Raw genomic sequence first — 106,858 nt, 5'->3', positions numbered from 1 at the left:
GTGCTGTGAATGCAGCATTGCATGAACTAAGCAAAGGTGCATATTCCCATGAAGCTTATGTTCTAGCAGTCTCTTTGAAGACTGACAACAGACAAGAAAATGCAGATAGTAATACATTCTACAATGAAAATTTAGTAGGTCGGTGTGCTATAAGGGATTAGAGGCTACTTAAATATGGAGTAATGAAGGAGAAAGGTCTTCTGAGAAGCTAACATTTAAACTGAGACCTGGCTGGCTAGGCTCCTGCCAGGTAAGGATTTGGGGTGCACTGTGTTAGGCTAGGCTGAGGGAACAAAGAGGCCAAAAATTTCAATAATTTATTACAGAGTTTTTATCTTGCCTATGCTATATAGTCCAAGACAGGTGTTCCACTGGCTTAACAGTCCAGCCTGAAAGTGCATCACTTTATGTCTGTTCACATGCCATTGGCGAGAACGTGATAAGGTAGCCAGGCCTGCTGCAAAGAAGGCTGGGAAATACAGTCTAGCACTGCCTGGCTACAGTGCTGTCACTGTGGAGCGAGCAGATTTTGGTGAACGGCTAGAGGCTTCTGCCGCCCTGGGGAAGAGCTTTCCCAGCAGAGGCCCTCAGATGTGAACACACAAGCTTGTTTAAGAAACAGAAGGTTGGTGGGAGCTGGCACACGCCAGCGGACAGATTAGGAGATGAGTCAGGCAGAGAGGCTGAACCAGATCAGCTCTGGCCTCGGAGGCCAGAGAAGAGCTTGAATGTCATTCCAAATGCTCTGACAGGAAGCTGTTGGAACCTTTGAAGCAGGGAGGTTGAATGATATCCCAATTTTCACCAACCCATCTTGCTGGCTGGACAATAAGGAGGAAGGAACTGGATGTTCAACATTTTTTTTTTTTTTTTGGCCGTGCCTCATGTCTTGAGGGATCTTTGTTCCCCGACCAGGGATAAAAGCCAGGCCCATGGCAGTGAAAGCACTGAGTCCTAACCACTGGCCCACCAGGGAGTTCCCAGATGTTCAACATTTTAAAATAAAATCCCCTAGATTAAAGCTGCCTTGTTTGGGTTTCCACAGTCCTGGAGTTACAGATTGTAGGCACTTGCAGGTGCCGGAGTTAAGGTGTGGGAACCCGGACCATTGCTGTTTTGTACAGTCAGCCCCTCCTCCCTCCCCTTCTCAGATGGAGAGCAGCTTCACAAGGCTGACGGCCAAGGAAATATTTACTCCCTCCTCTGGAACTATAAATATATTTGCCTTGAGTTGGGGAGAGGGGAGGAATTAGTCTCTTAAACCATCCTCCACTTCCAATTATCTTTTTCTTTTTTTTTTTTTTTGGCTGCGTTGGGTCTTTGTTGCTGCGCGTGGGCTTTTTCTAGTTGTGGCTAGTGGGGGCTAGTCTTCATTGCGGTGCACGGGCTTCTCATTGTGGTGGCTTGTCTGTTGCAGAGCACGGGCTCTAGGCACGTGGGCTTCAGTAGTGGCAGCACTAGGGTTCAGTAGTTGTGGCTCGCGGGCTCTAGAGCACAAGCTCAGTACTTAGGGTGCACGGCCTTAGTTGCTCCGTGGCATGTGGGATCTTCCCGGACCACGGATCGAACCTGTGTCCCCTGCATTGGCAGGTGGATTCTTAACCACCGCGCCACCAGGGATGTCCTCCAGTTATCTTTTAAGAGGAAGTTGCCGGAATTTGTTCTTATTTTTTTCCTCTCTGTGGCAGTACACACCTTTGGAAAGAAGAGTAGAGGCGACCTGGTGGGCCAGGTCTGTGGTAGTTTTACGACCTCACCTGCCTTCACTACTTCTTCCTTCATCTGACGGTGTTCAGCCGTAGGAGACTTAGGTGTGGACAATATTTTTTTAAAAAAAGAAAGATCATTTTTCCTGTGTCACTGGTTTGGAAACTAAGACAGATTTGTCCGAGGCCCTAGAGTGACTCAGTCCAGGCTCTTGATGCCTCAGAGTCTCATGCACTTTCCACATGATCAGCAAAGTCTTGTGCAATAAATGAATAGGTTTCAATTTTGAACTTAATGACTCGCAATACCCAGACTGATGGGCACTCTGTTTTTTTCTCTTTCTTTTTCTTGTTTATTTATTTATTTATTTAATTTTTGTCTGTGTTGGTTCTTTGGTGCTGCACGCAGGCTTTCTCTAGTTGCGGTGAGTGGGGGCTACTCTTCGTTGCGGTGCTCGGGCTTCTCACTGCGGTGGCTTCTCTTGTTTCAGAGCACAGGCTCACGCAGGCTCAGTAGTTGTGGCTCGCGGGCTCTAGAGTGCAGGCTCAGTAGTTGCGGCGCACGGGCTCTAGAGTGCAGGCTCAGTAGTTGTGGCTCGCGGGCTCTAGAGTGCAGGCTCAGTAGTTGCGGCGCACGGGCTTCATTGCTCCACGGCATGTGAGATCTTCCCGGACCAGGGCTCGAACCCGTGTCCCCTGCATTGGCAGGCGGATTCTTAACCACTGCACCACCAGGGAAGTCCCGTCCTTTTCTTATTTTTGATAGGCGGGGATGGATTCCATATTTGAGCTCTGGGCCTGGGGCAATTATCTGCACATGAAAACACACACTGGGCCCCCTCCCCTTCCCTGCAAGAAGTCTTGTGAGACTAAAATATACCTCACTTCTCCCACCCACTCACATACCTATGCAAACCTTAGGAATTTGCTAGGTAGTGAGACCATAAGTTCCTCCTGAATGTTGTAAAAAGTTGAATCTGACCATCCCCCAATGCGTGAAGATAGAAACAACATGGCAGAAATGCCACCATCTTGCATCACACCTGTTAATCACAAGTGATAATAACACCTGTTGAAGCTGTCTTGTGCGCAAGCCATTTATAGGAAGGTGGTGACCAGCAGAAGATGCTGCCCAGAAGATGGCTTGCTATTAACAGCAGGGAGGAACCGCGAAGCTAGTTTGTTCCACTTTGGGTTGAATGGATTCTCAGAAGCTGGAGTTGCATCAGATAAGTTGGGGCCTGTAGGCACCCTGTCTGGGTGGAGTGGGAAGGGAGTGCATCAAAGCTGTTAGACCAACCGGTCATTCAAGCTGGCTTTCCTCCTGCTTGCCACAAACACCTTTGGACACCAGGCTATTTCTTTCCGAATTCAAAGTAACGTGTCCTTTGCCTTCAGCCTTTTCTCTACCTGTCCAGTGACTGCAGCCTCAATCCCCACCTGTCCTTCTGCCCTCTGCCTGGCTCCACAGAGGCTGTTATCTCCTATTTTCCTGAACTCAGTAATATTATTATTTTTTTAATTATTTATTTTGGCTGCGCCGGGTCTTATTTGTGGCATATGGGCTTCTTAGTCGTGGCATGCAGGCTTCTTAGTCGCAGCATGCGGACTCTTAGTTGCGGCATGTGGACTCTTAGTTGTGGCATGCGTGTGGGATCTAGTTCCCTGACCAGGGATTGAACCCAGGCCCCCTGCATTGGGAGCATGGAGTCTTACCCACTGGACCACTAGGGAAGTCCCCCTGAACTCAGTATTATTAAGAAAATACCCTGGGGACCTCCCTGGTGGCAAAGTGAATAAGACTCTGCACTCCCAGTGCAGGGGGCCCAGGTTCAATCCCTCGTTAGGGAACTAGATCCCACATGCATTCCGCAACAAAGGAGCCCGCCTGCCACAACTAAGACCTGATGCAACCAAATAAATAATTAATTAATTGATTTAAAAAAAAAAAAAAGAAAATACCCTGGGTTTAGGGATTTTACTTCTTTCCCTAAAGAGTTAGACCAAGTCCCTGTAGGGCTACCTCTTAGAATAGTACGAAGAAATGTAAAGGGATCCTTGGCTCAGAAAAGGGTACAAATTGTTTCTGGGCTCCACAATTTGCTGTATGATTTTAGGCAAATTACCCTCACCCCTCAGTTTATCCATGGGTACAAGAATTGTTATTTGAGTTTTTTTTTAAATATTTATTTATCTATTTGTTTATTTGACTGAGCCAGCTCTTTAGTTATGGCATGTGGGCTCTTAGTTGCAGCATGTGGGATCTAGTGCCCTGACCAGGGATTGAACCCAGGGCCCCTGCATTGGGAGCATGGAGTCTTAACCAATGGACCATCAGGGAAGTCCCAAGAATTGTTATTTGAGGATACATGAGACAAATGTATGGAAAGCACTTAGTTCAGTTCATGGCACATAGTCAATACTCAACACATCATTATCATCGTCGTTGGTACTAAGAACTCTTGCCCTTGATCCTGATCCTGGGTGGTAATAGAATGCAGCAATCTGTTTCTCCTTCCTTTTCCTGACACATACTTTTGTCCCCTTATCCAGTCACATAAAAACAAAAAATATCTACTACCATCTTGGGTCTTTCCTGGGGAACTGAGGGATGGGGAGATATCTTTCTGGTGTGTATAGGGTGGAGTCCATCTAGGATAAGGTGTACAATCGGTGTTTCAGATCAGTGCTGGGGTGAGTGGGTTTTGGAGGCTGAGGGAAGTGTAGCCTGAGCAGAGGAGAGGAGAAACTGGGGAGCTATAGCTGAGAATTGGGGTATCTTGGTTTTTAATAAATTTTATTTATTTACTTATTTATTTATGGCTGCATTGGGTCTTTGTTGCTGTGCATGGGCTTTCTCTAGTTGCAAAGAGCGGGGGCACCTCTTCATTGCGGACCACAGGCTCTAGGCACGTGGGCTTCAGTAGTTGCAGTGTGTGGGCTTCTCACTGCAGTGTTTTTTCTTGTTGCTGAGCACGGGCTCTAGGCACATGGGCTTCAGTAGTTGTGGCACGTGGGCTCAGTAGTTGTGGTGCACGGGCTTAGTTGCTCTGCGGCATGTGGGATCTTCCCCAGCCAGGGCTCAAACCCGTGTCCCTTGCATTGGCAGGTGGATTCTTAACCACTACACCACCAGGGAAGCCCAGAATTGGGGTATCTTAAGAATAAAAAGGATGACGATCATTTTACAATATATACATATATTGAATCATGTCACGCACCTGAAACTAATATGTTGTATGACTATATCTCAACTTTTAAAAAGCGTAAAAAAATAAATACAATGATATATATTGACACACAAAAAAAAAAGGAATAGAAAGGAGGGACTAATGGATGTATCAGGAATATACTTATTTGGGAACCAAATGAGTAAGTGAGCCAGGTAGGAGACTGAGAACCTTAAGTATAAGTGGCTGCAAAACTTGGTGAAATTTGGGAAGGAGAAGGGGAATTGTTACGGTGGGTTTCAGGGCTGAGGCAGTGGGGGGCCCTCAGGATATGTGGACCAGCTTTAGAAGTGGGATCGGGGTGAGAATTGGCAGGGGCATCAGGACCGAAGATGAAGGTGAGGCGAAGAGGGTGTGTTTTGGAGGTGGGGAGGGGTACCGAGGACCCGGAGTGGCCTGAAAGTTTGGGACCGGGAGGTGAGGGTGGGGAACCGAGGAGTGGAGTGACCGGGTCCTCTGGCCTGGTGAGGGCCAGGCTGGCCGGTGGGGACCAGTCGGCCGGGGTCTGTGGGCAGCTCCGGGAGGGAGTCTCTGCGCTGCCAGAAGCCAAGGGGCCTGAGAGCCGGAGTCTGAGCATTGAGGGCTCTCGGGAACCTCGGGGCTAAGGAAGGGGACGCTACCGATGGAGTCTGGGCCGTGGGGGTCTCCGGGAGGCGAGGTGTCCAGATCCCTGGGGTCCGACGGGGCCTCCGGGGGCCTCGAGCGGAGCGGAGGAGGGCCTCCAGGGTCTCTAAGAAAGGCCGGGGGACCTGGGTCTGAGGGCCGACGGCGTCTCCGGTGTCCCGGCTCTACGGGCGCGGGCGCGGGCGCGGCGCCGGCGTCCCAGCCCGACCGCCGGCCTTGGCGCCGCCCCGCCTGACATCAGTTCCTGCAGCCGCCGCCGCGCACAGCCCGTGGCCTCCTACCCCGCCGGCCGCGCTCCGGAGCCGCCGGGCCGCGGCGGAGCGAGGGGCCGGGCGAGGCGAGGGCCGGGCGGTGGGCGCCGGGCCCCGCGGCCGGCACGACGGAGCCCCCGTACGGCCGGCGGCAGCGGTTGCTGGCGGCCCCGGGGCCCCGGCGCGGGAAGCGGCGGCGGCGGGGCGGCGGCGGCGGCGGCGGCGGCGCCATGGAGCCGCGGGAGGTGAAGGACCGAATCCTGGAGAACATCTCGCTGTCGGTGAAGAAGGTGAGCGCGGCCTTCCCTCCCCGGCCCGGGCCCCGAGGTCAACCCGGCCCGCCCTGTCCGGGCCCCCGACCCCATCCAGCGCCCCCTTCTTCCCCCTGGTCGTTCGCGCGGGCCGGGGTCCCTCCTGTCACCGGGGCTCGGGACACCGCCCTCACCCTCCGCGACACCGAGGACGAGGAGCCGCCGGGAGCCCCGGGATTTTGGAGGGGAAGCCCGGCGGCTCACGTGAGCGCCGCTGCCTCCGAGCTATTTTTAAAAAACAAAGTTGAGGTCAGCATCCTGGGAGCTTCTACAAGCCAGGCCTGGGGGCCCTGAGTCACTTAGAGGGGCCGCCACCCGCCAGGACCCCCCACTCTGGGGGTAGCAGCAGAAAAGCTCTGGGAGGGCCCCACCTGCAGAGCATCCCTGGGCGGCGTCGCTGCATCCTCGATCTCCCCTGTGTTTGCCTCTCGGGAGTGGCAGTCTGGGTGAAGGCCCGTGATAAGCAGCTTCCAGTCTTCCCAGTTCTGGGTGCTACTGCCTCTGGTCTTGGGAAGTTCCTTGAAAAATCTTGCCCAAGGATGGCAGTTTTGAAGAGGCTTATTTCAGAGCTTTGATTGAGAACCTAAAGCACCTTGCATTTTGGACAGTGACCTGTGGAACATGGTGACACTACGGTGTATGGGGCTCCTTGCAGTAGAGATCATGTCCCAGTTCCAGGTAGAGAAAAACTATGACCTATTAAGGGCATGTAACTAGATGTGTGAAGGAGTCAGCTTATCTGAGGAAGGGTCCCAGATAAGGGACAAAAGGTAGAATTCATATTCACTTAAAACCAAACCAGAATTGATAATCATTTGAGGAATATTGTTGGAATGTTTTCCTAATTTGAATTCCTAGTTCACCTGATAGTCGCAGAAACTGTGAGATGGTGGTGGAGGCAGGGATGACTTGATGGGTAGGAGGAGGCTCATCAGATTGGTTTAATTACTTCAACAGACCAAAATGAAGAGAATTCATGAAATCAACCCTTAAATTTGTTTTTTTTTAATATTTATTTATTTATTTTGGCTGCGCCGGGTCCCAGTTGCGGCACGCAGGATCTTCCTTGCAGCATGTGGACTCCTTAGTTGCGGCATGCATGCGGGATCTAGTACCCAACCAGGGATCGAACCCGAGCCCCCCTGCATTGGAAGTGTGGAATTCTACCCACTGGACCACCAGGGAAGTCCCAAATCAAACCTTGTATTTAAATAACCATGCTTTGGTTCGAGCCCTGGTCTGGGAAGATCCCACATGCTGCGGAGCAACTAGACCCATGAGCCACAACTAGTGAGCCTGCGCGTCTGCAGCCTGTGCTCAGCAACAAGAGAGGCCGCGATAGTGAGAGGCCCGTGCACCGCGATGAAGAGTGGCCCCCCGCTTCCCGCAACTAGAGAAAGCCCTCGCACAGAAACGAAAACCCAACACAGCCAAAAATAAATAAATTAATTAATTAATAAATAACCGTGTTCTCCCCCCACTTAAATTCCTCAAAAGCAACATAGGCAAGCAATTTTACCTTTCATAAAGATCAGTGTAGCATACAAAGAAAAGTCGATTCAAAATGTGCTCTTACTAAAAGGTTCCTCTAAAAGTACAACTAAAAGCAGCATTGCAAACATCCAATGAAAGTTTTATTTAGTTTTCCTGAGCTTTGCTAATGCAATGGGGTATTATTTTTGCTTACTCAAGGAGTGTAGGATGAGCAAATGGTTTGTTTAAAAGAAATCCAGGGACTTCCCTGGTGGTGCAGTGGTTAAGAATCTGCCTGCCAATGCAGGGGACATGGGTTCGAGCCCTGGTCCGGGAAGATCCCACATGCCACGGGGCAACTAAGCCCGTGCGCCACAACTACTGAGGCTGAGATCTAGAGGCTATGAGCCACAACTACTGAGCCCGCATGCCACAACTACTGATGCCCACACGCCTAGAGCCTGTGCTCCTCAACAAGAGAAGCCACTGCAACGAGAAGCCCGCGCACCGCAACGAAGAGTAGCCACTGCTCGCCGCAGCTAGAGAAAGCCCGTGCACAGCAACGAAAACCGAACGCAGCCCAAAAAAATAGATAAATAAATAAATTTTTAAAATAAATACATAAATAAAAAAGCAATCCATCTTTGGTAATGGAAGACAAAGGAAGACTGCTGACCTTTCTAATCTAATCTGGGCTGGTCATGGCTTCATGTAGGCCTCGTGTTTTATCTTTAGATTTCCAACTTACAAATAAATGGGGAAAGTCCTGGTAGAAAGGGGGTGGACATGTGTGTAAGCACGAATCTTCTGAGGGCAGAGAGCCACTCTGTGAACCAGCCTGCCATTTATGAAGGAGTTGGGTGTGCTTGACAAGACGCTTATCATTGGATGCGTTTGGACAAGCGAGGGTGAATCAGAAGGTATGTCGCACGCTAGAAGCTGGAAACCCATCCGCGGGTGAATCACAACAAGAGGCGTGACTAGCATCGTGGGTAAGAACATGGGTTCTGGAGTCTGGTGGCCTGGATAGAACCCCTGCCCTGCCAATGAATAACCCTGTAACCTTGGGTAGGTTCCTTACCCTCTCCGTGCCTCAGTTTTCTCGTCTGTAAAGCAGGGATGAAATCAGTGCTGTTGTGAAGATTTGATGAGAGTCTGTATGGACAGTGTTTAGCCTGGTGTTTAACGCAGTCTTAGTAAGCTGTCTTAGTCTGTTGGGGCTGCTGTAACAGACCACGATAGACTGGGTGGCTTATAAGCAACGTACATTTATCTGTCACAGTTCTGGAGGCTGGAAGCCTGAAAACAGAGTCCCAGCATGGTCGGGTTCTGGTGAGGGCTCTGTTTGGGGCTGGGTTGCAGACCACTGACTTCTCCCTGTGTCCTTACATGGGGGGGTGGGGGGAGGGAGCTCTCCTGGGTCTCTTTTATAAGAGAATTAATCCCATTCATTAGGGCTCCACCCTCATGACATAATCACCTCCCAAAGGCCCCACCTCCCAACACCATCACCTTGGGGGTTAGGATTTCAACATATGAACCTGTAGGGGGACACAGACATTCTGTCTATAGCACAAGTGGTCACTTTTTCTGTTTGTGGTAGAGCCAGTTCCTCCCTTTCACAAGGTCTGAAGGTGGCTAAACGACCTTCCCACCTAGACGTTGCTAATTGGCCTTGTTACCCACTTCCTCTGTATGTTGCGTTTCAGAGAACTATTTTATGATTCTGGCATATGAAGGGCATTTGGTTTTCGGAGTCAGAGTATCTGCTTCTAATGGGAATCGGTTCAGCTACAGCAGTAGGCATGGAGGGCTAGCCGTCTTGGGGTCAGATTTGACCTTGAGCACCAATCCCTCCTGAATTTGTTATATGGTACCTTAAGAGTTGCTTCGCCTGTTTTGCCCATCCTACCACTAGTAAAATGGTCTAACCGATCCTTTCATAAGGACGTTGCATGAAGAAAATGAGGTGTGATTTCTGCAAAAAAAAAAAAAAAAGATCCATGTGTGTTAGCTATGTTTGCAAAGGGTATTTGAGAACTTTTTATTGAAATAAAATATACCTACAGAAAATAGCATATACCTACAGAAAATAAAATATACCTACACTCCTAGATGTAGAGCTGAGTGAGTTCTCACAAAGTGAGCACATCCACATATCCAGCACCTAGAGCCAGAAACGAACACAGCCATCATCCCAGAAACTACACCCCCAAGTGCAACCACTGTTCCTAAGCAGCGTTGTTGAGTTCAGCTATTTTCACACCTAGATTTGGTGATGCTGAACATGCCCTGTAACACCAGTGCAGTAGCTGATCCAGGGAACCTGTGTTCTGATATGAAGGCAGGATTCCTGGGAGTTAGAGAGAAGTGGAGAGTTTAATAGTTAGCACAGTTAAATGATAATGATAACAATAAAAGGCAAGTGCAATATGAAACATCCCAGATGCAGACAATAAAGCTTGTGGTTTCCGATTTGTTAATAGCTAAAGAGAGACGTCCAAGTTAAAGAGTGTTGGCATTTTGAATTGGCATGTGGTTCTACTAAATAACATCTTCTCCAGGGGAGGGGAGGCAGTGGGTTTCACGAGAGTTTTGTTTTGTTTCTGAGGAGCGTGTCTGTTGCATATGCTTGCAATCTGAACAAAGGCTCTGCAGTGGAAGGCAGCCTCTGCCCTCCAACAGTTCATATATTGGTTGGAGGGAGGATTTAAAAAGTCACCAAGGCAAGGAGAAGCCTCAGAGAAGGCGAGCTTAACTGAGTCTTGACAAATTGGTAGAATTCAGAGACAGAGAAGAAGTGGGCATTTAAGATAGAAAGTAGGCATTTAACATCCCCAAGGCAGTGGGGACATCCAGGTGGCCTTCTGAGGACACAGAGGAGACAGAGCAGTCTCGGGAGTGTGGAGGGTTCTCCTCGATACGGCTGGAAAGTGCTTTCCATCGAAGCTGTCCAGCACAGTGGATACAGACGCAGGTTACAAATTCAGGGTACAAATACAAGTACACAGACCTCGATTTGGGTTTGAATTTGGGGTTTGTCACTGACCATGTTGACCCTGGCAAATCACTGTACCTCAATTAGCCTCAGCAGTCAGAACCTACTCATAGTTGTAATGAGAATGAAATTACAGGAGATGACACACTCAGAGCACTGAGTACAAGATCTCATGCATAACAAGGCCTGAATAAGGTATCAGCTACCATTAGCACTTGCAAGTGTATGTGTGAACCCTGCCATTTTCTCTTGTGCAGTTTTCAAAGTCTTACACTACACTTCTCTGTTCCTTCAAACTCATGGTTTGTCAAGACTTTTTCTTCAAAGACCAGATGGTAAATATTTTCAGCCCATGTGGTCTTCGTTGAAACCATTCAGTCCTGCCCTTGTAGCTCAAAAGCAACCACAGACAAGCCATACACGTAGCTGGATTTGGCCCAGAGCTACTTGTATTTGTGCACAAAAGTGTCCTCCCCAGGGTAGGCTAGGGATCGCTTTCAAAGAAGCTGGTGTGATGGCCAGTCCCATAGTCAACGAAATCTCTATTGTCACTGGGTTTTTGCACTATGTCAGGCTTGTGGAATGAATACGGACACTCGTAAATACCACTGGATGTGTGTCTTTCAAAAACATTTACTGATCACCTTCCTTCTGTCCTCACTGTCCTAGGCCCTAAAAGGGTAGAACCCGGCCAAAACCCACAGTCTTCCAACTGAGATCGCACCCCTGGTTTCAGGACTTAATGAAGCTCAGGTTCTTGATGTCTCATCACAGAAAGAATTCAGTGAGAGCCAAAGTGATAGGTAAGACGTGGATTTATTTAGAGAGAAACACACTCCACAGACAGAGCGTGGGCCATCTCAGAAGGCGAGAAAGGCACCAGGGTGCAGGGTTGTCAGGTTTTATAGGGGTGGGTAATTTCATAGGCTAATGAGTGGGGGGAGTATTCCAGCTATTTTAGGAAGGGGCGGGGATTTCCAGGAATTGGGCCACCGCCCACTTTTTGATCCTTACTGATCTTGGAACTGTCATGGCGCCTGTGGGTGTGTCATTTAGCTTGCTGATATAAGCATATACTGAGGCTCCGGGTTTGGGGGGCCATCTTGGACCCATTTGGTTCTAATCAGTTTATGTCATGTCCTCGGGCTATGTTATTCTTTCAAAGGTTGTGCCCTGCCCCCTTCCCTCTTGTTTCAGGAGGAGAAAGTGATAAGTTAGCAGACAATCCAATACAAAGACCTTCATATTGTGATGTGTCCTGAAGGCCTCGGTCAGGAAAAGGTGGTGAACTGGCAGAGGGTCTGCTGCAGAGGGGGGTGGTCAGAGGAGACTTGCCAAAGAGGTGACATTGCTTCCAGCAAGGGACACTGACTACGATGAGAGAGTGAGACATTAGCCTAGGAAGATGAGGAGTTGTTTTAAAAAATACACAAATAGCTCAGAAGTGTACAAAATGAAAAGTAAGCGACCCCAGTTCTCTGTCTCCTCAGCCCCAATTTGGATCCCCTTAAACAGGGTGAATAGACTTGTACTGATAAAGTAACCCTCCTTGAGAGAATGTTCCTAGGTCGGGACCACCTTCTCTCACAGAGGACAACCCAGGTCCCCAGCGCCCTCAGTCTGGGAGGGTTGCCCCACCGGGCTGGGCTCTGAGTGGCCTTCTATTTCCGGCCAGGCACACCCTGCGTTGAGCGGGGGTCTCCCGAGCGGGGTCTGCTGACGCTGGTCTAAGAGCTGCAGCTGTTCAGCCTCGCCTGGCAGTGCAGCTGAAACGGCTGGGTCCGGTGGTGGGCTCTTTGCGCCCATTTTTCCACTCCACCAGAGAGGTTAGATCTGCCAGTACATTAAAAATGAGCTAGGGCAGCTCTTTCCCAGAGAGGGCGTGGTAGTTAGATCTATGTGGGAATTACACTGACCATTTGATTTCAATCAATAGTTTTGTTCTCTTGGCTTCATGGAAAAACTCTTAAGAGTTTTAATATCTTAAGCGTTCTGAAAACCCCTGATAACCTGAGTCACCTGGGCAAAGAGCTCGATAAAATAGTAAGTATCCACACACACATTTTATAAACAGAAGTGCTAAGGGCTCCCCCTCCCCTGCCCGAGTCCTGAGGTTGGCAGTAGCTCTCTGCTCCTCTCCGCTCTCACATCACGGAGGCTACCTAGAGAGGGATGAGTGGTTCCAAGCAGGAACCACTTAGATGTGCCCCTGACCCCCCGAGTGACCCCACCCAGGCCCAGCATGAGACGCTAGTGGAGAAGCGGTCACTGGTTTTTCTGAGCCCTGCCTGAGTTTTACTCTGGTTCTCCTTTTGCAAGATGCTTCTCTGATGTTAGGGCTCTGTTTGCAGGCTGGTGACATTGTGGTCCTTTCCACCCCATCACAGGACACCCCGGGCCCTCTCTTTCTCCTCCGTGCCTTGGCTCTAGCATCAGCCTCATCCACCTCGAAAGGCCCCGTTTGATGACTGGAGGCCAGGCAGAAACAGGTCTGCATCAGGCAGCGGCAGCTCCGCTCATTCGGGGTGGGCCCCAGCCGTCTGTGTAATCACAGTGGACACACACAGTTTCGGAGGGAGCAGTGGCGATTCTTGTGGGTCCCCCTCAAAGCTCATCCGGCTGGAGCCCGTTGGGAAAAGAAATTTCCCAGCAAGATTGAAAGGCTGCCGATGGCTGACAGAAATGTCAGGCCTAAAAGCTAATGCTGAATGAGGGTGGAGTGGTCAAGACGTTTCCACGTGGAGAGAAAGGAGCAGGTATTCTGGGTGCGAGCATTGTGGAAGGAGAAAGCTGGCGTTTGTAGGTGCTGGGGGCGCTCTGGGTGGGTCATTCTCCCCCCTCGAGTCTCCAGTGCTCATCTCTGGCATCAGGATTTGCCACCATGGCAAGGAGAGTGTGGTGCCACTGAGGCTGGCAGTGCCCTTATGTCCAAGGAAAGCAACGGGCCTTTTCCCCCTTCGATAAAAAGCTCTTCCGGGGGCTTCCCTGGTGGCGCAGTGGTTGAGAATCTGCCTGCCAATGCAGGGGACATGGGTTTGAGCCCTGGTCTGGGAAGATCCCACATGCCGCGGAGCAACTAGGCCTGTGAGCCACAACTACTGAGCCTGTGCGTCTGGAGCTTGTGCTCCGCAACAGGAGAGGCTGCGATAGTGAGAGGCCCGCGCACCGCGATGAAGAGTGGCCCCCGCTTGCCGCAACTGGAGAAAGCCCTCGCACAGAAACGAAGACCCAACACAGCCAAAAATAAATATAAATAAATAAATTTTAAAAAAAATGTTCTCCCGGGTGACCTCAATGCTGATGGAGCAGGGACCCCCCCCCCACCCCCCGCCCCGGTACAAGGCGAAGTAAGCGACCCTGGGCCCAGAGCTCTCCTCCCTGGGGCGGGTTTGGGTGACCGTTCCTTTCCAGCCCTGTCCTCCTCCTCATTGCTGCTTGCTTGATGTCTCAATGTCCTAGAACTTCCATTTGAGGCAGGGGAAGAAGGACAGTTTCTGGGAGAGTCCATTTGGCTGGAGCTGAGAGTTTAGGTCATTGATCTGTTGGTTGTTATGACTACCTAGGGTTCCAAGAGCATCTCCTCTGTCTTTCTAGCAAAGCAACTGGTTCTGCCACAGAGACATTCTCCCATCTTACGTATTTGTAATTCATCTGTATTCCTTTTGCTTCTAAGTAGTCACAAACATTATAGAAATGTATAAGGAAGAAAGTGGTCCTTTCCTATAATCGCCCCTCCTCCCTGGCTATCTGTACTTAAGAGTTAGAGCTAAAAGAGTCTAAGAAACCCAGTAACATGTAAGAGCAAGGGAAGGGCTAATGTAGACTTGAAATCCACACTTAACTTTTGAAAGTAGTCAACTTCTGTTCACACTTCACCCTAAGTTCTGTATTTTTGGTGTTACAGACTACTGAGGCGTGAAATGTCCAGACACGCTAACAGGAAGGGGAGTGATCGTAGCAGAATCCGTACACTTAATGCATTCACCACCTGCTGTTCACACACACTTCCTCAGTCAGGCTCACAGCAGACTTGCAGGATGGCTCACGATCCCTGTTTAATACACGAGGGAAGTGAGGTTTAGAAAAGTAACGTGCCCAAGATTCTAACCCTCATAAGGGGCAGGTCTGGACTTGAACCATGTTTCTCGCTCTCGCTCTTTCCATTTCTCTGAGCCTTTTCCGTCTCCATCATGTCTGTCTTGAAATTATAACAGATAATCCATCCCCACAGGTCAGTCTTGTGGGCCAGTCCGCTATAAAACCACCCGTTCACTTAACAAATGGGTGCCTGTGTTGTGCTGGGCACCCGTCCAGTCACTAGGAATCAGCAGTGAACAGAGCCCACCAAGCCCCTGCCCCCTCGGGGCTGACACTCTAGAAGACAGACCAGCGTTAAACAAATCACAGCGGATGGGGTGTGTGCCCTGCCCCAGGCCCTCCCACGTGTCCTTCAGGAACCTATCCATGGTGCTCTCGGCACACTTCCTGACCCTGTATTTACACCTTCAGCCTCCAAAGTCTCTGACTGTCTCACCTCTCAACCTAAGTCGTGATTTAGACAGTGACTGGATGGCCATTTTCCTCAGCAACGGTATGGTTGTCTGGGTGGGGGACATTGCAGGTACGGTGGAGGAAGAGGGAAGTGAAAGATGAACACAGCCAGTGAAGGCTCCCAGGCTTTGGAAGACTGAGTAAAATGAGGCTTTGAAAAACTCCCTCCCTCCTCCCGCCGGTGCTACACACAACACTGAATGTGAGCGCTCAGAAAACAGAGAGCGGGGGCCCTGCCAGCTTCGGCTTCCATCGCAGCGTACAAGGATGGAGTAGAATCCTGCCTGCGGCGTGTTCTTTCAGGCCATTGGTTGGCTTCTAGGTCTCTGGTGTTTGCCCAGGGACCTCTTGGGAGGGCCTCTTACATTTTCCTCTCCACTCTGAAAGGAGCCCTTGGTCCCTCCATCAGAGGTCAACGCTGTGCTGAGTTCAGAGGCAGAACAATCGTAGTACCTCGGGGCTGGGACACTCCCCTGCCAGGAAGAGGAGCATTTAATTGCTTTTGGAAACCATATTCTATCAAAGTACCCAGTTACCAAGAGATCTGTGCCCAGCTAGGCTAGTCCCCTCCTGCTGTCATCGTTCCAACACCCCAGAGAAAGCGCAAAAAATGAAATCCATGGATAATCCAAGTACCTGCTTTTTTTTTTTTCCTTTGGGCCGTGCCACGCGCGCCTTGTGGGATCCTAGTTCTCTGACCAGGGTTTGAACCCGGGTCCCCTGCAGTGGAAGCACGGAGTCCCAACCGCTGGACCGCCAGGGAATTCCCAATTACCTGCTTTTTTCATCTTTTCCCTAGTATATCTTTCAGCAGAGCTAGGCAGAGAGCCTGCCAACTCCAGCAAAGGGGCTAATGAGCAGTGATTTGGGAGGTGGGAACGAAAGCTGTATAATTGGATGTATTTAGTGGCAAATGAACGGTTAAGAAGCGTTGATTTCACCCAACTTGCTTCAGGAACGATGCAGGCCATGGTAAACAAACAGCGCACCCTTTATGGCAGCCCTACATGGGGTGGTGCCAGTCAGTCCCAGGATGCCACCAGCCTGGGCACAGGCCTTTCCCGGGCAGGGGCATGGGCTGCAGGACTGTGTTTTTCATGCCCACCGAGAAACCAGGCCCGTCGTTTCTGAATGGCAGGATCTCTGACTGGTTCTTGTGCAGAGGTGATGCCTGGGTTCTCTAGTTCTATAATCGACTATAATTGATTGTCATTGGGAATGAGCTATTTTCCAGGCTAAGGTAGGGTGGGATCTCAGGTGAGGGATTTTAAAATGAGGAGAATGAGTCAGAAACATTGCGGTTGCCTGGGGTTGGTGGAGCCGTGGACACCCAGTGGGCCTTAGCTTCTGTGGACATTCTCATGTTGTCTAGGAAGGAAGTGGCTGGAACCTTCCCGACGTCGCCCCCCTAAACTCCCAGCTCCCATTCGATAGAGCCCTGGGAGTGGCCCAAGACCCCTACTGCTCTGTCCTCCTCAGTAAGACGCTGGGATGAGCACTTTCCGGATGGTCACAGCAGGTGCCCCTGACCTTCACTTTATCCCCAGGGAGGATGGAAGCAGAAGGGGCTCCAGGAATAGCTACCTCTGTGGTATCTGAGCACACCGGGCCAAGACGCTGCAGTAAAGCAGAAGGACCACTGGACAAAGCCAGGAGGTGCAGGAAGCGTCTTCACTTCCCTGGGCCCCAGCCTCCCAGACCCATGAGATGAGGGTTCTGGCTAAGTGATTATTTTTCTGATTTTCAGTGCATTCAGTAGTTAAATTTCCATTCACTGAGAGCCTCTCCCTTGCTCACTCTAACTGCCCCCCACACCCTCCTGAATGAGAGGCTCCAGGAGAGGAAGACGGTAAGAGGCCCTCCCGAGAGGTCCCTGCGCAAACACCAGAGACCTGGAAGCCAAGCAACAGCCTGAAAAAACACGCCACACACAGGATTCTACTCCATCCTCGAACCACTGGTGATTTCTAAGGGCTCTTATGCCCTTAGATTCTGAAATTCTTCATCCTGGCCAGCGCCCAGCCTTGTCTTCGATTCCAATGGAGAGTCTTTCCAGAAATGCTGTCGACAGTAGCCTTCCTTTCCTTGGATCATGTAAAGCAGGCATTATTGTTCTTTTTTTAAATTTATTTATTTATTTATTTTTGGCTGCGTTGGGTCTTCGTTGCTACGTGCAGGCTTTCTCTAGTTGCGGCGAGCAGGGGCTACTCTTCGTTGTGGTGTGTGGGCTTCTCATTGTGGTGGCTTCTCTTGTTGCAGAGCACGGGCTCCAGACACGCGGGCTCAGTAGTTGTGGCACTCGGGCTCAGTAGTTGTGGCACACGGGCTTAGTTGCTCCGCGGCATGTGGGATCTTCCTGGACCAGGGCTCGAACCCGTGTCGCCTACATTGGCAGGCAGATTCTTAACCACTGCGCCACCAGGGAAGTCCCGGCATTGTTGTTTTTAAGAAGCTTTGCTAAGATTTAAAAGACTCCAGCCTGCCTGCCTTATTATTTATTTATTTGTTTACATTTATTTTTGAGAGGAAGGGTGGTGAGCACTGGCCTTCTCTTTAGATCCATGAGAGTCTGTGTCTGAAGCCAATGCAAACTACTGGTGCGGCATCAGGGTGGGGACGTTGATTCGGTGGCCGCACCAACCCTTCTTTAGCCGTGTCTGCCATGGACGAGCCCTCATGGGGTCCCTCTCCCTGGGGGCGTCCAGGCTTCCAGGTTTGGGGACATCCTAACCCCAAAGTAATAAATGGTATCACACAGTCTGACCTCTGCCTGTCCTCGGAGGGTCTGCCTCAGAAAGAAGAGCAAGTGTCCGCGAGGCCCACAGGTGCAGCTTGACCCAGCAGGGGCCCCACGGTGGCTAGAATTCCAAAGGCAAGGTGGGCAGAGACCTCCCACTTCCCGCAGGCCTCGTCCCTCCCCCATGCCGCACCCCAGCTGCAGCCGGTGAGAGGCAGCCCTGGGATGAGGTGTCCAAGTGGGTCCTGCAGCTCGGGGTGGCTCCAAGTTGGAGTTGAGCTCGTGTAACCAGGGCCATCGTTGGTTTAATTTGTAAAAGAGGTGCTCTGAGGTCGGCTGGCAGTCCACCTCTCTTCAGCTGGGGTCTTTTCTGCTGTTGGATTTCTACTTCCTAGGCCTGCACTGGGGGGGCTGTTCTAAATGCTCTGTCGTCTAAATACATCTGGTCCCCGTGGAGCCGGTAGAGCAGCTGCTGGTACCCAGCGACCTCCTCCCTGAGCAGCGGGAGAGTCTCCTGTGTTCAAGGTCCGTGTCCTCCGCCAGGGATGCAGCAGGCCCAGCAGTGAGCCCCTAAGTGGTTGGGCGGCTCACACGGGCGTGTCGCCAGCCTGGGTCTGTCCGGCCTCACAGACTCTCCTGCCTTTGTCGGGGCAGGGACTTTTCTCCTGCTCTGTAAACCTAGGCGTGCGGAGCCCCCCACCCCACCCCGCCCGCCCCAGTACAGACGGTGAGCAGAGTGAGATTTCAGATCCCCGGCTGTTTGCTGAGCAGCATCACAGCCTCTTTGGTCTCAGCTGACCAGGGAGGAGGAAAGGAGGGCCCCTGCAACCAGCTCATTTTCACTTGGCCGTTGTTAATCTTTCACAGCTGCCGTGGAGTTACCTATTAGGGACCAATTCTGGAAGGATTTCTTGGTACCGACCATAGAACTAGAAATTGTTTCATGGTTATGCGTCCAGGAGAGAGACAAGACTGAGAGGGCCTGGCTGTGGCAGCTCCAAGCAGAGAGTGGGACTAACCCTGATTAAAATGCCCGGAGTGAGGCATTTCTTGGCTTGCGGAAGTGCGCCACCCCCATGTCCCTGCAGCCACGGGGCCTGGCACAGTCTCGTGATGGCTGGTTTTCCCAGAGGGCTCAGCAGGGAGCACCGGCCTCCTGGCCGTGAGAGTCTGGGGTGAGCTGAACCCAGCTCTTCCTGGCCTGGGTGCCCAAGTGCACCCGGAGAACCGGGAACAGGGAGAGAAGAGCAGCTTAGCCAGTCCGGGTGTGGCCTGGGAGCATGACTTGGAGATGAGGCCTGAGTTCAAGGACTCTCAGGAAACCATGGCTTCAAAAACAAGTTTGTAAAAATAAATTTCTTTATTTTTGGCTGTGTTGGGTCTTCGTTGCTGCGAGCGGGGGCTACTTTTCGTTGAGGTGTGTGGGCGTCTCATTGCGGTGGCCTTCAGTAGTTGTGGCTCACAGGCTCAGTAGTTGTGGCTTGCAGGCTCTACAGCGCAGGCTCAGTAGTTGTGGCTCACGGGCTCTAGGGTGCAGGCTCAGTAGTTGCGGCTCGTGGGCTTAGTTGCTCCACGGCATGTGGGATCTTCCCGGACCAGGGCTCGAGCCCGTGTCCCCTGCATCGACAGGCAGATTCTTAACCACTGCACCACCAGGGAAGCCCTAAAAACAATTTTAAATCTTATTCTCTCTCTCTTCATTCTCAGCGGACCTTGCTTATTGTTTTTTAATTTAAAAAAAATTTATTTATGTTTGGCTGTGTTGGGTCTTCATTGCTGTGCGCGGACTTTCTCTAGTTGCGGCGAGCGGGGGGCTACTCTCCCTTGCGGTGCGTGGGCTTCTCATTGCAGTGGCTTCTCTTGTTGTGGAGCACGGGCTCCAGGTGCACGGACTTCAGTAGTTGTGGCACGTGGGCTCAGTAGTTGTGGCTCATGGGCTCTAGAGCTCAGCCTCAGTAGTTGTGGCGCATGGGCTTAGTTGCTCTGCGGCATGTGGGATCTTCGCAGACCAGGGCTCGAACCCGTCTCCCCTGCCTCAACAGGCGGATTCTTAACCACTGCGCCACCAGGGAAGCCCTGCCTTGCTTATTTTTAAATTTTCTTCCCATGAGAATTTTTTCACCCTCCCTCCATCAAGCTCACCAGCCCAACTGGGCTCCCATCTGTGGCCACCCCTACCCTGGGCAGTGGATCCCACCCCGTCTTTCCTGTTCAAGGACTTGGCTCCTTTACTCCACCCCCATTTTCCTGCCACCTTTTTGGCAAAGCTGGTCAAAGGAGTTTTCTGTATTGCTGTCTTCTCTTTTTTCCTTCCTTCCTTCTCCTTTTCTCTCTTCTAACCAAATTTAATAATAATTTTTACCCCGTGTCATCAAACATCTCCCGTTTTCAAGTTCCACTTGCCTCATCAATGTCAGTTTACAAATACCTCATTTGCTTGAAACAGGATCCAAAAAAGCTCTGACTCTCCCTGGCGGACTCCTCCCAGGCTTTCTTCCCTCTCTCTTCACCCCGATTGCTTTTCATCCAGGTTCCCGGCCCCTCCCTTTATGTGGGAACGTGACCCGATGGACTGATCGTTCCCTCCCCCTGCAGACTGTCTTCATGTAGCTTCTGGAGCACACACTGTCCGGGTTGTCCACTGCCTTGCTGCCTGCGCCTTCTCAGTCCAAAGCAGTGATCCTCAGCCCTGGCTGGGCATTCGAATTATCTGGGGAGTGTTACTAAGAAATGCTGGTTCCTGGGCCCCACCTCCAGAATTTCTGTTCCGGTTGATCTGGAGAGGCGCCTGGGCATTGTTCTTTTCCTCCAGTTCCCCAAGTGGCCCTGTCGTGCAGACTGCGGGAGGACCCCTGGTCTGACACTGGAGCGCCCTGGCTTAGTGCTCAGATGCTCCTCTCTCTGCATTCCCAAGATGATCTCATCCAATTCCACAACTTTAAATACCATCCAAAGGCTGATGGCGCTGACCTCCCTCTGAACTCCAGACCCATTTGTACAACTGTCTCCTTGACATCTCCACTTAGATACCTGATAGATGTTTCAAACTTACCATGGCCGGCGCAGAGCTCCACCTGATCTGGAAAGGGCACTGCCGTTCAGTTGCTCAGACCAAAAGCCTTAGAATCATCCTTGGCAGCTTGCTTTCTCTCCTTCCGCACAGCTAATCCATCAGTAAGTCCCTGGGGCGCCACCTGCAGAGTAGCTCTTAAATCTAACCCTTTTTTGCTTCCACCACTACAGCCAGCTCCAAGCCTCCATTATCCATCCGCACTGGTGATAGCCTCCCAGCCAGTCTCTCTGCCTCCACCTTGGCCTTCCAGAGTCCGTATATACACCACACATATGCTAGAGCAGCCTCATAACATACATATTGGATTATATTACCTCCCTGTTTTCAGTAACTTCCAGTAACTTCCCATCAAACTAGTAATGAAATGCCAAGTCTTTTACCACAGCCTGAACACCTGCACATGATGTGGCCCTTGGCTGTTCTCTGAGCTCGTATCACTCACCTCCTTGCCACATCAGTCTCCTTCCGGTTGCCCCTGCCCCAGGACCTTTGCACATGCTGTCCTAACTAGAATACTCTTCCCCTAGTTACCTCAGTAGTCATTTCCTCAGTGAGATCTTCTCTGACCCCATATTTATAACAGACCCCTGATCACTGCTTTGTTTTTATATAGCATTATTCATCCCTGGCACTATATTATGTATTTGCATACGATTTACATTTTACAAGGGCCGGGACTTCTGTATAAGAATAGCAGCTGGTGTATTCATAGTGGGTGCTCAGTAAATCTTTGTTGAAATATATAAATCTTCAAGGCTCGAGCCTCCTCTTCTGGCCACTGCTGAACTGAGCATTGGGCGAGAGACATCTCCTGGCCCAGCCTGTAACAGGTGTGCATTCCTTGTCACCTCTGCTTAAGGCTCTAGACCAGAGGTCGGCAAACCTTCTATAAAGGGCTGGATAGTAAATATTTTAGGTTCTGCAGGCCATACAGCCTCTGTCTCATCTACTCAGTTCTGCCATCATAGTGCAAAAGCAGCTGTAGATAATACAAAACAAATGGGTGTGGCTGTGTTTTAATAAAACTTTATTTACAAAAATAGGAGGCAGACCCACTGGCCATAGTTTGCTGACCCCTGCTCTAGACCCCTACTAATTCTGAAATTTTCAGCCTTTTCCCCAAACTTTCATGGGCATAAAGGAAACATTCAAAACCACTTGGCAGTCTGATCAGCAGGATGAATTTCTTCCCAGAAGTGAGGAAAGCTCCTCCTGGAGCAACTGTGGCTGATTTAACCAAACAGTGCACTTCCTCACTGCTGGGAAGAGGCCAACGTGGGGCAAAAGGATGGAGAGAGCAGGCAAGCTTTCTTCTTAAAGGAGCCACACCAGCCTTTCTCCTCCATCCATCTTCCAGGAAGCAGAGCTGCAGAAGACACTGGTCTCATGTGCACTGTGGGCTTTTTAGTTCCTGTGACTTAAAAAAGAGGGGAGTGCGTTTCACTTTCTTGGGTTCTCCTACAACATATTAGAACAGCATATTAGAACAACACTTTATCTACGTCATTGACTCGGGGATCTTGAAGCCAGGTTGGATGAGAAGACCTGGCTTTACAATCTGCCTCTACCACTTACTAGCTCTGTGACCTACTTTACGGGGTTGCTGTGATGATTAAGTTAAGTAGTGTTTGTGAAGTACGTCATCACAGCTGCTAACATTTATGAAGTGTTTCCAAGGCATCGTGCTCTTTGATAAACAGCTAAGGTATTATCTGAACCCTCGCGCAACCTGTAGGGCTGTAGAGCAGGAAACTGAGTTTAGAGAGGTTAAGTAACTTGCCCAAGGCCACACAGTGAGTGGGTAGCAGAGCCCACATTCAAATCCAAGTTGTAGGGCTCCCCTGGTGGCGCAGTGGTTAAGAGTCCGCCTGCCGATTCAGGGGACATGGGTTCGTGCCCTGGTCCGGGAAGATCCCACGTGCCGCGGAGCGCCTGGGCCCGTGAGCCATGGCCGCTGAGCCTGCGCGTCCGGAGCCTGGGCTCTGCAACGGGAGAGGCCACAACAGTGAGAGGCCCATGTACCGAAAAAAAAAAAAAAATCCAAGTTGTCTGCTGCCTTCCTAGTGCACATAACAGGCATTCAATAAATGATGGCTCTAATTACAGCCAGTGGTAGCTCCACCAGCAAGTACTGTGTGTCACTGAAGAGTAACTTGGAGTAAAATTTGTCCATTATCCTCATTTCATTGATTCGCTTGCTCAGGGGCCCTCAAATGAGGCCTCGATGTTTGCTCTCCTCCCACTTTCAGAGCCTGTGACCTTCCTGGTGCCGTGAGTGGCTCCTCGCAGCTGCCTCTCCATGGCGGGGGAAGAAGACTTCAGCTGTGCATCTTTATGTGGTGCTTTCTGACCAGCTCCCGGAGTGTGAGCTCAAGCTGTTGGCAGAGCTCCTGAAACGCTCCCGTCACTGACTCAGAGACAGTCCCTTTCGCCTTCCTGCTCCTCTCAAGAACTGTGCTGGGTTGTCACATTGATGGAAGGTCTCCTTGTTCCCTGAGATAATGGAAAATTTTTATCAACCTGCTGTAAAAGAGTGGTTAAAGAATAGGCTTTGGAACCACCTGCTAATGAGCTGGTGAACAGGATACTGGTTCTTGAGAGCAGAGAACATCACTGAGTCTTCTTTGCCCCTGAACTTACGTTTAGCTAAGTGGTGTGTCATTGGTGTGGCTGAGAATATGGGTTCACTGTTGCTTCTGTTTATTTATTTATTTGAAGTGTAATTAACTTACAACATTATATTAGTTTCAGGTGTACAGCATAGTGATTCGATATTTCTATTCATTATAAAATCACCATGATAAGTCACCATACAAAGTTATTACAGTAGTATTGACTATATTCCCCATGCTGTACATCAGGGGTCCCCAACCCCCGGGCCACGGACTGGTACCGGTCCATGGCCCGTTAGGAACCGGGCCACACAGCAGGAGGTGAGTGGCGGGTGGGCGAGCGAAGCTTCATCTGTATTTACAGCCGCTCCCCATCGCTCTCATTTCCGCCTGAGCTCCACCTGCTGTCAGCATTATGGTGAGTGGTATAACTATTTCATTATATATTACAACATAATAATAATAGAAATAAAGTGCACAATAAACGTAATGCGCTTGAATCATCCCGTAACCATCCCCTCCTCCCACCGTCCGTGGAAAAAATTGTCTTCCAAAAAACAGGTCCCTGGTGCCGAAAAGGTTGGGGACTGCTGCTGTACATTACTTCCCTGTGAATTATTTATTTTATGACTGAAAGTTTGTACCTCTTAGTCCCGTTCACCTATTTTGCCCATCCCTCCACCCCTCTCCCCTCTAGCAAACCACCAGTTTGTTCTCTGTAGCTATGAGTCTGTATCTGTTTTGTTATGTTTGTTTGTTTTGTTTTATGGCTGAGTAATATTCCACTGTATATATACCACTTCTTTATCCATTCATCTGTCAATGGACACCGAGATTTCTTCCATAGCTTGGCTGTTGTAAATAATGCTGCGTGAACCGTCCTGTGGCTTCATTATTCTTAAGAATGTTGCCTAGGGGCTTCCCTAGTGGCGCAGTGGTTAAGAATCCGCCTGCCAATGCAGGGGACACAGGTTCGAGCCCTGGTCCGGGAAGATTCCACATGCTGTGGAGCAGCTAAGCCCGTGCGCCACAACTGCTGAGCCTGCATTCTAGAGCCCGTGAGCCACAACTACTGCAGCCCGCAAGCCACAACTACTGCAGCCCACTTGCCTAGAACCTGTGCTCCGCAACAGAAGCCACCGCAATGAGAAGCTGGCGCACCGCAACAAAGAGTAGCCCCCACACACCACAACTAGAGAAAGCCTGCACGCAGCAACAAAGACCCAACGCAGCCAATAGATAGATAGATAAAAGAATCTTGGCTAATGCTTACTGAGCACTCGTTGCTTACCAGGATCTATGCTAAGCCTTTTGCATGCTTTATATCATTTGATCCCCTAAACCAACAGACCTTTCTGCAATAATGGACTGATATCTATATCTACACTGTCCAGTACAGTCGCCACTGAACATTTGAAATGGGGCTAGTGCAACTAAAGAACTGGATTTTTACTTCTGTTTAATTTTAACTTTAATTAAATCCAAATAGTCACATGTAGCTAGTGGCTGGCTGTATTGGACAGCTCAGCTCTAAACTATCTTTTGAATCCATTTTACAGATGAGAAAAAAATGAGGGTTAGAGGGTTAATTTGCCAAAGCTACTCAGCTCTGTAGTAGCAGAGCCAGTCTTTGGACCCATGTTTCCTGTCCAGAGCCCTTGCTTTTCACCACCATGTTATACACTCTTTCTATTATACTTTTTGCAGAAATTGTCTCCTGGTTAATTGTCTCCTGGTTACAGACTGTTCCCTAATTCTTAGTACCATGTGTATGTATGCAGCCTCTCCCCTTCAAATGTGAAAGACCTATCCAGAGAAAGCTGGAAAACTTACCAAGTATGTAAAAAAAGACATGCATAAATGGAAAAAAAAATTCCATGTTCGTGGATGGAAAGACTCAGTTTTGCAAAAATACCATTTTTCGGGCTTCCCTGGTGGCGCAGTGGTTGAGAGTCCGCCTGCCGATGCAGGGGACGCGGGTTCGTGCCCCGGTCCGGGAAGATCCCACATGCCACGGAGCGGCTGGGCCCGTGAACCATGGCCGCTGAGCCTGCGCGTCCGGAGCCTGTGCTCCGCAATGGGAGAGGCCACAGCAGTGAGAGGCCTGCGTACCGCAAAAAAAAAAAAAAAAAAAAGAATGGAGTGGATCTGTATGTAATGATATGGAAGTATACGTTTGACGTATTGGAAGAAACATTGGATCAATTAGACAAAATAGTCTAGAAAAATGACTTATTAAATCTTTTTCTATTAAGGAAAAGTTTTCAGAACAATGAGTACAGCGTGATCCCATTTCACTTTTTTTTCTTAAGTCTATGTATGCAGGAAAAGAGTTGGGAGGGCACACACACAGGCTGTTCCCACTGGGGGACAGGGGAGAGGAGGTCTTTACATTTATACACACTTGCATGTTGCTTAAACTTTTACAATGAGCAAATACTGCTTTCAGAATATTTATTTTTTAAGGTATCTTGACCTGAAAAAGGAGTCCGAGTTCCAGCCATGGCTCCCTCACTTAGCTGAAAATCATAGTGAAGAACTTAACCTTTGTTGGCCTTAGTCACCTTCTCTGTTTAAAAATAAATCAGGGGGCTTCTCTGGTGGCGCAGTGGTTGAGAGTCCGCCTGCCGATGCAGGGGACACGGGTTCGTGCCCCGGTGCGGGAAGATGCCACGTACCGCGGAGCGGTTGGGCCCGTGAGCCATGGCCGCTGAGCCTGCACGTCAAGATCAGTAAAATTTTAAACTTTTCCATGTTTTTCAAGCATGGTGGGTGTGGCTACTTTTATAATCAAGAAAATAAATAAGCCTCTGTTTTCCTTCTTTAATAAGGGAGTTGTACTAGTTCTCTAAAGATCCTTCCAGTTCTAACATCTAAGAATCTCTGATCTCAGATTTACTTGGATTTTGAAATTAAAAACAAAAAAAACAAAAAAAACCTGGCCCCCGACGTCATGGTTCTCAGTACTAAGCCGTGCAGGCATACCTTCGGCCACTGCAGTTTTCGTAGGCTCTTTGCTCTTTCTTTCAGTTCTAGAAACCTCTCCTCCTGGGGCTCTGTTTTGCCTGCCTCTTGGAAGGAGGGGCAGACCCTGCAGGACCGAGGCCTGTCCGGGGCCAGCAGGGCTGCTGGGCTTACTCCAGGCCACAGAGTAAGAGAAGCTATTTTTGTTGTGGGAGCTGCATTGTTGGCTTCTCGCCAAGAGCGCGTGCTTGCGGGCGTGGTTGATGTGTCCTGTCTGCTGCTGCTGTCTCTACCACTGCTTCCAGAAAATACCTGAGAGCACGTTTCCCCAGAACCAGGAGCTTAAACCTGAGACGGGTGTACAGGGATGGGTGCTCTTTTTTGTGTGTTCTTCCCCTTCTGGACATTAGAAGGGCAGCAGCAGACCAGAGTGTGGCCCAATGAAGTGGGAAAGACTTTTCTCCCGGCGCTTCGCCTGACAGGGCCCCCTCCTCACTGTGGCTGCAGAGAACTCAGTCCTGATCTGGGCTTTCTTGGCCTTAACAGAGCTGAGCGAGCTGCCCTCACCTCCGTCAGCCTGCTGGGGTTTCCTCAGGCTGCAGCTCATCTCGCCTACTGGCCAAATCTCCTGTTTTCAGTCCAGCCTGGGAACAGTGTCCTTCTTGGTGTGGGGCTTGACCTGAGCCTGGCAAGGTACCTGGATCCTTATCCAGCCTGGCCGGCTTCCTCAGGTAAGTCCAGCGTCCCATGTCAGCCTCTGGCAAGAAGGCCGTTGGAGCAGGTGCCCACGTCCATCAGCCCTTAGTTTGTGCAGAGGGACAGCTCCAGGCCGGGCCACCGTGTGACCAACTCCAGGGGCGGGGCAGGGGGATTTACACTGGGCACTGAGTGTTCATTTATATGCGTAGCACTGTAGGTAGTGCCCCTGGAGTTGTGTAGCTCGGCGGCCCTGGCTTGAAGCCTGGTACCACCGGACACCCACATCATAGACCATGAATTCCTCACCAGCATCGAGCTGTCATCGTGCCAAGCACTTACTGAGTGCCTCGTGGGGACTGGGCTCTAAGTGTCCTCCTGTGCCTCTGGAACATGCAGTATAGGATAAGCAGTTGGTGGAGGCAGTTTGAGGTCGACTCTCTGCTGGTCAACACAGATACATCCTTTGACTGGTTTTCTCAGCTCCCTTCTTGATTCCAGAACTTCCATGGCCCTCCTCTTTATTACCCATTTCTAATCTGGGGGAACTGCCTTTTTTCCCTTTCAGTTGCAGAGCTACTTTGCTGCATGTGAAGATGAGACCCCTGCCATCCGGAACCACGACAAGGTCCTGCAGCGTCTGTGTGAGCACTTGGACCACGCCCTGCTCTATGGGTAAGGAGGTGGCCTCTGGAGAGGACAGTACAGAGCAGCAGGGCAGGACCCCGAGCCCGTGAGTAGCCCTCAGAGGGAAGTCCCTAGCCTCGTCTGCCTTTTATTTCTTCTTTCCCTTAGCAGAAAACGATTTGTCTCACTCAGGTGGGCTGCAGACTGTCTGGGGTTATCCCAGTAATCCGTCTCTGAGCGGGCATGAATGACTGGGGAAAGGATTAGCGACAGATGAAATGATGGTGTGAAGGCCTGGTGGCTGCCTGGGGGTCCCGCTGGGAATCCCTTGCTTTCAGCCTTGGGCTTCCTCCTGACACGAAGGCTGGTGGACCAACTGACTGCAGCTTCCCAGGGTGGCCCCGTTTAGGTCATAGCAGCTCCTGTCCTGTTTTCTCAGACTGCAAGACCTCTCATCTGGCTACTGGGTGCTCGTGGTGCATTTCACCCGGAGAGAGGCCATCAAGCAGATCGAGGTGCTGCAGCACGTGGCCACCAACCTGGGACGCAGTGAGTAGTACCGGGGGGACTCGGCGACGGGACCAGTCCCGCCCTCCCTGTGGGCAGCTTGGGGCTCAGGTGTGACCTCAGGGTCCGCCCGGGAGGCCGAGTGCCTTGTGGTGTCCAGTGGCGGAGGCTGGTTAAAATGCCAGCGCCCTCCACAAGGCCTCTCTTCATCCCGCACATGACATTTGGCCGGAGCATCGTGGCTGTGAGGAGGGAAAGTGAGATGCTGAAGAGAGCGGGGCTCCTACCAAATCCCAGCCCGAGCACCTAGTGGGGGGGGTCTCGCCTCTCTCCCTGAGCCAGGGTCAGTGTCAGCTACAGGATCAGTGAAAAGTCCTTGCACTTCTCAACCCATCTGGAGTTTGCGACCTGCCCCGTTCATCCAAGTGTCCTGGCCAGTTACAGGCTAGGGTCTGACGGGGAAAATCAAGGTCTCAGGGTGCGGTGCTCCGTCAGGAGAGCAGGCTGCTGGGGCGCTGGCTCCCCTCCGCCATTCTTGCTGCCCTTCCCGCCCTTGCTGGGCCAAGGAAAGCCAGCACCCCTTAGTGGCTTACTCCTGCCCTTTGTCTGCAGGCCGGGCCTGGCTGTACCTGGCCCTCAACGAGAACTCCCTGGAGAGCTACCTGCGGCTGTTCCAGGAGAACCTGGGTCTCCTGCACAAGTACTACGTCAAGTGAGTGTCCGGAGCGCTGTCTCACGCCGCTCCAGGGCGCCCGAGCCCCGTCCCAAAGTCTCCCGTCACACGCAGACACCGCGCTGTGGCACCCCGAGGCCTAGCCTGGTGGTGCGTGCTGAGGACACGATGATGGCCAGAGGGCCAGTGGAGCTTGCCTGTGCCGGCCCTGGCCGGGTGTGCTGGTTCCGGCCGGGCTCCTGGGAGCGGTTTGGTGCCTAGTCGGCCCCTGCCCGATCCCCCACCCAGGCCTCAGTCCTGACTGGAGGCTCAGCCTCTGCTGGGGTTGCCGTGGGAACAGGGGATTTAGAGCAGCTGCCAGAGCTGCTGCGGCCCCGCCCCGTATCTGAAGACACAGGCAGGGCAGTAAAGTGTCATACGGCCCCGAAGTCAGCCGGAGAGCGCTGGAAGGGGGTGGGTGGAGACACAGGCAGGGCAGTAAAGTGTCGTACGGCCCCGAAGCCAGCCGGAGAGCGCTGGAAGGGGGTGGGTGAAGACCGCATCAAGCTTGGGGTGGAGGGATGCCACATGTCTAACCTCAGCGCAGCTGGCTTGCGGGGGAGGCGGGGCCGCGCTGGTAACCAGACCCAGAACTACCCTCGCCCCTTCCCGTGTCTCGCAGGAATGCCCTGGTCTGCAGCCATGACCACCTGACCCTCTTCCTGACCTTGGTGTCTGGGCTGGAGTTCATTCGGTTCGACCTGGACCTGGTGAGACGCCACGGCTCTCGCTGCTCCTGGGGGCAGAGGGGCGGGCGGGTTGGGCGCGTGGTCCCGCTCAGGGAGCCTGACGGGTGTGACTGAGTCTGAGCGCCGTCCTTTCCGTTCAGGTGAGGGAACAGCTCAGGGTCTGACCAGTGGAACGGTGTGGGGTTGAGGTGATTCTCTCTTGGCCAGAATTCCTGGTTTGGGGGACTCCTTCCTGTCTCTCTGTCCCACATTGGAGAAAAGCCGCATTGCCTGGAGCATTTTAGCACTGGAGTATTCTCCTTCGTGATCAGGACGTGAGTCGTCGTCGAGAGACGAGGCAGGTTCATCCCTGTGCCTCCCGGGATCCTGCAAGCCTCTCAGCTCCCTGCTTCCCGGCCTCCCTCACGGTCACGGTCACGGTCACGCACTGGAGAGGTGCAGGGCGGCCCAGGAGCTGCAGAAGCTCCTCTGCGGTCTTGTCAAGATGCGCGCAGCCGCCCCGTCCTAATTGGGTCACCAGCCTAGGTCCCAACCCCGGCAGCACAGACCGGAAGAGGAACTTGGCTACTGAAAAGTAGTAGAAACTGGAGCAAATGAGCGACTCTAATATACAAGAGGTCAAGGAGGGTCAGAAGGCCCAGTGGGCACTGTCATCTCTGGGCCCCAAGTCCACAGCCTTACAAACCACAGCCATTCACAGTCCTCCTTTGAACAGCTTATTTCTGGATTTAGCACCTTAAGGACATAGATTTCCAAAGAAACACCGGCCTGGGAGGGTGTGAAGGCAGATCCTTGGAAGGCCGTGCCTTTGGGTCCACCCAGGCCTCCCATCACCCAAGCCTGCCTCTCCCCTTCTCTCCCCAGGACGCCCCCTACTTAGACTTGGCCCCCTACATGCCCGACTACTACAAACCCCAGTACCTGCTGGACTTTGAAGACCGCCTCCCCAGCTCGGTCCACGGCTCGGACAGCCTCTCCCTCAACTCCTTCAACTCCGTCACCTCCACCACCCTGGAGTGGGACGACAGTGCCATCGCCCCATCTAGTGAGGGTGAGTGCCCGGGGCGGGGAGGGTCCGGCCTCTGTGGCGAAACGGATTTGGAGCCGCGTAAGCCTGGCTGAGGGGAGTCTTTCTTGGCTGGTTCTGGTCCAGTGGTGGAAATTCGGAGTTAAACGGGGCCAGTCGTTTCCCAGATCTTCACTTCCCCAGAGTCCCTGTGGTGGCTCAAAAACTGATACTGGGGGTAAAACGCCAAAGTGAGATCTTACGAATGTTAGACCCTTTTGCAGAAACCTGTAGCCATATGCCCAGGGCCGTTCTCTGAGGTCGGGGGGATTAGCAGGGCAGCCTGGAAACTCTTCCTGACATTCCAGGGGTGAGTGCCACCCACTTCGGGGGAGTTCATCCTACCCTCGATTTTAGGTGGAAAGAGTCTATAAGCGACCCCTAGAAGGAGGAGGGAGGACCCGATGGGTCTAAAGTTTGGAGGAAGACTCGCCCCCCTTTCCCATGGGTCCATCGATTTCCGAGTCCCTCCCGTACCTGCCAGCATGTTGGAGGTGTTCACACTCATCACACTCATGCCATCAAAGACTGAAAACGTCCTCACGCCTGTAGGTCATTTGTTATCTTGGTCCAACAACTGGTTGGAACAGCCTGATTTCTTCCAAACCTTCGGCCTCCGTGTTCATCTAATAAAACTGGCTGTTTTCCCCCCCTCGTCGCCTGTGGGGACCAGAGCTCTTCATTTATGGGACCCCACCTGCAGGGAAGGGGCTCCAAGCACAAGTTCAGCCCCAGGGACTCCCTACAATTGCATTAACATTGAGACCTTGACCTTCTTCTTTCTTTATTTCTGCCTGTGCTGTGGCGCTATGTCCCAGGGAGGGACATAGACCCGCTGTTAGCAAGGCCTGTGTCGCTCGTTGTAGAAGCAGGAGATGGCAGCTCAGTCTCCTTGGGTTGGGCTCAGGGGCTTTCGCCAGAAGCCAGAGGGACAGGCCTCAAGGGAGCTGCCAGATTGCCCAGGGAAAGAAGTGTCCCCTTGAGCCCACCTCATCTCAGCTGCTGGGGGTGGAGGGAAGGAAAGCAGGGACAGGAAAGGAGGTTAGGTACAGGGGAGCCATGTCCTTCTGGGGTTGGAACCGATTGCCCCCAGGTCTTTCTAGCTGGTCAGAGGCTACTGGGCCAGTACCGGAGCTGAGAAGGAGCTGGGGTCCTCAAAGTTCCCCTGATGTTGTCAGATAAAATGTAGAAAGTTTAATTTTTCCTCTCTTGTTTTCTCCCAATGTCTCCCACCCTGTTGCCCCCACCCTCCCTGCCCTTCCACTGCCTGTGTTTCTAATCTTCAGTTTTGTCCCTCATTTTTATAGATTATGATTTTGGAGATGTGTTTCCAGCAGTGCCGTCTGTACCCAGCACAGACTGGGAAGGTGGGACAGAGTCCGCTGTTACCCTCTTTTCCTGTTTTGCAACGTTTCCATACCAAGCTTGCTGCATGATTCAAAATCAGCTCATTATTTATAATAATGTCAATGATCATAATAAAGCCAAGTTTGGTGTTCTGGTAGATGGAATTCTGCAGTAGGAGAACTTGACCTTGAGTCCTAGGCCAACCCCTTCTCCCAGTGCAGGACTCCTGCCTTTATGCAGTGGCCCTGTGGAGTCACTAAGTGCCTGCGTTTCGGGGACACAGGGATCACCCTTCCTGACTCCAGTGCCAGTCGATGCACCAGATGTGCGCAGGGAAACACTGCCTTTGAACATGTGGGTTGTAGGCTCCTATTCAGGTCAGATGCGCTTCTGTATCAGAAGCATCAGGAAGCAAAGGCAGAGGGGCTCGATTCTGTTCTTAATGGCTTCCCCTCGGGTGTTTTTGAAAGAGACTGAGGTCCAAATGAGGTAAATTGCCCTGGCATGACTGAAACTCCCTCTAGGGAGATTCTCTTTGAAGTTTTAAGGCCGACTAAAATAAAATCTGTCAACCCTCCCACCCTGTCCACTAGGTGGCAGCAATGCTTGGGCATTTTTCTGCTGGTGACGCCACTTCTGGGCTCGAGAACAGTCATGAGGATTCCTGGGATCATTCCAAGCAGAGGGCATGTTTCTGAGAAGGTTAATCCTTCCTCCTTAAAGCTGAGGCCATAACCAGACCCGCCTTACTAAACAGCCTCTTGCCCTGTGGGCCACTTCCGCCCAGGATGGGGGCAGGGGGGCAGCCTCTGGAGGAGGAGGTGCCGACTGGTCACCCAGAGCCGCGGGACGGCGGTTCTCCCTGCTGCTCGGAGCTGAGCCCCGTGTTGTTAGAGCCGCCATCTGATAGATGATCTTTTCCCAAGTAACGCAAGTGTGCAATAGCTTAAGTTAGAGGGAAGATATCGCATTGGGAAAAATAAATTATGTCATCTGGCCAACAGAATACCATGGAAGAGTCCCCCGTTTTAAGTTAAGATGAGCTTGAAATCCAGAATTCCATCATAACAACATCATTTATCCTTTCAGCCTCTCTTCTCGCAGCGCACATGCTGGGCATTGATTCCGCCCCCCTCCCCCCTAACAACTAACCTCCTCCTGACCCAGCTACCTGCTGCCTGTTGCAGTCACTTCACAAGCAGGGCCTGAGCCTCGTCTGCAGCCCTCCAGAGCTCCCTGTGGCCTGAGAACTAACAGCCCAGTCACACTGCTTGCTCGGGCCGGGCCGGGCCGGGCTCCAGGGCGGGCTGAGATTGTCCCAGCAGCCATCTCCTGCTTTCCTGAGTCCCTAGAGCACTGAAGCCTCCCTGAGCCGGTTCTGGAAGCTTCCTTGGGGAGGCTTTGTCTTCTCCTCAGACCTGGAGGAGAGCAGGATTTGGAGGGCAGCTCTGGGCCCTGGGGTGGGGACTGGGGAGGCCTTCCCATGGTCCTTGGCTCATTTACATAACTGGGGGGTAGGGACTTCCCTGGCGGTCCAGTTGGTTAAGACTCTGCGCTCCCACTGCAGGGGGCACGGCACGGGTTTGATCCCCGGTCGGGGAACTAAGATCCCGCGTGCTGCTGCGCAGCACAGCCAGAAAAAAACCAGAACTGGTGGGTATCCCAGCCTTGACCCCCACCACGTCCGATGGTCTGCTTGCCCACCTCTTGGGACCCCCTCCCCAAGGGGGATGTAACCGCACATCTCGGGCTGGACCAGGAACGCGTGGGCTTGGCAGGAGGCCTCTTTCACGCTGAAGGGCAGGCTTTTCTGCGTCTGAGAACCAGGGTTCTGGCTGGGGTCCCTGGACATCTGAAGACAGTCTCATATTTCACTAGTGTCTTTCTGGCAGAGCTGGGAGTTGCTTTTTGCTCCCTCATTTGTCCTTATATTAAAAGACAGTGTACTTCTGATGATGTGCTGCGTCAGCAGACAGCTGCCCAGTGGTTTCCAAGATCCACTAAGCAGGTTGGCCCTTCCAGGTGAGGCTGAGGGTGGGAAGCATGTTTGCCACGTCTCCTCTGGCAGATAAAGGCCAGCAAGATGTGTGCGAGCTGCAGCTGGAGCGTGAACATCCTGTGTGCTTTGCCGTTAACTGTCACCCAGGCTCTTCTGCCAGCATGGGCGGCCTCCCATCTGCCACTGGATAAACACCCTATGTGCTTTCATGCTGACACTCCCTCCCCTCTGCGTCCCGTTCCAGTGACCTGGGATGGATGGTTGGAGGTGAGGGCAGCCATTAAACCAGCTCCTCTCTAGAGGGGCTGCGTCATCTCCCGGGGGGAGCCCTGGGAGAGAGTGTGCCCAGAGAGGACCAGTAGGCAGGCTGAGGTTTGGATGAAATGGAGTTCTCAGCACCCGCCTTAAAGGGGTGCCCGGTGGGATATCGAAGGAGAAGGGCCCACAAGGCATCTGTGGCGGCGAGGGGCAGCCGCTCTGCGCACCTTTCTTTCTCTGCCCTGGGTCCTCCTTCCTGCCCCTCCCCCTCGCTCTTCACCCTTGGACCCTATCCTGGCCTTGCAGCCTCTGCACCCCTCATTTTCTCTGATCCTGGCTCTCTTCTCTCTTCCTTTGTTCCTTTGTATCTGCCACTGTGGGGGACCCTTCAGAGGGCTTTGGGTATCTCAGTCTGGTCGGGGGTGTCTGGCGCTAAAGGAGGCTCTAAGGTTAAGCTGAGAGGTGTGCAGCTCATCTTCTGAGGCATCAGGGTCACCATCCCCAAGGGTCTTAAGCCTGGAGGCTGCTTAACCTTGGAGCTCTTAACTCAAACTTGGCCACATTGTTGTGAGCTCTCGGTGGGGGGGGGGGCCCAGTGGTGGTGATGGCATTCCTCCAAGTTGCTCTTAAAGCACAAATCCCGTGTCCTGTTGGCCTGGGGCTTCTACTCCTGAAACAAGGCCACCCGATCAGATTTCCCTGAAAAGAACTCACCTGCCTCCCTCTTGAGATAAGGCATGCTTTGGGGGCCTGTGGTCCCCAGCTGGTGTCTGACGGGCTGTCTCGTGTTTCCTGTTCTCCCAGATGGAGACCTCACAGACACTGTCAGTGGCCCCCGCTCTACTGCCTCGGACCCGGCCAGCAGCAAGGCTTCCACCAAGAGTCCCACCCAGCGCCACAACCCCTTCAATGAGGACCAGGCAGAGACCGTGTCCTCCTCCGACACCACCCCTGTGCACACCGCCTCTCAGGAGAAGGGGGAGCCCCATACCCCGGACTTGCCAGACACCTGCACAGAGCTCGAGGTCATCAGGTCAGTGGGGAGGGGCCTCGAGAAGCTGGGTGAGTGTCCTGGTGTCCATCCTGTCCACTCCTAGCATCACTTTTTAGTGCACGCAGAGTAGGACCTTCTCCCCCCCGGAGGGCATTTGGACATCTTCCCAGAGACTAGGTACCTCACCCCTGCTCAGTAGTTCTTTGATCAAGAGGAAACAGAGGGCCCGAGTCTGGAAGATGGGTGACACAGGCATCAACATGGCCGGCCTCTGGGGCCGTGCCCAGACTGCTGGGGCATTTGTCTGGTCCATCCAGAAAGCACCTTCAGCCTGGACTTCGTTCCAAGGGAGTTCTTGGACATTAGAGCACAATTTCTGAGATTCGTACTAATTCTAGTTCAGCATGGCTCGCTGCAAGAAGAGCATCTTCATCGTACTGCTGGGGACGTAACAGGGAAGGAGGAGGTGGGTGGCAGGTTGGGAAACTCTTGGCCCAGAGCCTCCTCGGCTCCCTGACCTCCCTGGCTCCTGCTCTGGAGTCTCTCCACCCTGAATAAGAAGATGTGCACGTCAGACCTCCCAGAGGCTTGCCGGCCCAGGGTGGGGGAATTGCTCCCCAGTGACTGGAGCCAGGAGTCCAGCTCCCACAGGCTGGTTGGAGTCCAGAGCAGCTTGAGTGGTTCAGACCCAGGGTTGCTTAGCCAGGCCCACTTCAGCCAACTCGAACCAAGGAGTTTGAGCTCAGAAGGCTTTGATTCTTTTGAATTATCCTAATGACCCTGCACGGCAAGGAGGGTCAGCTCAGGGTCGGCTGCCCACATCCTAGGGGGAGGCTGAGTAGAGGGGGCCACTGCTCTGACCAGCCATGGCCTGTTTTTGTTCCCTAGAGCACAGCTAGCCCAGTGGTACCATCAGCTAGAACTCACAGGACCCGCTCAGGGCTTCCTCTGGCCGCTGCCGTCTGTGCCTCCCTCGTGCTGGCCCTGCCTCTGCCGGCAGTGGGAAGTACTTGGGGCCTGAGCTGCTGTCGGCCCCGGCCTCCCGCCTAGTGCTGCCTGGGACCGCTGAAGCTCTGGCTGTGCTCTCAGAGGTCCCTCGCCCAGGATCACCTCTTTTGAAAGACATTGTTTTTTAAATGATTTTTTTTTTTTTTTTTTTTTGGCTGCGTTGGGTCTTTGTTGCTGTGTGCGGGCTTTCTCTAGTTGCGGCGAGCGGGGGCTGCTCTTCGTTGCGGTGCACCGGCTTCTCATTACGGTGGCTTCTCTTGTTGTGGAGCACGGGCTCTAGGCCCATGGGCTTCAGTAGTTGCAGCACACGGGCTCAGTAGTTGTGGCTCGTGGGCTTAGTTGCTCCGCAGCATGTGGGATCTTCCCAGACCAGGGCTCGAACCCATGTCGCCTGCACTGGCAGGCGGATTCTTAAACACTGAGCCACCAAGGAAGTCCCAGATCACCTCTTTGGACCCAACCCATCTCGTTGCCCTCAGTACTGGGGTGCTCAGATTCAAACCTCTCCCCATCACTACCATCTAGGGTCACCAAGAAGAAGAAAACTGGCAAGAAGAAGAAGCCCAGATCGGATGAGGAAGCAAGTCCACTCCACCCGGCCTCTACCCAGCACACGTGTGCCAGGCGGGGCAGTGGTGACACCCTCGTCAGCAGCCCAGGCCCCGGGCGGGTCTCCCCAGACAAGACCCTCGCCTCCGCCGGGGAGGAGACAGAGGGGCCCGGCAGCACAGCCGAGGGCAGCGAGCGCTCAGAGCCCGGCCAGGTGGGCCTGCTTATCCCCGAGATGAAGGACACCTCCATGGAGTGCTTGGGGCAGCCCCTGAGTAAGGTCATTGATCAGCTCCACGGGCAGCTGGACCCCAGCACCTGGTGCTCCCACGTCGAGCCCCCCAACCAGTCCTTTCGGACTGGCTCTCCCGGGGACGCCCCGGAGAGGCCGCCATTTTGCGACTTTAGTGAGGGGCTTCCAGCCCCAATGGACTTCTACCGCTTTACCGTCGAGAGTCCAAGTACTGTTGCATCAGGTGGCGGCCACCATGACCCTGCAGGGCCTGGCCAACCGCTGCATGTTCCTGGTAGCCCTGCGGCTGCTGGCCAAGAAGAAGAGGGAGGAGGACGAGGGCCGGGACAGGCGCCTCGGCCCCTAGAGGACACCCCGGGGGAGACGCAGGAGCCAGAGGCCCAGGAGCTGGAGACCCGGTTGCCCCTGGTCGGTGAGGGACCTGTGCCTGAGCAGGAGCCTGGGACCCAGGAAACTCTTTGCCAACTCAAGCGAGACCAGCCCAGCCCTTGTCTGAGCAGCGCCGAGGACTCTGGGGTGGATGAGGGGCAGGGGAGCCCTTCGGAGATGAGCCACTCGGCAGAGTTCAGGTGAGCCAGTCTGTCTATGCCGCTTGCCTGAGACGCCCCTGTCGTCGATCAGGGCACGTTGGGCATCTGCCCTCCAAGTACACCAAGCACGACTCCCGGAAGACCTAGCCTGGGCTGGGAGGTAGGAGGGGGGTGCGGTCCTCCCCTCCCTCACTTTGGCTCCTGGTGGGGGGCGGAGCCGCTGCCAACATGAGACCTCGGGGTGCCTGCCTCGGCCCCGTGCATGTGTGTCGCCCATGTGCACCGGTGCGGCCCCTCGCGGCCCTGCCTGGCCTGACACCGCGCCCTCCTGCGCTCACCCCTCCCACAGGGTAGACAACAATCACTTACTCCTGCTCATGATCCACGTGTTCCGAGAAAACGAAGAGCAGCTCTTCAGAGTAAGTCCCGGGATCTCAAGAAGGAGCGAGAGCCCGCGCAGCAAGGGCGAGGCCGGATGGGCCGCCACTTCCGCTCCGAAGGGGAAGCGGGCTGTCTGGGGCAGCGCGGGGCCCCAGTGCCTGACCCCTGTGCTTCGGCCCCTCAGATGATCCGGATGAGCACGGGGCACATGGAGGGCAACCTGCAGCTGCTGTACGTGCTGCTCACAGACTGCTATGTCTACCTGCTCCGGAAAGGTGCCTGCCGCCCCCAGGCTAGGCCAGGGCAGCTGCCGAGGGCGTGGAGGATGAGGCTGACGGCTGCCCTCGTTTCCTTCCCCCCGCCCCCCGCCCTGAGTGTCATTGATCAGCACAGAGTGCTGAAGAGCACAGAGTGCTGGCCGGCATGTGGTGATGAAACAGGTTGGCAGCAGTCCCAGCTGCCCCAGCACATGAGCCTGGGGCCCCCCTCCATGAGCACCCCATGTCGTTCTCCTACCTCGCCACTTCAGATCGCAGGGCAAGGACGGGTCCTCATGGAGAAAAGGTCTTAGAAAATGGGGCAGGGGGAGGACAGAGAGGCCACTGGGGGTAATAGACATTGGGGTCTCCTCTCTCAGGGGCCACAGAGAAGCCATACCTGGTGGAAGAGGCTGTTTCTTACAATGAACTTGACTATGTGTCGGTGAGTACAGGCTCCGTGGCTGGTGTGTGCCGTAGGGCAGGGCTCCTCGGGCCGCCCCGCCTCAGACCTGCAGAGCGAGGCTGACCCCTGCCTCAGCCCCAGGGGTGGGTGCCAGCTCTTATCTCTGAGCAGCTTCTCTACCTGAGCCGGGGATAAGAAGCAGGCTTGAGGGTACCTCTTCCTCCGCTGTGCATCTGACCATCCCTCCCCACCTTGTGGTGACCTCAGAGTGCGCTGCCTCCCTCCCCAGCCCGCCCTCAACCTGGCCCCGGCTGCCCCTTCTGGCAGCTGCGGCCAAGCCCCGTGTGCATGTGAGGGTGTGGTTTCTGGCAGGTGGGCCTCGACCAGCAGACGGTGAAGCTGGTGTGCACCAACCGCAGGAAGCAGTTTCTGCTGGACACGGCGGACGTGGCCCTGGCCGAGTGAGTGACACGCCCCCTTCTGCAGGCCTGGCGAATCGGCATCTGCCACTGGCCTGGCCACGCCCTTGGGGCTGGAGGGTGGCAAGTGGGGTGCGAAGGGCAGAGAAGCAGGGAGGTGATGGGCACACTGACCGACGGGTGCCCTCAGACCCTGAGTGGCCCACAGAGAGGAAGGGGGCCGGCAGGAGTGATCCCCACAGCAGAGAAAGCGCAAGCCCGGCTGCGGGGCCTTGGGGCCACACGTGCCCCCTGTGCTTCCATACGGAAACTGTCCTGAGATCAGGTCTTTGTACAAGTCTTGCTGCTTCCCTTGAGGTCACAACCCAAGACCCCTCGGCCGCTGGGAAGGGTTAGGCCTTTCCCGGCCGCAGTTTGATGATCATGGACTGCTGCCACGTCACTGCCCCACCCGCCACCCGGAGCTGTGGTCCCAGCCAGGTCCTCCCCGCAAGATCCTGTGACCCCTTCGGGCCGGAAGTCCCCAGGACTGTGCCATGTCCCTTTGAGGGGTGCGGGCCTCAGGCCTCTGACAGCAAACCCCACTCCGCATACAGGTTCTTCTTGGCTTCTTTGAAGTCAGCCATGATCAAGGGCTGTCGGGAACCACCCTACCCCAGCGTCCTGACTGATGCCACCATGGAGAAGCTGGCACTGGCCAAATTTGTGGCCCAGGAATCTAAGTGTGAGGTAAGCACCTGGGGAGGAGGGGGTGTCGTCCCCGAGATGACAGCCCTGGTATTAGGGTCAAGAGGTGCAAATAGGTGCAAATAACTGTCTTCAGCGTTTCTCCATCACCCACCTGGGAGGGGCTCTCCCTCCCGGCCTGTCCCCCTCCCCACTTGGGGTGTGTCCTGACCCCGCCAGCCAGCGGCCACTCCCGCTTCTGGCCCAGACCTCACCGCTCTGTCCCCTGCCCCCTCCCCAGGCGACCACTGTTTCTGTGTGCTTCTACGGGCTCGTGCACTGGCAGGACCCCCAGGATGAGTCCCTGGGCCGCATCCCCTGCCACTGCTCACCCCCTGAGGGTGCCGTCACCAAAGAAGGCATGCTGCATTACAAGGCGGGCACCTCCTACCTGGGCAAGGAACACTGGAAGACGTGCTTCGTGGTGCTCAGGTGGGAGCCCCCGCAGCTCTGGCCCGGAGGTTGGGATGGGGGACAGCGCCCTCCCCGTCAAGGGCTTTGGAGCAGATATCCCCTGGGATCCCAGATCTTCTCTGTAGAGCCAGCCACCTGGGGCCCAGGGAAGCCCAGAAGTCCCCAGGTGAAGACCGGGGCTGTCCCCAGGGCTGGGGGCACGCGCTCCCTGCTGTGCCTCTGCAGTTCTTCCTCCACCCTCCCTGCCGTAGAAGGCAGGCCCCGGGCTCCTTGGCCTCTGGGGTTCAGGCCCCAGCTTGTGGGGGTCCCTGGGATCTGTTCCACCTGGCCCCCAGTTCCTGGGACAGGCCTCACCCCTGCCACGTTGTGCCCCTGCAGCAACGGGATCCTCTACCAGTATCCCGACCGCACTGATGTCACCCCCCTGCTCTCAGTGAACATGGGGTGAGTGTCCTGGGCAGTGGGAGGGGCCGGGCAGGTGTCGGGGCCTGTGTCGCTGCCTGAAGGTCAAGGCTCCGGCTGGGCCTGAGCCTCAGGGCTCCCGTCCTCCCTGGCTTGAACTGGCTCTCCCTCCTGTCAGTTGAGCACCCCCCCTCGGCCCCACCCCCATTTAGTGCCCTGGGGTCCGCTGAGCTCTGGGTGAACAGGGAGAGGGTGGGGAAGCAAGAGGAGCTTCCTGCCTGGAAAGGATCCCAGCAGGTAGGGGAGGCGTCCCCCGATCTGATAGGGGAGGCGGTCCTTTCCCTGGGAAGCGCTTGACCTGATGGGGAGGATGGACACACACACACACACACACACACACACGCACACACGCACGCATGCGTGCGCTTGGAGGAAACATCCGGCCCGTAAGGGGACCAGCAATGAATGTGCACTGATTCCGAGAGGGCGGGAGCCAGGAGCTGATTCTCAGCCCTCACCTGGGCCTGCTCAGGCATCTAGACGAACCTTGGTGATTGTGCATAAAAGGTGTTACACAGAAAAGGGGCGGGGCTGCCCAGCAGCTTTGCGCCTCTCCTTCGAGCCGGAGGGCTCTGGCCCACCTTCTGGTGTCCTCCAGCCCTCGGGACTCCGGGGCAGGCCAACCCCAGGGGCTCCGCCCGCGCCCCTCGCCCCCCTGCCCCCTTGCTCCCTTGCTCCCGTTTCACCCTCCACCTCTGGCCCAGGGGGGAGCAGTGCGGTGGCTGTCGGAGATCCAGCACCACGGACCGGCCCCACGCCTTCCAGGTCATCCTCGCCGACCGGCCCTGCCTGGAGCTGAGCGCCGGCAGCGAGGCTGAGATGGCTGACTGGATGCAGCACCTCTGCCAGGCCGTGTCCAAAGGGGTGAGGGCCTCCTGCCCCACCGCTCACCACCTCCCAACCCCACCCCGGGTCCCCAGGGTCCCTTCCCCAAGCCCATGCGAGTCATGCAGCGGCCTCTGAGGACCAAGATGGGACTTCCAGGGGCCAGCCCAGGAGTGAACCCTGGAGGTTAGGGCCGCCTGTGGCCTGACATTCCCACCATCACCCCTGTCGGCCCCTGTACTCCTGGCCTCTGGAGGGAGGGGCAGAGGGGCTGGCAGGCCCCTGACGCGGGGAGTCCTGGTGCAGACCAGCCCTGGAGAGCTCCAGCTTGCCTCTCCCCTCCGCTCTGCTGGTGCCTTCAGGTCATCCCCCAGGGGGTAACTCCCAGCCCCTGCATCCCCTGCTGCCTGGTGATCACGGATGACCGCCTCTTCACGTGCCACGAGGACTGCCAGACCAGCTTCTTCCGCTCCCTGGGCACTGCCCAGCTGGCCGACATCAGCACCGTCTCCACTGAACCGGGCAAGGAGTACTGTGTCTTGGTGAGTCGGGTGGGGGGCGATGGAGGCAGGCCCTAACGAAGGAGTGCTGTGTCTGCTCACCTGGGGCCCCCGCTCTCCCCAGGAGTTTTCCCAGGACAGCCAGCAGCCCCTCCCACCCTGGGTCATTTACCTGAGCTGCACATCTGAACTGGACCGATTCCTGTCTGCACTGAACTCCGGGTGGAAAACCATCTACCAGGTACCCGGCTGCCCAGGCCCCTGCGGAGTGGAGCCGTTCCCTAGGGAAAGGAGCCCCTGCACGGCACAGACCGAGGCAGGAGTTGGGGGCCTGGGGCAGCACCATACTAGGAGCTCTGGGGTGGACATGAACGTGTAAAACCAAAGGGGCAAGACCCTGCCTCCCAGTGAGTGTGAAGCTAAAGCTAAGCATAGAGCCCAGGAAACGCCATTCCTGACCTTCTCAGTTACCCTGAAAAAGCCGGCATTAAGTGCCTACGGTGGGGCTAGAGCTGTGCCCGGATGATGGGGGCATGGAGCGCAGCACCAGGCTGAGAGGGCCTCATCGAATGCCTGCACAGATCGCAGTCTGAGCGCGTGCTGGGCTGCCCCGCGGAAGCTCCGGACCAGCCCTGGGCGGAGTTCCACGGCCCGCCTCCCGGCCCCACCCCCAGCCCCCTCCTCCGAGAACCGGGGCCTTCCCTGGAAGGAGGCGGCTCAGGGAGCCGCACCCCGTCGGCCTGAGCCCCTCCTTGAGGAGCCCGAGATCTCAGCAGCGTGGATGTAGTTTCAGGGCAAGGTTACACCCGGTGCGGGGGAACCCCACGTCCCCTCGGCTCCCTGGGGGCTCTCGGTGCAGCCCTCAGGTTCCCTGCACGCCCCACCCAGGTGGACCTCCCCCGTAAGGCCATCCAGGAAGCCTCCAACAAGAAGAAGTTCGAGGACGCCCTGAGCCTCATCCACAGCGCCTGGCAGCGGAGCGACAGCCTGTGCCGGGGCAGAGCCTCGAGGGACCCCTGGTGCTGAGGCAGAGCTGGCGGGCGTCCTGGAGGGGCCGGAGAGGGAGGCGGGCGAGCGGCTGCTGGGGCCAGGCTCCCGCCCTCGTTCCCGGGCAGCAGAACCACCGAGTGGGGCTTGAGACAAGGTCTCCCTCCCAGGGACCCAGAACGGGTGCCCAGCACCCTGGGCCTCCTGCCCGGCAGGTGGCAACTGGGAAGTGCTGGGGGCAGAGGGTCCGAGCCCTATGGGCTCTGCAGATGCACGGCCCCCTTCCCCGGGGCCACCGCCTCACTCCACGAGGGGAGCAGGACTCAGAGGGCAGGAGCCCCTCTTCCTCCCCTGGGTCAGGGGCCCGGGCAGAGGCTTAGGCCGCCCTGGGGGCTCTGAGTGCCCGGCCATCCCTGTTCATGTTTGAACATTCACCCGGCTGGGAGGGAAGCTGGAACACCGCGGTCTCAGTGCATGTCTTCTCCTCACTAGCTCCATCCCCAAGCACACTTCTCCCTGCCTTCCAGGGCCCGGGGGGTTGCAGGGGGCCGGGATGGCCCTCCCTGGCTACCAGGAGGCCCTGCATGTCCACGGCCCCCTACCTCCCCTCCTCCAAACCTGGCAGTGCCTGTAGGACCCAGGGATCAGGCCATCTCCTTTTTGCCAGGAGCAAAGGGGAGGGAGGAGGGCTTGGAGAGGAGCAAAGCCCACCAGCCTGTGTCCCCTGCCTGGCTGGAGCCAGGTCCTTCCCAAGAGGGCCCTCTGGGGGAAGGGGTCAGGTGGCCTGGGTTTTGTTTTTTAAAATAAAATAGACATGTTATATTGCCAAGACTCGTCACTGGCCCTTTTTGACCAGGGTGGAGGTGAGGGATCTCCGGCACCTCCTCTCAGGCCACTCGGCCCTTTGTTCCTCGTTCATTCCACAAATGCTCTTCCGTCAGATGCTCTGTGCCCACACTGGGATCCAGATCACTGGCCGCTGCCCCCCAGCACTCACTGAGTGGAGGAGTTCGGGCCCTGGGAGCTTCTTGGCCGGACCTTTGCCCTCCTTCCTGTTTCCTGCAGTGGCCAGGGGAGGGCAGCCACCAGCTCGGGTCCCAGGCCGTGGCTACACTGCCAGGGCAGGGCACTCCTGCCTGCCCTGCCTCCCCCAGCTCTGGGGGCTGAATGCCGGCCACTCGGGATCAACCCGGGAGAATCCAGGCTGTCCCCAAGACCTCTTGTTGAGCTGCTACCCCGGGGCTGGCCGGAGGGTGCCCAGCCTGCCAGGCCTAGGAGGAGCTCTGCAGCCCTCAAGCCCCTCAGCACTGCGGCCTCCAGGGCCTCACAGCTGGGAGGAAAGGGGTGGCCACCTGGAAGAAGCAGGTGTGGAGGCCACAAAGGTGGGGTTCTGGGCAGGGCGGCCCTGCCTCTGGTTCTGATTGGGACTCGGGTGACGCAGGGTGGCCCTGGCAGGAGAGAGGTACCATGGGGCCGAGGCCGAGGTGGGCAAGGTGGTGCCGGCCCCCGACCTGAGCAGCCTGGCACCTGACAGTAATGCCCGGGGCTGGGAGGTCCCTCTTCACCAGGCACAAAGGTCCATTCCCATGCCTGGGCCTCTGCTCCAGAGAACCACAGCCCAGGAGCAGCTCCCACCAAGAGGAGGGGCAGGACTAGGGGGCAAGTCCTTACCAGGTGAGCGACCAAAGCTGCAAGGTCACTCCTTGAGACACAGTGGCCCTTATTTTTCCATCTCCTACCCACCCAGGGCCCCCAGGCAGGGGGGGATGTGGGCCGCCTATTACAGAGTGAAGCACTGTGCTAGGCGTTCTTCACACATCTGTGATCCTCCGAAGAACCTCTGCAGTGGGTATCCATATCCCCATCTTACAGATGGAGAGACCGAAGCTCAAAGAAAGGAACTGACTTGCCCAGGGCATACATAATAGCCGCTCCTGGGATCCCAGATCAGTTCCACACGACTCCGGAGCCCTCTGCTCTCACTGGCAGTGGGACCACAGACCGTGGGAGCCAGACTGGAAGACTGAGGCCGGGAAAGGGGACGGCACACAGTGGCAGGGGGGCGGGGCGGGGGGGGGCGTTGCTGAGCTGCTGAGAGGAGCCTCCCAAGCAGCTGCCTCTTGCCCAGGGCCCTGAGCTACAGCAGGACTGGGCAAGCCCGAGGGAGGGCAGCTGCGCCAGCGCTTTGCCCAGGGCCGGAGGGAAGGCTGGGCACCAGCGCTTTGCCCGGGGCCAGAGGGGAGGCTGGAGGACCCGAGGGTCGGGAGGAGGTGTCTTGGCTCATTGGCACTTTCTGCCCCACCCCCCCACCCCCACTCCCCCGTGTCTCCCTTGGGGCCCAAGTGACCTTTCCCCCAGATCCCAGGGTCCAGGCCCTCCCCGGCAGGGAGGTGTGGGGGACGTAGGAAGCTGGGATTGGTCCAGAGCCGGCGGGGGCGTGTCCCAGGCTCCCAGGAAGGAGCAGAGTAGGTGGACTCCTGAGATAAGAGCAGGCCGCCTGGCAGCAGCCGGCCTCTCTGACCCGGACCTCTGCCCTCCAGACATGGCCCCAGGCTCCCTCGATCCCCAGCCCTGTGGCCCTGTGGGAGTGAAGACAGCCTAAGCACCGCCACCCCAGGGCCCGTGCCCATGCCTCTGACACGGGCACAGCCGGCCCCTGGCCCGGAGGCCAAGGAGACGGTGGCTCCAGCTGTGGACCTGGTGCTGGGCGCCTCGGCCTGTTGCCTGGCCTGTGTCTTCACCAACCCCCTGGAGGTGGTGAAGACGCGGCTGCAGCTGCAGGGGGAGCTGCAGGCCCGGGGCACCTATCCTCGGCACTACCGGGGCTTTGTGGCCTCCGTCGTCGCTGTGGCCCGTGCAGATGGGCTGTGCGGCCTGCAGAAGGGGCTGGCTGCCGGCCTCCTCTACCAGGGCCTCATGAATGGCGTCCGCTTCTACTGCTACAGCCTGGCATGCCAGGCCGGGCTCGCCCAGCAGCCGGGTGGCACCGTGGTCGCGGGCGCTGTGGCAGGGGCACTGGGAGCCTTCGTGGGGAGCCCTGCTTACCTGGTGAGTGCCTTGTCTCCATCTGCTCCCACCCTGGGACCCAGCTCCCATGGGGGCTCTGCAGCCTCCTGGGCTGGCCTCCGTGGAGCAGATGGGGTGGGGCTGCTCCCCGGGACATCCCTGCCCAGGCCTGGAATCTGCCCCTTGGTCCAGGGCACCAGGGCCTCGCCCTGAACCTTGCTCCCCTGGGGCCCCCGCCCCACTGGTCCTGAGCCGGGGGAGGGGGCAGAGGGTGGCAGGAGGTGTGCTAGCTCAGGGCCACATGGTCACTTGTCTTCCTGCATGCCCTGTGCAAGTTAAGCATAAAGCTTCCATCGAGAGAGGGCCCCACATCCTAGCCTGGATGCTACAGTCATCATCTCTCTTGGTCCCCAGAGCAGCCTTCCAAGGGTGAGCAGACAGGCGGAGAGAAGGTTAAGTCACTTGTCCCAGGTCACAACCAGATGCAGACCCAAGCCGACTCCAACCCTATTCCACACACACACACACCCAAGGCTGCGGGTGTGGGCTCAGGGAGGTCTGGGTGTCAGGGCCTGGGGAGGGGTGCCCTCAACACGCACAGCTCGTCCAGGGTCTTCTAAGGTTCCAGCCCCAGGCCCTGTGTCACCCCTGCTCTCACAGGTCAAAACGCAGCTGCAGGCTCAGACGGTGGCCGCGATGGCTGTGGGACACCAGCACCCTCACCAGGTGGGGACCGTCACTCCCCGGGGCTTCCCCGGCTGGGTGGGCTGGATGGGCCCCTGGGCGGGCAGGGGCCGCCCAGTGACCCTGTGCCCTCTCCCTGCAGAACGTCCTGGATGCCTTGGGGACCATCTGGCGGCAGCGGGGCCTGGCGGGGCTGTGGCAGGGTGTGGGTGGGGCCGTGCCACGGGTCATGGTGGGCTCGGCTGCTCAGCTGGCCACCTTCGCCTCCGCCAAGGCCTGGGTGCAGGAGCAACAGGTAAGGAGCGGGGGACACCCGCGCCCCTTATCGCGCCTCCACATCTCCAGCTGGACCCCACGCAGGGAAGCCCAGGGGGTGGTGACAGGCCCCTTAAGAAAGCCGAGGGCCCTGACTCTGCCCTCAGGGCTGTGATTCCGGCCCTCGGGTCCAGCAAGAGTGGAGAGTCCGCAGTGAACCCTCCAGCTGTAAAGGAGCTCAGGGCGGCGGGGGGCGGGGGGGGAGTGGCCGGAGGGGCCTCATCTGCCCCCCTTTCCCTAGCTCTTCCAGCCCCCGGGCGCTGAGAGGATGGGGTGGGTGCCACGTGGGGGAGGGGGGAGGGCACTACAGGGCTCAGCAGCCTGTATGTCCCCACAGTGGCTCCCAGAGGACAGCTGGCTGGTGGCCCTGGCCGGGGGCATGATCAGCAGCGTAGCTGTGGTCACAGTCATGACCCCCTTCGACGTGGTCAGCACGCGGCTGTACAATCAGCCTGTGGACGGAGCGGGCAGGGTGAGCAGGGGACAGAGTGGGGGAGGGCGTGGGAGCTGGACAGCATCCCCCAACACACACACACACACACACACACACACACAGCCAGAGACACGGAGAAGTGTGCCCCACACACACACACACATTAATTCGGCTTGTTTGCTGAACACCTATGTCCCAGGCACGTACTAAGCATTTTCACACCTGGATCCTATTCTGTCCTCACAACAACTTTCGTTCTCCTGATGAGAAGACTGAGGCTCAGAGAGATCAAGTGACTTGCCTGAGGTCACGCAGCCGGTAGGTGGGGGAGCCTGAACTGGAATCGAGGCCTGACCCCCCAGCCTCACAGGTGCACAGGGGCCGTCACGTACACTGGTGCAAGGTGTGCCGAACACAGAGGTGCCCTCCACGGGCTGAGTTAGCGGTGAAATCCACCCGCGTGCCACTAACCAAGCTGAGCGCCTGGCCTGGGGCTGTGGCTGCCTGGAGGAAGAGGCCCTTTTTTAACTTTCACAGCCCGAAGGGTTACTGTTATGTGATTTGCCGAGCTTGGGGGAGTGCCCTTTCTGATGTGCCACAGAAGCCCATACACAGACACACCCCATTGTGCCAGCCAGGGCCCCACGACACCTGTAGTGATGTCTGGCCTGTGTCTGTCCCCAGGGCCGGCTGTATGGCGGCCTCGCCGACTGCCTGGTGAAGATCTGGCGGCAGGAGGGCCCCCTGGCGCTCTACAAGGGTCTGGGCCCCACCTACCTGCGCCTGGGTCCCCACACCATCCTCAGCATGCTCTTCTGGGATGAGCTCCGGAAACTGGCCGGGCGGGCCCAGCACCAGGGCAGCTAGGCGGCGTCCTTCACCCTGACACAGCCGTGCCCTTGGCAGGAAGCGACGGCCCGCTCCACCTGGGAATGGCCGTCCAGGAGCCCGCCCAGGCCCAGGCCCTGCCGCAGGTTCGGGGAGAGTGTAGACAGCTGTGGTCAACCCAGCCCCGTGGCCCACCCAGGGCCAACAGATCCGCCTTGAATCACCACCCACTCTGTTCTCCAGAAAGTTTCTCTTCCCTCTCTGTCCTGGGTAACCTTATCCCATTGTTATAATAACTCCTTCAGGGTGTGAACGTTACCGCGAGCTGGGCCACTTACGTGCGCCAGATCGCTTAGTCCTCACACAGTAGGAGACGGTGAAATGCTCCGTTACTGGTTCGGAAGCGGGGGCTCAGAAAGGTGAAGTGCTTTGACCACAGCCACACAGCTTTGAAGGGGTAGAGAACCCAGCTCTGCCCAGCCCAGACCTGTGTCCTTGGCAAGAGCCAGGACCGTGGGTGCTGGGGTGCCCCTGAGGGATCACTGTACACGTGGGGAGGCCCTGGGGAGCACCGTGAGGCCGTAATGTCAGCGTCTGTGCTAGACTGCCAGGGCCGCCGTCATAGAGGACCTCAGACCAAGCGGCTTAAACAACAGAACGTTACTTTCTCATAATTCTGGAGGCCAGATGTCTGATCAAGGTGTCGGCAGGGTTGGTTTCCTCTGAGGCCTCTCTTCTTGGCTTGCAGATGGCCGTCTTCTCCATGTCCCCACACGGTCTTCCCTCTGTGTGTCTGTGTCCTAGTCCCTTCTTATAAGGACACCAGTCATATTGGATTAGGATCCACCCTTAATGACCGCATATTAACTTACTCATCAATACTTCCTTTGAGAATTGCTTTCTTTAGGACTCCAAAGAGTCACGTTCTGAGGTTAGAACTTCAATAGATGAATCTGGGGAGGGGGAGGGGACACAATTCAGCGCATCAACTGAGGGCTTTTACTGAGGGTCCCCTAGGTGCCCAGCACTGTGGACATTGGCACAGATTCTCACGACAGTCCTGGAAGGTAGCGCTTGATGGTGCCCGTTGTTCAGGTGAGCAGACTCAGGTCCCGGGAAAGGAAGTGACCTGCCCAAGGTAGTAGAGCTGGGCGGCCTCCTCCCAGGCTCTCTCCCCACGCTGCAGCCACCCTCCCACCATGGGCGTGTTCCTAAGGCCTGCACCGACCTTTGTGCTACAGAAGTGGATGCTGAGTCCCTGAAGGGGCAGGACTGGCGGAGAGGTCAAGCATCCTGAACTACCTTCCCTGCCACACCCCATGTCTGCAAAGCGCTGCTCCCCAGGGGCAGCCCTACTGCACACTCCAAACCAATAAAGTTTTCTATTTTGTCTACTTCAACGACTCCCCTCTGCTGGCAGCCTCAGTCTCCCGACCCCCGAACCCACACCCTTGGCTCGCTCTCCTCGGTCTGAGAAAGGAGGATCCAAAAGAACTGGGGCGAGCCAGCCCCGCCCCGTAGGCCAAGTGAGGCCTGCCACCTAGTGGACACGGGGAGGATCGTCAAGGCGGGCTGCCCTACGGCGCAGGAGGGGAGGGCCCAGAGCTGGATCCCAGCCCCGGGCTGTGGCGGGAGCGACGCCCCCTCCCAGACCTTGGGCTGAGAGAGCAGAGCCTGACCTCAGGCTGTGGGGAGATCGAAGCCCCCCTTCCAGACCTTGGGCTGAGGGCGGGACCCAGGCTGGGGGAGGGCAGAAGAGGCGAGGCCTGGGGCTTCAGGAAGGGATGGGTGGCAAGGCCCAGGGGTGGGTTGGTCTCTGTCCTGAGAAAAGCAGGACAGAGACCAGCCCACCCAGAGATGCCCCCCACCCCATGCTGCCCAAATGGGGAGACCCTGGGCAGCGGTCTTAACCCAGCAGCCCAAAGGTTTAAGGCCCTGGTTCTCCTCCCCTCCCCTTCCCTCCCTTCCCCTCGCCTGGGCTTTTGACCCCTCCCAGCCCCTCCCCTCGCCTCCACCACCTTTGCCCGGTGGTGGTGACGTTGCGGTGTCTCTGGCGCAGACCAGGCCGGAGGCTGGGGCTGGATCCTGGCGGCCATGTTCTCCCTGCTGTCCCTCCCCTCCTGGCTCCCCAGCCTCCCCTCCCTTGAGTGGGGCTCCGGCCTCCTCGACGCCCTCCTGCAAGGTGAGCCCCTCCCCCATCCCCCTCAGCCCCACCCCCTCCGGGGCACCAGCCCGGCGCAAGACGAACCCCACCCACGTGCGTCTCCCACCGCCCCCTCCTCTAACCCTACCAAGCTGCCTACCCTCCCTACTAACCCCGTCAGGCCTCGTCGGGGCCTGCGGAGTCTCCGTCCTGAACAACCTCCTGAAGGTCTACTTCTTCGTAGGCTGTACCAAGTGAGTGCCCGCCTCCCCGGCCCCCTCCCAGGCCCCTGGAGCCCACACTGCATGCGACTCTGGCCTCCTCCGAGGGCAGGACTGGGAGGGAGAGACCACCCGTCCTTAACCCCCAGGGTGTGGCTGGGGGCACCGGTACCCCCTCCAGGGACGAGGCTGGTGGTTCTGCCCCTCTGCCCGTGCCCCCTCTACCTCCACAGTGACCCGGAGCGGCGGCTTGAAAAGGAACGGCTGCGGGCCCAGTGGGCCTCGCTGGAGACCGTGCACCTGGCAGGGCTGGCCCTGATCCTGACCGTCGTGCAGGTCCGGGTGGCCGCCCTTGTGGTGCTCGAGTTCTCCCTCCGGGCTGTCTCCATGCTGCTTTCCCTGGACAAGGTAAGACCACAGGCAGGTGGTGGGTGAGGACTGCCCGGCCCTGGGCCCTAGTTTTCACCCCCAAATACAGGAAACTGGGCCCGGTTGTCATCGCCAAAGCCAAGTCTCCACTCAGAGTGGACACCACCCCAGTCCAAGAAGATAACACAGCAGCTCCCGGATGTCGAGAGCTTCCCGTGAGCCAGGCACGGTGCTAGATGCTTTGAGTGCATCGTCTCATCCTCAGAACCACAAGGGATAAAAGTCTGCTGTGATTCCGATCTCCCACATGGGAAACTAAGGCTCAGAGATGCTACGTGGCTTATCTGTGGCCAACAACCAGCAAGAAGTAGAGTCGGGCTTTGAACCCAGGCCTCGAAGGCTTTGAGCCACCACCCTTCAGCAAGCAGATAGGTCCCAAGTAATAATCACGATTGAAATTAAGCTGAAAGAAATGATTCCAGTAGGGCTTGACCTGAAGGCAATATTCCCTCTTCGGGAACGGCCTCCCACAGAGTGGACCACCTGTACCTTGACACCCTCTGGGTCCCCGCGCGGTGAGGAGTGGGCTGAGCGCACACAATCGTGGCCCCTCTCTGCCCCCTCCCCCTCCCAGGGCGCCCGGGGCACCGAGAGGCTGCAGCTGTACCTACTGTGCCAGTACTCGCTGGGCTGCGGGCTGACCTGCAGCCTGAGCTTCCTGCAGGAGGGCGCCCCGCACCGCACGCTGAACCTGCTGCTGGGCCTGGGGCTGGCCGCGCTGCTCCGCTCGGGCACCCGGCGCCTCCGCCGCCACGTCTGCCAGCTCTACGAGCTGCACAGTAGCCAGCGCTACTGTGGGATCTGCCTGGGCCTGCTGGCTGGCGCTTGCAGCCTCCCCCGGCTGCTGGGCCGCGCCCTGGCCGTGACCTTTGCAGTGGGCAACCTGGCAGCCGTGACCCTCCTCAACCGGGACTTCCTGACCACTTCGGAGGCTGTGCGTTTCTGGATGCCGCTCACCATCTGCTACGCCCTGCTGGTCATCTACATGCAGGGTGAGGGTCGCGGGCGGCAGTTCATTCACTCGACACTCACATCCCACCGTCTGACCCAGGCCCAGCGCTGTGCTAGGCCCTGGGGAGGCCGACGGCACTCAGACCCTGCCCCTGCCATCCCAGAGCACCCAGCCTGCTAGCAGGGGCCACACAGTGGGGCAACTCAGATAAGGGTGCAGCGTGCAGGGGGAGCCTGGAGACACGGTACTTGAATTGGGCCTTGAAGGATAAGCAGGAGCCCCTGGGAGAGATGAGGGAGCAAAGGAAATCCTGGCAGAGGGAACCATAAATGCCAAAGCCCAGAAGTGAGACAAGGCATGAAAACGGAGTGCTGTCACGGAGGCAAGTGGAGCAGATGAGGCTGGCTGGGTTCACAGGGGCCTGATGGAGAGCTGTCATCATCCTGGCAAGGCAGTGTGATGAGAAGCCATTGCAGGGGTTTTTTTAATTTTTTTTATTTTATTTTTTTATTTTTTACTGTTTTGCGGTACACGGGCCTCTCACTGTTGTGGCCTCTCCCGTTGCGGAGCACAGGCTCCAGACGCGCAGGCTCAGCGGCCATGGCTCGCGGGCCCAGCCGCTCCGCAGCATGGGGGATCTTCCCGGACCAGGGCACGAACCCGTGTCCCCTGCATCGGCAGGCGGACTCTCAACCACTGCGCCACCAGTGAAGCCCCATTGCAGGGTTTTAAGCAGGGGAAAGTGACCTGATCAGATCTGGGCTCTAGGAGGAGCCACCTGGCTGCAGGGTAGGGATGGGATGGAAGAGTCAGGACAAGGAAGGGCAGTCAGGCAGGCAGAACAGCAGGTACAAAGGCCCTGTGGTGGGAAGGAATCTAGCATGCTTGGTGAAAACTTGGATCGCTGGGGCTAGAGAGCAAGGGGGACCAAGTCAGAGATGAGATGAGGTCGGAGAGGGGACTCCGGTCACATGGGGCAGGACCTCCCAAGGTGAGGAGTTTGGAGTTTACTCCAAATGCAGTGGGAAGTCCTGGGAGGATTGTAAGCAGGGGAATGATTTCACCTCGTTAGTGTGTTGGGAAGACTACCGGCTGCTGAGTACACGCTGAGTTGTAGGGTCAAGATCAGAAGACGGGAGCCCAGTGAGGAGCCTGCTGTGAGAGATGAAGGGCGCTGGGACCCAGATCTACTTGGTAGAAAGAGCTCATAGGGCTTCCTGATGGAACGGACGAGGGAGTGCAGGAAAGAGGAGTCAGGACACCTCCTGTCCTGACTGCAGGGGGAGACTGGGGGTGGGCAGTGAGGCCTGGGAGGAAGAAGCACCCCTGTAGTTGCTGGGAGTGGGTGTGGGGTGAGAAGGAAGGGAGCGGGGCTGCCTGGCGAGGGGAAGGCACGCGCTGAGGAGAGCGGCGGCGGGAGCTGGGGGGTCCAGGCAAGCGACTCGGCGGGACCTCAGGGCAGGCAGACAGGCGGACGGTGACAGGGACCGTGTCTCTGCAGAGGAGCGGCAGCAGCATCCCGGCCTGCAGAGCCAGGTCCAGACGGTGCTGGTACGCATGTGCGGCCTCTTTCTGCTGCTGCTGACCGTGGGCCGCTGGCTGGACCTCGTGGGCATCTTCACCTCCCTGCTGGGCGAGTTCTGGTGCCTGCTGGACACCCGCACCCTGTTTGATCTTTGCCAGATACAGGTGGGCACCCCCTCCCTGAACGTGCCCCAGACACTGAAGCCTCACTCCAGACAGCCCTGGGAGCCTCGACAGGTTTTCAGAAGAGCCGGGTGACCTCCGTTGGGGTGGGGGTCGGAGGCGGCTGAAATCCCCTCTCCTACCTGGGGTTAACTTTTGACCCCTCGGTAGCCAGGGTCACTAGGAACGGGGCGGGCGCCCCCCACCCTATCCAGTGCCCCAGAAGACCCCGAACGGGAGGAAGGTCCTGAAAATCGGGAGGTTGAGGCCCCCCTGTGGGGTGGGGGAACTGAGTGGCACCCTCCATCCCTTCCTCCCTGCCTGCCCGCAGGATTTTCCATCCCAGAGGCCTTCCGTGTCAGCTCCAAGCCAGCCCCGGCCCTCGGCACCTGCCCGGCCGCAGGGGACGGCCCCCTCTTGACTTACCTCAGCAAGGACCCGGAGTCTCTCAGAGCCCCCCGGGCTCACCTGGAAGCCTTGACCCCAGGATACTGCCTGGCGGCAGGACGGCAGGGCTGCCCCCCACCTGGAGCACTGGGGGCCCCCGGGAGGGAGGAGAGGATTTGGGGCTGGGCCCCTCAGAGGGTGGGGATGCATGGAGGCTGCTGGGTTAACCCTCTTTTTCTCAGGGTGGGCAATGGGTACAGCCCCTCAGCCCTGCCTTCCCGGAGCGTTGGGGGGTGGGGAGAGATTGTATCCTCAGAATGGCTTCCTCCTTTACCAACCTCCCTTGCCCTGTCCACAGACAGTAAAGGTGATTCTCTCAGATTTGTCTCAGAATCATGAACGCACAGAGAGGTGAAGAGGCTTTCCTAAGGCCACAGAGCTCTCTGACTGAGACAGGCTCCTGGGATATGGGCCAGCTGGGTCCCTGGGGTTCAGGAATTTACTATTGTTGTGGCTGAGGACATGACAGGGATGCAGTGGCATGGATGGGCACGTGGTCTGGGACTCATCTGCTTCTTGGGTGGATGATGACCGCATCCTGTCCCATCCTAGGCTAAGAAACAACTGGAGGGAGTATGATGCCTAGGCCTCTATTGGTGCCCTTTGTCCCCAGCCTCTGACCCTGACACGAGGATCCTTCCCGTCTCAGCCCTGTTCAGCCTTGTATCCCCTGCAGGGCCCAGCTCATGAAGGCCACAGAGTATATGGAAAAAGGTTGGGTACCAGCTCCCCTGCTTACCTGCTGTGTGGCCTTGGGTAGGCCACTGCCCCTCTCTGAGCCTGTCAGAAGAACAACTACCATGTGTTGGGCACTGCGCTGAGCATTTTTATTATCTCATTTCATTTTAACATCAGCCCCAAGAGGCAGGTACTCTTATCCCTTTTTAAAGTCAGAAACCGAGGCTCAGAGAGACTAAGTAACTTGCTCAAGGACACACAGCTAGTTAGCGGCAAGACAGGATTTGAATCAGGTAGCCTGACCCGCAGAGTTCAAGTGCTGTGCGTGTTCCCTGCTCCCCACTTCTTGTTGAAGAATTGGGGCCAGGGAAACTAACAGAGGTGGGTGTAAAAAATATGGCAGGTCCATTCCTGGTAGGTTCTGGAATGTTGTTCCCACCACCTTCTGTCCAGGTTAGCCTGAGGCTCTACCCACACCCATGTTCTCCTGGCCCAGGCACCCAGCCCACGAGGTAGTTTGTGTCCATGGGGATTGAGGGCCCCAACTCAGAGGCCCTTTCCCAGGAGGGACCCCATACAGCAAAGGAGACTGCCAGCCAGGGGACTTCCAAAGGGGTTGTGAGGGTCAGGTTGTCTGGGAGAGGCAGGGGAGGCACCAGGGAGGAGGTGGGACCTGGAGAAGGTTCTTTGAGGATTCCAGGCTCGAATGGGTCCCACTTCTCAGCAAAGCCCACCGTGGTCACCCGAAGTCTACTGCTTTGGAGCAGACAGAGTCTGGCCTAAGATTCCACTCCCCACCCTGGGTGCACCTGAGATACAGGGACAGGCTGGCCCCAAGGCCGGACGGGGCGGTTTCAGCTCATTCCTCCAGGAATGGCCACCAACAGACAGTTCGAGCCCAACTTCTGATCCCCTGCTCTCCATCCCACCCCCAGGAGGGGCCTTTCAGCCCCAGAGTAACTGAGGTGGGGGACGTGCCTGTGGATGCCCCTCCCCCAATACAGAACCCAGCTCCCCTCTGCCTGGGAGTGTGCTTGGTTCCCTCTGGGCAGGAAACTTGCCCCAGTCTAGGAGGAAATGGCTCAGTTAGGTGAGCACAAGGCCAGCCCCTTGCCAGAGCCAGACTGGACACCGGGTTCCAACTCGGGCCTGATGTTTTTGCTGGAAGGTTCCCTGGCCTCCCAGCCCCCCACACAGCCCGGGACCCGGTGGGGACAGGGCTGGGAGGAGATTGGACTTGGCAGTCCTTTCCTTTTTATGGGCACAGGGACTGTTTTCCAAACAAAAATTGGGCCACGTGGGCTGGAATAGTATTCTTTTCTTATCTATTAAATTATTTTTGTGAAAAATCTGACAAGGGTATAAAAATTAGATCACTCTAGTGAGCCCTACCAAACAAAGAGAACTAGGCCTGAAGTCCAGAGGGTAGAGGAGATCGAAGAGGTACGGTCTGCAACAGGGCCATGAAGCTGAACTTGTTCTGCCACGGACCATGAGATCCCAATCCTGGGCCCGAAACCACATCCTTCTGAAGAGGTGGGAAACCCGAGCCCCAGTCCCTGCTGAGAGGGAACGGTACCTCTGGAGCACCTGGGGTTGGGGTGAGCCTTCCTCCTCCCTCCTGAGCCCCCGCACCTGTGGGTTTTCTGAGCTATGGCATTGTCCCTCTTGATGTCCTGCATTCCTTCCCCTATTACTGAACATCTGCATGGGGCGAGGCTCTGGGGCAAACACTGAGGATGAGCAAGATGCCCAAGTAGCAACTGGTGCTGGGAAAAAAAAAAAAAAAGTTGGGCCTGGGGACAGAGTGACGGGGGTGAAGGAGGGTGTATTTGTCATCTACAGCTATGTAGCAAATGGCCCTGAAACAGCAGCGTAAAGCAACAGACACTTATCGTCTCGCTTTTTCTGGGGGTTGGGAATCCAGGTGCAGCTTGGCTGGGTCTTCTGGCTCAGAGTCTCACAGGCCACATCAAGGTGTCACCTAAGGCTGTGGTGTCATCCTAAGGCTCGACTGGAGCAGAATCCACTTCCGGTCTCACTCACGTTGCTGTCGGCAGGATTCAGTCTATCACGGGCTAGTGGACCGAGGGGCTCAGTTCCTCTCTGGCTATTGGCCAGGGTCTCCCTCAGTTCCTTGCCACGTGGGCCTCTCCATAGGGCAGCCCACGACATGGCAGCCAGCTTCCCTCTGTGATGCAAGTCAGGGAGACAGACAGAAGATGAGCAGGACAGAAGTCACTGTCTTTGTAACCCCGTGTTAAAAGCGACATCCCACTCTTCTGCTCTATTCTGTTGGTTAGAAGCAAGTCGCTGGGTCTAGCCCACCCTTTAGAGAAAGGGATTACACAAGGGCATGGCAGAGGGTGGGGGTTCTCAGGGGGCCGTTTTAGAAGCTGCCTTCCACAGAAGGCTTCTTTGAGGAGACCTGAATGGACTGCAGGAGCAGGCCAAGCGGAAAGCTGAGGGAAGAACACCCCAGGCTGAGAGAACGGCACGGGTAAAGGCCCTGAGGTGGGAACAAGCTGGGAGAATCCAGGAACAGCAGGAAATTTAGCATGGCTGGAGCCTCACAGAGAGGATGGAGTGGCGGGAATGAGGTCACAGAGGTGGGCAGGGACCAGATGGCTCAGGGCCACAGCCAGCATTAGGAATTTATTCCCCTGTGACGGGCAGCTAGTGGAGGGTTTGCACATGGAGGTGACATAATCTGACTTTTACGTTTTTATTTTATTTTATTTTTTTTATTTTTTTTTTGCGGTTCGCAGGCCTCTCACTGTTGTGGCCTCTCCCGTTGCGGAGCACAGGCTCCGGACGCGCAGGGTCAGCGGCCATGGCTCACGGGCCCAGCCGCTCCGCGGCATGTGGGATCTTCCCGGACGGGGGCACGAACCCGTGTCCCCTGCATCGGCAGGCGAACTCTCAACCACTGCGCCACCAGGGAAGCCCTGACTTTTACGTTTTTAAAGGATTCCTCTCCTTGCTGTTTTTAGAATAGACAGTGTAGGAACAGTAAACCAGTTTGAAGGCATTTAAAACAACCCAGATGAGAGCACGGGGGCTTGGACCAGGGTGGTGGCCGTGGGGGTGGCCAGGATGGTTGGATTCTGAACATGTTTTGAGAGATTGATAAGATTTCCTGGTCAATTAGATGTGGGCTTGAGAGGAAGAGAGGAATCCTGGGAACTCTTTGATTTGGGACCTGAGCAACTGGGTGAATGAGATGAGGGCCTCCAGGGTCAGAGCAGGGTTACCTCAAGCAGGTGTGGTCAGCATCAGTGGAGGGTCCAGGTGTTGTGAAGGGTGTGATGTGGTCTGGGGTTCAGAGAGACCTCGCTGACAAAGAGCTGCAGAAACCAATCCTGAAGGTTGAGGGGGAGTTCCCAGGACATGGGGTGGTGGTGAAGCCCAGGCAGGTCTCAAGGCTCCTGAGTGGCCTGAGGGATGGAGGAGGGGTCGGGTCAGTGTGGCTGGAGCCCAGGAGGCAACGGGCACAGTGGTGGGAGATGCTGTCACGGAAGTGGGCTGGGGCCAGATCGCCAGGACAGGGGAGGGGTTTCGCGTTTTCCCTAAGAGCAGCGGGAGCCGCAGAAGGGGTGTCGGGGCGTGTGATGATCACGTGCTGCTTTAGCGAGATGGCCTGGCCGGCTTGGAGAGTGGATTGCAAGGAGTAAGAGCAGGGCGAGTCCAATTTTAAGGGTCTCCTTTAGGGACTTCCCTGGCGGTCCAATGGTTAGGACTCCACACTTCCAAGGCAGGGGGCGCAGGTTTGATCACTGGTCAGGGAACTAAGACCCCACATGCCGCATGGTGCGGCCGAAAAAAAAAAAGAAAGGGTCCCTTTTAGAAAAAAGCATACAAAATTCATATGAAAGTGAATATTGATTGAGAATGGGAAAGAAAAGCAGGACGAGCTGCTGGAACCCTGGAGATCTGGGTCCTTCTTCTGACATCTCTGTGGGCAGTTTGCCAGGAACACTTAGAGAGAAATGTTTCCTGAGTGTAACCTGGCTGCCCCTCCCTCCTACAACACTTCATTACTTCCAGAGACCCCCAGTCCTCACAGGGGCCGTGCAAGTGAGAGGCCTGGGCATAAGTTTCATTAACTTCACAGTAAGCCCACCTCTGCGGAAGAGAGAAGCGGGGAGGCCGGCGAGGGGCCCTGGCAGGGTCTAGGCCACATTACACTTCAGCAAGGAGGCGTCTCAGGGATGGGGGTCCTCACTGCCAGAGAGCAGTGAGGTGTTGGATAGATGCTGGTGGAGGCTCGCAGTGAAGCGGGAGCTCAAGGAGGGGCCTGGGGTCGGTGGGGGAACGGGGCTCTGCCCCCTGGCAAGCAGCCGAGGGCTTGGGGCAGGCTCAGGGACCCTCCCAAGTGCGTGATGCCAGGACTTCCCTTCCTCTGTCCACAGAAGGGGCTCTGACCTTCAAGGCCTGGGTCAAGGACGGGCCTTTCCGGCCCACTGAGACTCACGCCCCACCATGGCCACCCCACACGTCCCGCCCCTCATCGTGAAGGCTGTGCGGGTGTGCTTAGTTGGGGGCGGGCTGTGGGAACCAGGGGGTCCAGCCAGAGCCAGCTCAGGACACTGGACCGGGAGGGGATTAAGAGCCAGACGTTGTTGTCACGGCCAGGTCTAGAGGCTGGGCCCTGCCTGGCCCAAGTGGACACAGGCTTGGGGGCCTGAGAGTGGGGAACTCCATGTGGCTATAACTGTGGCTTGGTTACTCCCTACTTGGTTTTTGAACATTTCCCTACACGCTTGGCCTGTTTAGTAAAAGGGCTTGGAGCTAGACTACATGGGCTTGAAAGAAGCTTCCTAACGGAGATGACCCTGAGCAAGTTACTCTCTCTGTGCCTCAGTTTCCCCACTTGTTGAGAGGACTGAACAGGATGATGGACGTAGGGCACTTAGACCGGAGCCTGACTGTGGCCTCTAGGGCCCTCCACATCGCCCCCTCCCCACAAGGGACTGCAACTCAGTCTCGGCCAAGCCCTTCTGGTGTGAAGGGTCAGTGAACACGCTGAGTAAGAGGGACTGGGAAGGAGGCACCGGCTCAGGCGGCAGAAGCAGGAACGGATCTCAGCGAAGCAAGAGAATGAAGAGGTCTCCCGCCTCCCCGTTTTGTCCACCAGACTGCTCCCCGGGTAGAGGAAGAAGAAGCATGTTTGCATTTTATTTGCAAAGAGCTGCGTGAGGAATTGTAAGCCTGAGCTCCGTATTTTTCTTGTATTATTTTCCCCCAGCCTTCAGGACGACCTTGTAAGGAGTTGATTGTTCTTTTCTCTATCTTCCCAGAGAACACTCAAGGTTCAGAGAAATTAAGTGACTTGCCCAAGGTCACAGAGCTAATAAGTGGGGGAGCCAACATCCAAATTCAAGTGAGTCTGACTCCAAAACCCAGGCATCTTAACGGCTCACTACCCTTTACTACTTCTCATATGATTTGCATATGCAGCTCCTTAAGACCCCCTACTCTTACTCCTGCATTTCATCAGAATTACTGAGACCCTACTATGTGCCAAGCACTGTGCTGGGTGCTGGAGACATGGAGAATAATAAGACACAGCCCTGCTCCCCGTTTGGTGGGTAAAGCATATTGGTTCAACCCAGCAGCCTTGAAATGAATCCATAGGATTGACATGAGTCCTGACACCTGGAGTAATCAGAGCAGGCTTCTCAACAGTGGTGACAGTGGTGCAGAGTTTGGAGGAAGAGATGATCCAGACCCATGGAGTCTCACCAATATTCCTCATGACTTTGCTTTAAGCCACAGAAATAGTTTTAACTGGTTGAAGAAAAATGAAGAAAAAAGAGAATGCATTGGCTCCAGAGATCCAGAGGTAGGACTTCAAGCATGGCTGGATCCAGCAGCCTAAGTGATGTAATCAGTTATCTCCTTTTTTTAAAAAGTAAATTTATTTATTTTATTTATTTATTTTTGGCTGCATTGGGGCTTCATTGCTGTACGCAGGCTTTCTCTAGTTGCAGCGAGAGGAGGCTACTCTTCGTTGCGGTGTGTGGACTTCTCATTGCAGTGGCTTCTCTCATTGCAGAGCACGGGCTCTAGGCGTGCGGGCTTCAGTAATTGTGGCACGCAGGCTCAGTAGTTGTGGCTCGCAGGCTCTACAGCGCAGGCTCAGCTGTTGCGGCGCACAGGCTTAGTTGCTCCGCAGCATGTGGGATCTTCCCGAACCAGGGCTTGAATCCGTGTCCTCTGTATTGGCAGGCGGATTCTTAACCACTGCACCACCAGGGAAGCCCATTATAGATTTGGGTCTCCTTCTCTATCATCTTTGCCCTGCTGTCGTCTGTCTTGGTCCAAGTGTTGGCATAAATGGTGCCAAGCTTGCATCCTGTCACCCTGGAAAAATACTGCCTCTTTCTACATAGTTCCAGCCAGGCACTGAGAGTGGGAGTGAGCTTTCCCAAAGAGAAATTGGGTGCTGTTACCAGAATCCAAGAAAGTGACACTAACTGACAGGAACCACGATGTCCCTTCGATTCTCCAGCAGAACCAAGTCTTCCTTCCCTTCAGCACTTTTGTCCATCTCACTATAATATCCCAAAACCTTTGTCCTCTATATGATGGGAAGAGGAAAGCAACTCACCTGAACACCTACTAAGCGCCAGGAAAATTCATCCACATTCATTCCAACAAATCCTCGCAAAGCCACAGGGAGGTTCTGCTATCCCAGGTTCACGAGAGGAAACTGAGGCTCAGAGAGAAGTGACTTGCCCAAGGTAACAGGCTGGCATGTGACAGAGCTGCAGTCACTCACAGATACTGCTGTTACTCATATCTGTGCTTGCCCCCCTCCCCCTGCAACCTGCCCCTGCTACAGTTTGTGGGAGCCCCCACTTCCCTGCACTGCTGCACCCCTGCCCAGCCCCTAGCACAGTAGGTGCTCAGGAAACAAGTGCTGAACTGACCCGACTTCAAGCAGGCAGAGGGGACGATGGAGGGAGGGAGAGGAGCAGAACCAGGACAGGGAGGCCCAGGGGGGTTTCTGAGGCTGTTTGCCAAGCAGTAGACCCCAACCCGGGTGTATGATTTCAGCTTCACACGTGGGCACCCCTAGGCTAGGACTGACGCTTCTGCTCCGACCTGGCCCAGGTGGAGCCTGTCCAGGGGAAAGGCAATTGGACCAATGGATGCTTCCCCACCTTGGGGTCACTGGCTCCCTGGGAGCTGCAGCTCAGGGAGCCTCAGAGGAAAAATCACAGAGGGGAGGACACCTCCATGCCACTCTCCCCAGGCTTGTCACTTTTCTTGGATCTAACTGCAGAGCAAAGGGACCCTGTGAGCAGAGAGCTCTAGAAACCAGGTGAGAGTGATGTGGGAACAGCCAGCGCCACCACTGGTGGGGCACCAACTCTGGACCAGGCCCTAGTGCGCCCTTTCCCTGCCTCTGTCCCCAGCAGCTCTGCAAAGGGGAGTATTCATGTCTTCATTCGAGGGCAATCAGTCCAGCTGCCCCATGTTACAGGTGAGGAAACAGAGCCTCCGAGAGAGAAGGAACTTGTCCAAGGTCACAGCCAGCACCAGGGTGTTAGAAGTTAAGCCTAAACCTGACCTCAAAGCCCATGTTTTCCCTACTGCCTTCCTCTCCCTGGAATGCTCTCCCCTATTCCTCTTGTGGCTGGTTCCTCTTCATATCCTCCCAGAGAGGCCTGCCCTAGCCCCACCCACACCCTTATTCTGTCTCAGCCCCTTGCTTGTTCCTTTATAGCACACATCACCGCCGGTAATTATGTTCATTTTTGCTGGGAGTTCCCTGGCGGTCCAGTGGTTAGGACTCAGCGCTTTCACTGACTGCCAGGGCCTGGGGTTCAATCCCTGGTCGGGGAACTAAGATCCCACAAGCCAGCCGAGGACACAGTAGGTGCTCGACTGCTCTGTGGGCAGTAGGTGCCGTGTTCCCCAGCACACTGGACAGCAGCAAATGTCCCCACTGCCCTGGACCTTGCCCCTGTCTCCCACCCCTTCCCTGCCACCCAGGGTCTCAGCTGCCACAACCCTAATAGAAGATTGAGCCCCCTTGCTCAGGGGCTTGGCAGAAAGCTGCCCGAGCCTGGCAGGACAGGAGGACGGGAGCAGGGCCTCTGAGCTGGCAGACAAAGGGCGTGTGTTCTCATCCAGCGCACTTCCTGGGTTTCCATTGCAGGAAGCCGGGCACCTGCTAAGGTGACACCGACACCAGGGCTGGTGCGGGTGTCCTTTGTCCGGGACGCTCCTCTCCACCCTGGAGCAGCGGCAGAGGTGGGACAAGCGACCAGGGGTGTTGGACAGCCGGTAAGTGGTGGCAGCTGGGCCTCACATACCCCTTGGACCTTCTCCCTTCCCAAGCCAGTCTTAGCCCAGAGCAGGTGTGGGGAGGCCTGGCTCCTAGGTGGAATCGCTGGGACCTTAGACAAGGCTCCAGGTCAACCCTTCGGTGCCTCCTTGTCCCACCTGGAGGTGCGGTAGGAGGCTCAGGGGTGTATCGTGGAGGAGAGGGAGGGCAGCTCCATTTTTATTTGTTTTAACTAAGCTTCTGGGTCACAAAGCACTTCAAAAGGGGGTTCTATGGCTGAAAGTGTCTGAAAACCCCTGGCTCGCACTTCCTCCTTAGGGTCCTTCCTGTGGCTGGCGTCCAGTGACTCCCTCCTTCCTCCTGGGGGAAGGCATAGGGGTCTTGCTCTGAGCAGTGCTGCAAAGGGAAGTGACCTTACCAAGCTGGAGAATGAGCCTGAGCAGGGGCTCAGGCAGCCTTGAGTGTGAGCCCACCTCTGCCAAAAAGCGAGGGAGTCACCTCTCTTCCCACCTTGAAGGGCGGCAGCTGCACCAGCCCCTGGGCAACACGTGTGCCCGGGGGCACCCGCTGGTCTGGGTTTGAATCCAGCTCTGCCACTTGCCTCTTGTGTGACCTTGAGCCTCTGTGGGCCTCAGTTTCTCGTCTGTGAAGCAGGGATAATCAGCCCTTTCCCATAGGGCTCTCCCGGGGATTAAATGGAAAGGTCTGTAGGCCGAGCATCAGATAGAAAGCCCCTATAAACGGCAGCTACTGTGATTACTGTTGTTATTGTAGAGTGGCTGAGAGGATCGGATGAAAAAAGGGATGACAAGGGGGACAGGAGCGGTGACAAAACGTAGGTGAGGGATTTAAGGAGGCGGGATGAGAAGGAAGAGCGCGGGACATGGTGTCCAGGTCCCCCCCAACCCCCATGAGTGTGGGCCCCACAAGAGCAGCCCCGGAGCCCTCCCCGCCAGCACGACTCCAGCTTTGGGCCCGCAGAGGGGAGCCGGACCCTGCCTGGCCGCCCCACAGATGGCGCCGGGTCCCGCGCTCCTCTGGCCTCAGCCACTGTGGCTTTAATCAAAAGAACAATCTGTTTGCCTCTGAATCAGACCCAGATTCCTTTTCCCAGCAATGTTCCCTGGGCCTCCAGGGACTCAGGCGGCCCATCCAGGCTCCATCTCCTGCCCCAGAGCCCAGCCTCGGCTTCTCCCTCCCCATTCCACGTTTGGGGGATGGGGGTGCAGGAGGCGGGAGGGGGTCAGGTACAGGGCCCAGGGTGGCAAACCGGGTGACCTGATTGCCAGCTGGGCCCTGTCGACCAGGCCTCCTGGAGGAGCCTGTCCCCCCAAGACTCTAGGACCCACCTGCAGGGTGGCTTAAGGGCCCAGACAGGTCATTACCCCCATTTCAGAGGCGAAGAAACTGAGGCCCAGGAAGGTGGAGTGACTGCCTAGGGTCACATGATTCAATCCAGATCCACCTGACTCTTAAGACCTTGGGAGATCCCAGGCCAAACTGGTGGAGCCACCAACCCAGGTGACTGGGGGAGGGGGAGGAGAAGGACCACTCTGGGTTCACAAAGGACGAGGAGGGTGGGCAGCGGAGGAGGCCTCCCACCCTCCAGGCCTGGGTCGAGGGGAAGGGAGGAGTGGTCGAGGGAACAAAGGGAGCGGGGAGGGGGCGGCGCGGGGCGCGGCCGGGCAGGTGGGGGGGCAGGTAGGGGCCGCTTCCGCCCGGCGGGAATCCCGGGCCCCCTCCCCCAAGCTTCACCTTTTATGGTAAGGCGGCCGGGGCGGCGGGGCGGAGGGAGCCGAGGGGGCGGGGAGGGCGGAGGGGCGGGAGGCGCCGCGCCGCTCCCGGTTCTGCTCGATCGGGTGACCGACCGGAGCCGCCGGGGGCGCGGGCGGCCCAGGTAAGCGGGGCGGGGGTGGGGTAGGGGTCCTGTCCTTCCGTCCCCGCCCCGGCGACAGACAGGTGACAGCACGGGCAGCCCTCGGCCGGCGCCCACTCTGCTCCCCAGCCGGGACCCCAGCCCCCCAGCCGGGACCCCAGCCCCGTCGCTCCCGGAGGGGACCCGCGGGACGAGGGGCCGCGGGCTCTGTCCTTCTGTCTCAGTCCCTCGGTCTCTGTCCTCCGAGTGGAGGGAGGGCAGTTCTTGGGGGGAAGGCTGAGGTCCCTGCCCGGGAGCGGCACGCGGAGAGCAGGGACGGGCAGGGCGGAAGCTCCCGCACAAAGAGGACAACGTCCCGCACATGGATCGAATTAAAGTCTTCGGCAGCGCCCCACAGTGACCCGGCCGGCCGGCCCGCCGGGCTGCTTGCTAGAGGGCGCTGGGTTTCCGGAGCTCCGGGGTGCTCCTGGCCCCTTTACCCAGCCAGGGTCAGGCGAGGGGAAAGAGAGGCCGCAGTGCTGCCCCTCTCTGGGCCTCAGATCCTCTCGGGGGCTGGGAAGGGGTGGGACTGGGCGATCCCCAAGGTGTGTGCCTGGGGCATCCTGGTCTGGGTCCTCCTGCAGCCCGGATCTGAGGACCCCGGGAAGAGGGTGGGCAGCACCCAGATCCCTGCTCTTCATAATGATGGAAGCTAAGTCCTGGTCCTTGCAGGCCCCCCAGGGGCTCCTCCTCCCCCTCTGGGGCTGAATAACCAGTTAGCTTTCTCTTGGCACCTACCAAGTATCAAGATTTTGAGTACCCCTCTCCTTTTATCCTCTCAGCCACCCTTCCAGAAAGACCTCATTCTTCTCACTCTATGAAAAAACTGAGGCCCAGAGAGGTTCAGTGACCTGCTCAGGGTCGCCCAGCAGGAAGGAGGGGGCCCAGGGTGAACTCAGCCCTTTGTGCCTCCTCTGCTTCCCTGGGGTGGGGGAAAGGAAGAGGGACCTCCTGTGCCAGGCTGCAAGGTCCCCTGCAGGGGTCGTGGGGCTCAGTCTCACTCCCACCTCCAGCAAAGTTTAGCTCAAGCCTAGGCTACAGCTTAAAGGTAGTTCCAGAGGGTTCTGGAGGGGGTTAGAAGGAGCGTTACAGGGGACAGTGTGGCAGCAGGGGTGAGGTGGGGTAGACTACCCCACCCCTGGAGGCCTTCCGGCTCAGCCAGCCCGGGCCCTGCCCTGGGCCGCAGTCGAAAAGCCCGGCTGGGTGGGTGGCTGGATCTCAGCCTCCTTCCTTCCTCTTGACAGGAAATGACTTTCCTTCCCTTTGTTTCCACTTTCTCCGCTTACCCAGCTGGATCTCAGATTCGCCCTCTGGGGGAGGAAGGGTGGCTGCCGAGGGTCCCCTGGGCTGGGCTGGCGGGGAGGCTGCCCCACAGGGAGCTCTCTCACCCACAGCCCACACTAGGGTGACCTGGGGGGCAGTGGGACCAGGGGGAAGCTGAGGCTCCCTTTCGTTCCCCGGGGCTGACTGACTGGGCTTTGAAAATCCCTAGCCCGGCCTCTTCCCCTGGGGCCTGAAGTCCCTGCCGGAACCGCAGGGGAGGGATGGGGGTGGGGGAGTGCTGCCCAGCTGTGAACATCTGGTCTCAGTGCTGGGACGTTCGCCTTAGACATTTTCTGAGAAACCAGCAGATCTGATTTCCCGGTGGGGGTGGGCCGGGATGGAGTGGGGTTCAGGGCAGGAGGGGAGGGAGGCAGAGGAGGCATCCTCAGCTGTCTCTGGGGATGAGCCCAGGATATGCTGACCATCAGATAACTGGTCTGGACTGGGCCACCCTGGGGTAAGAACAGGCCTGGGAATTTTGCCCCACCCCTCCCCCCCACCCCTACCCATCCAGGGAAGAAAAAGTGTGTCCTCTCAGGCTCAAGGATACCCCCTGGACTTCCAGGTTGGATGGTGCCCTGTTAGAATTCCAAGTCTGCAGCCTCTTGCTTGGGGCCTCACCTGGCCTCATCTATAAAGTGGGGACATAACGCAGGCTGTGTTGAGAATTAGGTGACTTCTGAGGCTGGGAAGGCACTCTTCATAGTGCCTGGCACAGGGCGAGCACTTTATCAGTGAGTGCCCTTGCTGTTTCTTGCATTTAAAGGTTAAATGCACTCTGAAAGTTGTTTGCAAAAACAGATTCTTAAACTTGTAACGAAGTATGAAATTGAAGTCGAGGACAGCCAACAGAAGCAGATGTACTTTCAAACATCACTTACAAAACAAACAAAAGAGAAGTACTTTAAAAGAACTTTTAAAGCTTTATTCATATATTGGTTTCTTATTCAGGTTTCTTATCAGAACGACCTGCACGTTTTAACCAAACACAAACGAATTTAAAAGGAATTTAGGAGCGTATGTTGTTGTTTTTGTTATTATTATTCTCCATCAGTCTCCAAGAGAGCCCACGGTGGCCAGTGGAGGGAAGCCTTTGAGTGGCCACTTGGGCTCCAAGTCCACGTTAGGGTCCCTTGGGGCCTCACCCCCAACCCACCCAGCCGCACCTCTCCAGGTTCACTCTTTGGGTCCCTCTTTACTCTCCTCCCCATGAATCTATGGGCCGGGCTCTGGGGCCATGTCGGCGTGGCCCATATAGAAAGTAAGATAGAAAAAGGGCACAGTCCTGAGCTGAGTGTGGTCGACTCACCCCAGCCCATGACCCCACCTCATCCCTAGCTCTGGAGCCTACTCTCTGCAGGAACCACCTGAGAGAAGGAAAATGGGCTCTCCCCGGTGGGGATGCCACCCTGCTCCCAGATCCATGCTTTGATGTCTACTGTGAGCCGGACTTGGGTCACACAGATATCACAGACACAACTGAAGGTAGATGAGGTCACTTGTCAGTTGGGGGGGGGGGCAGACATGGTGATGGTGAGTCAGCTGTCATTGCCCTGTGGAATAGACAATCGCCCTGGAGTCGGGAATCAGGGGAGGCTTCATGGAGGAGGTGATGTTTGCTCTAGGCTTCTAAGGAAAAACTGAAATTCACCCTGCAGCAGGGAGGAGAGGAAAAACAGGTGGTGGAAACATGCCAGAGCAAGTAAGGGAGAAAGATGGTCCAGGAACCGTGCGTGGTCCAGGGTGGTCAAAAATAGGTTGAGGCCAGGGAAATTTAGACTTTATCTTGAAGGTAGTAGGGAGCCGTGGAAGGCTTTTGACTAGAGGAGAAACTGATTTATGCTCCAGAAAGATCACTCCAGAGACAGGGTAGGAGGCAGGTTTGGAGATCATTGAGGCACCCTCACCCCTGTGCCTGAACCAGGGCTGTGATCTTGGAGATGAGACTGAGTGAGACATTCTGGCCATACAATCAAGACTTGATTGGATGTGGACTCTGATGGCGGAGAAAATGATGCTGGTTTGTGAGCTGGGCCGGGAGAGGGCAGAAGAGCCAAGTGGCCAAGAGCATGGGCTCTGTGTTCAGATCCCAGGTCTGCTGCTGCATGACCCTGAACAAATGACTTCCACCTCTTCACCTGGGTTTCCTCATCTATAAGATGGGCACGTGATTGTGCGGTAATAGTGCCTCTCCCCGCAGCGGTGGGAGGATCTGTGAGTTAATGAACAGAAAGTGTTTAGGGCCCTGCTGGCACAGAAGAGGGCTTGGTAAATGGTAGCCGATTGTTCTTCTGTCCCCTTTGCCTCCTGGAAGCCAGCCCTGATGTTCTGACGAGAGTCACACTGTTTCCCGCCCACCGTGGAGCTGGCCTGAACGTTGGGGACATCACCTTTCCCAGGAAAATCCAGATCCCAGGTGAGGGAGTTCACTTGGGGTGTGGCCCTGGGCTGGGACGGGCAGTCAGCTGCCCTGGGAGTGGGGAGCTGCAGGAGTGGCCCCTCCCTCACGCTCCCGTAGAGGAGGGAAATTAATCATTTGTGAGGTGAGAGGGGCAGGGCTGCCCTCTGCTCCTCCAGGTGTGTAGGTCTGGGGGAGGGGTATTCAGGACTGCCGGGTCCCACCCTGTGGCCAAGCCACCTGGTGGGCACCTGCGCTTCCCTGTGGGACATCCGCAGCCCCTTCCGTGGCTGGGTGGGGCGCTGGCACTGTGGAGTGGCTGCTCCTGTCTTGTTGGGAGGGGAGAGGCTCCCTGCCCTGGGGGTGTCTGCGTGCCCAGGTGCAGCACCTCTGCCCCGCCCCTGCCATGCCCTGAACCCTGCCCAAGCCTGCGCCTCACTCTGTCCCCAGCCCCACCAGAAGCTGAAGCAATGGCCTCAAAGCCTGAGAAGAGGGTCGCCTCATCTGTCTTTATCACCCTGGCACCTCCACGTCGAGATGAGGCTGTGGTTGAGGAGGTGAGGCGGGCAGCTTGTGAGGCCCGGCCTGGCTGCCCCCGGGAGTCTCCTGCTCCCACGAAGGCACCCGGGGCCGGCTCTGCGGGGAGGCTCCGTTCTTGGACACCCCCCAGCAGGGCTGCAGCCCCAGTGCCAGCTGTTCCACATCAGCTCTCCAGTGGAGGTAAGAGGGCGAGGGCGGTGGGTGGGAGACCCGGTGAGAGGCATCACCAAGGTGGGGAGGAAATGGCAGGCTCTGAGGTCATTCGTTGAGCACCTGCTGTGTCCCAGGCAGCCTCTGGAACCTTCCTGCCTGGGTTCGAATCCTGGCTTCTCCGCTTCTTGACTGTGTGACATTGGCAGGCCACTTAACCTCTCTGTTCCTCAGCTTCCTAATCTGTAAAATAGAGATAATGATAGTACCCACCTCAAAGGGCCCTTGTGAGGATTAGATGAGCTAATACATATGTAAAGTGTTGAGCCCAGCGCCTGCCATGTAGAAAGTGCTAAATACCCACTGTTACTATTCTGGGCCAGGCACTGGGAATGTGAAAAGAGAGAAGGTTTTCAGCCTGCATGAAACTTACCTCCTGGTGGGGGAAACAGAGATAATAAAAACATAAAATATAACATCAGGAAGACACAAACACTCTACTAGAATAGAACACGGTGAAGAGCTGGGGAGGTACAGCTTTTTATGGGGTGCTCAGGATGGCTTCTCAAAGAAGGTAAGCTCAGTTAAGACCTAAATGACAGAGTGGAGCTAGAAGGGAAATGGGAACAGTAAGTGCAAAGGCCCTGAGGCAGGAATGGATTTGACAAGTTGAAGGACCTGAAAGATAGTTTTGTTTTCTCTTGCGCTCTGCCATTCACTTGCTGTGTGGTCTTAGGCAAGCTGATTCCTCACTCTGGGCCTCAGTTTCTTCCTCTAGAAGATGGAAATTTGGTCACGTATGTGATGTGAAATCTCAACTGTTGGGTAGAAGCAAGGAAGGATGACAGCCTAGGGGCCCGAAGTGGCTCCTCGTCTGATAGGGCACCAGCTCGAACAAGGAGGCACTGAGACGCTTAGTGCGAGAGGCCAGCCCGGGAAGGCAGGTGAACGCCCCGAAGTCCTCAGAGCGAGGCTAAGGCATCCTTGTGCATCCATCACCATGGAAACCACCTAGAGGCCAATGGGAAGCGCCAATTATGGGAAGCCACAAACAGATGGGAGAAGGGACCACACGTAGATACACGTGAGAGTCCATGAATATTCGTGTAACATGCTTCTTCATTATGACGCAGCCTCCTAAACTGATCTTTCCTTCCTAACCACACGTGCCAAGAACAACCTCCTCCTGCTGCTTCTCTGTACAGGAGAAGCAGGACCATGATGACCAAAATTCACACATCAGGACATTGATCCAATGGGGGAAAAAAAATTATGGCCCTTCTGGGTAGGAGAGGGAGCCGAGGAAATATAGTTTAGTTGCCCAAATGCCAAACTTGCCTGGACCTTTTCATGGGGTATTGGAATTACAGGCAGAAGATCCAGGGAGCAGGTTTTGTGGTAGCAAAACCAGACCAGACCTTCCTCGGGTGGGATGGCCTTACAGTGGCTGGTCAGGCATGTTGCTGGCCAATTTGGCAAACACAGAGCACGGGGAATCTTGGGGTTCAGGCCCGCTGGGGTGAGATAAGTTCTAGGTGAGCAGCGGTCATGAGTCTGGCCTGACTGCAGAACACAGAGGTGAGCCCTGGGGGTCTGCCTTCTGCTCAAAGCCAGCTCTGCAGCAGGCTGTCATCGGACACCTCACCTATGCTTGTCCCCTTAGGAATCCACCAGCATTTCTTGAGCCCTTTCATCCTGGCAGAAATCCCCCCCATCTCTCTCTTGAATTCCTGCCCACCCTTCACAGCTGAATGTCGAGAACCTCAGGCAGGTCCTGGGAGAGGCCTCAGCTCTCCTGCTGTCTCTTCCTGACCTGGTTCCCGACTCAGTCAGCTCACGTAGGGCAGAGTCTCACACTTTAGCAGCATCAGCATCCCCTGGGGGCTTGTTCTAACACAGCCAGCTGGGCCCTACCCTGGGCCTTCCTGATTCAGCAGGTCTGCGGTGGAGCCCGAGAATTTGCATTCCTTACATGTTTCCAGGTAAGGCTGATGCTCTGGTCTGGGGACCACACTTTGAGAACGACTGTTCCAGTCCAAAGGCATTAATAGGTTAGACTTTCAGAAGAGAAGAGTAGTTCTCAAAGTGTGGCCTTTGAACCCGAAGTGTCGGTATCACCCAGGAAATGTAAATTCTAGTGTAAATTCAAAACGCAATTCCAAAAAGGTCAATTCCCAGAGCTTACCCCAAACCTGCTGAAGCAGAAGCGCTGGGGTGGGCCCAGCCACCTGCGTTTGGACAAGCCCCCAGGCGATTCTGAGGCAGACTCACGGGTCTAGAGCAAGCTTCGCATCTGTATAGCCCTTGGGCAGAGGGGTTCTTACCTTTGTCAAATGGGTGGGAAACCTGAACCCAGAGAGGTGCCCCAGCGATCATGCAGGGAATGGGACCAGAGCCCAGGTCTTTAGGCGGCAGGGCCTTGAACATTCTCTGTCTGCTCTCCTAGGGTGTCTAGGGCGGTCTGACCTCGCTGGAGCCTGGCCTACCTTGGGCCCCCATAACAGGAGGTGGGCAGAGTGCCTCCATGCCCTCTATCCCGGGGCGCTATTAATAGCACTCCCCTTGAGTGTGGCAGTGGGCACAGCCCTGCGCTGCGGCTTCTCTCCCGAGTTGCCCAGTTGCCACTCCCCAGGGAGCTGGACAGCCCCTTGTCAGGGCAGCCTGCAGAGGTGGGATTACACTATAGTGAGTGTTCCTGGATGGAGGAGATCCTCCACCCGCCTCCTCCCTCCCTGCCGGAGGCACCCGCTGGCTGGCAGATAGGGTGGAGTCCACCTCCTCACCCGCCATCGCCCCACGCCATGCCACTCCTGTCCTCTGTGTGTATGTGTGTGTTTGCTGTTGGGTTGTTGTTGTTTAATGAAACTTTTAAACATACACAGAAGTAGGGAAAACAGTACGAGGAACCCTGTATACCCCACATCCAGTTTCAACAGTTACCAAGATTTGGCTACCTTGGTTTCATCTGTTCCTTTTTTTCTTTTCCTTCGTGAAGTATTTAAAAGGAAATGCCAGTAATCAAGTCACTTCAGCCCCACATTCTTCAGGGTGCATCTCTAAATATGGCCTTTCTCTTACATAACCCCAAGGCCAAACTGCGTAACAAAGTCAACAGGAATGCCTTAGATTATCTAATAGTCTATCCATAGTTAATTACCCCCAAACTGTCAAAAAATGCCTTTTAACTGTTGGATTGTAGAGGAATGGATTGTGTCTTGTATTTCTTTTGAGCTGTATCATTCAGTGGAATATTTAGCTTCTCCTTGTCTACAAAATGAGGAGAATTAAATGAGATGATTAATCCTTTGAATCAGAATCCAAGTAAGGTCCATAGCAGTGCTGGCCGATAAAAACATCATGCAAGTCACAAATGCGAGCCTCCTATGTAATTAAGAATCTTCTAGCATCCACTCTGAAAAAAGTGAAAAGAAATACATGATATTACTTTTAATGGTATATATTATGCAACCCAATATATAAAATGTATTATCATTTCAGCACGTAATCATTATCAAATTTTTTTTTTTTTTTTTTTTTGCGGTACGCGGGCCTCTCACTGTTGTGGCCTCTCCCGTTGGGGAGCACAGGCTCCGGACGCTCAGGCTCAGCGGCCATGGCTCACGGGCCCAGCCGCTCCGCGGCATGTGGGATCTTCCCGGACCGGGGCACGAACCCGTGTCCCCTGCATCGGCAGGCAGACTCTCAACCACTGCGCCACCAGGGAAGCCCCTCACGTTGTTTTTTAGTACTAAGTTTTCCAGCACATCTCAATAGCCACATGTGGCTGGTGGCTGCTGTACTGGACAGCACAGATATATACATTATATATGGTCATTTTTCTTAGGTCTCTTAATTCTAGGGACATCTCCTCTCTTGGTCTCTCCCATGCCATTAACTTCTTGCAGAAACAGGGTCCGTTTCTGTAGAATGTCCCACACCCTGATTTGTCCCTTTGCCTCCCTGTGGTCTCATCCAACTTGCCCCTCTGTTTTCCAGATTTATTATAAATGGAGTTAACGCTAGAAACCTGATTGGTTTGAGTTGGGTTTTTTTTTATGTTTTGGGTTTTTTTTTTTTTTTTTTTTTTTTTTTTTGCGGTACGCGGGCCTCTCACTGCTGTGGCCTCTCCCGTTGCGGAGCACAGGCTCCGGATGCGCAGGCTCAGTGGCCATGGCTCACGGGCCCAGCCGCTCCGCGGCATGTGGGATCTTCCCGGGCCGGGGCACGAACCCGTGTCCCCTGCATCGGCAGGCGGACTCTCAACCACTGCGCCACCAGGGAAGCCCTGTTTTTCTTTTAGTAAGGACATTTCATCAATGGTGCCCATCCCTTCCTATACATAACACGAGTCAGAAGACTCCTGATGTCCGCTGAGGTTAATCGGTGGCTTCAGGTGACGACATCTGGACCTTTCCTTTGGAAAGTTCGCCACCAACTGTCCGCTTGATACTTTCAACACCTAATAGTCTGACTCTATCATTTAACTAGGTGGTGGTTCCCACCCTTGAGTGGCATCAGCATCACCTGGAGGGCTTTTTAAACACCCCATGACTGGGAGCCAGCCCAAAGTTTCTGATTGTGCAGCTGCATGGCAGGCCGAGAAGTTGTGTTTCTAACAGAGTCCCAGGTGGTGCCATGCTGCTGGTCCAGGAGCCACACCTTGGGAGCCACAGTCTTGGGGGTTAGTTTAGCTTGCATCCGCACAGGCGCCCTGGCACCCGGGTGGGGGAGGCTCTGCTAGGAAGGGCTTTGGTGGCTACCGTTTTCTGAGCCTGTGCCACGTGCCAGCCACCGTGCCAAGCCCTCACCTGCATCATTTCATCTAATCCTCGTTAACAACCCTAAGCGACTGAGACCCACGTTCCAACTGAGCAGACTGAGGCTCAGAGAGATTGTTTCATGCCGAAGGACACACAGCAAGTCAGTGGCAGAGTCAGAGATGGAACCCAGGTCCGGGTGACCCTGAACCTGAGCCTTTAGCCACCATGCTGCACGGCCTCCTGGGCAAGTGTCACCTCCTCTGTGCACCTGCAGAGACTCTGGCCAACCCACCCTCCCCTTCTGGTTGCAGGATGTTCGCTTCCTCCTCCTCCCCTGGATGGCGAGGACACACTCCCCGACCTGGACCTCCTCCCACCTCCGCCGCCGCCCCCCCCTCCAGTGTACCTGCCTCCCGATGAGGAGCCCCCTGCCCCGATGGGGGTGTCACTCATTTCAGACTTAGAGCAGCTGCCCCCACCCCCGCCGCAGGTACTGCCAACCCTTGGTCCCTGACGGAGCCCCGTGGGTTGGGGAGGGAAGGTCGGGGCCTTTCGGGGTTCTAGGCCTAGAGGTTGTTTGGTCCCTCCTCCTACTTGAGGGCAGTCCCTCTTCAGAACTCTTTCAGGCTGGTAAAAATTAGACGTGGTTTTCAAGGTCCTTGGAGAAGGGGTGCCACACCCTTCCCCCCGCTAAGTGCCCCCTTCATCTCTGAGGACGGCATTCCGCTGTGTCTAACCTAAATCCCTTATGCTGCATCGAAAACCCATATTTAATCCTCTGCCCTTAACAGAGGCATTGTAGAAATGGGAGAGGTTCCAGGCCAAGGGAAACCCTGATTCCAGGAGATTCCTTAGAAGCAGAGGGAAGTAGCTTTGAAGGAAGCTACTTCCCTGGGTGAAGGAACCCAGGGCAAGGAGCTGGGAGATCTGGCCTCAGTTTCTGCCTCTGTACAAAGGGGCTAATTGCGCGTGGTGCCACCACATGAGGAGCAGAGCTGAGAGGGCTGTGTGCGGTCCCCACTGGGTGACTCCTCCCCTTCTATCCCCGCAGCCCCTTGTGGAGGGGCCTCCCCTGCAGCCTCGGCCCAATCATCTCAGACCCACAGAAGAGGAGCTGCCGCCTCCCCCAGAGGAGCCTGTCGGCTTCCCCGAGAGAGAGGCCTCCACAGGTATGGGCACAGGGACGGAAGGACTGTGTGTGACCCCCAGGGGCCCTCGTGCGGCCAGCATGAGCTTCCGGGGGGAACCAGGAGAGCAGGGACCACCGTGTCTGTCCCAGCTCACAGTATGGTGATGGGCCTTATAGTTGTGCATCAATTTTATTTTTATTGCATTAACCTTTTTTCCTTTATAACTAAAGTCCATTTAAATATTGATCAGCAAAATTTGCCATGATAGCAAAAATGCCCTAAGTTTTTTCACTATATAAGTTTTTGAATACATAACACCCTTACATAGTACAAAATAAAAAGCACAAAAGGGCACACTGTGAAAAGTCTTTCCCCTTCCGCATCCCTGTATCATCTAGTTTCCTTCCAGATAGACAACCTGTTAATACCTTGTGCATCACCTTTCAGAGATATCTTACGCGTATGCAAGCAGATACAGATATATCCTTCCCCCATTTCCCCACAAGTAGTAGCAAGCTCTGTGCTGTTTTGCACTTTGCTCTCATTCCTTTGTAGTCGTAGAGCTCACTCCACATCAGAACATAAAGAGGCTCCTTGTTCTTTTCCACAGCTGTGTAGTATTCCTTAGCAGGACCCGACCACAGGGATTTAACTAGTTGCCTGTGGACGGGTGCTCAGGTGGTAATGCTGAGTGAATCGCCTTGCACCTCATCATTTTGCTTGTGTGCAAGTTTGTGAGATAAATTCCTAGAAGAGGAAGCACTGTGATAGTTTTGCCATGTTGTTTTTCTTGGTCATCCAGATCTACATTCCCACCAACAGTGTCGGAGTGCCCGTCTGCCCACAGACTCTCCAGCACCGTGTGTTACTTATTTAATAAATGGCTATTAAGTGCCTACCAGGTACCAAGGCCTTCTCTAGTCCAGGGTTGTAAAATAATTCTCCTCTGCTTTCTTCCAGTGTTCTTATGGTTTCCCTTTTCACATTTAGATCTTTGATACGTTTGGTATTATCTGGGTGTAAGATGTCACAACAGAGATCCCTCTTTTGACTTTTTTGCAGATGGCAACCCAGTTGTCCTAACGCTATGTGTTTCTTTTTTTCTTCTTCTTCTTTCTAGTTGTGGCGCGCAGGCTCCAGGGCACGCGGGGCTCTGTAATTGTGGCACGCGGGTTCCAGAGTGCATGCGCTCTGTAGTTTGTGGCATGCGGGCTCTCTTGTTGAGGCGCGCGAGCTCAGTAGTTGTGGCCGTGGGCTTAGTTCCCCCGCGGCATGTGGGATCTTAGTTCCCTGACCAGGGATTGAACTCACCGTGTCCCCTGCATTGGAAGGCGGATTCTTTACCACTGACCACCAGGGACGTCCCACACTATGTGTCTTGATTTTAGCTTTTTAAAGACCCTTTACCTTTTTTTTTTTGGCCACGCTGCTTGTGGGATCCTAGTTCCCCAACCAGGGAACCAGGGATTGAACTCGGGCCCTTGGCAGTGAAAGCATGGAGTCCTAACCACTGGCCTGCAAGGGAATTCCCCACCTTCCTTCTTTTTCATTTTTTTTTAAAGTAAGGTTTTATTTATTTATTAATTATTATTAATGAGCTCAAGCTCTTTGCTGTGAGTGGGCTTATTGCGGTGGCTTCTCGTGTTGCGGAGCTCGGGCTCTAGGTGCATGGGCTTCAGTAGTTGTGGCACGCAGGCTCAGTAGTTGTGGCGCACGGGCTTAGCTGCTCTGCGGAATGTGGGATCCTCCTGGACCAGGGCTCAAACCTGTGTCCCCTGCATTGGCAGGCGGAGTCTTAACCACTGTGCCACCAGGGAAGGTCCCCCACCTTCCTTCTTTTATTTATTTATTTATTTATTTATTTATTTTTGGCTGCGTTGGGTCTTCGTTGTTGCGTGCAGGCTTTCTCCAGTTGTGGCCAGCGGGGCTACTCTTTGTTGCGGTGCGCAGGCCTCTCATTGAGGTGGCTTCTCTTGTTGCGGAGCACGGGCTCTAGGCGCACGGGCTTCAGTAGTTGTGGCTCGCGGGCTCTAGAGCGCAGGCTCAGTAGTTGTGGCGCACGGGCTTAGTTGCTCCGCGGCATGTGGGATCTTCCCGGACCAGGGCTGGAACCCGTGTATCCTGCACTGGCAGGCAGATTCTTAACCACTATGCTGCCACGGAAGGCCCCCCACCTTCCTTCTTAATGCCCATCATGACCCTGCCCATGAGCTGAGGCTGCATTTATAACACCCGGGGGTTTCAGACAGAGACCTGGCACTCTGGGCTGGTCCTGGGTGGCGACTGGGTACAGTTCTCCCAGGCTGGGCGGGTCATGGCCTGTATATCCTCTACCCCAGACGTCTGTGCCTTCTGCCACAAGACCGTGTCCCCTCAAGAGCTGGCTGTGGAGGCCATGAATAGGCAGTACCACGCCCAGTGCTTCACGTGCCGTATCTGCCGCCGCCAGCTGGCCGGACAGAGCTTCTACCAGAAGGATGGGCGGCCCCTCTGTGAACCCTGCTACCAGGTAAGCCCCAGGGCAGTTCCCCAGGTGCCTGGCACTGAGCTGGACACCTGGAAGATGTGGTATCATCTCTTTCTCCACAACAATCTGGGGAGATAGGCACTAGTGACCCATTTTACAGATGAGGAACTTGAGGCTCAGGGAGAAGGAACTCAGCCAAGGTGTGTTTGTTCCCCGTGGCTGCCGTAACGAATGACCACGACCTCGGTGCCTTCAAACAGTACACATTTATCCTCTCATGGTTCTGGAGGTCCGAAGTCCAAAATCAGTTTCACTGAGTCAAAACCAAAGAGTTTTGCTCCCTCCAGAGGCTCTAGGGGAGAGTCCATTTCCTCGCCTTTTCCGGCTTCTAAAGCCATATTTCTTGGTTCCTTCGTCCATCTTCCAACTCAGCAGTGTGGCATCTTGCATCAGTATCTCTTTTCCTTCTGTGTCAAATCTCCCTCTGCCTCCCTCTTGTAAAGATACTTGCGATGACATTTGCGGCCCACCTAGATAACCCAGGATAATCTCCCCATCCCAAGATCCTTAACTCAGTCACATCTGCAAAGTCTCTTTTGCCATGCAAAGATGGTCACAGACTCCAGGGCTTAGGATCCAGATATCTTTGGGGGCATCATCCAGCCTTTTACACTGTCACCCCAGGGCTGTCTGGTTCTGAACCCTGCCCGTGGTTATTTATTTATTTATTTTTGTCCATGCCACGCGGCTTGCGGTATCTTAGTTCCCCAACCAGGGACTGAACCTAGGCCCTCGGCAGTGAAAGCACTGCGTCCAAACCACTGGACCACCAGGGAAGTCCCATCCTGCCCGTGGTCTTGCTGCTCCCTCACCTAGAGCCACAAGGTTCCAGTGCACGGTGTGACGGGGCATCTCTGGGTACCAAAGACAGTCTGAGAGAGCTAGTCTGGATGCCAAGGTGTTGGAATTGCTAACTCTCCTGTGGCGTGTGGTGGCGTTTTTCCAGGTAGCGTACAGAACTCCCACATATGCATCACCTGGGGGTACAGTGGATCTCACCTTGTCCTTGTAGATTGGTAGCACCTGGCAATCTGCATTTTCCACAAGTCTCTCAGGTGATTCTGATGCACATTGAAGTCTGAAAACTACTGATTTAAGGTGTTAGAATATTTGGAGTCGGGACTATTTAGAAAACTCAAAACGATCTGATCCCAGGCAGTAAGGTGCTGTGGAAGGAGAAAGGAGCCAGGCCACCCCACCCTGACCCTCGGACCCCATCCACATGACAGTGGGGGGTGTCCTTACGCTCTTCCCCAGCTTGGAGCCAGGCAGGGGTGAGACACTGAGGCGAAGAAGGGGTGAGGGTGGGCTTACAGCTGGGAGCAGCCAGGAGGGGCTTCAGCAGTGTGCTGGTGAGACAAGGGCTGCCCCCAGGATGGTGGGGGGCGGGAAGCAGGGAGAAATGCTGCCCCCACCAAACGTATCTGTCCAGAGGAAATCAGGTTAAGATGAACAGGAAGGGGAAGAGACATGTAGGGGAAAAGGCGGATGGGTTAGCAAGAGGCCCCGTGTTCTGCCTCAGTGATACCTACACCTTTCTTTCTCCTTCTCTCTCTTTCTCTCCCTCTCTCTCTCTCTGTCTCTCTCTCTCTCATCCCTCCTCATTCCAGAAAGGATTTGAGGCAGCTTATAAGAATGCACATATACCTGTAGTCAATAATAATGTTGTACGACTTCCCTGGTAGTCCACTGGTTAAAACTCCGTGCTTCCACTGCAGCGGGCATGGGTTCAGTCCCTAGTCGGGGAAGTTCCGCATGCTGCACGGTGCGGCCAAAAAATAATAATAATGTTGTACACATAAAACTTTGTTGTTGGGCTTCCCAGGTGGCGCAGTGGTTGAGAGTCCGCCTGCCGATGCAGGGGACACGGGTTCGTCCCCCGGTCCGGGAAGATCCCACATGCCACGGAGCGGCTGGGCCCGTGAACCATAGCCGCTGAGCCTGTGCGTCCGGAGCCTGTGCTCCGCAACGGGAGAGGCCACAACAGTGAGAGGCCTGCGTGCCGCAAAAAAAACAAAAAAAACAAAACAAAAAAAAACTTCGTTGTTAAGAGGATAGATCTCATATTAGGTATTCTTACCACAGTAACATAAAAAAAAAATTTTAGAGGATACATATAATACCATGAGATATAAAATAAATAGATAAAACAGAGGAAAATCAAGGTAGGCAGTTAGTACCCCAAAAATATGTGAATGAAAGACCCCTGTACTCATCCTAAAAGTGGAGCATGGAATTGGACTGTGAGCTTCCAAGTGGCCAAATGGAAAAGGGTAATAAGTTTCGAGGTTTATCGTCCATAAAATAAAAAGCACAGCAATTCCTCTGGGAATGCCTTTTACTGACTCTGAAGTTTTAGAGAAATTTCTCCTATGGGCCCTTATGGACCCTGGCCTCAAGCATTTCCTAGTAACAAAAAAAAAATGCAGTCATAGCTTCATGGCAGGATTCCTGACTGTACACCAGGGATATAGTGCCAAACTCGATCCCCTCTAAGCAATGTGAAGGTTTGGGGGTAGTAGTTCCAGGCCAATTGCATGAATGTGAGCACCTCTCCCGTATCTCTGCCTTCCGGGCCCCTGTGGGTAGCCAGTCTGATGCCCCTTGTGGCTTGGAGTGGGCACACCCACGGGATGGCTCTGAGGCAGTGGCCCTCTGTCCCAGGACACCCTGGAGAAGTGTGGCAGGTGTGGCGAGGTGGTCCGGGAGCACATCATCAGGGCCTTGGACCAGGCCTTCCACCCGACCTGCTTCACGTGCGTGACCTGCGCCCGGTGCATCGGGGATGAGAGCTTTGCCCTGGACAGTCAGAATGAGGTGTACTGCCTGGACGATTTCTACAGGTACAAGAGGGGTCCGTGCACTGCATGGGGCACGGAGGACAGGGTGGGGCTCAGGCGGGATGGAGGAGTCGAGCCTGAGTGCTGGGGGCTGGGTCAGAGCTGGCCTGCAGAATCCAGGACTGCCTGTTCCACATACCCTGTGTTTGACTTAGCACCTGCTTGCAGCTGACACTTTTTGAGCAATTCCCCTTGGGTTTCAGCCATTTAATCTCGAAACTGTCTTACAGGCAGGCACTATTAAAGGTTCTGTTTTAGCAAATGTGGAAACTGAGGCATGCAGTACATAAGTACCTAAAGTCTCCCCGATCGTAAGTATGGAAGCTGCGATTCAACCCCCACTGACCTGATATCCAGGCCTTGCTCTCAAACCCCAGACCGCAGTGCCTCCCCTCAGAGCTGGAGCCATATGGAGTGGTAGCAACACACATCTGCAGGGCCCCATCCCTGCCCTCGAGTTGCTTGCTGCCCAAGGGGAGAGACAGGTGTGCCTAGTAAAAAACGAAAGAAGAAAAAGCAGTGACCTATAATACAAGACAAATGCAATGGGTGCCCCCCTGCTTTCTTAAATTCTAATGTTCCCATCACTTACTTGCCTTGAGCTAATTATACCCTGGGAAGCAGGGTCTAATCACACAGGTCTCTCCGTCCGCTCCTGCCAGGAAAAAATAGGCATGTGTGGTCGTAGCTCCAGGTGTAGTTAGATAGCAGCGGGTCTGAAATAGCTCTGGGAGGCGAACCAGAGCTGGCCCGCGTTCTGACAGCTAATTTCTGTGGTTGTCGACGTGAACGCCTCCTGAGCATAAGTTTCTTTCCCTCTAGGAAATTCGCCCCTGTGTGCAGCATCTGTGAGAATCCCATCATCCCCCGAGATGGGAAGGATGCCTTCAAAATCGAGTGCATGGGAAGAAACTTCCACGAGAATTGCTACAGGTGTGAGGTGAGTGGAGCAGCGCTGATTTAAAGATGCAATTGGTCCTGTTCGATCACCGGACAAACCCTGTTGAAAGCCTGCTGTGTGCCAGGCCCTCGGCCAGGACAAGTCCAGGTTGGGGCTCTGCTCTCAGATGGCTCACCATCCAATAGCAGAGACAAATGAAAATGAAAATAATTACAAGTATGCTCTATTAATCAGAATTCTTTGAGTTAATGATAGAAACCAAACTCAACCTGCTTTCCGCAAGAAAGGGGATCTTAACGGGAAGGCTCTTGATGGTGATATCACTGATGACATCAAATGGTATCATAAGGCTCTCTCTCCATCTCTCGGTTCTGCCTTTCTTGTGTGTTTGCTTCATTTTCTCTTCCTGGGGGCTGGCATCCTCTGTGGGGCAGGGGGTACAGTGCGTGGCCATGGTTGGCTCAGGTTTATATCCTTCCAACTTAGAAACCCCATCCAGGGATCCCGTTCAGTCTCAAGAAGGCCTCTGATTCACCCAACATGGGTCACATGCCCATTCTAGACCAATCGGTGACCAGGGGCTATGATTGATAACCTCTGGGGCCAGGCAGGTAGGACTGTATGAAACAGATTGGGATTGATACAACCACTGGAAAGAAGAAAGGGATGCTGGGCAGACCCACACCACAGATGTCCTTTTCAGGTGCTAAGAAAGAGCATGTATAAATCAGCGTTGGGACAAAGAAGGCAGTGATCAAGTGATCAAGGCTGGTGCAATCAAAGGCACTCTTAGAGGAGGCAGTACTTAACCTGGGTTTTGCAGGTTGAGTAGGAGTTTGCCATGTATTCAGAGCGGGGAAATGAAGTCCAAAAGGAGGCATGGGCCTGTGAAATCCTACTGTGGCACAAACAGCCTGAAGAACTGGAGGAAGTAGAAGTTTTGAGGTGTGTCTGGAGTGTAGAGTGCTGGATGGTGTGGTAACAGTGTGGCCAGAGAAAAGGAAAGGGCCCCCTGTGCCAAACGAATGAGTCTGGACTTCAGGCTGCAGGGAGTGGGGAGGCTGGTTAGAAGCTGGTGCAGCAAGAAATGCCTGGGGAGTCGCACAGGCCCCACACTCAGAAGGGTCCCGTGCTTGCTTTGAAGCTCTGCTGTCATTTTCTTTTAATCCTTCTTTTTTTTTTTTTTTTTTGCGGTATGCGGGCCTCTCACTATCGTGGCCTCTCCATTGCGGAGCACAGGCTCCGGACGCACAGGCTCAGTGGCCATGGCTCACGGGCCCAGCCGCTCCACGGCATGTGGGATCCTCCTGGACCGGGGCACGAACCCGCGTCCCCTGCATCGGCAGGTGGACTCTCAACCACTGCGCCACCAGGGAAGCCCTAATTCTTCATTTTTGAATAAGGGATTCTGCATTTTCATTTTTCCCTGAACCCTGCAAATTATATAGTCAGTCCTGCTGGGGAGGCTGTAAGAGCCCTCCCCTACCTCTTCCTGTCACCTCCATGTCACTGATGTTTCTGTCTTCTCTGGTGATGGTGACAAAGGTGTCACCTAAGTGGGGACTCCAGAGCAAGTCTCTCTTTTTTTCTTTCTTTCTTTCTATTTTCTAATTGAAGTATAGTTGATTTACAATGCTGTGTTAGTTTCTGGTGTACAGCAAAGTGATTCAGTTATACATATATATATTCTTTTTCATATTCTTTTCCATTATGGTGTATTACAGGCTACTGAATATAGTTCCCTGTGCTATACAATAGGACCTTATTGTTTACCTATCCTGTCTGTAATAGTTTGTAACAGAGTAAATCTCTTAATCAGCCAGTGAGTGATTCCAAACATTTATTTACTCACATTTAAACAGATATGTAGGGAATTCTCTGGTAGTCTAGTAGTTAGGATTTGACGCTTTCACTGCCATGGCCTGGGTTCAATCCCTGGTCAGGGAACTGAGATCCCACAAGCCTCGTGATGCAGCCAAAATTAAAATAATAATAATTAATAATAAAAACAGATATGTAGAACTAAGAAGCATTTTCGCTGAGGGTGACCAGGGAGTTTAGTCCAGAAGTTGACACATTGCTTCATGATTATGTTGATTTGTTCTGGTTCAAAGTCTGGCTGATAACGCATCTTGAAAGAACAATGGTGAAATTCAAGTGCTGTTATCGCTATAGCCCACATTAGATCCAGTGGTGATTGCATTTCCCCGGGCCTGGCTGGTGAGCAAATAAGCCCTCCCTGCTCCTCCTTGGTCAGCTAGGCTGAGGCTACTGGGAACATTACCCAGCCTCTGCCATGAGTCAGAGTTTGGACTCCACCAGCTGCATTACAGGCTGTGAGGCTCCAACCACAGTGGCCTAAGCAGATGTGGGTGCTGTTTCTCTAGGAAGGGAAATGGGTTTCAAGATGCCATCCACGCTCCCTCCACCATGCCTGCCTGCCTTTTTTTTTTTTTTTTTGGCTGCACTGCCCTGCATTATGGGATCTTAGTTCCCTGACCAGGGATCGAACCCGTGTCCTCTGCAGTGGAAGCTCAGAGGTTTAATCACTGGACCGCCAGGGAATTCCCCATTCCTGCCTACTTTGTGGTCCATGTTATTTCTTACTATTGCTGGAAGGGGAACAATACCTTCATACTTGGCTAGTATCGTATTTATTTATTTATTTATGGCTGTGTTGGGTCTTCGTTGCTGCGCACGGGCTTTCTCTAGTTGCGGCGAGCAAGGTCTGCTCTTCGTTGTGGTGCGCGGGCTTCTCATTGCGGTGTCTTCTCCTGTTGCGGAGCACGGGCTCTAGGTGTGCGGGCTTCAGCAGTTGTGGCACGCGGGCCTAGCCGCTCCGCAGCATGTGGGATCTTCCCGGACCAGGGCTCGAACCCATGTCCGCTGCATCGGCAGGCGGACTCTCAACCACCGCGCCACCAGGGAAGCCCTCGGCTAGTATTTTTTAATATATAAAATGCTTTCATGCACGTCTCACCTTATTTAATCCTAATGATGATCTTTCGATATGGGAGTTCCCGTCTCCGTTTAAGATGAGGAAACTGAGGGTGAGAAGAGTGGTTCTGCCCCGTGTTCTTCTGGGCTGGGTTTGGGCAGCTTTCTGCCACCTGACAGCTCCTTCGCAAACTGCGACTCGGTCATGGTTGATTCTCATTTAGAAGAGGTCACGTGTGCCCCTGTGGGACTTTAGGCTTGGCACTTGGTGCTCTCAGAATGCCGCACAACTGGCTGTTAGGGATAGCACAGGTCCTGGCACTAAATAGCCCAGAGTCCCCTTGAGACACTCGAGGTGCAGTTCCAGGGAAGAGACACACAAGGGTGTCCTCCCCAGCTGGCCGAGCTGGGTCAGGGTGGCACCCGTGACCCCAAAGTTGTCCCTATGGAGACCAACCCCTCTGTTCGGATCAGTGAAGCTTCCAGGGGACGCCAGCCGTGCCCTGAGCCGGGTCTCTGGACATTCATCGTTCCTGTTATTTCCTGTGTGTGCTCGAGTGAGGCCCAGAGCAGGTGTGGGCTCGTGGCAGAACGGTGAATTTGGCAGTTTGGGCCCCAAGTCCCCATCCTCCAAATTCTAAAATCTTTTGGTGATTTAGAAAATTGGAAATATTAAGGTTTGTGCTAGTGTTGTAGCTGTTCAGGCAGTGGAACAACAAAAAGAACCCTGAACTCTGAGCCTGGAGACCCCATCCTCTCCCAGCTCTGGAACCAGCTGTGCGACCTGAGGCAGGCCGCACCCCTCCCCGGACCTCAGGGGGAGGGTGTTAAGGCCCTTCTAGCCCTTTCCACGATCCCTCAGGGGGCTTCTCCACCAAAGGGCCCCCTCTTCTCCCAGTGTCCTCGGTTCTCCCCTCAGCTGATTGAGTTAATTTCCTCAGTGGATGCTGGCGAGTCCCACCTGCGCAGACTCCGCGCCGCTGTGCTCAGGCCTGGGGTCCATCCACGTGTGCCTTGTTCCCGCAGGACTGCAGGATCCTCCTGTCTGTGGAGCCCACGGACCAAGGCTGCTACCCTCTGAACAACCGTCTCTTCTGCAAGCCGTGCCACGTGAAGCGGAGCGCTGCGGGCTGCTGCTGAGGGCACCGTGGTCGCACACCAGCCCCACTCGGGGTCCCTCCCCAACTCGTTTCCCTTCCTGACGTGCTCTTGCACACTTTCCTTCTGAGCCACACAGGGACCAGCCTGCAGGCCTGCCCCTCGTGTCCGGGACCCAGGCCTCCTCCCAGCTGAGAGCGCCCTTTAGACTCTCAGCTGTTCCTTCTCTGCTCTGGGCACCGGGAGGCTTCCGTACCGTGAGTGTCATGCCTGGGGGTCCCATCTCCACGACTCTGGCCCCCCTTGAGCACTGGCCTTGGCCTCCATTTCCAGGGGTGAGTTGGGGTGAGTCTCTAGATAGCACCCTGTGTCCCTAGCAGTGACACGTTAGCTCTGGAGGTGCTGAGACCAGCTCTGCCTTGCAGGACTGAGCTGTTTCAGGAAAACTGCAAAGTCCCTTAAAAAGCACTATTTTTAAAATTTGAAGTTTAAGTGATGAGAAACATTCTTCGGATTTTTGGGAGGGGAGGTGGGAATCTTAAAAGAAAATGCCTTCCATTGTTCATAAATGTACAAGATTGTGACCTACTGGTGGCATGGCCATGGACTTCCCACACTGGGGACATGTCATGCTGACATGGGGCCGAGGCATGAACCTGAACATCAGAGGCAGGAGTGAAGGATGACATGCTGACACCCAAGGAAGTCGGCAACCCCTGCACCCTGGCTTCCGGCGCCTCCTTCTGTGTGCGACAGTGATTCAACAGACATGGATTGAGTGCCTGTTGTATGCTGGGGAGCAGAGTACAGGGGCTCTGAGTGTTCGTCCTGCAGCAGATTCGACTACGGCCGTGCACACGCGTGCGCGCACACACACACACACACACTCCTCCAGGACAGCAACAGGGGTGTCCCCCAACCCCTACTCGGGCCCTCCAGCCCAGGCTGCCCTGTGACCACTGCCTTCTCAAGGCCACACCTAGAAGATTCTTCTTCTCTTTTAAGGAAAATCATTTTTGTTGCTTTGTCCCTTCTAAGACATTTTGTAGAACATGAACACATTAAACAAGATGTGCTTTCCTCCCTGGGGCTGTCTCGATGTACCATGTGCTCCTAGGAGGATGCCGTGGTACCTCCAGGTACCGGGAGAGATTCCCTGTAGGGCCCCTTAAGGGCTTCAGACCGGAGCACAGCTTCTTGCCCGAAGCTTAGAGCAGTGAGTCGCACACTCCAGGTCTTCCCATACCTCCACAATTTCTATCATACAAGGACCTCCTATTCTATTATCTCCTTAATATTTTCTTTAACTCAACATCCTTTTTTTTTTTTTTTCCTCACTTACCGGTTTAGTCTTAGGTTAACTAAGCAATATATCCATGCAGTCACATGTCGATGTCTAGCTATACATGAAAATAAATGCATAACTATTCGAAGTTTGTCTGTGTTCCAACTAAGGCCTCACCTAGGTAAATGCTGGCCTTTGATAGTAGCACCAGAAAAATGTCTGGGCATATCTGCTCAGTGTGGCATGAGTGTCCAGCAAGTGCCTGTATCCCCTGCCCCCAAACTGGGGCTCTTCTCAGCAGGTCAAGAAGCTCCTGTCCCTTCTCATCCCCAGCAATGAAGACTTACCCAGGCCAGCTCGCAGGTGCACTGTTCCTGGACACACCCACCAGCAATGACGTGGCTGCTGGGTGACCAGGGTGGTCCCTGCAGGAGGCCCTCTAAGGCCACCAAGTCCTTTAGCAGAGTCAACACCACCCTCAGGATGTGCTCTCTGCACGTGGGCCACGCTGCCCGTGAGGTTGCTCGCCCGCTGCAGCTCGGACACCACCCGCTGGGCCTGGTGAGCACAGCTCCGGAGAGAAGGATACGGGGCCAGAAAGGGCGCTGGACCTGGAGGCAGGTGACCCCGGTCTCAGACCTGGCTCTGCTGCTCTACAGCCTGGACAAGTTATTAATCATCTGAGCCTTGCTTTTCTCATCTCTAAAATGGAAGCAATACTGGTATCTATCATAGAAGATTGCTGGGATAGAAGTGTTGGGCTGGTGAGGTTTCTGAGAAGCTCTTGAGTCCCTTGTACCGTCTGGTGCTGGCTGGCAGTTCTTAGCCATCACTCCTGTCAGCGTTCCTCCACGGTCCTTTTGAAGCCCATCAACCAGAGACCACTGGGGACATGCCCGTGGTTCGCAAAGTTGGGTTTATCGTGCTGGCTGCAGGGGGCGGGATGCATCTCGGCGAGAGTTGGGGGGCCCCTAGAACTTGGGTAGGTATTGAGGGGTTTGGGGAGGATTTGAGGAAGCGGGGCTTTGCTCCAGATGTGTGCTGTCGGGAAGCAGGGGCATTCTGGGCTTGCGAAGCTTGATTCTCTTCTATCTAGGATGTGGCACTGGCTGTGCTTGGTAGGGGAGCAGCAGCTGCTCACAGGATGAGGGATATTGGCCATTTGTGTATCTAGCCCAGAGGGGCTGGGCTCCAGGACACGCCTACAGTGCTCTGTGAGGCTGGAGCTCACCAAGGCCCAGAGATGAGGGCCGGGCTAGCAGCTCCCAGCTGTTGGGACACTTTTCTCTCTCAGTCGCCAAGTTTGGTTTGGTGTGGTTTTTCTTGTCATTAAATTGTCATCTTGTGCTGTGGTTCCTCGTGTCCCGGCCTCTTTCTGGTTGGTTGTGTTTGGAAGGGTGGCGTCTGGATGAAACTCTGGGGGCGCCTTTGTATTCTGGGCGTACATTCATAAATCACTCCAGAAGGGGACACTTCTAGGGAGATTTATGCAACGTAAAATAAGCCAGTCAGGAAAAGACAAGGCGCTGTGTGATTCCACATATGTGAGGTCTTAGAGTAGTTAAATTCATAGAAGCGTGGTGGGTTAGGGGCTACCGGGGTTAGAGAGTTGTTCAGCGAGTACAAAATGTGAGTTTGCACAATGAAAAGTGGTCTGGAGAAGAATGCACAACAGTGTGAATGTACTTAACACCGCTGAACACTTAAGAGTGGTTATCTAAGGAGCCCGCCTGCCGCGACTCAGGAAGCCCACGTGCCACAACTAAGGAGCCCGCCTGCCGCGACTCAGGAAGCCCACGTGCCGCAACTAAGGAGCCCGCCTGCCGCGACTAAGGAAGCCCACGTGCTGCAACTAAGGAGCCCGCCTGCCGCGACTAAGACCCAGTGCAACCAAATAAATAAGTTAATATTTTTTTTAAAATGGTTATGGTGGTAATTTTATATTATGTACAATTTACCACAGTTTAATAGTATACATAATTGAATGCTTGGAGACAGGGTGAGGAGCTGATAAAGTGATGTAAGAGTCCCGAGGGGGTGACGTGCCATGCCCCACACTGGGGTCCTAGGAAGGCTGTCCATTACTGTGCGCGAACCCAGTGAGTGAGATGCTGCAGGCTGACCTGGGCTTCCTGAAGGCAGGTGCTATGCACGGCCACTAGAGGGCAGCATGGGCTAGCGAACCGGACATTGAGCCCTGGGGAGCCAACGTTCTCATGCCCCTCACGGGGTCCTCAGCTTCTCCAGATGCAAAATGGGAATAATTCCTGCCTGCCCACTGCACATGGTTGCAGTGAGGCTGAGAGAAGAAAACGACTTGGAAAACTAGAAAGTGAGCGATGTGGCTGTGGAATTGCTGCAAGTGGAACATGGGTGTTGGAGGGAGACCCATGTCAAGAGACTGAATTTCTCATCTGCCCAAACCCCTACCTGTTAGGAGGGTCCCCTGGGAGTTCCCATGCTGCCACCCCTGCAAGTCTATATCTGGGAACCTGGGCTCGGTAAGCATAGAATTGGGACAAGGGACACCGTGAGATTGCTAGGGAACCCTGAGCCTTCCAGTTTGTCACCCTGTCCCCAGAGTCCCCCTTAACCCGAGGCCACACCCAGCATGTGCCAACCCCTCCAGGGCAACCAAATGCTGCTCGCTACTCTGCTAGGGACACAAATGGTGGAAATGAGGGATTAAAGGAGAGCAGAAGGGGATCAAGTTTGGGGAGAGAAGAGAAGACTGGGCTGATAAGGAAGAATCCTAGTGGCCACAGGACATTTGCAAAGAAATGGTTTTATCAGTTTACAATACAGTTCTCATCAGGTGAATAGCTCCTCCTAAAAAATAGTAGTCTACAAAGTAGCTACTGTTAATATCCCGACTCAAAGACAAGCTGCGCGTCAGAGAATCAGAGAGATGGTGTAACTGCCGAGGGCTGCACATCAGAGTCAGGATCAAACCAGGTCCAGTAAAAACTACAGGCCAGTGCTACAGACGCAGATCACAAACACCCACATTCTAGAATGTTCCAGAACCCATCGTGTAACACAGATGCCAAAATCCATCTGAAAAAATTCTTAAATGTTTTGAGCCCTTCATCTTAAGAGCGGCTGATTTTAGGCTGCAGGCCTCTTGCAAGTGAGATGTACTTTCCCGGATGCATTCAGAAAGGATCTTGTATTTATAGTGTGTGAATCACACTAATCTCGTGAATGAGCATCAGCACAGAGACCTTGGACTGTGCCCTACCCATGACCTTCCTTCTGCAGAAAATACATGTTCACTTCAGTGGAAAACTACAGACTGTCTGCACGCAGCACCATCTTCCTGGTTATTGGATTCTAGCCTTTCATTGTCTTTCAGCTATTTTACAACTCTGTAAATTGCAGTAACTGAGAAATCCCCTCCTTAGAGGTTCCCCCATCCCCTTGTGGACAACTCAGTTTCACCTACATCTGCCCATTCATTTCAATATTCCTGACTTATAAACGTGAATGTCCTTCTGCTGCGGGTTGTAACATCCACCTGGTTCCCTTCTGAGTTAAACAAAATGTTTAACACGTATTCATTTTTTTTTTATCTGTATGGGAGTCATGATTAGTCATGATTTTATCTTTTCTTGAAAACGATCTTTTTTTTTTCTTTTTTTCTGTACGCGGGCCTCTCACTGTTGTGGCCTCTCCCGTTGCAGAGCACAGGGTCCAGACGCTCAGGCTCAGCGGCCATGGCTCATGGGCCCAGCTACTCCGCAGTATGTGGGATCCTCCCGGACCGGGGCACGAACCCGTGTACCCTACATCGGCAGGTGGACTCTCAACCACTGCGCCACCAGGGAAGCCCGAAATTGATCTTTTAACACACGGTCTTAACGAGACCTGGCTCTCCCTCTGGTTAAGCCTCTAACCAGCTACTTGACCTGAAGACACAATCTCTTTAGGCCTGAGGGTAAGGAAGGGCAGAGGGAGCTGCCTTTCTGAGTTCTTGTTTGGGGCGAGGCTGGAGAGCTGGGGATGATTATCCCTGACAGGGTTTCAGCAAGGGTACGAAGCAGACGGAGGTGGACCTGGGATGGGCACCAGGCCTGCCTGACTGGGAGGCCCAGGCTGTGACCACCTGCCACTCGGTGGGGCCAGGGATGGCCCACACTAACTGATGCTGGGGGGCCGGCCGCTGCCCCACAGAGCCCTCCCCACATCTCCTCACATCCCCTCCTTACATCTGAGGAAGCTGAGGTCCAGGGAGATGCCATGCACAGCCAGCGGCCACAGTGGGACCATACCCTGGGATTTCTAACTCAATCTTTAGGGCCTGCTCAAAGCAAGGTCGGTAGGGCCTGTCCTCTTCCCCGGTAAAGGGGCCCAGAGGGTGAGGGGCAGGGCCTCCTCTAGACATAACCCTTGACAAGAACTTGGGGTTGAAGAGATCTGGGCTTCTCAGTAATGATGACGCTGACAGTAGTAACAACAGCTACCATCTCGTGGGCAGGAAATGCCGGTATGAAACAGGAGGGAAGGGGGCAGGGCACAACCTTTAAAAGAATGACATAGCCCGAGGACACAACATAAACTGATTAGAACCAAATGGGTCCAAGATGTCGGATGAGTCGACTTCCACTAGACGTTGAGCCTCAGTATACGCTCACTGTAACATGTCAACAAGCTGAATAACACACCCCCAGGCGCCATGACAGTTCCAAGGCCGACCATAAAGGTCAAAAAGTGGGCGGTGGCCCAATTTCTGGAAATCCCCGCCCCTTCCCCAAAATAGCTGGACCACTCCCCCCACTCATTGGGAGATGATACCCACCCCTATAAAACCTGACAACCCTGCACCCTGGTGCCTTTCTCGCCTTCTGAGATGGCCCACGCTCTGTCTGTGGAGTGTGTTTCTCTCTAAATAAATCCACTTCTTACCATCACTTTGGCTCTCACTGAATTCTTTCTGTGATGAGACATCAAGAACCTGAGCTTCATTAAGTCCTGAGACCAGGGGTGTGATCTCAGTTAAAAGAACGTGGGTTCAAGTCCCAATCTGGGTTTTGGTTGGGTTCGAGTCCCAGTATTACCGAGTCCAAGCTTGCTCTGCTCACCCCCAGTAAATCGGAGACAGGCGTTGAGGCAAGGAATAAGGACTTTATTCGGAAAGCCGGCAGAACGAGAAGATGGCAAACTAATGTCTCTGAAGAACCATCTTCGCGGGGTTTGGATGCCAGTTTTTCTTTTACAGAACAGAGAAGGGGAGGAGATGAGGAAGTCAAGTAAAAAGGCCATAAGATTTGCAAATGTCCCCTGGAATGGCCAGCCTCAGGGAGGGGATGTGTTCATTTCTTCTTTCTTTCTCTTTCTTTCTTTCTTTTCTTTCTTTCTTTCTTTCTTTCTTTCTTTCTTTCTTTCTTTCTTTCTTTCTTTCTTTCTTTCTTTCCTTTCTTTCTTTCTTTCTTTTTAAAAACGATTTATTTTATTTTTATTTATTTTATTTTTATATTTGGCTGTGTCAGGTCTTAGTTGAGGCACTCGGGATCTTTCATTGCAGTGCGGGCTTCTCTCTAGTTGTGGCATGTGGGGTTTCTTTCTCTCTAGTTGAGGCACGTGGGCTCAGTAGTTGTGGCATGTGGGATCTTAGTTCCCCCACCAGGGATCGAAACCACGTCCCCTGCATCGGAAGGCAGATTCTTTAACACTGGACCACCAGGGAAGTCCCAATTTCTTCTTTCTTGCATCCATCCACAGGTGGACAGGGTCAGGATGTTTCCCTGAACAAAGGCACTTTGGTTTAACATTCAGGTAGAGGGGCAGGGTTCCCTGAGGCAGGCCACTTTGTATAGACAGTATCCTCCTAGTGAACAAAAGCACTGGGAAGCAAAGGTTAAAGTGAAAGAAACAGATCCAACATGAAGTCAGATTTGACTCTTCCCTGTTACACCAGCACGTGGGTTCAAGTCCCAATCTGAGTTGCATGGTTTCACATAGACATGGTCTCTTTTAGTCCTTGCTCCTGCCATGAAGTAATTACCTGTGATCCCACCCTTCAGACAAGGAAACTAAGTCTCAGGTCGCACCACGAGTGGCTTCCAGCTCTAAATCCCTTTCCTCCACTGCTTTTGCTGCCTAGCAAGTCACTTACTCCTCTGATCTCTTCTTCCTTCGTCTGTAAAACAGAGATACTTATAATTTCCTCATCACAAATAGCGTATGACTAAGTGCAATGTGGTTCTCTGGATTGGATCCTGGAACGGAAAAAGGACATTGGTAGAAAAACTAGTGAATTGGATAAAGTGTGGAGTTTAGTGAATAGTTTTTTTTTTTAATATAAATTTATTTATTTTATTTATTTTTATTTTTGGCTGCGTTGGGTCTTTGTTGCCGTGCGCGGGCTTTCTCTAGTTGCGGGGTGCGGGGGCTACTCTTTGTTGCAGTGTGCGGGCTTCTCATTGGGTGGCTTCTCTTGTTGCAGAGCATGGGCTCTAGGCGCACAGGCTTCAGTAGTCGTGGCACTTGGGCTCAGTGGCTCATGGGCGCTAGAGTGCAGGCTCAGTAGTTGTGGCGCATGGGCTCAGTTGCTCCGCGGCATGTGGGATCTTCCAGGACCAGGGTTCGAACCCATGTCCCCTGCATTGGCAGGCAGATTCTTAACCACTGCACCACCAGGGAAGCCCCTAATGAATAGTTTTGTACCACTGTTGTTTTCCTCGTTTGGACAAATGTGCTGTAGTTATGTAAGATGTTATCAAAAAGGAAACTGGTGAAATGTGTAAGATAACTCTCTTTGTGATCTTTGTAACATTTCTGGAAATCTAAAAATTATTCTAAAATTAAAAGTTTATTATTTTAAAAGTAACTGGACAAAGGAGAAGGCTGTGAGCTCCAGGAGGCACTGCCCTTCGCTGACAGGAAGACACGAGGACAAGAGGAGGCCATTCTGCAAATGAATCTGTTTGGCTGGGAGGAGGGGAAACGTCTGCAAAAGGGGGAGGGATCTACTGATGGAAGAGAGGGCAGGGAAGGAGAGGTGGGGGACCCAACCCAATTTATGTGGATTTCTGTTCTCAATAGTTCCCAGGATCAGAGCAAGCCCCTGGTGGCCCCATATGGCTGTGGCCAGGCAGGCAGTGTAAACAAAGCCTTGGGGCTGCCATTCTCCCACCCAGGGGGTCTCCGTATGGCCTGGGAGTCCTGGGGTGCGGTGGGGGACCACGCCAGCAACGAGGAGACAGATGCCAAATGAGGGGTGGGTGGAGAGGAGATTTCAGAAAATCAGGGTGAGCTTTAACCAGCGTGGGTGGCATTTTTTTTTTTTCCTTTCTGTAAACAGAGCAAGAATTCCTTAGGAGAGAAAATACAATCCAGCCCAAGAATCTTGAGCTGGTCCTTTAAAGCCAGCGGGGCGCTTGCAAAGTTCAAGTTGAGACCGGCTGGAGCAAGAGAGAAACCTGAGAGGTATTAGCCTGAAGGCCTGATCAGAAGGCAGATCCAGAAAGGCCAGGGAGGGTTGTGAAAGCTCTGTTTGGGGCCTCTGAGTCATGGGCCAGTCAGCTTGGGACTGTGGCCTGGCTGAGCCCAGATGGAACCTCCCTTGAAAATCTACACCCCTCCATCAGCACCCCACCCCCACCTCCTGGGCAGGGCACAGCTCTGGGATGGCCACAAGCAGCTTGCCTGGAGCTTCCACTTCATTCATTTTTTCATTCATTCATTCAAATATTCCTTGACCCCTTCTGTATGCCGTCATTGCCCTTGGCACAGAACTCAGTTTAATGAGGGAGAGAGAAAACAGAACAGCCTCTGCTGGGGGACACACATAACTGGCAGGTCAGGAGAGGAAAGCTGGAGAGAGCGTGACGTCCACTGTAGGATGAGTGGGGGTCAGCGAGCTGCTCTTCCAGAGCGTCCCAGGTGCTTGCTCTCTGAACTGGGCAGCTGCATGTTGCTGGGGGCGTGGCAAGGGGCGGGAATGAGGTCCAGCCAAGGTCAGGACCAAGTCAGCAAGGGCCCTTGGGCTATGTGAAGAGGATGAGACTTTATCCCTGAGGGCAATGGCCGGATGGAGGAACCCCAAGCCCTGGTAGAAATCCAGAGCCAGGGAACCAGAGGACGTGGAATCCAGCTGCGCATTCTCACAGAAGTGGAGACTGGAGCCCAGAGAGGGTGTGAGACCTGCCAGGCTCACACAGCAGGGTAGCACCATGCCCAGGTGTCCTGATTTCCACAACAGGGTTTTTCCCGCCCCTCCCACTGTTTCTATTATCTTCCAAGACTTACTTGTGGACCCAGGCAGGTATCTGAAAACATCTCGAGGTAGAAGAACGAAGGGTGTGGGCGGGCGAATTGGGTCGGTGTTTTGAATAGGCTGACCCAGGGCAGAGGATCCCCTGGGGGAAGGAGGGCAGAGTTGACTTGCCCCAAAGGATGACGTGAGTCACTGGGGAGCAAGGCTCGCACTTCCTCCTTCCTTTGGGCTTTGGTCTCAGTTCCCTAGAAGGAAGCACAGCCTGGATTCCTGGGGGCGGCCCCCCTCCGGGCAGGTCCAGACTGGGGTGCCTGGCCATCTGCAACCCCAACTCCTTCACACTCCCTTTCTGAGGCCCTGGTAAGTTTCCCTTTTGGCCTCTGGTCTGACTCAGGCTCAGCCCGTCACGTGGACATTGGCTGCAGGAAGGTGCGTCCTCCCCGCTCCCACCCTGAGCTCAGCCACGCTTCCTCTGCCCTGGGCCACGCCCCCTCCTTTTTCTCCGGAGGAGGAGCCGCTCCGGCAAAGAACCCGTGGCAGCCCAGCCCTGGAACAAAATACCGACTGCAGGGTAGGGCTCTTCGGAGACCAGGTCACCAGAAAGCCCCTGGACAGAGGACCAGAGATAATGATCCCTCGTGGCCGTCACCGATTGAGGACCTACTATGTGTCAGGTGCTAACGCAGCCAACAGCCCCAAGAGGCAGAAATACTAGTGTCCCCATTTTACAGGGAGAAGAGAAGGTGGGCCACGGTCATGGGGAGTGAAGGATCGTGACATCCGGGTAGCCCCGAGGACCCACTCGGGACTCAGGTCACGGATTTTTTTTTAAGTGGGTGCGGCTGGGAGAATTCCCTGGTGGTCCGGTGGTTAGGACTCCGTGCTTTCACTGACGATGGCCCAGGTTCAATCGCTGGTGGGGGAACTAAGATCCCGCAAGCCGCCGGGCACCGCCAAAAAAATAAAAAATAAAGTGAGGCGTCTGGCAAGGTGGCGTGTTTTGCTCCAGGCGCATCCAGCTGCCCAGGGGAGGCGCAGAGTGGGCGGAGAGTTGGGTTTGACTAGGGTTGGGGTCAGGAGCAGGGAAGGTGGTGGAAGTGTCAAGTGACAGGGTAGGAAGGGCAGGGAGGAAGGAGGGGCTGAGGAACGGTGAGCAGGGGGTGGGCTCCGTGACCGCTGGGGTTGGGGTACCAGAGGGAAGGGAGGAGGTGAGGGGCAGAGGTCAGTCCGTGGAAATCATCGAGGTGGTGCAGGCCCTGGCTCTGGGGCTCTGAACGCCGGGGCAGCCTTTGCTCGCAGGATGTGAGCTGTTTGCTTCCCTTTGTGTCCTCATCCCGCAGGCTGCAGGGAACAGGCGCTCCGTGAATATTTATGGAGTGAATAAGTGGCTACTTGGGGGAGCCTGGGGTGGGGTGACTTTCCTCTTTCTACTGTGGTTTTTTAATAACAGCTTTATTGAGCTATAATTTACATACCACAAAATTCAGCCTTTTGAAGTTGGGTTTTTTTTTTTTAACAGTAGTTTTTGGTATATTCACAGAATTGTACAGCCATTGCCACTATCTAATTTCAGAACATTTGATCACCCCCAAAAGAAACCCCATACCCCCTTTCCCCATCCCCTCAGCCCCTGGCAATCACTAATCTACTTCCCATAGGTTTGCCTATTTTGGACATTTCTTTCTTTCTTTTTTTTTTTAACATCTATTTATTTATTTGGCTTTGTTGGGTCTTAGTTGAGGCACACGCAGATCTTGGTTCCCCAACCAGGGATCGAACCCACGTCCCCTGCATTGGAAGGTGGATTCTTAACTACTGGACCACCAGGGAAGTCCCATAGTTTGGACATTTCTGTCAGTGGAATCATACGCTACATCGTGTTTTGCATCTGGCTTCTTTCACTTAGCACATTTTCAAGGTTCGTCCATGTTGTAGCTCGTGTCGATACTTCATTCCTTTTCATTGTCAAATAATATTCCATTGTGTGAATATACCACATTTTGTTTATCCATTCATCAGCTCGTGGGCACTTGGGTTTCCATTTTTTTGGCTGTTAGGAATAATGCTGCTATAGGGCTTCCCTGGTGGCGCAGTGGTTCAGAGTCCGCCTGCCGATGCAGGGGACACGGGTTCGTGCCCCGGTCCGGGAAGATCCCACATGCCACGGAGCAGCTGGGCCCGTGAGCCATGGCTGTTGAGCCTGCGCGTCCGGAGCCTGTGCTCCGCAACGGGAGAGGCCACAACAGTGAGAGGCCCGCGTAAAAAAAAAAAAAAATGAAAAATATAATGCTGCTATAAACATTCATGTACAGGTTTTTATGTGGCTATATGTTTTCATTTCTCTTGGGTATATACCTAAGAATGGAATTGTTGGGACAATTCTTACATGTTTGAATTCTTTAAAATGAGCACATAATTCTTTTACAAAAAACCAATTTAAAAAAAAGTCATTTTTCTGGGGACTTCTCTGGCAGTCCAGTGGTTAATACTCTGTGCTTCCACTGCAGGGGGCACTGGTTTGATCCCTGGTCAGGGAACTAAGATCCTGCATGCCATACGGCGCAGCCAAAAAAAAAAAATCGTTTTTCCAAAAAGATGATCTGAATCCATAGAAAAAAACAGTGCATCAAAATCTGTGATAGGGAAGAGGTGAGGACGGCCAGGACTGAGGCCACCACCTGGTTGTTGTGTGACTCTGAGAAAATCACAGCCCTTCTCGGGGCCTGGCCTGTGAAATGGGGGTGGGGCAGGGTGGACAGGGCAGCCACAGAGGACTGAGCTGGAATGAAGACTTCTCAGGGCCCACCCAACCCTGACAGCTCAAGGTCTTGAGGCGGGCTGGGTTTCCACACCTGGTTAGAGAAACAGATGAAGGAAATGATCTGGTCTTTTGAGTTCTCTTCCTGAAAGAATAAACAACATGATACTGGTGGTCCAGGCAACAAGGCCAAATTCAACCCAGAAGAATGTGTTAGGTCACTCCCTCTACAATCCCTCATTGAGATGAAGACATATTTAACTCTACCTGCTATTTATCTTCCACTCTAAACCAGTGCTTCGCGAACTAAAATGTGCATAGGAAATCCTGGGGATCTTAATATGCAAATACTGAATTGATAGGTCAGAGATTCTGCAATTCTAATGAGCTCCCAGATGACGTCAATGCAGCTGGTACCCAGACCACAATTTAAATAGCAAAGGTCTAGGGACTTTCCCGGCCGTCAGCGCGGCCGAAATAAGTAGCAAGGCTCTCTCCCTTTGCAATTTTCTCATTATCCATTAGGAAATCTGTCCATATTGGATGTATTTTTTTTAAATCGATCTCCTCCACTTCATTTTTTTTTTTCAGTTTTACTTTTTGACCGCGCCCCGCGGCATCTTAGCTGCAATCGAACCCGCGCCCCCTGCAGTGGAAGCGCGGAGTGGTAACCACTAGACCACCAGGGAAGTCCCTATTGGATGTATTTTAATGGAGCTCTTGGAGTTGTTGGATGAGTAGGTGAGTGAAAGAACGAAATGCTTATGTCTGTCCCAGGAAGAGCGTAAAGGGAAACAATGTCATTTCGTCCTTGCAATAACACTGTGAGGTTAGAAGGTTGTCCCCATTTTGCAAATGGGGGTGGGGGCGTGTTCAGAGAGGGCGGGCAAATGGCAGAGTTATGGCTTGTTCTTTGATCTGACTCCAAACGTAGTGCCCGCTCCCTGGCACGGCTCGGTTCCCACTTCCCTCTCTCTCCTGCATCTCTGGAGCCGCCATTCAGCCTTGGATTTGGAAACACTTGCTAGCCCTAGACAGAAAAGGGGTTAAAGACACCTAAGCCCTAGGAGCTGCTCCCACAGACATGAAAATTTATGTGACAAAGATGTTCCCTGCAGCAGCCTTTATAACAGAGGAGAACTAGAAATTCCATTGCACTCAGTGGAATTGCTAAAAGATGACTTAAAACTATAGAAACTGCCTTCCTGTTAGCTTGTATCACTTGTCATCTCCTTCTTGGCTTTCATTACTACTTCTTGTTTGTTTCTTGTCTATGTCTGTCTCATCCACTAGAATGTAAATTATTTGAAAACAAGAACATTGTTGGGTCCCTAACTTCTGAGCAGGGGTTCAATAAATGTGGAATGAATGAACCTAAGCATTTTGCAATAGCAAGTAAAGAAGCCATTGCAGAATGTTATGCACAAGATGATTCTTTTTTTTTTTTAAATGTTTGAATGCAGGCAGAGAAAAATCTCTAAGACCATATATTAATTATCTTGGGGATTGGGACTGGGGATTAGGTGTGGGTGATCCTCATTTTCCATTGTTTCATTCTGACTTTTTTTTACTACAAACATGAATTTCTTTAGTAATAATAAAAATAAATGTTTTTAAAAGAATAATCATTCAGACTTCTTTCTATGTACGCAAGCATGGATGTATGAGGGTGTTTATTCCAGCACTATTTATACTGGCAAAAAAAATGGAAATTATCATTTGCCCACTTTAAGATATATATTGTTTTAATTTTTTACAATGAATATTGTAATGGACTGAATGTTTGTGTTCCCTCAAAATTCATGTGTTGAAATCCTAATCCCCAAGGTGATGATATTAGGAGGTGGGGCCTTTAGGAGCCCTCATGAATGAGATTAGCGTCCTTATAAAAGAGACCCCAGAGATATCCCTCACCCCTTCCACCATGTCAGGATACAGCAAAAAGATGGCCATCTATGAAGGAGGAAGCAGGAACTCACCAGATACCAACTTTGCCAGTGCCTTGACCTTGAACTTCTCAGTCTCCAAAACCGTGACAAAATAAATTTCTGTTGTTTATAAGCCACCCAGTCTATGGTATGTTGTCATAGCAACCCCTATGGACCAACATGGACTTGCACAGTTGAAACAAAAATTAACAAGAGGGTGATGTATAGGCTGGTTGGCTTATAACCCAGAGAGCAGCCAGCCAGAGAGGCTCCCTGCCAGGCCACAGTGCAGGGGCCACTGCACCTGCCAAGCTTATGTTGTTCTTTCTTCTCCCACGTGTCATGTGAGCAGTAGAAATAGTATCTAGCAACTGTGACCACAAGTGGGGAATAGGTGACCTGCTTTAGAGACCAAATGCCCAACTCTCTGCTGCTGTCTCCTTAGGGACAAAGGTCAAAAGCCCTGCTGAGGGCTTCCCTGGTGGCACAGTGGTTGAGAGTCCGCCTGCCGATGCAGGGGACACGGGTTCGTGCCCCAGTCCGGGACGATCCCGCATGACATGGAGCGGCTGGGCGCGTGGGCCATGGCCGCTGAGCCTGCGCGTCCGGAGCCTGTGCTCCGCAACGGCAGACGCCACAACAGTGAGAGGCCCGCGTACCACAAAAAAAAAAAAAAAAAAAGCCCTGCTGATGCCAGGGGCTTGTCCCTCAAATCAGTCCATTACCTCCCAACATCCAGGCTTGTCTCTGGAAGCTAGGTTTTCTCTCTCTGGCTCAGCCTTCATGGGCTACCAGCCCATAATGACCACACACTCAGGACAGCATAAACAAAACCCTTGGATGAGAGAGCTGGGCTATGTTCTTGGAGCAATCTGGGGAAATAAAACTCAAGTCCAACGTCTGGCTCTGTTGGGAGATTTACTTGCCTCATTATTCATGGTAGTGAACCTCTCTTTTTTTAAAAAATATTTATTTCTTTATCTGGCTCTGCTGGGTCTTAGTTGTGGCATGCGGGATCTAGTTCCCTGATGTTGACCTAAAAAAAAATGTACAATGTGAAAGTTGCAAGTTATGTTTTATTTGGGGCAAAATGAGGACGGTAGCCCAGGAGACCTCGTTTCAGATAGCTCTGAGAAACTGCTTGGAGGAGGTGAGGCGGGAGCCAGGTTGTATAGAAGTTTCATAACAAATTCTTCTAGCCCCTTAAATATCTTTTAAAATTGGGGTAAATAGAACAGACTTGTTTGGCTTTTAATTCTGGGGACCAGTAGGGGGTCCCTTTTGGCCCATTTAACCTTAGGTAGGTAGTGTAGTAATATCAAAACTTTGTGTTTTAATCACATAAATGTCCATTTTATTTATCCAATTTTAAATAACCATCTAAAGACTTCTTTATTCATTTGACATAATTCCTTTAAAATTTCTACCTTATTGGAAATAGTATCTAGACTTTCCTTACAGGATTTTTCATGTTAATATTAATTATTCTAATGCTTTTATTAGCATCTGTGAGACCCACTGAGGGAAAGTATAGACCACAAATGAAGCTTCCCAAACCAGTTTTTCTTACTTGTTTTAAGTTAAAGAAGTTCTTAGGTTAATAATCTGATATATTTCTTTCTTCCACCTTTAATTTGATTTTTTTGTTTGTTTTTATAGGTACCAATAAAACAACTGTTTATAATGAGAGTGCTAGATTGACCAATTTGTTAGTTTCTCCAACTTTAAAAGGATCCATCATTTGGCCATTCATAAAGTATATACATTTATAGTGATTCAAACCGTTAAGATGCAAAGGCTTCCCCATAAGAGAGCAGGGGATGATGTAACCTAAGTAAGATCTGGAGAGTTTACTCTCAAAAATAGTATGGCAGAGGTCAAATTTTCAAAACACGTACATACACACATAGACATACATGGAACGTCTTAGGAAGATCAGGTAGGACATTTACCTCTCAAAGACACAGAAAGAGAAATGCAAGTTTCCCCCAGAAGGCTTTTGTTTAAAGTCAGAATTCTGAAAAAATATTTTTATCAAGCGAGCTTCTTTTTTAATAAATTTATTTATTTATTTTTGGCTGCATTGGGTCTTCATTGCTGCACGCCGGCTTTCTCTGGTTGTGGCGAGCGGGGGCTACTCTTCGTTGTGGTGTGTGGGCTTCTCATTTCGGTGGCTTCTCTTGTTGCAGAGCACGGGCTCTAGGCGCACGGACTTCAATAGTTGTGGCACGTGGGCTCAGTAGTTGTGGCTCGCGGGCTCTAGAGCGCAGGCTCAGTAGTTGTGGTGCACGGGCTTAGTTGCTCCGCGGCATGTGGGATCTTCCCGGACCAGGGCTTGAATCCACGTCCCCTGTATTGGCAGGTGGATTCTTAACCACTGAGCCACCAGGGAAGCCCAAGCCAGCTTTTTAACCTTAATTTAACTGTGTATGCAATAAAAGAGCCTCCTCATTCTTAGGGTGAGATTTCCTTTAATTTCCAGTTAAGTAAATACTAATTGTTATAGATCTGAAAACCCAGGCATGTAGGTCCAGACGGTTAACTCAAATTCCTTAGCAAATCCCAATGGATTCTGACTTAGATCAGGAAATTCCTTAGCCAAGGCTCTAAGTTCTGCTTGGGTCCAGGGTGTGTACGTAAGCAGAGAGGATGGTTCACTTCTCCCTGCAATAGGCTTCTCCTTAAAGGGAGCTATAATCACTTCTGATTTTTTATCCTCCTTTGCTGGGGAAGAGGGAACAGCAGGAGACAGAAGAGTTGGAAGAGAAAAAAAAATGGCATCTGGGTCAGGCAATTCTGATAGAAGAGGACATGTGGGAGGAGCAGAGGGACAGACAGAGTCAGAGACAGGGTGCTAGCGGCCTTTTTTAGTTCTGATATAGTTTCAAAAAGTTACTCTACCATTTTCTCTTTTAGAAGCTTCTAGGTACCAATCAATGGAAGCATTCATTCAGTCTGTTTGATCTTACGGCCGGCTTTTTTTTAACTGTGTGCGCAACTATAGCAATTTGGGACTATCAGAAGAACCCCAATTTGGCTATTTTAGGTTGAGCTCTCCTGTAGCATAATTTCTGCAATTAACTAGGTACTTGCAAGTCTGAGCTCCATACAGTGTTGTACATGAATCCGGCTGGGGTCTTAGTTGGAGGTTGCTTTTCTGACACCCTCGTTTTTGTGTTTGAGAGATTCTAGTTCCCTTTTAAGTTGAATTTGTCAGGGATAAAATTTACTAGTGAAATTGTGTGGTGGCCAGCGTGCTGCTTGTGAGCTTAACTCCTCTAGGCGTAACCCTAGAGTACTTTCAGCCCCCTTATGTGTCTCAGTTTTTCCCTTCAGTGGTCTAAGACTACCGTGGGTGCTCAGATCGCTGAATGGCCAATTTTTATCTGTGACCCCTGGACAAGTAAGTGTTTTGATTAATGAGTGGGTTTCCCTATGGGACCGCTGCACGGTATGAGGCCTTTGCCTCCATCACTTCTGTAAATTTATCAGTCTCCTGAGAAAGCCATAACTGGCCGGGAGGAGTCTTGTCCCTTTTCTTTGGAGTAACACTCTCGTGTAATATCTTCACTTTTATCCTGACAAATTCCATTAAGGCAGCTGAACTGAGGAAAAGCGTCAGATCAACCTCTTACCTAACCACTCAGCCAGGACCACTCAGTCTCCTACAACTGAGCAAACCCTGGTATCTTTCAGCCAGGCCCCCCCAGTATCTTTCACCTGGGTGGCTTTTTGCCTGGTATCTTTCAACCAAGCCCCGCCCCCCTCCCCCCACACAGTATCTTTCAACTGATCGGGAGCAGTTACCTTCTATACACCACCAAATAAAACTCAGGATCATCAACCAACACAGGAGATCCGAGAACCAGGAGAGACTTACCCAAATTCATCTGGACTCTCCAAGGAGGCAGACGAGTGCCAGGGGCCTCTGCTGGTACCAAGGCTCCAGTTCCTCGTAGAGTTCAGGTGAAGGAGAGAAGTCCACTCCGGATCCCTTCGTGGTCGCCGTGACTGTTGACAAAAAGAAAAAAAGCACAATGTGAGTGTTGCAAGTTGTTTTATTTGAGGTAAAATGAGGACTGTAGCCCAGGAGACAGCATTTCAGATAGCTCTGAGAAACTGCTACAAGGAGGTGACGGGGAGAGCCAGGTTATATAGAAGTTTTATAACAAAAAGCAGGTAGTCTGAATATCAAAAGATTATTGTTAATTAAAGAAAACCAGATATCTCAAGTTAAGGAATTTAGCAGTTTTCTATGTATGGGGACATGCAAGAGTCTGGGCTCACTGAAATCATTCCTTTGATATGCACCTCAGCTAGTTGGGGCCAGTATCCCATGTTTTCACATCCTGAGTTTCCACAGGGCTGCAGTCTGCTGGCTGCTAGATGGCAGGTGTTCTTTTTTTTTTAATTTAATTTTTTATTTTTTTAAAGACCCAAGCTCCCCGATGGCTTTTGGGGGAAGGGTTTTTCTTTGAATTTAATTTATTTGTTTGTTTATTTATTTATTTTTGTCTGCGTTGGGTCTTGTTGCTGTTTGCAGGGTTTCTCTAGTTGGGCCGAGTGGGGGCTACTCTTTGTTGCGTTGCACAGGTGGCTTCTCATTGCTGTGGCTTCTCTTGTTGCAGAGTACAGGCTTCAGGTGCGCGGGCTTCAGTAGTTGTGGTGCATGGGCTCAGCAGTTGTGGCTCACGGGCTCTAGAGCGCAGGCTTAGGTGTTGTGGCGCACAGGCTTAGTTGCTCCACAGCATGTGGGATCTTCCCGGACCAGAGATCAAACCGTGTCCCCTGCACTGGCAGGTAGATTCTTAAACACTGCACCACCAGGGAAGTCCCGCATGTATTCTTTTCAGCCCTGAGCTTCCTCAGGGCTTACCGGCTCACGTTGGAGGGCTGCAATCATTGACGACTGTGAATCGTTTCTTTAAATATTCCATTTATCACTGACCCGGGCCCCCTGTAGTGCAAGCATGGAATCCTAACCACTGGACCACCAGCAAATTCCCAACCTCTCTTTGATAATGATCTCCCAGACAAATATTAACTCAGCCGTGGATAGAATGTTAGGAATACTTCTTGCCTTCAAAGACCTGGCAATGTATAATTACAAGTTCAAAAGAGATAAGTACCTGCAATTTAGGGTTCTGTAGAGACCAAGAGGACCCTAGAATGCTTCCATTCTGGGTGGCTCCCAGTTCATTACCCAATGAAGGGATGCTGAAATAGGTTTACAAAAATTATAGTACGTTCTAAATGTTTACATTAAACAAACTTTAAAAAAAAGTTTTATTTTATTTTTGGCTGCCTTGGGTCTTCACTGCTGCATGCAGGCGTTCTCTAGTTGTGGTGAGCAGGGGCTACTCTTCGTTGTGGTGCGTGGGCTGCTCATTGTGGTGGCTTCTCTTGTTGCGGAGCACGGGCTCTAGGTGCGCAGGCTTCAGTAGTTGTGGCACACGGGCTCAGTAGTTGTGGCTCGTGGGCTCTAGAGCACAGGCTCAGTAGGTGCGGCATGCAGGCCCTAGAGTGCTCGGGCTTCAGTAGTTGTGGCGCATGGGCTTAATTGCTCCACGGCATGTGGGATCCTCCTGGACCAGGGATCAAACCGTGTCTCCTGCATTGGCAGGTGGATTCTTAACCACTGTGCCACCAGGGAAGTCCTAAGCAAACTCTTTTATTTTTTTTATTTTTATTTTTTAACATCTTTATTGGGGTATAATTGCTTTACAATGGTGTGTTAGTTTCTGCTTTATAACAAAGTGAATCAGTCATACGTATACATATGTTCCCATATCTCTCCCCTCTTGCGTCTCCCTCCCTCCCACCCTCCCTATCCCACCCCTCCAGGCGATCACAAAGCACCAAGTCGATATCCCTGTGCTATGCGGCTGCTTCCCACTAGCTATCTACCTTACATTTGTTAGTGTATATATGTCCATGCCTCTCTCTCGCCCTGTCACAGCTCACCCTTCCAGCAAACTCTTTTAAAACACACATATATCACAATGCAATTATGCTAGTCACAAGATTATGGGAATTATAAAAATACTCACGCACAAGCGGCCACAGGCTGCGCGGCCAGGTAATGAGACAGAAGTTCATAGTTGTCTGATGGATATCTTCTTTCACTCCTGCCTGGGAATATCAGCCACAGTAGAGAATGTTTGGTGCCTCCCCCTGAATGGCCGTTCTCTGTCACATCACACACCTGGTTTTCATCTCCACACTTACCTCCATCAGATATAGTCTTATTGGCAAAACAAACAAACAAACAAAAACATGGGGACTTTCCTGGTGGTCCAGCGGTTAAGACTCTGCGCTCCCAATGCAGGGGACTCAGGTTCGATCCCTGGTCGGGGAACTAAGATCCCGCAAGTCCCCGGGATGGCCAAAAAAAAAGAAAAAATGTCTCATTTGTTTCCTGATTTGCTGAATGCCCCCTTTAGAATAAGAGTGCCACAAGACAGAGATCTCTGTCCACTTCACCCCTGACTGGCATACGGTAGGCACTCTGTAAATTTTGGTTAAATGAATGGATATATGATATCCTCATTTATAAGAACTCATTTATGTTCACATAAATGAGGCTACTCCCCCCCCACACACAGTTGGATTTAGTGATAAGAGAGACTAAATTCCCTAGGGCATGATATTTCCCGGGGCAGATTAGTAGATCAATGGTGTCCCTGGCCCCTGGCCCCCTATGAATTCAGGGAGGTGATATTTGAGCTGGATTTAGGGTGATGAGTGTGGTGGGGATTTGTGGGGAAATCCATCTGCCCTTCTCTCTGAAGGACATTATGAGGGAAAAGGCTGTTCAAGAGACTATTGCTAAGTGAAAAAGCAAGGTTCAGAAGCGTTTCTCTAAAATGATCCCATTTTTGCAAAAA

The 106,858-nt window shown here is 53.9% G+C and overlaps 4 protein-coding genes and 1 long non-coding RNA gene across 11 annotated transcripts; 4 read left to right on the top strand and 1 right to left on the bottom strand.

Moving 5' to 3' along the window:
• Window positions 1-5,962: 5,962 nt before the first annotated feature.
• On the top strand, window positions 5,963-43,971 carry PLEKHM2 (pleckstrin homology and RUN domain containing M2). Of its 3 annotated transcripts, none has more exons than XM_030877649.2 (20): window positions 5,963-6,101; window positions 27,795-27,901; window positions 28,293-28,402; window positions 28,973-29,072; window positions 29,695-29,782; window positions 30,626-30,812; window positions 32,135-32,194; window positions 35,236-35,464; window positions 36,959-37,804; window positions 38,115-38,184; window positions 38,331-38,421; window positions 38,784-38,848; window positions 39,182-39,270; window positions 39,825-39,957; window positions 40,196-40,386; window positions 40,747-40,812; window positions 41,535-41,694; window positions 42,018-42,197; window positions 42,280-42,396; window positions 43,044-43,971. In XM_030877649.2, exons 1-20 carry the CDS (start codon window positions 6,042-6,044, stop codon window positions 43,179-43,181), a joined length of 3,087 nt encoding a protein of 1,028 aa, XP_030733509.1. In that variant the 5' UTR covers window positions 5,963-6,041; the 3' UTR covers window positions 43,182-43,971. The 3 variants fall into 3 exon arrangements, with proteins under 3 accessions (XP_030733509.1, XP_060166758.1, XP_060166756.1); XM_060310773.2 differs by lacking the exon at window positions 5,963-6,101 and adding an exon at window positions 25,701-27,261 and having other exon boundaries at window positions 27,795-27,959; XM_060310775.1 differs by lacking the exon at window positions 32,135-32,194 and having other exon boundaries at window positions 5,987-6,101.
• A 1,253-nt stretch (window positions 43,972-45,224) lies between these two features.
• Window positions 45,225-49,804, top strand: SLC25A34 (solute carrier family 25 member 34). The gene is made up of 5 exons (XM_030877616.2): window positions 45,225-46,190; window positions 46,809-46,874; window positions 46,975-47,127; window positions 47,485-47,619; window positions 48,265-49,804. The coding sequence occupies exons 1-5, from the start codon at window positions 45,771-45,773 to the stop codon at window positions 48,445-48,447; spliced, it is 957 nt and encodes a 318-aa protein (XP_030733476.1). The 5' UTR covers window positions 45,225-45,770; the 3' UTR covers window positions 48,448-49,804.
• Window positions 49,805-49,957: 153 nt separating this feature from the next.
• Window positions 49,958-54,569, top strand: TMEM82 (transmembrane protein 82). Of its 2 annotated transcripts, XM_030877637.2 has the most exons (6): window positions 50,362-50,590; window positions 50,733-50,805; window positions 51,006-51,180; window positions 51,776-52,193; window positions 53,655-53,842; window positions 54,171-54,569. In XM_030877637.2, exons 1-6 carry the CDS (start codon window positions 50,503-50,505, stop codon window positions 54,258-54,260), a joined length of 1,032 nt encoding a protein of 343 aa, XP_030733497.2. In that variant the 5' UTR covers window positions 50,362-50,502; the 3' UTR covers window positions 54,261-54,569. The 2 variants fall into 2 exon arrangements, with proteins under 2 accessions (XP_060166765.1, XP_030733497.2); XM_060310782.1 differs by having other exon boundaries at window positions 49,958-50,805.
• Window positions 54,570-63,174: 8,605 nt separating this feature from the next.
• FBLIM1 (filamin binding LIM protein 1) lies at window positions 63,175-88,413 on the top strand. Of its 4 annotated transcripts, none has more exons than XM_060310798.2 (9): window positions 63,175-63,262; window positions 68,816-68,917; window positions 69,350-69,619; window positions 74,661-74,839; window positions 75,401-75,518; window positions 77,819-77,988; window positions 80,671-80,849; window positions 81,669-81,786; window positions 85,711-88,413. In XM_060310798.2, exons 3-9 carry the CDS (start codon window positions 69,370-69,372, stop codon window positions 85,822-85,824), a joined length of 1,128 nt encoding a protein of 375 aa, XP_060166781.1. In that variant the 5' UTR covers window positions 63,175-63,262; window positions 68,816-68,917; window positions 69,350-69,369; the 3' UTR covers window positions 85,825-88,413. The 4 variants fall into 4 exon arrangements, with proteins under 4 accessions (XP_060166781.1, XP_060166779.1, XP_060166776.1 ...); XM_060310796.2 differs by lacking the exon at window positions 63,175-63,262 and adding an exon at window positions 64,672-64,784; XM_060310793.1 differs by lacking the exon at window positions 63,175-63,262 and adding an exon at window positions 65,085-65,160.
• A 13,712-nt stretch (window positions 88,414-102,125) lies between these two features.
• Window positions 102,126-106,611, bottom strand: LOC115864101 (uncharacterized). Its single transcript, XR_004043817.2, has 3 exons — window positions 106,022-106,611; window positions 103,852-103,982; window positions 102,126-102,321 (listed from the first exon to the last, which is right to left on the bottom strand). It is a non-coding gene; the product is annotated as an uncharacterized lncRNA (long non-coding RNA).
• Window positions 106,612-106,858: the final 247 nt, after the last annotated feature.

The sequence above is a fragment of the Globicephala melas genome, chromosome 1 (assembly GCF_963455315.2).
Source record: "Globicephala melas chromosome 1, mGloMel1.2, whole genome shotgun sequence".
NCBI classification, from domain to species: domain Eukaryota; kingdom Metazoa; phylum Chordata; class Mammalia; order Artiodactyla; family Delphinidae; genus Globicephala; species Globicephala melas.
Note: the sequence above shows the minus strand (reverse complement) of the source record. Positions and strands in the feature narration are given on the sequence as shown.

What these genes read in the sequence shown, in the direction of transcription:
- PLEKHM2 (XM_030877649.2), top strand. Translation starts at nt 6,042, where the DNA reads ATGGAGCCGCGGGAGGTGAAGGACCGAATCCTGGAGAACATCTCGCTG. An exon ending in GCGGACGTGGCCCTGGCCGA is followed by an intron (nt 39,271 to 39,824) that starts GTGAGTGACACG and finishes CTCCGCATACAG; the next exon opens with GTTCTTCTTGGCTTCTTTGA. An exon ending in CTGCTCTCAGTGAACATGGG is followed by an intron (nt 40,813 to 41,534) that starts GTGAGTGTCCTG and finishes CCTCTGGCCCAG; the next exon opens with GGGGGAGCAGTGCGGTGGCT.
- FBLIM1 (XM_060310798.2), top strand. Translation starts at nt 69,370, where the DNA reads ATGGCCTCAAAGCCTGAGAAGAGGGTCGCCTCATCTGTCTTTATCACC. An exon ending in ACATCAGCTCTCCAGTGGAG is followed by an intron (nt 69,620 to 74,660) that starts GTAAGAGGGCGA and finishes TTCTGGTTGCAG; the next exon opens with GATGTTCGCTTCCTCCTCCT. An exon ending in CGAGAGAGAGGCCTCCACAG is followed by an intron (nt 75,519 to 77,818) that starts GTATGGGCACAG and finishes CCTCTACCCCAG; the next exon opens with ACGTCTGTGCCTTCTGCCAC.
- TMEM82 (XM_060310782.1), top strand. Translation starts at nt 50,291, where the DNA reads ATGGGGAGACCCTGGGCAGCGGTCTTAACCCAGCAGCCCAAAGGTTTA. An exon ending in TGCTGCTTTCCCTGGACAAG is followed by an intron (nt 51,181 to 51,775) that starts GTAAGACCACAG and finishes TCCCCCTCCCAG; the next exon opens with GGCGCCCGGGGCACCGAGAG. An exon ending in TTGATCTTTGCCAGATACAG is followed by an intron (nt 53,843 to 54,170) that starts GTGGGCACCCCC and finishes GCCTGCCCGCAG; the next exon opens with GATTTTCCATCCCAGAGGCC.
- SLC25A34 (XM_030877616.2), top strand. Translation starts at nt 45,771, where the DNA reads ATGCCTCTGACACGGGCACAGCCGGCCCCTGGCCCGGAGGCCAAGGAG. An exon ending in GACACCAGCACCCTCACCAG is followed by an intron (nt 46,875 to 46,974) that starts GTGGGGACCGTC and finishes CTCTCCCTGCAG; the next exon opens with AACGTCCTGGATGCCTTGGG. An exon ending in CCTGGGTGCAGGAGCAACAG is followed by an intron (nt 47,128 to 47,484) that starts GTAAGGAGCGGG and finishes ATGTCCCCACAG; the next exon opens with TGGCTCCCAGAGGACAGCTG.